The following is a 136,165-nucleotide window of genomic DNA, read 5'->3' on the forward strand; positions in this document are numbered from 1 at the left end:
AACATTTCACAATTCTTGTATCTTAGAACCAAATAATCAAATAGTGTTTTATTTATCCTAGTGTTTTAAAAACTCTATCAGAATATTTGGGTACAATTTCTTCTACATATATACTGTTTAATTGAATTTCGTTTATCTCTTTTAAATAAAGAACTGATTATAGTTTCTACTTCATCACCACTATCACTCGAACTTGAATGAAGATCTACAATCTATTGTCTAAAAAGTCATCGTCACAAAAAACACCTACGACGTCCATAATTAATGCTTAGTTAGGAAAAAAATACAGTTTTCAGATTTAGAATATATCCTAAACTTATATTATTGTACAGCTACACCATCTCACACTTCGTTATTCCTTTGATCCTAACAGAACTTTTGCACCACTCTGATCAGCTGGTTTTCAGTGTGGTGTAATTTACACTACACTGAATCACAAAGGAAAGAACTTATTGTGTATGGTTTATGGAACGCACCGTAAATGTGACACTGACAATCGTGACATTTAATAGTTTTTTTTTACTTTTACTAGTGAACTAAATTGTTGCCTAATAATACGGACATAATAATTTTGGAATTTTATTTGTGATTGAACTAGTTTCTTTTGAACAAATAAAAAAAAGATTGAAAAACTAACCGTTATGATATTTTTTTATTAAAACAGCAATATTATAAATATGTCAAATATTGAGATTAAACATCTGTTTAGAACAAATAGGTAAGTGCAATTCATTCTCTTAATACCTACATTTGATTATTAATTTTATTATTTTTAGGTTGCCAGATAATGATGTCAAATTACTGCTATTTATTTTGTTTCTACCTTTTGGGTTAGTGTTCTTTTTACTGAGGACTATACTTATTCTTAGTCTTTTCATATTGGGTTACGTTGTATCGGATACAGGGGCATCACAGAAAATTTTGAATAAAATAGCTACGTTGGCATTTGGGATATCTGTGTCAATAGAAAATCCCAAAAAGAAGGAAAATGTTGATATGTACGTTAGTAATAGTATGTCCATATTTGATCATCTAGCAGTGAATGTCGCTACTGGTGCAGTTGCAGTAAGTATTTTTTTATATTCATATACGTGCCATTCGTCCATAGTAAACAAACAAACAAACAAAACGAGAGAGACTGCTGTTGATATTGTCTTTTTTCTCTCAGTACATTAAAAAAAAATCTACTATCATGTTAAAAGTTATGGTTTTTTAAATAATTTTTAGTATCATAAAAGTTGTTATTGCACGTTTTTACTACACGTTTTATTGCACAATTTATTACACAGTTTGAATTAAAAGTTCAATCTGTAAGAACATAGTATTGTATTCATTATTAGTTTTAACTTCATCTCATTTTACATCTTGACCCCTTGCCCTCTGTCTCTACATCCATAGTATACTGTCAAATCGATGGTTTTAACAGTGTTAACTTCTACTTTGCAATTAATACAATTTTCAATAAGAATTAGATCTCTTCCGCTTTCTATTTGCTCATTCCATTTTCTTTTAACATGCCATCACTTTCTTTAGTCATTTACATAAAAACAAAATTTAAGAGATTAACATATAAAAATAGGAGATGTAAGACAATCACAAACAATCGATTAATAATTTTTAAAGCATTTTTTAACATTTCTAATCAGTATTCTAAGTTTAAGCACTATAAATGAATTTATGAGCATATGTAGTCGGAGAACTTTTTACTTTTTGACATGTTAAATAGAAATGTTTCTCTCAAGTTCATAATCAGTGTCTGAAATATTGAATTAACATCAATTAGTGAAAAATAAAAAAAAAATAGTGCTGTTAAATATGAACTAAAGGATAATCTAATTCAAACGGAACCATTTAAAATCACAAAATGTCGTTTTGCAATCTTGTCCAAGGCACAACAAAGGAAATATGGAAAATTCACAATGTTCTTCTCATAGCATAATGCTGTTTGGCTATATTGTCCTACATTCTAGTTTTAGCTGTTCTCTCTGTGTCATGTCTCCAAGTGCACCAAAGCCTAGCAATAATATTATAAATGTGTACTTTGTTTTAGCCTGGAACTAAGGTTTCCCTGGAAAAAATATTGGGGACGAGTACTTATTACTTTGGAAGTGTTGCTAACTTTGATGCATTTAAAAAAAATATTTGTCAATTTATATCTGAAAAGAAAATCCCTCTGTATTTTACGCCAGAAGGGAAATTGACGAATGGAAAAGCATTGATAAAATTTAAATCATATCCTTTTCAATTTGCCACAAAGATCCAGCCAATATGTATAACCGTAGAAAGACCTTTCCTAAATATTTCGGTAACTACGTTGGGATCCTCATATTTTAGTGATGTTTTTTTCTTTATGTTCTCTCCACTCACTAATTATAGATTACATTTTTTGACTCCTCTGGAAAAGGAAAATCATTCCGACAGCGAATTTGCAGAAGTTGTTCGCCAAAGTATCGCAACAGCATTAAAGGTATGTAACATTATCACAATCCGTTGTGAAAAGCTGGAAAGCTAGTGTAACTGTAATATGTGCATGTCATCTATGAGATAATGTTGAATTATGTTTATTTTCACTTTTATCACTTGTTTAAAAATATATCCTGCACACCACACACACTGCAAAGTATGTTGAAAAAAATTATGGGGTATTGAACAAGTTCTCATTGTTTTATCGTGAAAATTAATGCTTTATTTAAAAGAATATGTTGGAAAACAACGAGAACTTATTCAACATTCCTATAATAAACTTTTTATGATCATTAATAATGAAATAATTAATTTTCTTGCCAATTTAATATTTTCTTTTTTTCTAAAGCCTACAGTTCTCCCTAGAAAGGATGCAGTTTTCTTGTCAATTTAATTATAGTTTAATCTGATCAAAATAAAACACATAAAATAGCTCAAAAAATCAGTCACTATCAAAAAATTACTATTAAAATTGTGGTTGCAGGTTTTATAATGTAGTATACAATTTTTAGATTGAGACGGTAGATTATACTTCATCAGAATTAATCGAGTGGGAAAAAAGAAAAATAGCTGAAAATCAGCAAAGGCTGGAGATGCAAAATAGTTCTAGGTCTGTGTTAAATTCTGAATTGCAACGTATGAGTCTACAGGTCAGAGAAGTTTTACCACATGTGCCCTTTACTGCTGTGTACAATGATCTCTGTAAGTAAACATAAAAATTAGATTATAATAAAACCATAAAAAGGACGTCGCAAAATAAAAATCAACTCGTTTTCCAAATTTTAATTGTTTTTTGCATTAAGTCCAGGTTTTTAGTATAATTTAATAATAATAATTCAGTTATGTTTGTATTATTTTGAAACCACAAAAACATTTCTTAAGATTATGTATGGGTTTAGTCTAAGTTCAAATGTAAAAGAGTTTGTTTTTATTCCATTATTTTCCATTTTATCTATATACAGTGCGTCCCAGAAATAGATAATGCAAAACATTCATATTTTATTTTTTGTTGTGTTTTCACAAAAACGCTAAAACACGTCAATTAGTATATAGGAATTGTCGTTTTGTCAAGTTGCTTAAACCTTTTTTGCGCTATGTTTCATAAACCTATGACATTAGCCACATTTTTTTTCAAATAGCACTACCTAATTTTTTAAGCATTTTCCCTTTTGAAGGGAAATGAGTCGAGTACTAATCTTTTACTACATTGTCCAAGTAAGACATCACTGCATCTCTGGCATATGTGAAGTATAGTGTGAGAGTCGTGTTAGCTTGGGTATCGTGGATTGATACGCTCCTATGCTGAAGAAATATTGTCATATTTTCCATTTAAAAATTTGTTAAGCCTGTTGAGATAATTTGTTTTCAGATACTACTAGAAATGTGGACAATACGATTACAAATATTTTAGAAGGGCGTGTTCATTTTATACCTGAACAGAGTACAAAGCCGAGTACTTCAAGTCAGTCCACAAGTTCTACTTCAAGCTTCTCTGGATCCGCTATTCCAAGCAGTAGTTTCATGTTTAACACAGCAGCATCGACATTTGCAAAATCTGCTTCTGAAAGAAGTAAATCGTTTAAGGAAAGAAAGGAACAACTAATTGCAAATGCCAGAAAACGTTACATTGAGAAACACAACCTTAATATACCCATTTAATTTTTTTTTTTTTTTTAATTAGGTTTAGTGCCAAAATACTTTATTATTTCATAAAATATTGCCTTATCATGTTTACTGCACATTTTACAAATCATTTATTATTAGAAATTAAGTTTGTACATATCTGACTTGTTATTTATTTCATAATTATAATCAAATATTGAAGATTAAATTTATTATCTCTTTGAGTATTAATATATTGAATCTCCGATCATAAAGAAATCACAAATTATGTCAGTACTTTGCTGATGACATCAAACAAATCACAAATTATATGATGACTTTGCTGATGTTTGCAAAAAAGAACACGTCTGCCCTAGAATCCGGAAATGAATATTACGGAATTTTCCAAAATGTAGCATTTCATTACATTTTGTCTAAAATTAATGCAATTTTTTTTCTTTTTTTTGGATGGGGGGTAAAGGCGGGTAATTCTGTTACACTAATATCCAATTAGAGGTTGTTTTTAAAACTTATTTTTGTCAAATTTTAAATCTCCCATTGAGAAATAGATAAATGCATCCAAATAAAACTTAAAACTAACTATATTATACAGGGTGTTCTGAAAGTCAGCCACCATAGTTCAAAGGTACCTTCCTCGAATTAAACTGATTTAAATCGAGTTACCTTAGGACTAATTTATTTCCTTAAAAGTTACATGCCTTCAAATAATTTTTTTTAATCAGTTTTTACGATAACCCTTACTTTTCGAGATATTTTAATACTATTTAGCATGAGGTAGATTAATATGAATATAAAATTATTTAAAAGTATAAAGGCCACTAAGAACACCCTAAATAGTGTAGTGGAAATAGTATTCACTTTATATAAATTAGTATGAAGAAATTATGTAAATTTCAATTTAGAAAAAATTCATGTTCTCTCAACCAATATTGAATTGGAACGATATAAAGTCAAGGAAAATGAAAATCAAAAGTATATAGTGTTTCTGAAATAAGTGAGTTTCTTGAAAACGGTGATAAGAGGGCACGAAAATAAGCAAATTTTATTATTAAGCAACATTAAAAACATTATGTTTTAAATTAAACAAAATTTCACAAAGGTTTAAACAAATTTAAAGCTGTTCCTGTGTGGCTGGCTGCCACACCTTTCACATAGAAGCCGGCTAATACTTGCAACACACAACGCATGTGCACAAGATGCACAGGGTTAAAGTTCTTAATAAATTTTATCGAAGACAAGCATTTAGACCAGCGGTCAGCAACTGGGGGACCGCGGAAGGTAAAATACTGGATCACCAAAAATTTTTTTAAAGTATAAATTATTGAAATAGATTATTTAAAAAATATATTTTTACGTTTGAGTGCCACCCTTATCATTTTTTCTAGTACTTTACAATTGTGTGACTGATTTGAGTTCTTAATGGTTAGTAAGCAGATTAAATTTGAGTACAAATTAAAATAAAAAATTAGTAAGAAATATGAATTTTCTTCTGGACCTCATTAAAAATTTTCAAATGTCCGCATCCCACCTAAAATTACTTGCCGGCCCATCAGTTATTTAATAAAAGTTGTTCATTTTCATGCCCTCCGACTGTTTTCAGAGAATAACTTACTTATTTCAGAAACACCCTGTATATTGTTATAGATTATTTCTTTAATTCCGTTTATTTACAATTTTTGACCATAACTAGCTTAAAAAATGTAAACGGTAATTTAACTGAATTATTTTTTTAATTATTTGCTCGTCCAAATTGAACATGTTTTTACTTTTTTTTAATATGAACAATAATAAAAAATCAAATATTTAAAAAATATAAACTTAAGTGAGAGACAAAAAAGAACACAATATTAACTATTATTTATGATGTAGGTTAACTTGCCTCTTTTCTAATGTTTACTTTTTAATAAAATGTAAGTAGGTCTAATTAAGGTTTAATTATACCAGAATACTTTCAAATTTAAAAAGAAAATTTAAATCCATTTATTTGAGGAACTATCGATTCTAGTGACACACAAGTCACTATTTTACACTAAATAAAATGGTATTTTAATAACTATACTTTCAAAATCTCTCGCGACAAAAAAAAAATCGCAAGAAAATCAAGAAAATTTAAGGTGTTTTAAATAAAAAATGAGTTATACTCAGTGGGCGCTCTTGACCAGAGAAGGCAGAAATATTTAGATACAAGTATTGAAAAAAAAGATCAAATATAATTGGGTAGTTTTAATTTAAGTACTATTGAAATACACGGAAAATGTGCTCAACATTATTTTTTATAGTGAGTCTATTCTGCTTTTGTCTGAAATAAACTTTTCAATTACTTTTTCATTAAACTTTGGTATTTCTCGCACCATTGATTTTTCAAAAGATAACACTGCAAATGTTAGTCTTTACAATCTAATTTAAACGTTTACAATCTTTTAAAAAACACCAAGAAACAATACATCGGAGACAAAATTTTACATCACTGGTAAAAAAATTACGTTTAATAAGAAAAGTGATGAATAGGTATAATTTGGTTATGGGCTACTCCCAATCCATCTGTAACGGTAACCATAACCACATGTAAACATTTTGCAGATTTAGGGACCAGCAATAATAGGGAGCCCACATATTTAGTCTTTTTCAAAGCCCCCCACACCAGTCACCACTGGTTATATTCTAACCATGTACACAAAAAAACCCAAATATCTCGAAATATCCTCAGAAAGTAAGTTCCAAAAAAATGTAAGCCAATAACTTTTTTTAAGGAAGTAAAATTATATTAAAGTAATTTGATCTAATCGTTTATTTTCGCACAAGGAAGTTAATTCTTGACATACGTCGAAAGAGCTTCTACATTGTATACATTTATATTTCGAAAACTTTGGGGTCATAGCTCCTCATTTGAGAATTTGATCAAATCTACGTCACGGCTACAAACAAGGCGCAACAAAAGGGGTTTGTTATAATTTGCTTATTAATTTTTTTGCAATTTAAAATTATTTATTTTGTAATAGAACACAAAGTTTTTACTGAAAATATGATTATTGAAAACTTATTCTTTTCCACTCTTTCTCGTTTCTTTTTTGTTACAGAAAAATCTTACCACTTTTATTAGAATGCATATACTGTTAAAATATATCAAATTAAAAAGAGAATTTTCATACATAAATTTTATTGTATACATATTTACATAACATAAATTCAACAAAATATGTACAATAAGACCTTACATGCACAAGCGCAGGTTTTTCATCTTCGTACCAAAGTGGACTTTTACGCCATCAACACATTATTTTAAAGAGAAGTGCACACCGAAAGAACCTTTGTGCACTTGCATTTAAAAACAATTTTTCAACACAGATAGTAAAACTCCATTGCAGTACAACGACAAAAAGCATGCCCATGCATACGTGGCTTAAAAATAATAATTTAATAATAAATTTTGGTAGCAATAAAAAGAAATAACTTTTATTGAGAAATCTAGAAAGTAAAATAACTAACAGAAATAGCCTAAAATGGTACGTACAATTAAAATTTACAAAAATTATAAAACTAATATTTTGAGTATACAGGGTATTGCAATATTCCTGACAAAATCCTAATAAAAAAATGTCTGTTTCTAAATCATAAACTGTTTGAATTGATGGTGTCATGAAAAACATGAGTATCGATTGTTTTATGTGAAAATTTTTTGAATGTGGATATAACAATATTGTATAAAATGTCATGGTATGTCAATATAGAGTAAAAAAAAATGTGAATAAACCAAATGAAAAAATAGCTACTTGCCAAGAAAAAATAAATTCTCCAATTACAAAAAAAATAATAATTTAAAAGTACTTTGAAATTATGTAGTCTTCATAAATGGTTACAAGCCACGGGACCAATAATTTTGTTTGGAACAGTAAAAATATTGTCAGTATTTCAATATCAAAACATACATGTATTGTAAATCCAATTTATTTGAGACCTGATGGTAGGATGTGCAGTGGCAAAGTAGTGGAGTGGAGGACAATGGTTACCCACATTTCCATCACATTTCATCAAGTGGGCTTTTTTATTTATATATTCAGAGCTCAAGTGAAACGTGCCCAGTTCTACAAATATTCTACTACACAAAGTTCTGGTATATTTTTTAAAACTTTTTTCAATAGTCAAAATGTTGAAATTGAATACTCAAATTTTTTTTGACCAAATAAAATTATTTTACCCAATAATTATCTTTTACCACCTTGACTTTGTTATTTTTATACTTCTGAATTTCAAATAGGACCATGCTTCATGAAATCATCTGGTTATCTATTTTTTTATACGAGATATGCTAGCAATAGGTGTATTTTTACTGATACGTAATTATTTATTGTTTTTATTTTTAACTATATTATTTTTACATTGCCTGCATTCAATGTACTCAAAGATTTAAAGTCATGTCATCATTTCTATAATTTCATAATTCACTTAGAATTTGTATCACTATCTTCTTATAATTGCTTTTTCTTTGAATTTGACAAATAAATATACATCTTGCAATATCCTCTTCGATACTTCTAAAAACTGTAGAGTTCTTAAGAAAAAATAAATCTGAGAACAGTCATTTTAGCTTAGGATAATCATAAAAAGAAATATGGTACATAATAGTTTATATACATCAATATTTAAATTAATAGAATTGATAAAGTTACAAATGTTATAAACACTTTAATATTATGCATTTGCCGATTCATACAATTATTTACAAATAGTGGTTATAGGTCATCTGACGACAAAAATTCATATGATAAATGCCATCATTTTTATGTAAAGTTATCCGACACACAGATATAATTTTTTAAATAAACATGGTCGATTAACTATTTACAATTAGAGTTTTTTCTATACTGAAACATTTTGCCTGCAAGTTTCTGTTGCCTCGCTTATCCCTGATAAACTAGAATACGATTTGTGAACAGTTTTACAACAGCATAAATTTTTCATCAATCCACCCAGACTATCATTGGAACTGCTTCTAAATATACCACTTGATACTTCCTCAAAATTAGTGTCGCCTATAAAACATTCCAAACTACTTTTGGGAAAACCTTCCTTGTAATAAAGTTTTATGGTGTCGTACGCGTCCATTATTACAGAAATGAATAAGCTTAATATTATGTAGATGTACAAACTTATAAAGGAATACAAATACAATCTACTGAAATACCACAATAACGGGGACTTTGCAGACATGATAGAAAATGTTGCAAACATGTCGTCTCCGTTAATCAATGAAAACAGACATTCTGAAGTAGTCGACAAAGACCTAAATTTTAAATGATAGGGTCCAAATATTAACCAGCCACAAAATGTAAATCCTGCATAAATCAACAACGTACAGATTAGAAATCGCGCAACTTGTGGAGCGGCTTTTTGCAGTGTTAGTATAACAACATTATACGTTTTGAAAAAACCTAAGTAGCGTAAAACCCCAAACCAAACTAACATATTACCTACTCCTAAAAATAAACTACACACATTCCACTGATCACTAGTAAATTCTTTTCGTTCAATCTGTTCTTTGATTGAGGATCCAATAATTATTAAAATATCATTTATAATAATCATTATATACCACAAGTTAAGAAACTTCATTCTGTCATGATGACTTAGTGGCTGTTCAAAATGGGACTCAAAAAATTTGTTTGTTATAAATTTTAACTGCTGAGCCCTCCAAACAGCTCTACTACAAAGCATAAATGACGTTATACAAATAATTATTACCAAGTAATTAACTAAACTTCGAACAAATGTGTCAATTTCGTTGTCAGTAACATACTCTACATCACCTTTGCACATTAATCGATACGGTACGGCATCCAAAGATAGTAACATTTGCCCGTCATGATCTTCATTGTCAAATAATATAGTTATATCAAACCGATAACAGTTTGGAGCTGTAATTCTACCTGCTGCTTTTAAATTCACAGTTTTAAGAGAAAACATTAATTCTGCACTAACCAAAGCAGAAAAATTTATATCTATTTTGTTACCAGCCAGATATTGTTTAGAATCCAAAAGTCCTTCAATTGGCACAGATATATTTAAACATTGTTCAATAATCTCACTGTCAAACACATAGGATTCATTGAATCCAAAAATAATTCCCTTTTTGTATTGGTAGAGACATAGTAACATATTCGTCATAGTATTATCTTCGTTGGCATATGAATAGGATCCCACCGCATCCCCAACGTTGGCATAGCCTTTGTAAGCGTAGTTAATTGTTGAATAGAATTCATCTATCTTGTAAATAGCTAATGGACCAGACCCTGGTGGATATGCATTTATCTCTCGAGTAGAATCCCAACCTTTTAAGAACAAATGTGAAAATGTTATTCTGTTATCCCACGTATAATTAACATGATTGTAACTGCTATAGGCAAACAGACATAGCTGCATTGTTACCATAATTATTTTCGTAACTTGTACAATAAACTTATAAGGAACCCTTTTTTTTGCTTGCCACTTTTCTATAGGGTTCATGAAAAAAAATTGTAGTTTTCTTCTCATTTTCTCTTCTGTTAACAAAAGCAATGTTGAATTATGACAACAATTTTGGTGGGTAACACCACATTCTTCACCTTCACAGTTTTGTTCATTTTCACATTGTGAAAAAGTTTCTTCCATTTTTATAAATTCCGTGAAGTCAATTTTAACACCAAATTTATGATAATATAAAATAGTCACATGAAACTTATTTACCCTTTTAACGAACTATCACCACGTATTTTGTTTGTTAACTTTTTCCAACTACAAAACATAAGTAAAGAATAAAGATAAAGATAAATAACAAATAATAAATGGCTATGACAGTGACAGTAATCTTGTAACATGTGACACACAGAAGTCACAGAACAGATATAACATGGGATACCAATAAATTCTCTATATGCAGACCATAGATAAAGATATATCAGAGATATAGATAAACTGCACCTTGGGGATTCAAATCGTCGATACTAATTCCCTTTATCGGGGTCGATTTTTAAGTATACAGTTCTTAATATACATACATATTTAATATTTTGTACAAAAATAGTTTTTCAATTTATTATAACAAAAATATAATCAAATTCCTGTTTCAAAACCATGCGATAACATAATTGGCATCGGTGGGCGGAATCGGATTTATTTCGTATATCAGTTTTCCTTCCCCTCAAGTCATTCGTCAATCAACATCCGTGACGCAGTAGTCCTCGGAATCGTGAATCGTAAATCTAACACCGAACACCGCTCTGTCTAATAGTTTACTTAATTAAACCTGTAGTCAATGGCAACTAGGTAATAAGTTATTCTATGTACATATGGAAAGTTAAAAATGAAAATTCGAGGGCATACTGATGAGGCGGAAATTTTATGCATGGAAAATGATTTTCTTATTTTGAATGTGAAAAGTGAGTGGTTATATTAAATTCTATACCTTCAGGCAATGCCCTAACTGCATCCCTATAATTATATCCCTGCAGAAATATTTAATAAACAAATTTACTACAAAGAAAATGGCTACATTCAGACGACAGTAATCGAATCATCGCTAATTCACGGATCATGTGTCGGTGGCCAATTTCGATGAGTTTTTCTGAATGCATATTTTTTCTCACTTCTATTGGTTGTATTTATTATACAGATTTTTTTTATATTTAAACATGAATATTTTGCGCATGGAGTGTCTAGTCTTCCTCATTTTGCGATTCAAATTAGACTTCAGTGACTTGAATAAAACAGCTATATAGACGATGATACTGACTGATACATAAATTTTCCCATTGCGCCGCGTGCCATTATTCCATGGTTAGAAATTGGCCTCAATGATTTGGGATCGAGGGGGATTATCCCTCTTTATCCTGCCTCATCTCGTGTAGGCCTGGACAGCGTTCGTAGGTGGGCCCCATCCGTCGTCTACCCCGACCGCAAATGCGACCGGTGTAGGCGCTTTGTGGGACCTCCTTTTGTCCTGGCTGGGCCCCGCCGGCTAGGGCCCTTTCTTCTGGCGCTCTTCTTGCTTCGCCGGCTCGTCTGTAACTTTATGGTTCAATGTAAGTAATCAAGCAATCTCACTAACTCAATATAGATCATTCGATTACTTATTGTTATTTCCAGGCGTATTCAGCAAACGATTGCTCATCGAATCGTCATCGATGTGATTTTCTGAACACGGCCAACTTTAGATATCAGTATATTCAAATTAAATTAAAGTTGTCTTATCTGTTTAGATCATTAAGGGTTTTTTGGCGAGAAAACCGCTAACCCGGTTAACTATAGTTTTTTGAGGTTTGACGTTTTGGCGAGAAATGTAGTTAACCCGGTTTGGCAGAGTTTGCCTAACCATCAAACCGGACTTGTGGGTTGGTTTGGATAATAAGTTAATATTTCTATCTTTGTTTATTTATTTTCTGTTTCGTACCATCGTACACTACACATCGTACACTACTTCGTTTTTTTAGAGGTTTGGATAGGTATAAGTTGTAAATTTGATAATGGATTCACTTTGCAAAAAATACAAAGTAATATTTAAAATTGATAATAAAAAAATAGTAATCGAGGATCCAAATAACTTTAATCGTAGATATGCATTTTCTATATTGTACTGTATAGATCTTTATTAACTTCCTTTTAGACGATACATTTACGTGGGAATAGATATTTGTGAAAAGGTAAACCCATTTTGATTTAATAACCATCTATACATTAACGTTATTTCATGGATGTGCATTTCAGATTAGGAATAATTATAGTATATAAGAAATAATCAAACAACTTGAGCTACGAGCACTATCATAGATTATAGGTTACGATTTTATTATTGATTAGATATCCAAACCAAAAGAATTTTTGCGAGTTCTGTCAAATGTTAACTCAAACTCTTAACACAATCAAACTCGAGCTAACCGGGTTTGATGTGGTTTGGCTCGCCAAAAAACCCTTATTGTATCCTGTTAAAGTTCTGGTATTTATTTGATTAGATTAGATCTTATGAGGTACCCATGTACAGTAGGTTGCGTTTTGGAGTCATAAGTTAGCCAAAGTACTGGCTAACATAATCTCGCGTAACTTTTTTTATATCTTCAGTGTAATATTATAGTTTATATTTATTTGTGTAAAAGTTGTGGTTATCTGCATGCGAATTCTTATTTATAAAGAAAAATAGGTACTTATATTAAAACTCGTATGAAATGTTAAAATACATATATTTAGGTACAAGTGTGTGCGATTACACCATCGCGCATCGGTCTTATCTCTTCAGTCAAAAGAAAAACGGAAAAACCTACAAATGTTACAAGTTTGCTTTATTGGCGAAATTCACGTGGTTAGTTAAAAAATAGTATTGTCATGACACGAATTCGTATCTAATACCGAGCCTTCATATAGATTACAAGCCACGACCGCCTACCTTAGACAACCAACATTGCACGATTGGTATTGTCAATAAAAAATCCCTAAATCTTAGCGTCATTATAATGATTCGTTTACAATGAACAATGACAAACCGTTGCGTCTACCTCGAGATGATGCGATCGCTGATTGGCTGAATAGAATTTCGTGAAAAATTAAACCAATCACCAGTTGGTGAAACATAATATTGTATTTTAATGTAATATTGACCTTGTTTTAATAATTTTTAATTTTACGAAAATTTAATTGCCAACGTGATGGAAATAAAATTACTGATCACGTGACTTGTAAACATTTATAGAGGCTATGTATAACAGCTCGATAATGGTTCAAACAGTACAAAATCCAGTGTGCCTTATTTTTTTCTATAAAAAATTATAATTTATTACAATTGAGTGTATTTTACCTCTAAATTTTTCCTGAAAATCAAATTATCATAAACAGATTCCAAATATGTCATATCTAGTAAAAAAAAATATGTCGTTCCATGATAAGAAAAAAACAATTACCTGAAAAAATTGGTATTAAGCATTAGTTTGTAGTATTTTTAAATAATATCTCGTTTTTGAAAATCGGATAAAAAAATTGTCAAATTATAGCTTGCGGCTCTGTGTTAAAAACTTAAAAATCATTTAATTTATACTTTATTGAAACAACTAATATGATATTGAAAACTATTTCAAAAATATACTGCATGTTTTAAAAACATATGACCACAAATTATTAAGTACTTAAAATTAAATTTCAGTTTACTTTTCCAAGAAATTTTTTTACTAAATCTTTGTAATGCACAAAGATATCTTTATATGCCTATATATAAAATATACGATTTAAAGGAACTGTTCTTTCAAGACAAATCTTTTATAACATTTATCTAACATTTATTCACCCTTTGTTGGTAGGTACTATGAAAATAAGTGTATATATCTTTTTTACCTTTATGTAATAATACACTCAGCATATTTTTTCATTAATTTTCTAAGGCCGTTTGTATTTCAATATTGGTCTTCCCTTTGGTTTCAGGTAAAACAAAATAAATGAAAATAACACCTGCCAATGAGAGAAAGCTGAAAATATAAAAAGTACTGTCTTGGCCTATAACGTCTGCAATTGATAGGTAACTTTTCGTAAGGACGAATGCTAAAAACCAATTAAACGTCCCACCTATTGAACTAGTAATGCTTTGTATTTCAGTAGGAAACACTTCAACAGCGATAACCCATGGAATCGGCCCTAAGCCTAACGAATATGCGATAATAAAAATAGAAACAGATGTAACCGGTAAAAAGCTCCATTCTGCTAATATATTGCTATCAACATGTGCACGATATTTAACCGTAAAATATACAGCTAACAGTAACGTAGACACTGAAATTAGCAGAGCTGAAGTTAAGAGCAAAATCCTTCGTCCCAACTTATCGATTGTAAGGGAGGAAATGAATGTTGTAATAACTTGAAACACCCCTACCAATATAGCGGCGGTTTGAGGGTCTAACTTTGTACCAGATGCCTTAAAAATATCAGTGGTATAGAAAATAATAACGTTTACACCAGAAAACTGCTGGAAAAAATATAAAGCAAAAGTTATAATGAAAGCTTTTATAACCGTTTTCTTCCTTATAGTTTCTCGTAAAGATATAGTGCTTCTCGAACTCTCTTTTAAACAGGCTTCGGTTTCATTGAATTCGCTATCTACGTTATACAACTGTCCCCGTAATTTTACCAGGGACGATTTAGCCTCATCGTAAAAACCTTTTTTAATTAAGTACGTGGGTGATTCAGGTTGAATCATGAATAATATAACGAAACCGAAAGGTAAACATGCGCACCAAATCGTAAACTGTAAAGCGGTCAAATATTTCCCAATTAAATAAGCTAACAATATGCCTACTGTTACCATCAACTGAAAGTAACTAGCTAAGGTACCCCTTAAAGTTTTATGCGCAATTTCACTGGTATATAATGGAGCAGCAATGCAACATGCTCCTGCTGCCAATCCTGTTATTAACCGACCGAAATATAACATTAAAACATTTTTGGCCAATAAAATTAACAACCATCCAATTGTAAATGGAAAAATTAACAGAAGTAGAGTTTTCTTTCTACCAATAAGATCACACAAGAATCCCGCTGGTATACATATAGCCATTCCTCCTAAAGTGACAAAGGATCCAATCCATCCTATTTGATCATTTGTTAACGATATATTCCTGAAATGTCCTTGTTCCAGCTCTTCTAAAATTGGAGATGTCCAACCAAGTACTGTACCAGCAGCCAATGCAGATAAAGTAGCTGTGGAAAAAATTAATAGAAAGCCACCAATAATATACATATAGATACAAAAAAATTTTAGGCTGAGTAGCGCCTAAATAGATCTAATAAACATGTCTATATTGAATGCCTCCCTGAAAGAGGAAAATGGACTTTTGAGCTTTGCAACTGTTTTGTTTACAATATTTTAGGTATTTTGAAAAATAGTGGAAAAAAAGAATACAAATTTGTAATTGCCATGCACCAAAAACACATATTATAAAATCTTCCCTTGAGAGGAAAACTAATCTATGTAGAAAATTAAAAAATTTGCATTTTTGTTCTGCACTCAAAGGGCGATATATTTTATGTGGAAGGACTGAACGTTCATATGGTTTCATTACACACTATACTTCCATATGTTACATTTATATGAAAAAAATAGCCCTTACCTGCAAATGCTGCGAAGTATTGCGGAAACCTATTTGGTTTTGCTTCCTCGACAGATTCCACATTTTGTGTCGCCTAAATATTATAAACAAAAATCAATAGAATACAAAAAAAATTATATGTACTTACAACTGATTCATAACCAGATTCACAGACAGTGCCGGAGTTGGTATTATCTAACAAAGAATGTATATCTTGATTCATAACGAAATCCGATCTGAATAAGATTTTAAATTTAAAAAACTCGTTCAATGTTTACTACACTACTTGTTTATATTTAGGAGTGCTTTCTGCTGACAGCTCAGGTGAGATCAGCTGATTTCAAGCAAATCAAAAACTTGGATCAATATCACAAACAACAGAATCACAGATGTTCAAAGTCGAAGAAGACCCAATGAACTCATAATAAACTATGGACAAAAAAACGAAAAGCGTGGATATGTACACACATGATAAAATAACGGAAAAATTAAGATTACGTCAGCTGTATATAGCCAGCGGTCGCGAATTCTTGGAAAATCTAGCCTGGAGTTTTTATCATATATATAATGTTGGTTGCATAATGTCAGGATATGCCACAACTACAGAATATGTTTTATTGTAATTCATTTGCTATGTAGCTGTCTATACTAGACTAGAAACGGATAGCGAAAATTAAAGTGGTCATATTATGACCCTTATCATTTTTCAGGGAATGATTTCTAAGCCCATATACAGGGTGTCCCGAAATTCATGCAACAAAATTTGGTCATAGATTCTTAAGACAAATTTAGGGGACCCGTATTTTTTCTTTTTGCCAACTGGCCCCCTCTTTCGGAGTTACAGCCCCCTGAAATCTGCCCCTAAGAAGTCTTTTTTATATCTCAAAACCATGTTGTACGAGAACCACTAAATTTGGTACACCATCAGGGATTTTATGACATGTGGAATCTGACAGTGCTACGCTTTTCGTGCCCCCCCCTTGTCTTTGGAACCAGAAAAATTTGGTCGCAAATATGATTTTTTTTTTTTAATTATTAGCTAGAAAGCCATTGAATTTAGAAACTTTTTTGTCTCTTGATATTTGTTTCGTAAAACGCAATGTTTTTGAGGACTGGCGAATCACGATATGCATTCGATCACATTTTGACATTTTTCTCGAAAACATTGCGTTTTACGAAAAAAGTATAAAGAGACAAAAAGTTTCTAAAAATGGCTTTCTACTGGACTGATAATTTTTAAGAAATTTAATTATGCGATCAAATTTTTTTGGCTCCAAAGACAAGGGGGCCCACAAAATATTGTCTTAAAGAGGTTCCCCGCCAAAAAACATACCACCATCAGATTCCACATGTCAGAAAACCCCTTATACCAAATTTAGGGGCGGACTTCAGGGGGCTGCAACTCCGAAAGAGGTGGCCACTTGGCAAAAATAAAAAATACGGGTCCCCTAAATTTGTCTTAAGAATCTGTGACCAAATTTGGTTGCATGAATTTCGGGACACCCTGTAGAGAACCTGTTCTTCAAATTTCAGCTAAATTAAAACTAAAATAAAATTTGAGTAGTTTGAATGGTTTGCAAAAATAAATACTTCTACACTTATGTCCTAGTAAACATATAACTTAATAATGTGTAACGCAAAAGTTAAAAACCACAATACATACTTATTTCATTATTTAAATAAGCCTACACTTTTTTAGAACTCATATGTTGCTTACAAATTAGATTTGTACATAGTCAAACAGCACGACACATTAGAACTATTTGATATTAGTTAAGCCTACGTGCTCTTACATTTTTGTGGGGAAAGACCGTAAAGAATATAAATTATTCTCATGGTCAAACTATCAAACGTACAATTTTATATTTATTTTGTTATATGTAGGTAAATAGACAGGATATAGTCATGGAAGTTAGAATCAAAACAGATGTAGGCAATTTAAAAATGTACCTACTTTATTCGTCATATCAATTTCGATCGCGTTCAAGGTATGTCCCAATACACTTTACATCAAAATAAGGTAGGTATCTACCACTAAAATGGATCCCAACTTTGGTCTTAGTTCTCTCGTGAAGTTAAGTTTCATTAGTTATAACAAAGGGAGAAATTTTTCTCCAGTTTGAAAAACTATAAAATAGCTATTGTTTGCTGGAATCAAACTTTTCTGATCAATTTGTATTTTGATCAATCACGTTGTTGTCTTTTTCATTAATTAAAATACTAGGTTAAAGCACACGCGGTTTATTGTAAAAAATAACATAGGCACTAAAAAAGTGTTCTGTTCATGGATGTGACTTTGAATGGGGGTATATTTATACAAAGGCTACCTTTGACCTTTAGAAATAAGTTTGTTTTCTCAAATTATGTCGTGAAAACTATTTTTTTAACCCTACTTTAGTAATTCTCATACCATAATTTAAGAGAAAGGTTATTTCCGTTCGTCACGAGCCCTCTGCCTACATACCTAAATGAAAATTTAATACTTTTCAATAAGGCAAACTGTGAAACCCTAACAAGTAGGTAGTCTAACAGAGAACTTAAACAGTAATAAATAAATTATCATAAATGAAGCACACAAAAATAAGTAAAATTTCCCGTCCAATATTAGAGTATTGGTGTTCAAAGATATTGTTATCTCTTAAATGTTGAAAATATCAAACAAATATTTCGGTAGGGACGATCCATCTAATACCGTCTTCTTGCATCTATTACTGTAGATTCTCCTTCTTTACAGATGTTACTAATGACCTTATTATTTTAGCGTTCAATATTTTTATTGCTTCCGCCAATTCTGAGAAATGTCTTCACTTTCAATTTTTGTCCAGTCCATAAATCAACCTTTTCGTCAAATGGCACATTTCATTTCTTGTCTCTGGGAAAAGCGTGGCAACTATTTCTTCTTTCCTTTCTTTCGTCAAGCACACCTTTGGATTCTGCATCCTCATTTTCCTTCCCACATGATTCTTCACCGTTTTATCTAATAATCTTTTTCCGTCGTCTTATCAAATTTCCTAAATGATTTTTTGCCTACCGAATAAAACTTATAGACGTAGTGGTTGTTCACAAGAAAATATTGGAACTGTCAGTGATAGAACAGAACTGCAGAACCAAACGCAATAATTCGTCATCGTTCAGAGCAATTAAGCATTAAATAAAGCACTTTGTTCAATATTTTGCATAAGGATCTTTATTTAAAGGCTTCCAAATTCAGTGAACACAAGAATGCCAACTGATTATGGATTACGTTATACATTTGTTAATTGTATTGCAGTAAAAGAAGAAAATGCTGATTTTATTAACCAAATCATCTTTAGTGATGATGCTCATTTTGAAATTGGTGGATACGTAATCAAACAAAATTGTAATATCTGAGATGAAGAAAACCCACCAGTAATACTAGAACAACCAATGCATCCACAACTGTTTGGTGTGGTTCTTTGTCTGGTGGAGGGATTGGTCCATATTTTTTTTGGAAATAAACCTGGAAACGTCGCTACTGTGCAGAATATGTGGTTTCAACTGAACGGTGCAACATGTCATACATCAAGGGAAACAATTAATTTTTGTAAGGTACTAATTCAAATGGATCATAGGAAGTCTTTTGAAATAAAATCTACACTTTGTATTTCTGGCTTAAGTTAATTAATACAAAAATTGCACTTTAACATTTTCAATGTTCCCAGGTCATTTTGGGTAACTCAAACACTTAATCTATCCCGAGGATTGTGATTTTAGTCTAGTCAGAAGACAACAGTTTAAAGTGTTAAATTATGAAAATCTAATTACATATTTGCTATTTACTGAGTGAATAAACTTTTCAATAAATAATTGAAATGCTCATATATTTTTTACTACATAACACGTACATTGGCATAAAAAGTTTTTATTTTCATGGCGCATTATAGGAATAAGTGGAATTGTTAGAAGCGGCAATGAAATATTTCTGAAATTGTCGAAGTAGATAAGGCTCATCAAGCGGCGATATTATGTATTTCCAAATATTATTCATAAAATAAACACTCGAACATCGACAAAATGTAAATAAATGCATACTTTTTATATAACTTGAATGTCAGGAATAGTAAGGATTTTCGTAATTTCCAGTATATAAGCAGGAAAAATTATTTCAAACCACAGTCAAAATCGAAAATGAAGGCTCAAGTAACTTCGATTTTGCTGTGTGCACTGCTATGCAGCACTTTGGGTCATGGTAAGTAACCAGAATTTTTTATACGTTGTAGCTTTATTTTCAAAAACTCTCCTCAATGACCCATGATTTTAAAGCTCTGTTGTATTTAAACAATAACAATGTTTTTGTTACTGAAATAGAAGGAAAATGGATTTTTGAAAGAAACTACAAACGCTTGTAACAGAAAGTTGTTAGGAATGAATATAATTTTATTGTTGTAAATGTAAATGTCAGCGTACAATATATATTCTGTATCTAACCAGGCGTTGATCTTCAAAAACATAAATTAAACAAAATTTCATTGAGATACCATAAAATACAACAGCGTTATGAATAATTAAATAAAAAAAATCTTTGAAACTTTTCAAAGAAGCAAAATTATACTAAGATCTTGATCTAAATTGGTTTATTATGCCAGTCATAGTGAAATTACGTTTGAAAAACTTGAAGACCTCAAGACGTTCAAGTTAAAGTACAGAAGTTTATAATATCATAAATATTATCAGAAAAGTCTCTGGTTTCGTGTGAGATTTCAATAGAGTCAATTCAGTTAAGTAGTAGACACATGTTTTTTTTTTTAAATTAAACAGTTCAGAAGGTATGGAAAATGAAAAGTGGTGGACCATGTATATAAATTCTTAGTTGTGCTTTATTATTTAGGTTCATTACTCATTTTTTTAATCAAATGTTTAATTTTAATCATTGTTCCTAATATGTTTTTGGTGCGTTGTGATTGTAGCAATGTAAATATATCCTGCAATTTTATTTTCTTTGTTTAATGGACAACTTGTCCTGAAAAAAAAAAAACAGACAAATTTCAATTATAGGTAACGTTTTGAAAAATGGATCCTTTTTCGTTTTCAAAACAAATGACCTTTCTTTTTTAACTACAGTTTAGCAGTTTATATTTTGTTGCTTCTGTGTGCTTCCCTAGCTAGAAATATCATATAATGTTTATTATATTATTATTATTATTTACGTCTTTTAATATTTACAGCCAACAAGGATACAAATTCGTAGACTTTCTTTTAATTTTTTTTACTGTGTAATTTTGGCTGAACCATCTGAATTCCCAATCTTTTCCGTAAGTTTTTGATTTCTCAAATTCTAATCCTTCATGTAAGCTTTATGTAAGCTAAAGGATGAAGAAAACTACATTAACAATTAAAATAAGAATTTGGTGGAGATATATAGACGATATTTTTGCTATTTTGGCCTTTTACCGTTGAGGAACTAAACATTTTTCTAGATAATATTAGTAATAAAGGTCCAACAATTAAATTTACTTTAAAAATAGAAAATAATAATACATTACCTTTCCTAGATGTTAATTTAAAAAAAAATAAAAATTCTTTAGAAACAACTTATATCTAAATTTTAATTCTATAATATAAAGAAATATGTAAGTTAATGTTTATATGTATAACAGGGCCAAATTGATTTATTTAAAAGATAAAAAATCTGCCAATAAACAATCAAAACTCTCTAATAGAGATTTTAGAATAGTTTCTAAAAATATTAAAAATAAAACGAATTCTGTATAGCTGCAAATAAATATTACATACACAATCAAAATATATTCTTATATTATTAGCAACACTAAGGAGAATAGGTAACAAACTTATTAAAATAGTTTTCCGGTTTCTAAATATTTATTTGCAGTATTCACGTAGTTTATTTTTCAGGACATACTAATAGACTAGGCGGTATCTGTTTTGGTTTGGGTGAATCGTATATCCACGATCCACGGAGTTTTTTGGCTTTTTGGCTTTCAAATATCACTGAAAATGAAAATTTTTCTATGCGCTTAAAAAAAGGATGGGCTTACGTTTTGGCGGCACAATATGTTAAAAAAATTCGAAAAATGTCATATTTTTCTTCCTATTTAATTATGTATCTTTTCAAGAGTTGATTTTAGGCGAAATTCGACCAATGTTTAAACAAGCGCCAGAGCTCTCCTAATTGACGGATTCGAATTTTGACAAAAAGCGTTTGAAAGCTTGAGAGCCCTTCTATATGTGATTAAATTTTCAAGTATCTAACGGCCTTGGTTTTTGCTGTGCAAAATTTTGAAAATTTGTAATTTTTTTTTCAAAATCTGGATTGCAAAATTGTTATGCAAAATCCATCGAACCGATTCTGATGAAATTTGTTGTGATGATTCTACATAACATGAACTTTTCTTGAGCCAAGTTTGAAGGTCTATACCCAATTTAGAGATCCCAAAAAAAATTCAATAAAAAGTAGTTTTTTAACCTCATTTTTGGCGTTTTTTCGATTTTTACAATAATAATCATGATGCATTCGATTTATAACTAGTCATCTTTTGTAAAAAAATTTAATTACAAACATTTTTATCCTCTTCCATTTTCGCCTAAAATCAACTCTTGAAAAGATGCATAATTAAATACGAAGAAAAATATGACATTTTTCGAATTTTTTTAACATATTGTGCCGCGAAAAGTTAAGCTTTTTTTATGCGCTTAGAAAAAATTTCATTTCTAGTGATATTTGAAAGCCAAAAAGCCAAAAATCTCCGTGGATACACGATTCACCCAAATATGGACTTTTTGAAACAGATACCGCCTGGACTATTAAAGCACATTTTACTTATGGTAGTAGTTTACGAGATTACGTTTTGACAAACTCTGTCTCCGTTATCAAAACCTTCGTTCTTAAACTCACTGAAAAGTCAAATATGACAGCTTCTTTAATTTGTTTATCTGCCGTCTATAGAGAAGTAATAATATGGGCCAATCAATAGAGGTTTTGTTTGTGACAAAAACACTAGTAACAAACACTAGTAACTGTGCCATCATCTAAAAGACAGTCTGTAGATGTATGCTTATATGTTTCCTATTCTAGTTTACTATTAATTAATTTTTTATAAACATTTTTATGCAAAAAACGGATTTTTTAAATTTTTTTGCTTATAAAACTAACAAAGCAATATGAATGCTATGAAAAGACAATTTGGAGAGAATCGAAATACGAATAAAACGAGAGGTCAACCGATCTGATCGGATAATTAGAAACGAGGAAAGTCCGGAAAAATCGGAAAATTTAGCGTTTTGGCACAATTGCAATTTGAATTCTTTGGCGCACTATCTTGCAAAATTTCTGGATGCGTTGGAGGGTGGATTTTAATTTTTCAGCCGGATTTTAAAAGTAGAAGTATAACATTACAAAACGTATATTCTAATTTTCCGTTAAAATGATGCGAAATAGATGAAAAATTCGTCCAAACATGCTCAAAAACGGCCGAGCGCGCGTACGCGGTCGAGTAGTGGGAGAAGATCAAGATGAGGGGCAGAGTACAAATAGTGTACAATTTAGAATATTGTTTATTTATTTATTTAATTTAATTCATCCAACGGGATGAGAACCCTTTTCCAGGATGAATAGAAACAGAAAATATGTAACATAAAAGTAGCATAGTTACAATAAAACAGCAAAATTGTATAAAGAAAAACAATAAAAACGGAATAGAACATCAAAAATAGTTAAAAAAAAACAACGGCAAAACAATATAAGATAACTAACAATGATAATATAACATGATGAATAAAACACGGTCTTAAAATGTGTAAGCACGCTTTATATTCGCAACCGTACAGTTAAATATATCCAGCCGTTCTTCAATGTTACAATAATTTCTTAGCATCATATACAAAGGAGACCACTGCAAAATATTAGTACGGAAGTAGGGAACAACAAATAAATTATTAGATCTGACGTTGGCTCTAGGAACTCTGTAGCCAACAACAGAGGTAAGCATAATGCAATCCATACCATTGTTAACAAGCTTGTATAGGAAAATTATAGAAGTCATAATCCTCCTTCTAATTAAACTGCTCATCTCAAATTGTTTCAATAATAAGTCTTGTGAATACCCTCTGGTTGGATAAATCCCATCCAATATGAAACTTGCGGATTTAAAGAACCTTCGCTGTACTTTCTCTAATGCCGTTATATGACAATTATAACTTGGGGACCAAATTACAGAGCCGTACTCCAATTTAGGCCTGACAAAGCTATTAAATAATACTCGTAATGTAGATATGTTTTTAAAATCTCTACTGTTACGTAGTATGAACCCCAGATTCTTGAACGCTCCAGCTATGCATTCTTCCATATGTTTGTTGAATGTTAATTTGCCGTCAAAAATGATGCCGAGATCTTTAACAAATTCGAACCGATTAAGTATCTGATTGTTTAAAGTATCATTAAAACAAATTCTACTATTTTTACGAACAAATGACATAACATTACATTTGGAAGCATTCAAGGGCAGGTGATTACAATTACACCATACATTAAGCAGATTCAAGTCATGCTGTGATTGCAAACAATCGGATTCGGAGTTAATATCTACATAGAGCTTGAGGTCATCAGCGTACAACAAGAAGTGAACATTTAGATCTTGGGCGATATCATTAATATACAAGATAAAAAGCAAAGGTGCAAGTATGGAGCCTTGCGGCACACCAGATGTTTGATTAAAAAACACAGCTGTGACCACGGTACCGTATAAACTCAACACGGTGGGAAATATATGATTTTAGCAACTGGAGAAAGGATCTACTGACACCGCAAGCTTCGAGCTTACACAACAGTTTACCGTGATCAAGCCTGTCAAATGCCTTAGAGAAGTCAGTATAGATGACGTCCACCTGACCCCTCCTATCCAGCGTTTCGGCAATAAACTGGGTGCTACATACAAGGTTCGACACTGTGGACCTGCCCTTCATGAATCCATGCTGTTCGGAAATTATCAGGTGCCTTGTGAAAAAGGAAAGGTGTTCATGAATTAATATTTCAAGTATTTTAGAAAAGTTGCATAAAATGGCAATAGGTCGGTAATTCTCAACATCATTCTTATTGCCTTTCTTAAAAACAGGACATACTCGGGATTGCTTCCACAAGTCAGGAAAGGTATTGTGCTTAAGAATAAGGTTGATATTTTTTAAAAGTGGTTTACGAAAGATGGTAGCACAATCTCTTATAATAAACGCAAGCACATTATCCGGTCCGGTTGTCATATTTGCTTTAATCTTTCTTATCGATTTTCTAATACTGTCTTCACTAAAAGATGTAATGGCGGGTATAGCGTTATTATTAATGTGATGTATAATATCGGGTTCATAATTCGAGGATGTAATAAAAGAGTGACTAAAATAGTGGGCAAAAGCGTTCACAATGTCCTGGGGATTTTCAAGTTTGGAATTATCATAAAAGGATGATATACCTACAAGTAGAGTTTAGCTTTGAATTATTATAATATATAATATAATTATTATAAGCAATTTTTACAGAACATTTCAACTGTGTTTGAAGACTTTTAAAATGATCGTAATCAACCTGCAGTTTTGATTTTTTGTAAACTTTCCAAGCTCGGTTTTTGATTTTTAAGAGTTTATTTATTTCTGTGTTAAACCACGGCGAAAAACATTTACGTATTGTTAGTTATAGTACAGTTTAATATTACTGGAAATGGTGATGCATAATAAATAATACCAATTATCTCAATTTTAACGAATAGGATTTCTTTGTTCCAGAATACCTTTCGGCAAAACGACTAGCCCCCGAAGCAAAATCAGGATACCGGTCCGGCTTGGCTCATTTTCAGGATCGTGCGGCATCATCAGAGCAGTGCGAATGGATTTGCGAGGGAGGTGACGACGGCGGCAACAGTACTGGAGGGTTGAAAATTATAGTCAACGAAACAACTAGCTTGGTAGGAATCGTGAATATCACCGCGGAAGTAGCGCTTATAATCGACATAAATGCTAACCTCGTGGGGCTGTTCAATGGAACTTCCGGTGCTGTTGTAATAATAAATATCCAGACTGGTGTAGGGGTCTATATTGCAGCAGGTCAATGTTCCAAGCTTTGGATAAGTTCCAAGGAATCGTTCGAGGTCTTCTTCAGAAGCTTAACGTCACTCCAGGTATTCATCGATCAGAAAGTTGGTACGACGTTTAAGGTCTCTTCAGCTTCCTCTGTTATTGTAGAAGTTATTGCTCAACTTTTGATTAAATTGTCAAGCAGAATCGCAACAGAAATCCAAGGAAACGATAAAGTTTCGATAACCATTCTCGTGAAGATAACGACCTCTATTATCACTTCTTTACGTGGGTCTCTTAAGGGTATTCTAAAACTTTTCGGACACGGTTTAATTTCATTGCATGGTGACCTCATATGGCTGGCGAATGTTTTCGAGGGCTTAGCACTGTTCGTCTCAAAAATTACCGGCGGATTAACTGCTTTGATTAAAGCTGGGGTTCAACTGGACATCGCGCTTTTACTGAGAGCAACTAATGGACTGGAAATTCTTATTAATCTTCTCTTGGCGATTGTAGTTCGTGTTGATTTATCTATTGTCGCGGGTATTCTCAATTCAGTCGAGGTGCTAATACAAGTAATTGTAAAATTGGGAGGAGACGTATCAACAGGGGTGACTGGCGTATGGAAAATAATTTATCAAATCATTTCCCTGAGAAACAACAGCATAAAAATTGATGTTTTGATAGCAACCTTAATCGAATACGCCGTCGAGGAAAGATCTAGCGTGGACCTCTCAATTTATATAAAGGGTTTGCTAGAAGTAATCCGAATTCAAGAATCGCGTCACTCATCTACCAGCGTAAAAGCTTTCATTACATTCGTTCAAAATCTACAAAAAGGAAAGTTAGTCATTGGAGGAATTGATATATCGGGCATTATTACTATTCTCCTTAAAGGCGCTGTGGGTGGTGTACTTCTGTTAGTCATAACTATCTTATTACGTTTGACAGTGATAGTCAAAGCGGTGGAATCGATTCTCTCCATCCTCTTGTACTTACTACGTCTCCTCAATTCCCGAGCTGGACTACATATACTTCAACAAATCATTCCCGGACTATCGATCAAAGTGTCTGCAAGTGGAAACTTCAACATCTTCGTGGAAATATTCCGCAGTGTTAATGTTTTGACCATAACAAGATTGATCGCTTCCGGATTCGACTTGAACGTTGTACTAACCAGCGTGCCTGTATTAGGACAAATTTACAAAGCTGTCTCGAGTGCGGTCTCTTCGGCGAGCAACGGATCTCTGAGTCTGAAAGTAATTATAAAATCATCCGGATCAGCTTCGTTCGTGACCGAGATAAGATCCTGGTTCAAAGAAGCCTTTAGCAGTTCGCAACATGGAGGAGGAGTAATAAGAGTAACATCTAAACCCGTTACTAGCTATTACACACAACGATGGACTTGGCACTTTGGTATCGGAAAATGAGGTAATTTTTTTTTGTAGCGTTCGTTTAGAAATGAATAAATACAAAGCACATAAAAAATTCAAATTAAAAAACTGAATGCATGGTCAAGTTGCACTAAATGCAGTCAATTTTACGCCAAAAATATTCTCTTTCAGAATTCCTGAAACGTCATCAGCAACAGTTTTCCCATGAGCATCATCAAAACTTTAAACTCTTCTAGTTTCATTTGCGAATATATTTTTAATTTTTTGTGCCTTTCTGTGATAAGGCCGAGTTTACAACACTCAATTTATTATTGCTTATAAAACCAAGTTTATGACACTTTCTTAAAAAAATGTTTAATCTCAGAGGTGATTTGATTCTTTTACATTATTTAAAAATAGCTCTAACTTAATGAGTTTATAGATTGAGAAGGGATGGGGTAGTTTGTAGTAGTTTATATTCATAAGAACTTGTACATGAATAATACAAATTCAATATTAGTTACATCTGCGTAATAATAAAACTTGGCTGTTTGTAATTTTCACAAAAATCATTAGAATCGTAAACAGAATCAACTTTCCATACAAAATTCACTTTAACATAACTTTAATACTTCTAAGTTTAAGTTTTACAAATTCATCTAATTGGTTATTATAATATTAATAATAGTTTCTATTACTTGTAACTACGAAGATAAAAATTTCTTTTCTATATACAGGGTGTGCCATTTATTACTCCCGCTGCCAATATCTCCGAAATGAAGACATTTATTTTAGTTCTGGAAATTGGGGTTGTTAGTTCCCTCGAATAGCTTCAAATTGTAGTTAGAACTGTTAGTTCAAATCTTTCTGTATAGATGGCGTGGCAATACTAAAAAATTTTTTGATCCCTGGAACGTGGAAATGCATTTCATCTGAAAGATTGTTAAATTTTGAGTAAATTTTGTAATATAAAGTTTTTCCTTATATTTACTTGCTTTCTAAATATGTCGACATGAATATGCAATGTATGATATAACAGAAAAAACTATTATTTTATCTAAATCACACCAAGACAAAATATTCTTTTAAAATATTGTTATAATGACTATTCACACCACATACTAAGTAACAAACAATAAATTATAAAAAACAAATGATCAACTACAGAAAAGAAATTGTACAATGGTAAATCGTATAACTAGTACAGTTAAATTGAAAGACTTAAACTGATAAAACTGTAACGATTGGAAAACTAATATGTGTCATCTGTCATTGTTTTATTTTAAACAAATGACATGAGCCACCTATGACTGCATTTTTTAATAACATTTGATAAAATACGGTTCATCTCTGCACCTTATAAAATTTACCACTGTACAATTTTTTTTTCTGTAGGTGATCATTCGTTTTTTTTTAAGTTAATGTTTATTAGTTAGTATATAATGTGAATAAAGCTATTCCACGTTCCAGGAATCAAAAAATTTTTTAGGATCGCCACGCCATCTATACAGAAAGATTTGAACTAACAATTCTAACTACAATTTGAAGCTATTCGAGGGACCTAACAACCCCAATTTCCGGAACTAAAATAAATTTCTTCACTTCGGAGATATTGGCAGCGGATGTTTAACGCACACCCTGTATAATGTTTTTTTTGGGAAGAATATATTCCAATAACATATTGAGGCAAATAAGATTTTCGTATTTCAAACAGTTTAAGGAATAATTGTGACATTAATAAATAAAAAATCTGATGAAGAGTGGACTATAATACAAATTTTATGAACTTTAAAACAAAAAGACAACAAAAGATGTAATGAAGCCATTGAGCTTATGAATTGATGAAATTCGTTATATGATATTTTATTTAACGTACGTATTTCATTAATTTATATACAGATCTGTATTTATTTTATTATTTTTTTTTTCAGCTCATCAATACGAAGATAAGCAGCATGGTCTGCACCATTAAATATTAAATTAGTTATTGTATATATGTAAATTTTAAAATAAATGGTATGCATTTTGTTATAAGTAATTGTTTTAATGAACTATTTCCACAGCACTGTGAACTTCAGTGGCATCCTATTATCTAGAAACTTGAAAGCCATTTGAAAAATAAGCCTAAAAAAGCCCTAGTAGATTTTTTCTGTATTATTGGTGCTATACAGTGTGATTCACAATTGGTGACAAACCTCGTATTCTGTAGTGAATTTTAATGGGAGTCCTATAAAGTTTTTATTTAGGACGCTTCGTTAAAAAGATACAGGGTGTTAAACTTTAAAAAGTAATTTAAAATCTAAAAAGTGAAATAATTTGAAATTGGGCACAACATGTACTTTTTTGTATTCAGTACGAATTCGTATATGAAAATTACAAATAGGGTTATTCAATATTAGTTACATCTGCATGATAATAAATTTGACAGTTTATAGCATTCAAAAAAATATGCTATCAAAGATGTGAAGGATACAAACTCAAATCGTGAACAGAATTAACTTTCCATATAATGTATTTCATAACTTAGTTATCAGAAGATATAAAACATTTCCCTTATCCTATTTGTTTTTCTACGTCGCAAAATAATGGAGAAAATTCCATATGATACTTACGGCAAAAAAAATCCATTGAAATGCAAATTGAGTGTTTTATTTAATAAATTCATAAATTGGATGTTTTCACATTTATATTGGTTAATCCGTGAACAAATCCTTACATATAACGTAGATGATTAGAAGAGAACTTTTTTAGTTGCTACATATATGCCACAAAGATTGTCACACTAGAGGTGGACCATTTTCAGGCACTGAAACTACACTACATGGTCCTGGAGTCAAAAAACAACTCAAAGTTACAGTCCTATTTCGAGGGGTTGTTATTCCTACGCACCATTCATTTAGTATCTTCACACAAACATTTCCTACCTATAAAGTAATAGATATGTAGCTTGTGTATGTATTTTCGAATAGAAGGCACAAACATTTTATTTTTTTCAAAATTTTAGTTATCTCTAATTTTTATTAAATTACACTCAAAACATATTAGTTATGAAACAATTCCTGGAAATTTAAAATAAACATTTATGTGCGGTCTTTAATAATTTAGTCAGTTCTCAGTATTTACCTTCACTTCTGAACTAATTATTTCATTATCTTCATTATAAACTGGGCTGAAAACATCGAAACAACCAGCTTTTTCGGGTCTACTATATGGACACCCTAAAACGATGGTTTCTAAAGTGTCCAGAGTTATTCCACGACATCTGTTGTGACCATGCAAAATATGATTGTCGTAAACACTTATTTGACCATGGCAATCTAACATAAGTATATCTTGTTCTGGTGTGTAAGCACGTAGGTACTCCTCATCTTCTAAGGCGTAATTATTTTGAGTCAACATATATAGTGAATACTCAATATATTGGCGATAGCTTTTTCTGTCCTCATCAGAATATGTAGAAAGACCTGCTCCTCCTGTAAAATAACTGTAATTATTTATATTCTGTTTCACCAACATATTAAACAAGAATGACTTTTTTTCCTCTGAAAAGTGTTGCAATTAATTTTTTTGCGAAGTTATGTTAATGCTGTTTAATAAAAGACTTAATACGTCTCACGTTTGTATCCCGAAGATGGAGGGCAAACTTATTTATTTACAAATTTTATAATAATTGATAAAAGGGACGTTCACAAAAAAATAAATTTTGTTTAAGCGTCATAAAATGGTTGAACATAGCGTTATAACCGCATATGCAGTTTTACAAAAAATTTGTTATATGGAAAATACCCAAAAGAAGTGTCAATATTCGGTCTGAACGTGAAAAACTCTCTCTGACGTCATGATGCGGAATAGACTACCGCGGGAGAATTAGCGGTTAGATTTTCATGTAATAGTCTGGCACTTTCTGTATTCTATGGTCTGACAGGTTTGTATTTACCGACATTTATGTACAGTTGCGTTTTTCTTTTGTAGTTTATGTTATTTTAATTATGGTAAGGGAACATACTAAAACGTAAAAAGGTTTTTAAAAGGCTGACATCATAATCCGCCAATTGTGGACGTTACTATAGTATTTGAATTTTTGGCCATATGCCAAAGACTTAAATTAAGCTGAATCGAGTGGTGTAAAAGGAAAATTGTAGGAATTTTGTATATAAATCAGTGACTACATTTAGTAATTTATTATATAGGGCGTTGCAAATTAACAGTAATAGCTTTGCTACATCGGAAACAGGAACACGAAAAAGTTGTGTAATCGGCAGAAGATTTTTATAAACAGTAAGTAAAAGTAATTTTTTTAAATGATCTACTTTAATATAAACTAGGTCCATCACTACCAAATTTAAAATATATATATATATATATATATATATATAGAAGTAAACAAAAACAATAATACAATAATAATAACAAAAAAATGGATTTTTATTGAAATCTCTTGCAAATTAGATAGTGCACCTACAAAAACTTGTTGAGGACATAAAGTTGCACTGAAAAAAATCAACAAAACAATGCCATTTCTATCAATATACGTAATATCAAGCAGGATTTTAAAAGAGGGAATAACTCTAGGATACTTCTACAGGGTGATTCAAAAAACCGCTGACAGACTTCTAGGGTAAGTAATACCTGAAAAATTACGACGAAAAGTCTTAATAAACATAGGGTCGCAAATGCCTCCTTATCGAGAACAGGGCGTTAAAGTTTCTGTAAAATTAAAGCGTAAAAATGACAAAAAGAATTATAGTAATTTAAACAAAAAATCATAATAATAATTTTCCTTTCCTCTCTTTTCCATTTAAAGGATTAATTTTTATTTAATTTAATTTTTTATTATTTTTTTATTAAAATTAGATTAAATTTAAACAAAAATTTTTTTTTGTTTCAATTACTATGAAATTGACCAAAGTGGGATTAATTCAAGAGCGATTTTCTCAGAAACCGTTAAAGATAACGATTTGAAACAAGAGTACCCTTTTAACGTAAAACAGTTCGGAAAAACGGAATTTGCTGTCCAATATGTTAAAAAGTCAAAGATGAAAAAGTTACACACGCAAAGTACCAAGGGCCCCCCCGTACCCACCCCAATGGACCTTGTGGAAATAAATGGATTAGTCCATCAAATTGCTCATCAAAATTTAGCTGTGTATACCAAATTTCATTCATTTATCACAACGCGATTGAGAGATATTGCAAAAAAATGATTTCCATTCCTCCCTCTTCAATGGGTCCCTGTCCCCTTAGGAAGCATTTCCGGACCCATGTTCATATGAACTTTTTTACTTAGTTTTGATCGTAGAATCGGCCTGTTCAGGGTTGGCAGCTAATTATGAGACACCCTGTATAAAACTAAGAAAATGATATTTTTCACATTGTAAAATTAATACATAAAGGCATGTTCTGGCAAGTTTTTCCGTCTTCGGGACAGAATCGTGAGGCACACTGTATATATTTTTTATATACATGATGTAACTTTAATTTCGTTTTTGGATCCGTCCGCTGGCACAATAGGCACGTTCCAGAGAAATTCCTCAGGTGGCAAATGCTTTGTAACATTGTTGAATTTTAGTTGTCATAGAACGATTTACGTGGTCGTAAAGTGCTTTTTATAAAAACTATGGTTCTTATGTTGTTGTGCGTCGCCTGTACAGAAATCATTATAGCAAGAATGAGAATGCCCGTTTAGGCTGGCATATCAAACCAAAAAATCATTGGCCCCTATTTTTTTTAAGATAATCGCGGTCAAGCTCAAACAGTTACGTCTGAGCGCTAATGCCATATGACCAGGACGTTTTTAACAGTTACACTTTTTTCCAGTAAGACGGTGCCATTCTCATGTTAGGATTGAGTCGTTGGATGCTCTTCATCAGTTAACTGGCCAGCGAGAAGTCCCGATCTGACCCCTGCAGATTTTCTTTTAGGGCTACCTTAAAAGTAAAGTAGACATCCCAGTGTCGCAGGATTTGAGGGAATTGAAACAGAAAATTACAGAAGAAATCAACGCTATTCCTTGTACCATGCTTTGACCAGTTATTGCGAATTTTACTTCGCGATAAAATGAATATGAAAACGTAAACGGCGCTCACTTACCAAATAAAAATCTAATATTTAAACTTTTTTTGGTATTAAATGTGTTAAATTCTGAATATTTATTTATAAAGGATAAAATAAGAAAATATTTCTGAAACACCCTTTATTATAACTCTTTTTTAGACTATAATTAAATTCTTGTTTACGCCTGCACTAGGCAACCCCCGACCTGGTTGTTTGTGAATATTTATCAGTGTTGCCTTTTGTTGCATTTTTAAATTAACTGTATACGATAAAATTAACGACGCGGCAAAGCAGAAACTACAACAGAAAACGAATTTGCAACAACAGCCTTTGTATGAATTTGTGACAGGTTAGTTTAAAGTAGCCATATTATTTTGCTATGAACTTTTTGCGGATTTATCTTCCACGTAATAACAATTTTAAATACTCTTTTCCAAGTTACTTACTCAGTGCGTCCTAGGGTTTATATTTGCAAACAGTAAAAAACGATATAAATACCTTTAGTTGATATGCAAGTATGGCATTCCAGCAGTACGGTTAAATTACTAGGCGTAATTATTCCAATACATCGTTCCTCCACTTGCTTTTGACAGGAAATATGTATTCTGTTGTCGGGGGTGTATATTTTAAAACACCCTGTCTCATTCACGGCCTTGGTGCCATTCAAATGTTCCAAAATGATAGTTTCATTATTTTGTGTGGTTATTCCCATACTGCTTCTGTTTTCTAATAGATGGATGCAAGAGTCTTGTATCTCGTTGCTTGAACACGTATATGGACTGATATCTTGATCAGGGGTATACACTTTATAACAACTTCGAATACTAGGGTCAAAAACAAAGTCGTTAATAAATTCTTTGTATTCTTGGATATCTTGTGGAGTTTTAAAAGCACGACAAAAGTACGAATCATATAGTATAGAATAATTGCTGCGAGTCGTTAATCCTATGCTGAAGTTGTCAAATTTCCTCAAGCAAACTTCTTCTGTGTGGTTATTGTCTTTGTAAAGATTAAAACAGTTTTTGCGTGTAGAAAGTCTATCAGTAATAAAAGAATCTTCTTTATCGGAAGAATCCTCACAGACAAATTCAATTGTTTCATTGATGGGAGTTTTTAGGCCCAAGCATCGTCGTTCACCAGGTAGCCAGTGAACGCAGGAATAATATTTGGGATTTGCACTTTTCGTGCAGGTATAAGCGTCTATTTCTTGAGAGGGATAGATTTCATAACAGTCGCCCACTTTTAAACTTATAAAGTAATTACCCACATAACTTTTAATATAGGATTCTTTTACTATTTCTGGTGCATCTGAAACAATAGGTTATTTATCATAAGAAGATTAACTACAAAGTTTTAGAGCATAGTTTTACACGTAACAATAATAATACATTTATTTTAGCGAACTTAGTTAATTCTAGGTCCAAATTATCGAGAAAACAAGTCCTATAAACATGCTTGGAAATAAACCGAGATGAGAATAGTTGAAGTTAAAAAAATCATATTTTTATAATAAAAAATAATTTGAAACGATTTGATTTTCTGTAAAAGTACAATTTGGTAATTGTTGTGTGAAATTTTTGTGAAAAATGATTCAGCGACTGAGCCTAGGACCAGATCAGTGTATCCTATAGTATTTTGACCCGATGAGTCCGAATCTAAAGTCAGAATTCTCGGATGACCAAGACATTCCTTCACAAAGCAGTCTTCGAAATTTCAAAACGACTTGAGGAGTGAGTGAATGAAAAAATACTGGAATTTATGACCTCATTTCTCAGTCTCACAACCTGTAATTCCTTAACCAGATAACTCCGTAATATGTTATTTAAATTGGTTTGGTCGCAAAATCACCGATTGTATAGTCAAGTCAAGTTTTATAATTTCGGTGTAGATAAAAAGATAAAAAACCTCAAGTGACTTTGTAACACAATCCCTCACAATGGGTCTATAGATAATGGGTCTGCATGCCCATAGTAAAGGAACTACGAGGTTACAGCAGGGCTATAGATTGAACACCTCCGATATTCGTGGTTATACATCCCCGCACATCCAATGTCGTGAGGTTTCGAAGATATTGGATTTTGGCAGTCACAATAATATAGTTTCGGATTCCTAATGTACGAGATCCACATTCTCATATAGTGTATCCCAAAATGAAGGAAAATTCATATTTTTTTCCAGATGAAATAAAAAAAAAATTGCTGAAGTAAGTCAATTAGTAAATAGAAATTGTCGCTTTTCTGCAACATTTTCTATTTTTTTTTTTAGCCATGTTTGACAGCCCTATAACATTACCGACATGTTTTGAAGCCATTTTAAAGACGGGTTCAACGATATAACGTTATATTTACTTTTTTGTCATAGTTGTCAAAAAAAATAAAAAATGTAAAAAATTGTCTTTTATGTCGAACTGACGACTATTTCAAACAATCATAGTCTCTTTTGTTCATTAACAAATGTACCTACTCTTTTTTCTTCTCACTTTAAAGCCTTTTTTTGTCAAAAAAAACATCGATAAATACATATAATTCACCAGAGGACCTTAGGTATAACGTGAATCGTTTTAGTTCCAATTCATTGGTTGGCCATTTAAACGAAAAACAGAGAACTGATATTTTAATTATGATTGGAAGCGGAGATAAAATCCGTAGCCAACAGGAGCTATGTGACTTATTTCACCATAAGTATCCAGATCAGAGAATTAGTCGAGCTACAATAAGTAAATTATCCAAAAAGTTTGAAGAAACCGGAAGTATAAAAGATTTACCTGGATCAGGAAGGTGAAGAAAGGTAAGCGAAAATGATTGTCAAAATGTGATGCTCGCCGTTACTGAAAATCCTCACTCATCCATTAGATCTATCTCAGCCAACTTCAACTTATCGAAGTTCTCAGTTCACAGAACTCTGAAGTTTCAAATGTGGCATCCTTACAAAGATAACCTCTTATAAGAACTATAGGCAGACGATACAGACAGAAGATTATAGTTTTGCGAGGAAAATAGAAATTTATTTGAAAAACAACCCAACTTAAAAATTCACACAATTTTCACTGACGAAGCAACTTTTTGCTTAAACGGAATCGTGAACTAGGTTTTGGAGCCCAGAAAATCAGCATTGGATGCAAGAAAAAACATACACAACGGCTGATTCCAGCCCTGGAATTAATTTTCCCTAACCCTAATAAGCAGGATATGCCTGCTGGTGATGTTTGGCTCCAACAAGATACTTCCACTCCACATTTTCGCCTCGATGTAAGAAAATACCTTAATGAAGTTTTCCCAAATCGATGGACGGAAAAAGTATATGTGAATAGACTAGACACTATCGAAGGATTGAAAAATCGTATCAGAGAAAAAGTTCGAAACATAACACCAATTCAAAATGTAATTGATAACTTTGAACACAGAATTGGGTATTGTTCAATGATTAATGGAGGCCACTTTGAACATTTGCGGTAATAAAATAAAAAGTAGTACTAAATTATTGTTTTCATTTAATTCCTCCACTTTTTAAAGGCTATGACAAAAAAGGATGTATGACCTTATAAATTTTATCTCAACAGGATTTAGATGTTTAAAATTGACTCGTACTTACTTTTGTAATGTTCAGAGTAGCAAGCTAGTGCTATAGTCCAATTCATGTGAGAGGTAATTCCAACACAGGCGGCATTCAGAACCTTAGAGCAAACAATTTGTTCTTGTTCCACTTTTGGATTAATTACTGGAAAACATCCAGATTTCACATGTTTCAGTCTCTCCTTAGAAATGCATTCCAAAATAATAGTTTCATTACTATCTAACGTAATTCCATAACAATCGCTATTTGGTAACCAGTAACTATAAACCATAGGTATCTCTTTGGAGTATTCGATAAAATTTGCGTCACTTTTTTGAGATGCTTTAAATTTCAGTTTGCCTATGTAAGAATTTTTGCCCAAAGTCTCATTGGTAAGGTAAGATGTAACGAACTTCCAGTATCTTCGTCGCTGTTCCAGATCTTGAGGCATATACTGAATATCTAAAACACCAATAACACAGCGTTACAAAAAAAAAAATTACTAATGTTAGAATTCACGGATAGGTTCGTGTTTTGATCCTAACATCAAGACACTCCCCCAGAAAGCGGTTTTCGAGATTTCAAACTGACTTGAGTAGTTAGTGATTGGAAAAACATCGAATTGCAGAATCATGAAGCTCTATAGGAACATGGATCTTATACATCGAGGATAACCAACCCCATAACTCAACATGTGAAATATTTAATTTACTTATAATAATATAAAATCCACAAACCTGGCTTGATGCAGAAATAACAATCCAACAGTACCGTTAAGTTGCTTGGAGTTGTGATTCCAATGCAGCGTTCTTCCACTCGTTTCTGACATGCTATGTGAAGTTTGTTGTTTTCAGTATATATTTCGAAACAACTGCGATTTTGTACAGTTTCTCTGTCATCCCTACAATGTAGCACCACAGTTTCATTGTTCTGAGTGACTATTCCTTCACAATTTTTAACATGAGGAAGTTTATATACACAAGAACTATACACCTCCTCGCTTAAACACGTGAAAGGGCTTATGTTTTCATGTTCTTCATATATTTTGTAGCACGTTTTTGTTTCTGGATCAAATGAAAATGTATCTATGAAGTTACTGTATATTTCCCTGTCTATGTCAGTCATTGAAGTCGGACAAAAATATGAATCAAATAATATGGTGAAATTATCTGGTGTTGTTATACCTATACCATATTTATCAAATTTCTGTTGACATACTGTCTTGTAGCTTTTATCAGGCCGTGAAACATTAAAGCAAGTATTTAGTTTTTCGTAATTGAGATAAGAAGGAAATTCTTCCTCTGAATTTGCACATAGTAATTGAACTGTTTCATTTGTTGGCGTTTTTAACCCCAGACAATATGGTTCTTTTGTTATTACATCTATACAGGAATGTTTTTCAGGATTTGCAGGTCTCTGGCATATAAAAGGTGTCACATGGTCATGTTGGTCATATACTTCGTAACAGTTTCCTATTTCTGGGTACAATTTATAGATTTTGAAGTTTGTGCGCCAATCAACATCTAAAATTTATAAAATTATATTTGGACAGTGAACTTATTCAAGGATATTTGTATATAATAAAGCAACTAATATGTGATATAAAGAAATATCTATAAACAAATAAAATGACCCCTGTAGAAATGGAATATGAGACAAAAATAAAGATGTATTTCTTAAAAAAAATTGTTTGAAAATGTCTAGAATAAAAGTAACAAAAGCGTAAATGATAAATAATTAATTAATAAAAATAAAGAATTTTCATTAAGCAACCTCTAATGTAAAGTGTCATGTGTTTCAGAAAATTAATCAAGAATTTTTAAGCGAAACTTAAGCCGACCTTGCGTCGTTCATCTTAATCAACCGTTTACAATGCAGGAACTAGGTCCAGTTCAGCGTGGTTATTTGCACGGCGAAGCTACAGACTTCCTTTTCTTGCTGTCGTCGATTAATTTATGTTTTATTTAAAAGTGCCCTGTTTAATAGCGGATACGGTATTAATATACGGGTGGTCGAATATAATTTAATTATGACTTGTTTGTATGCACTTCATTACCCTCAGAGACTTCAACTAAATTCCAAAATAATGCAAAATGTTGTTCAAAGACAGAGGGACACCGGTAGAGAAAACCCAACGTATGAAAGTTCGTGAATAAGATCGCAACGTGTCCTAGATAGGGAGGAAGACATTCTGCGTCTTGTAGAGGAAAACCCGAACCCTAGTACTTGCGATATTTTACAGAAACCTTGTGTAGGCTTTGGCTGAAAATGATTTTCAGTCGCGTGTAAAATTTTGTCATTGGTTTCGGCAGCAAGCACCACAAGATCCAAATGATATAAACAAGATATTTTTCAAAGACGAATGCTGCTTTACAAGAGAAGAAATAATAAGTACTGAATTTTCGTAACACTCCCTACTAGAATAATGCTAATCCTCAGTACAGAATTCAAGTTCCCAGCAGCAATATTATGTGAATATATGGTGTGGAGTTATCGGTAATATAATTTATTCGAACCAACTGCGTTATATCGACTCCTAAAACATGCCGCACATTTGAAGTCTCTAACAAATATCCTTAATGTAATACACGTGGAAGAATTTTTCTTCGATATTTTTTATCTACTAGTTCAAACTCTAAAGTACTTACCCTCATTATCTTCAGAATAACAATCGAACACTACAGACCAGTTCATGGGAGTTGTGATTCCAACGCATACCTGATTGATAACTTTAATGCAAACAATTTGTTCTTGTTTTATTTTTAATTGCAAGTTAGTCACTTCAAAACAGCCATGTTTAACGTGACTGGGTTTGTCGCTCCGCATACACTCCAAAATAACAGTTTCGTTGCTGGGCAAGGTGACACCGTAACAAGTAGTATTTGGTAACCAATAACCGTAGACTGTAGGTTTTTGTAATAAGTATGATGGAATTTCCCAAGGAATATTTTCTTCAAATATCTTAAATTCGGTTTTATCTAAATAAGAATTTTTTCCTGAATATTCGTTAGATAAGTAGGTTGTAATAAACTGCACATATTTTGTTAAATCTTCCTCTTCAGCTTCACCTAACAACAAATAATTAAAATTGATTAAAAAGGATATGCATATGTATAAATAAAAAAATTAGTGAATAGTGAATCATTTCACACCAATTAAAACAATAATACAGGACAATATTTTTTCACATTATTTCGTTCTGTGGTAATATCTGAAAAGTTAGCAAATACCCCATTGAAATAAAGTTTCAGACTTAAAAGTATTTAATAAAACATGTTACATGAATATTTACAAACCTGGCCCACTACAGGAATAACAGTCCAGTAGCACTGTTAAATTACTTGGAGTTCTTATCCCAATGCATCGCTCTTCCACTCTTTCTAGACATGCTACGTGGAGATCATTGCCATCAGTATATATTTCAAAACAACTCCGATTTTGTAAAGTTTCCCTACTATCCATACAATCTAAGACGATTGTTTCATGATTCTGAGTGACGATCCCTTCACAATGTTTGCCATGAGAAAGGTCTTCCACACAAGAAATGAACACATCATCTCTTAAACATGTGTAAGGACTTAAGTTCTGATATTCGTTGTATATTTTATAACAGATTCTCGTTTCTGGGTCAAATGTATATGTGTTTACGAAATCATCATACATTTCTCTATCTTCTTTAGTTATTGAGGCCGAGCAAAATTCTGAATAAAATAATATTGTGAAATTATCTGGTGTTGTTATACCCACACTGTAGTCATCAAATTTTTGCTGACACACTTCCTTATAGCTGTCGGCAGAACGTGAAATATTAAAACAAGTATTTAAATCGGCAGACGAGTGTTGAGAAACAAGGTCTTCCGTCGAATTATCACAAAGTAATTGAATCGTTTCATTCGTTGGCGTTTTTAATCCTAAACAACGTTTTTCTCCTATTATTAAATCAATACAGGAATATCTGTCAGGATTTAAAGGCTTCTGACAAGTTAAAGATGCCACATTTTCATAATGGTCGTATATCTGGTAACAGTTTCCAATTTCTGGATTAAATGTGTAGTCTTCTAAGTTGTTAGGTAAATCACCATATTCTCCCATGCATTCAACTGTGTTTTATAAAATATATTATATAGTATAATAATAACAAAACAGATAGTGAGATAAATTTAAAGTAAATTAAATATTATTAGTAAAGTAAAGCATTGTTGCTTTTAGTGGATCTTAGTAAGGAAAACCTTACATCCACCGTATTAAAAATTTTATCAAAATTCAAAATAAAAGGTTCTAATTTTCGGCTATAAGCAAGTGCATCCATATTTTATATTATTGTCTATATTAATGAAAATAGTCTTCTACTTATGAGAATCAGTAAATCTATTTGAGAATTTACTTAGGTAGATAGATATTTTACTTTTTTAACGCCTACACTGAAAAAAAAGTATTTGTATCAAATGAATCAATTATTTGCCGTAACTAACTTCTAACAACATAATGGTGAGGACCATCAATAAGTCCCAAACCGACCTATGTCTGGTTGGTTAAACCATTGTATAAGTAAATATTTACTTATACAATGGTTAAACTTACGAATGATCCTAGCTGTTGTACTAGATGTTGTAAGTTTGAAACAAAATATTTTTTATTACTGAGAAATATTTATATCCAAATATATTCGTAAAATAAGTATATACAATCATTTGACCAAAACTATTCAATTTTGTATTAAACATTGATATACAATACAAAACATGTTTCTATAAAATCTATGTAGATCATAAAATTAAGAACAGAATTCGTTTAACCGTAAGTCTCAAATATTTATTTTAAATGCTGCCTATTTTTAAAGTAAGAAATTATATTTCTGGGTAGAAATTTAATGCATTTAAATAAATAAATAATTTTATTGAAAGGAGAAAATATTTTCTTGCTTATACAGGGTGTCCGGAAAGGTTATGTGAAAAATGAAGGGGAGGTGTACAGGGGAGCTCAAAATAGTTGTAGCATATCATAAAAAAATGTTTCCTATAGGGCTTCGTTGTGGAGTTATTCTCCTTCATCAAAGAAAGAAGTTTGAAAAACAAATTCAATTATAACTTATAAGATGTTACCATGACAACAATGAAATTTGGGCAATTAAAGTAACTCATGGTAATGCTCATTTCCAAGTTTAAACTGATACTCAATATGCTTGGATTATACAGGACGTACCATGCACAGTAGAATATTTTTATTTAATTTCAAAATTATTCACTTCTAAATTAAGTGCGAGTCCATTAATAAGCAGCTGTCAGAGTGAATTCTAGGAACAATACTCTATTTATGCTCCCCTTTGCCCGTACCAATTTATTATTAAAGTCGCCTTTATATCAAATGTTGAGTAATTATAACAATATGGAGGTTTTGATGTTACTTTTTGTAATGTAAGAGACATAAAGGCGTTTTAAATAAGTGTATTGTGTGTATTCTTATTTCTTTTAATTTTAATATATATTTCTTCATTGTTTGACTATTCTGTTGGTTATTATTATTGACTTTGACTTTTATTTTACATTATTTTTGTGTATTGAACTTTTTTATTCATTGTAATTTTATATTAATTTTAGGAGTAAAATAAAAATAAAAATAAACTAAAATAAATAAAATTAAGTCGTCTAATTTTGGCCCCAAAAATCTGCATTAGTTCTATCAATTACCTATATATTCAGATGAGTAATATTTATCTTATTATAATTATAAATTTGTTAAATGTATTAAATAGTTTCGACATTCTTATACAAAAAATAGATCTTACCATACGAACAGGTTAAAATCACTAACAAGCCAAAGGCAATAATTGCTGTAACTTTCATGTTAAATGTTAAAAATAAAATGAAATCACGATGGCTAAGCCTAAGGTGAAAACTTGAGATGTTCGCACATACATATATTATGGAAAACTAGTTTTTTAAACACGGAAAAAATTTATGCGCGTAAATATTCATTTAGGTATACTTAATACTGCTTAAAATTAAAAAATTACTTTTGAAACAGATGTGATAAAAATTCATGAATGATAAAAGACCTAATGTAGAAAATTAAATATACAGGATCAGAGGCAATTTAAGAAGCTACGAAAGATTTTTGCTGAAATAGAAAAAAATTCCTAAGAACATAAGATTTAACCAATATGCTTCATCAAGCTTTAGTGGCAGATTCTACGTCAAAAATTAAAAAGTTTGTTTTTATTTTTAAAAGATCAGCCAACGCTATTTCATTCAAATTTGATATGAAGCTTTTGTTTTCGGTTATTCTTTTTGATTGTTCACAAATGTATGTACATGACAAATTCTTTACATTCCGGGGTGCAGTCCTGGCGATGGACTTAGTAATTTTCCCTTCAGATTTTTTTCATGATGAGCTCTAACTGGATTGAATATAGAAAGAACACGACAATTGTATTTTGCTACTTTTCACCCCATAACTTTCGCTCTCGATTTCTTTCTCACTTTCTATCCCCACTCGCAGAACTAGAGACGCGCGCACCCGTACTGACGTCATCGGCAACGCAAGAGGAACCTTCCGCCGCGTGTTGATGTCGAAATCGCTCTCAGGCAAGCATTTGCACAGTTATCACTGAAGATGGCGGCAAGGACGAAACGTTTGGAACCATGCGGCCACTATGGAGTGTCTTAGGGGAGGATATCATTGCGCGAGGAAAGATTATACCTGTGACGGCTTTAAACCAACAAGGACATATCAAAGATTTCTAACTCAGACTAAGGAAAGGCATTGTCTATAAATGGCGGCGACCAGATACATCGGTCACATCATAACAAGTTGAAAATCGTATTTTAAATATCAGCACGAGCCATGAAAGCTTTAAAACCAGTATTATTAATTAGTAACCACCTGTTAGATATAATCCAACGCTAGTTGGGGCAGGTAGTTCATAGAGTAGTTGGTTGTTTCTTGCAATCTGCTTCTGATTCGAAGAGCAGTGTTTGACTTCATTTTTAATTTATTTTAATTAGTTTAATACGATTCTAATAAAGTAAAATAGGACAGTTAATAATAAGGTGTTAAATAAATTATTTTTGTTTAGACTGTTAAGAATTTAAAAGCCAGGAATTAGAAAAGATTCTAGTTTTGCCTGCTTATATGAAATAAATAATTCTCAAGGTACTCAAGGTACTTAATGGTTAAATATAAAAAATAAACACACAATGTATTATTATTTAAGGCAAAATTTCGCACGACATAAGCACATCATTATTCTCGAATATACTCGAATATACACAGATTAAGGAGTGTCTATGTAATTACAAACAATTTAGAGGTATGTATGACTTCATCTGTCATCACGATGCATAATTTATCAAACAATATCTTACAAAAACATGCTGTTTGTTCCTTAATTGAAAATAATTACTAACATCTTCAATCCTGTTCCACAAATGTATCCCTCACTATTAGAATTCATAGACTACACTTTCATATGTTGTAAACAGAGTATACACAGATTTAGCATGATGAACCTCTTGAGGCGGGTTTTTTAATACAAAAACTAACGAATTACTGTCTACATACACAATATTTCATCAAAATATGCAGTGTTTAAAAAATAAGTTCTTGGAACTAGATTTGTTTACAAGAAGTTTGGAAAATCAACCAGCCATCTTATGTATAACAGAGTATTGGTATACATCTGAAGAAATATTCTGCATGCACCTGGATGGTTATAATATAGCATCTGTATGGTCTAGAGAAAATGTAAAGAACGGTGGTTCCTGTATATTTGTAAGAAATGACATTGTATGAGGAGGTATACGATTTAAAACAAAAAAGTCTTGAATGTAATGTATAGTGTTCGTCTGTTGTTTGTCAGGAATTAAAATTGCTAATTTTGTGTATATATAGACCCCCTAAGGGTAATTTAGATATATTTTTTCAAACACTAGCGGAAATACTAAATCTAGCACATAATTCTTTTAGAACATATAAAGTTATCTTATTTGGAGATTTCAATATTGATCTACATATTAATGCTAACATAAATGCCCAAAATTTTAGGAATTTGTTACTTATGTACAATTTAAAGCAAACTATATTTGATCCTACTAGAATAACAAAAAATTCTCAGTCATTGATAGATAATATATTTATAAACTTTGATAATGCTCATATAGATAAAGTAATTACAACAGCTTTATCTGATCACGAGGGCCAGTTACTGGAACTTGAGGCACCTGAAACAAAAAAAAACTAAAATAAACAAAAAGAGAATTTTTTCAGAAACTAAAATGCAACAATTTAAACAAGAACTGCAAAAATATGATTGGGCTGATGTTTATTGCGCGGAAGACCCAAATTTAACAGATTTGTAAGTACATTTAAAAATATTATGAATATACTTTTTCCGGTAAAAACTTTGAGAGAAATGAAAAAATCAAAAAACTGGATCACCCAAGGCATAAAGATATTTTGCAGAAATAAAAGAAATATGTATGTACAAAAAAGGAATCGCGAAATATCTACTGAAATATATAAACAGTATTGCAGTATTCTCAAAAAAGTCATATACACGGCAAAAACATGGGCACATATGTCATATATTGAGTCAACAAAAAACAAAGGAAAAGCCATTTGGAATTTGGTGAAGACTTTTAGTGGAAAAAAAAACTAAAAACGACGATACGATATTAAAAAATATTGATATTGCTGAAAAAAATAAAATAAAAGTTTTGAACAATGTAAATAACTTCTTTGCAAATCAAGGCGATCAAGTCAAACACATTAATCATATTAATGTTGAAAAAGACAATCAATTTTCCGATAACACCATATTTTTACATCCGACCGACCCAAATGAGGTCTACAATGTAATTATGAGTTTAAAAAACACTAATTCTGTAGGGGAAGATGAAATACCAGTTAAATTACTTAAATTTACAGCGGCTGAAATATCAATTCCACTAACATACTTAATTAATTTAACATTAAAAACAGGAACTTTTCCTGAAAATCTTAAAATTGCCCATGTTAAGGCCGTGTATAAAAAAGGTGAAAAAAGTCTAAGGCAACTATAGGCCTATTGCATTACTGTCAAATATAAGCAAAGTTTTTGAAAAAATAATCTATAACAGAATATTACATTTTTTGGAATGTCATGATCTGCTTACAGATGCACAAAACGGGTTTAGGAAAAATAAAACAACAACTAGGGCTATATATCAGGCATTGTGTGAAATTACAAGATTATTAAATGAAAAAAACAGTACCATGGCTGTATGCTTGGATTTATCCAAAGCGTTTGATTCTGTGGATCATGACATTCTAAATAAAAAGATTCAAATGTATGGCATTCGAGGTGTTGCCTCAGAATTGATAAAATCTTACCTGCTGAATAGGAAGCAGTGTGTTGTAGAAACGGACGATACTGGCGCTCTCATAAAATCAAACGTAGTATTAATAGAAAGGGGTGTACCTCAGGGGTCGATATTGGGTCCTTTGTTGTATATTTTATACACAATTGACCTGCCCTCAACAGTTGATGTAAAAACTATTATGTATGGTGATGATACATCTATAATAATCGGTAATAAAAATAAGGAATACCTAAAACAAATGGTGACCGCCACATTGGATTCCCTGGGAGACTATTTCTATAAAAATAATTTAAAATTAAATAAAGAAAAAACACAAATAATCAACTTTACATACAAAAAGGAGGATAATGAGATTATACATACTACTGGCAATGACATCATAACATCTATGAATAGCACCTCCTTTTTGGGGGTAAAGATTGATTCACGTTTGAACTGGAAAACCCATGTAGACCATGTTGGTCAAAAGATCGCTAAATACTGTTATGCTCTAAAAGTAATAGCTCAAAATATTAATATTCCTACAGCATTTATAGCATACCATGCATATGTTCAATCTCAAATAAAATATGGAATTGTCCTCTGGGGAAACTCTAGTGATGCTATCGATTTATTTGTACTACAAAAGAGATGCATTAGAAATATTCTAAACATGAAACAGACAGATAGCTGTAAACAAATTTTTATTGAAAAAAGAATACTTACCTTAGTGAGCTTATACATATATGAAGTAATTATATTTGTTAAGCAAAATATAAACTTATTCGCAGATTTTAACTTATCTCATTTATATGAGACCAGAAACAAAAATACATTAGTGACTGAAAATATAGTAAAATATAGTTATATTCAAAGGAATGTCCCATATTCATTACTAAAAATTTATAATAAATTACCTCTAGATATAAGAAATTTATCGTGCAAAGATATTAGGGTAAAATTAAATAAAATTCTTTTAGACAAAGCATATTATACTTTAAAGGAATTCTTTGAAGATAATATATATTGATTTATTGTCATTATGTATGTATCAGTGCATAAATTGTGTTATTTTGTTCGTATTTACTTATCAGCAATGTTAGTATTGGTGTGCATCTTGTTTTATATTTAATATTACTTCTTATATTTAAATATTTAACTTTTTTACTATTTTTTACTACATATTGACGAGTTCTACACCCTAAGGGTATTTTGTAATTCTTATGCAAAGTGAACTAATAAAGATTTTACTTACTTACTTACTTACTTACTTACTTACTTACTTACTTACTTAGACAGAAAATTTAAACCATTAATCCCAAAACCTAGCCGTACGGCACGCCAATAAGTTTGGGAAAACTATTCGAATAAGGACAAAGTACATTAGGATCTTTTCATTACCGCTTCTGATGACTACAAGAATACCAGGGCCTTTAAACCTGAATACCTTGATTATAATAATCTAATACCTAGATAAATTGTGATAAAAATTTTGCTAATTCAAAGAATTTAAAATATTCTGAGCAGATCTACATCATTAAAGAACAAAAACTCCAAAAAATACAAACTTTTACAAACTCCGGACAAACTCCGGTACTCCAAAATCATTGAGATCCATTAAACTTAAGAACTCTCAACTTATTAACCTAAGATCTTGAATCCCAATACGTTGCTATCAAGGTTGAGAGTTTCATCTCTCCAAATGGCGAAGATTTTAAATCCGTAGTGTTCCTGAAGTCATCAAGAACTGTCACCAAGAGAGAGAACTTCTTCTGGTCCTTTTGTAGGCATAAAAGCTGTAATGAAAAATCTATAATATTTTGTGCTTCTTTTTACCGTTTTCCAAAATTTGACGCGTCAAAATTTGACGCGTCGTGCGTTCAATATTCCTCAATAATTCAGAAGATTTTTTGTAGTTCCATATAACACATACTCGATATTTTCAAAATCTTGCAGTTTAGATTCCAGGTTTTTGCGATCTAGGTATTAATTTATAGTTTCCAAATCATATGCATAAACATATTCTATAACACGATGTTTTTTTGCATAACTTCGTTATTAAAAGCTATAAAAAAATTTCCATATCGTACATTTTCTCCCTACGTCGAAAAATAGCATATGACACTTATGATGGACCGCATTATACATAAAAAAAATTAATTGAAATGCAAAATTAGTTAGCGTTTTAATTAATAAAATCATAAATTTACACATAATGATTAAAGGAATACTTTTTTAGTTACTATATTACATATATCCTTAATTTTCACAAACAGCTTCATACTGGAGGTGGACCATTATCAGGCACTGTAACTACACCACACACTCCTTCAGAAGGAGAAAAGCAACTTAGAGGTACAGTCCTATTTTGTGGGGTTATTATTCCTACGCACCATTCATTTAGTATCTTTACACACACATTTTCGACCTACAAAGTAATGAAAAAAATAATTAAATTATTGTAATAAAAAGATTACATTTCTATTTGTTAGATATTGCGTAGACACTGGAAAGAGCAAAACATATTTTTATCTGCTCTCACTATAGTAAATAGACTATTAATACATTGTTTTTAAGGAGGTACCTAAGTGGATTTTACCGTAGAAGTGGAAGTTGCTATGGACAATGGGAGGTAAATGAGGTAACTTACCTCCATAGGGAAAAAAACGATTTCGAGTTACCTATAAATGCATATTTTATGAACAAATAAATAGAAATATTCGATGAACGTTACATTTTATTAATTATTATAAATGATTATTTATAATATAAAATCTGAATAATTATTCCCCTCGCGTTTACTAATTGTCACATTTTTCTCAAAATGATTTGATCGCTCCGTTTCCGGAGGCTCAGTATTATCTGACTGATCCATTACAACAGCATGATGCGACGTACTACTAAAACCTGGAGTTGAAGTGTCATTGTAAAGAATCCTGTTGGCTATTTCATTTTTGTTACTTAAACTGTCAGCAACATAACTTTCTGCAATTGTGGCTAATTTCCACCCACCATGTCTCTTGATTGCTAATACATCAACTCCTGTATTAGCCAGTAATGTTGACGATGTTCTTTGGAATAAATAGCCTGTATATATTTCAGGCTGTTCTAGTTTCAAAAACTGTGCAATCTTATTAGGAATCATAGAAAGGTATCCTTGCCGACTGGTTGATTGGAACATCTAACTGCTTGATAGCACATAATAAAGCGTGAAATTTCAGTTTTATTTTCCAATCTAATCTTGATATATTTCTTGAGAATTTCTAGGTGAGAAACAGAGCCGAGACGAGAAGTAATTGTAAACGTACGTGACATACCATTTTTAGATTCTGGAATTGTAACTACAATAATGTCAACGAAATGTTTTAAATTGACGTAGTCCAAAGTAAGTTTGCATAATTCATCAAAACGGCATGCTCCTGCAATGCCTAAGACCGTCAATACATTCAGTGCAAATATGTGTTATCGGGTGCCTGAACGAGAAAATCATTGACTTGTTCTCTTGAAAAAACGTTTAACTTTTTAGGTGTATAGCCATCATTCTTACGTTTCAAAAATGCTCTCAGCTTGGTGTATTTTGATATATCCACGTTCTCCTCTATGAAAATAGTTGACTTAATCATTGAGTATTCACTCCACAAATTACGAGACTTACAATACACAAACGCTACACAGACAATAAAGACAAAACGCGGAGGAACGGTTTGACGTAGCCGCTAGACATGACAATCCCCTCCTCAGGCAAGCCGTTGACTACGTACCCGACGTAACCGACAAACACAAAAGACCTAGACACCAACTTTTTGACCCTGGGTGATCACCCCAACGACATCCCCCCCCCTGCCCGTTAACCTTTTCTGTTTCAGAGACCGCCAGGATCAAGAAACAAAGACAACGACACACACACACATACACACACCCCCATACCCTCCTTAACCTCCCTTCCCGCGCTAGCCTAAGGGCCACCTTAGCAAAGCGCATCCCAGGCTGCATAGTCGCACTACCGTATCCAACGTGACACCACCCCCGGGGTTTACACAGACGAGCCGGCGAAGCAAGAAGAGCGCCAGAAGAAAGGGCCCTAGCCGGCGGGACCCAGCCAGGACAAAAGGAAGTCCCACAAAGCGCCTATACCGGCCGAATTGCAGTCGGGATAGACGACGGATGGGGCCCACCTACGAAGGCTGTCCAGGCCTACACGAGATGAGGCAGGATAAAGAGGGATAATCCCCCTCGATCCCAAATCATTGAGGCCAATTTCTAGCCATGGAATAATGGCGCGCACTCCACAAACTCGCCGGTGACTTTAAAGTATTTCAGTTCTCCATGAAATATGCTAGCAGTGACATTTCAGTCATTTACGAGTATATGCTTGTCCGTAGCGTACTTTCGACTTCTCGGTCAATAAAAATTCGCAAGCAGCATTTGCTGCAGTTTCTATTTGAAAATCACTCATTTAGAAATAATAATTCAAAACTAGCAAAATTGCAATCCAAACAACTAAGGCGATTTTGCAAGATTTCGAATAATGTCTAAATGAATTGATTAAGAAATGTCAAAAAATAAAACCTAATCCTTACTTCATGAACCATAAAGAACTGTGGGAGCAGATAAAATGTTATACACCACCCAGTAGTTAAGCATAATTTACCAGTCTCGGACTCTATTGCCAGCCCTCGCTCCGCTCGGGCGCAAAATCTTTCTCGACTGGTAAATAGTACTTACCTCCTTTATGGTGTTAATAACTACTAGGTAAAATGTCATTTGGGACTATACAGGGTGTTACAAAATGTTGTTCAGAGAATTCTAGAGCAGATTCTACATCCAAAAATTCGAAAAAAATTCTTATAGACATAGGTCCGCAAATGCTTCGTTTCCGAAATAGGGTGTAAAAAAATATTTTTTTATTGATAATTTCTAAATTTTTCATTCATTTTCTTTAAGGTCTTATAGTCAACTGTTCTTAGTGCATACTATTTTCCCCAAAGTTCTGATCACCCCATCGGGCTGATTATGTGAGCAAATTGTCCCATTTGCAGTGTTCCTCATTGGAAATATACATCTATCTATTTTTTATTAATTTACACAAAGAAATATATTAATTACTAAACAATTTTTGGAAATTTAAAAAGCCAACATTTAGTTATAAAATTCTAAGTACCTTCATTTCAGAATTAATTATTTCATTATCTTCATTATAAACTGGGCTGAAAACATCAAAACAACCAGCTTTTTCGGGTCTGCCATACGGACATCCTATAACGATGGTTTCTAAATTATCCAGAGTTATTCCACGACATCTGTTGTGACCATGCAAAATATGAATGCGGTAATGACTTATTTCACCATAGCAATCAAACACCTTTATATCTTGTTCAGGTGTATAAGAACTTAGGTACTCCTCGTCTTCTAAGGCATAATTATTTTGAGTAAACTTATATAGAGAATACTCAACATATTGGCGATAGCTTTTTCTGTTCTTATCAGAATATGTAGGAAGACCTTCCCCGCCTGTAAAATAGCTATAATTATTTACCTACAATTTCATCAACATATTGAACAAAAAATACTCTTTTTCCTCCGCCAAGAAGGTTGCAATTAAATTTTCTTTGTGAAGTTATACATATTTATATATCAATAAAAAACTCAGTATGTCCCACGTTTGTATCTCGAATAGGGCAAATTTATTTAGTTGCAAATTTTCAGAAAACATCATTCTTTTTAAAAATCTCTAGAAAATGTAATTATTTTGTTGTTAAAATTTTGTTAGGAATTCCAAGTTCCTAAATAAGAAATTTCAATTCTTTTGCAATAATAGAAGGGATATCCAGAAAAAAAATTAAGTTTTGTTTAAAAGTCAAAAAAGGTCAAACATAGCCTTATAACCACATCTGCAAAGTTTCCATACATATCCATATTCGGGCAGAATCGCGGGACACACTGTATATCATATTCATATACAGGATGTAACTTTAAACGGGAATCAGCTAAGGGTAATAGTGCGTGTTAAAATTATTATTGTTTTCAAATCAAATAAATAATAATAATATCGTCTTGTTTACGCCGCACTATAATTCATTTGGACTTAGGTATGGACAAAATTAAGTAGCGCCTCGTAGAAAAAAGATACAGAAAATAGTGTTTTAAAGCTTAAGTGGAACAGATTAAGGAAAAAATAATCACATTTCACCAGCACCCCATTTACATCCTCAAAATTGAGCCCCAAAATTATAATTTTGGAAAAAAAATTACATTTTTTGCTCTCTTGTTTGAAAAAAGTGTTTTTTCAAATAATACAAAACATTATTTATAGTTTTTGAGATGAGGAATAAGAATCCATTGTTTAAATTGAGCTAAAAAAATTTAGAATCCTTAAACATTTCATTTTAGGATGTTTTTAGCTCAGATTTCCGCTCTTATGCATCGATTTGTTTGAAATTTGGATAGTAGGTGGGGAATAGCTCAAGAAACAAAATACACCCTATGCTGATATATATTTTTACCCTGGGGGTGGTTTCTACCCCTTTGAAGGGGAAGGAATAAATTTTGCCAAAATAATCCCGGGAATCGATAGAACAACTAATTTCAAGAAAAAAATGTTCCATATAATTTTTTTGATAAACTAATACTTTTTGAGTTATTTGCGATTGAAAACTCAATCTTTCAATTGTTAATTCATTTTTTCATAAAAAAAATTATTATAAACAGAACTAAATTATTATTAAATTAAAGTAAAATATCTTTAATTTTGTTCTTTACAGATATTTCTAGCTGCTATAGAACCGAAGTTATAACGACTTTCATTTAATTAATCGCGAATAACAGCTTTTTTTCAATATTTAGCTTGTTTATTGAATAATTATCGCTATGTAAGAAAACAAGGCCCACATTTTACGTTGGTTATGAAAGTACAAAAGGCCTACAACTTGGCTTCTTAAAAAAGCTTCCAGCTGCTGCAGAAATGAAGTTATAGCGATTATAAGTAAAATGTCACAACTTACCTACGAATTTATAACTTCGGTTCTATAGCAGCTAGAAATATCTTTAAACAACCAAATTAAAGGTATTTTATTCTACTTTAATAATATTTTATCGGATATGATCTCAGTTCTGTTTATAATAATTTTTTATGAAAAAATGAATTTGGAAAATTGAGTTTTCAATCGCAAATAACTCAAAAAGTATTGGTTTACCAAAACAATTGTATGGGACATTTTTTGCTTGAAATTAGTTACTCTATCGATTATTTTGACAAAATTTATTTTCAACCCCTTCAAAGGGGTTGAAACTACCCCCAGGGTAAAAATATATATCAGCATAGGGTGTATTTTGTTTCTTGAGCTATTCCCCACCTACTGTCCAAATTTCAAGCAAATCGGTGCATAAGAAGAGCGGAAATCTGCGCTAAAACGACATAAAATGAAATATTTGTAAATTTAAGGGTTCTAAATTTTTTTTAGCTCAATTTAAACAATGGATTCTTATTCCTCATCTCAAAAACTATAAAATAATGTTTTGTATCATTTGAAAAAACACTTTTTTCAAACGAGAGAGCAAAAAATGTATTTTTTTTCCAAAATTATAATTTTGGGGCTCAATTTTGAGGATGTAAATGGGGTGCTGGTGAAATATGATTATTTTTTTCTTAATCTGTTCCACTTAAGCTTTAAAAGTCTGTTTTATTAATTTTTTTAATGTTTTTTCTACGAGGCGCTACTTAATTTTGTCCATACCTAAGTCCAAATGAATTATAATGCGCCTTGGTTGTATGTGCTTGTTTATCAATGTTGGCTTTTGTTGCCATTTTAAATCAATTGTGTGAAAGCAACGGTGTGGCAGAGCAGAAACTACAATAGAAAACAATTTTGTTAAAACAGCTTTCGTGAGGAATTCTTGATAGGTTAATTTAAACTAGTAATATTTTTTCAATGTCAATGCGTCAATATTTTTGCTGTTTTATAAAATGTACATACGAGTAATAAAAAAAATACAAATAATTAAAAGATCTCCCATATTTAAAAAATATATGAAAACACCACGTTTAGTCCTTGAAATTCAATGTCAATAACTTAGTTGCGGATACAATATCAGGCGACACTTGTCATCACTCAAAATGTATTAGGCGAGCGGTTCACCCCTAAAAAAGGGCATGAACCGACTAAATTTTTAAAACAAAAACCTACAGCATGAAACTTTTTTATTTTATAGTGTATTTTTCTGATAATTTACATATTTTTTTATATTTTTCAGCGTGGTCAGTCAATTATAAACAAAAAAGTAGTAAAAAAAAATTTGTCGCCGAATGGCTTTGAAAACAGTTTTTTATTGTAATGTAATGGAGCAAAATAAACAATTTTTGTTCTTTGACAAAAGTTCGAAAAATGCTTCGTTTCCGAGATATTTACAATTTAATGTGAAAAAAGTAACGAAATCGACAAATTTTCGGAATTTTTTTTGTCAAAAACTACTGAACAGATTTTAATTCTAAAAAAAGCATAATAATAGGCAGATTTTCTGCTTTAAGATATATTTTTTGGTATGGGTCAATCATTTTATTGAAGGTCTAAAGCGAGTAAAAAAAGTCTTAAAGAAAATTATGATAACATTTCAAATTTAAATTTTCTTTTTACAATATCTTGGATTAGATTATATTTACAATAAACATTATTATGATTTTTTTTAATTGATATATGTTAACAGTACAAGTGTTCAAAAGATCATTTTGTTTGGTTTTGTAGCCGGAGTAAGGTTTTTGCAAGTAATTAGTAAAATTTAAATATTCGATTGGTGGTTTTATAAATGGCTAAAATTGACTTGAAAGTTATACCAAAACTAAACAAAATAAGCTTTTTAAATCGTAAAATTAACCTAATAATAATAATTGACCTAGCGGTCCCGAAAAATAAAAAAGTTATTGGATAATTTATTGTATAGGATAATTATTTTATTTTTATTTTACAAAAATATTAAGAGCAATAAAAGTATATTAATTTCTTTTTTATTTAATTTTTAAATAATAAGTTTTTCGTTATTTTCGACAAGTTCCTGAGTTGAAATAAGCGTTTCATCATCAATTTCCGATGGAACATTCTGACATTCATCTGAGCACGCACAGACTGCACAGCATTCCAGGTTCGATGACAAACAGTTACAGTTTTTTATAGAACATTTTCCACTACGTGAACAAAAATATTTTTGAAGCATATCTAACGCAGTTTCTCCTTAGCAGCATTTTTTTAAAGCAATTGTATGTCTTAATTTATTTATAGGTTTCGAGAATTCGATTCCATTTATTTTGAGAATCATAATTTTTTTATAAATATAACGTCAAAATTTCAAGCGCATCTTCTAAAATTAAACTTTTATTTTATATTTGACGAACAGGCTAGAGTTTAATTATTTTTTTTAGTATAATCAAATAGTATAATTGTTTAAAATTAATGTAGCATTAATAGTAATATAATTCTAATCATAAATAATAATTTTTGCATTAAAAAAAGCATGAAAATAATTGCAAAAATTATAATTATTATAAATGTAGGAAAAATTATGGTTATTTCCGCATTAAATGTTATTGTTATATATCGATTAAAAATATCCTAATAACATTATGTTTACTGTAAATATAATCTAGTCCAAAATATTGTAAAAAGAAAATTTGAATTTGAAGTGTTTCGCGCGCGAGTAACGCCACTGACACCGCCATTTTGATGCGCATGTTTATCATGATTTTATTTAAAATACTTTTTTTTACTCGCTTTAGACCTTCAATAAAATAATTGAAATATACCAAAAGAATATATCTTAAAGTATAAGATCTGCCGATTATTATTCTTTTTTTAGAATTAAACTCTGTTCAGTAGTTTTTGAGAAAAAAATTCGGAAAGTTTGTCACTTTTTTCACATTAAATTATAAATATCTCGGAAACGAAGCATTTTTCGAATTTTTGTCAGAGAACTAAAAGTGTTTATTTTCGTCCATTTTACAACAAAAATCTTTTCAAAGCCATTCGGCGACTAATTTTTTTACAACTTTTTTTTTACAAAAATATGTAAATTATCAGAAAAATACACTTTATAAATTAAAAAAAGTTTCATGCTGTAGGTTTTTGTTTTAAAAATTTAGTCGGTTACCTTCATTTAGAAGCATCCTTTTAGGGGTGAGCCGCTCGCCTATATGTGTATCTACGATCCTTATTCAAAGATACAGCCTGTATTTACCTATGAACTTTTGCTGTTTTATCCTCGGGATAACAGCCCAATCATTATAGACATGAAAGAGCCTGTTTCGGGAAAAAAATACTATTAGGAGTTTCTTTGCGTAATATTGTTCGGAAACCTGTTATAAATAAAATATCAAAAAATCAACTCGAGGCTAGTTGGGAAACTTTGTTTTAACAGTGGTCAAAGTTATGGAAAAGTGTTTTTTTGACTCACGTAAAAAAGCTATTATTCATAGCGAAAAAAGTTTATACAAAAAAGGTAGGTATTAAGTAAGCCTATAAAATGAAAAAAGTCCGATTAAATTCCGATAATTTGTTTATGCACAAGAGCTCAAAAATGGTCGAAAATTGCCGTTTTTTTTCAATTGCTAATAATTAATGCAATTTTCATCGCAGACACTTGTAATTCAGGATTTTTGAGGCTTTTTGCACCCTTAATAAGTGGTAAAAATTTCAGCTCGAAAGCTTCATTGGTTTGACGTTGGCGGAATTTGTTATCTAAGAAGATGCTATTTTCAATTCACTTTTCCCAAGCTCACAGGCGTTGTAGGGTTTTGATCATTAGTTGTTTTTGTACCTAAATAGTTGTATTGACATAGGCATTTACTGAGAATTTAGTTTTTCAAATTTAATTTGTTTAAAATTGACTGAAAAAATGTTTATTAAATTGTTAAGATAGGTAATTATTATAAAATAAAATAGTAACCTCTTTACTTCAGTTTTCTACGAATTTAAAAAAAAATCGTTGTTGTAAGTTGATTAGAAGCTGAGAATATTTATTTTATTTATTTAATCGCAGTGACCTTAATTATTAATATTAAGAGCCGAAATTTGGAGAGAGTATACATTAACATACTACTATACATACATACTATATTTTCATGTCCTACATTAACATTAAGGTGAATTCAACTATTTAATTTCGAAAAAGAAGATAGCGGCGATTACTTGGTCTAGCGAACGAGTGGGGAAGGCGAAGCTTAGCATGCGCGCTTAACGATGTAATAAATATTAACATTTTTTCAAAGTCATTTTTAAACAAATTAAATTTGAAAAATTAAATTATTAGTAAATGCATATGTCAATACAACTATTTAGCAAAATTGCATTATTATTAGCAATTGAAAAAAGCGGGCAATTTCGACCATTTTTGAGCTATTGCGCATAAACAAATTATCGGAATTTAATCGGACTTGTCTTATTTTACAGATTTATTTAATACCTACCTTTTTTGTATAAACCTTTTTTTCTCTATGAATAACAGTTTTTTTACGCCAGTCCAAAAACCACTTTTCCATAATTTTCCCAACTAGTTTCGAGTTGATTTTTTGATATTTTGTTTGTAACACGTTTCTGAACAATATTCCGCAGTGAAAAAAAGCTGTAATGATTGGCCTATAACTTTCGAATTCAGTTTTTCTTACTAGTTACTTAGGTACTTAATGCGTTCTAGGGTTTATAGTTGCAAGTTGCATATAGTAAAAAAACTATGTAAATACCTTTAGCTGACATGCAGGTATGGCATTCCAGTAGTACAGTTAAATTACTAGGTGTAATTATTCCGATACATCGTTCCTCCACTTGCTTTTGACAGGAAATATGTATTCTGTTATCGGGGGTGTATATTTTAAAGCACCCTGACTCACTCACGGCCTTCGTGCCATTCAAATGTTCCAAAATGATAGTTTCATTATTTTGTGTGGTTATTCCCATACTGCTTCTGTTTTCTATTAGATGGATGCAAGAGTCATGTATCTCGTTACTTAAACATGTATATGGACTGATATCTTGGTCGGGACTATAAACTTTATAACAACTTCGAATGCTAGGGTCAAAAACAAAGCCGTTAATAAATTCTTTGTATTCTTGAATATCTTTTGGAGTTTTAAAAGTACGACAAAAGAACGAATCGTATAGTATAGAATAATTGCTCCGAGTAGTCAAACCTATGCTGAAGTTGTCAAATTTCCGCAAGCAAACTTCTTCTGTGTGGTTATTGGGTTTGTAAAGATTAAAACAGTTTTTGCGTGTAGAAAGTCTATTGGCAACAAAAGAATTTTCGTTATCGGAAGAATCTTCACAGATAAGTTCAATTGTTTCATTGGCGGGAGTTTTTAGGCCCAAGCATCGTCGTTCACCAGGTAGCCAGTAAACACAGGAATAATATTTGGCATTCGCACTTTTCATGCAAGTATAAGCGTCTATTTCTTGAGAGGGATAGATTTCATAACAGTCGTTCACATATAAAGATATTAAGTAAGTACCCACAGTACTTTTAGAGTAGGATTCTTTAATTATATCTGGTGTATCTGAAACATAATAGGTTATTTATATATCACAAGAAGATTAACTACAAATTTTTAAAGTGTAATTTTACTACTACACATAATAATAATATGTTTATTTTAGCGAACATAGCGAATTCTACGTCCAAATTAATTAATACGAGATAAGAGCAGTTGAAGAAGTTTTAAAAAATCAATTCTCTAATATAAAAAAAAAAGATTTGAAACGATTTGATGTTCAGTAAACGTACGATTTGGTAATTGTTTAGAAAACGATTATGTGAATTTTCTGTAAAATGATAAACTGATGAACATCGTATCTGTGTTGGATATTCGTAGAAGTGGTCGTTCCTCGACATCCAGATCAGAGGAACATGCGCGAATGGTGGAGGATATATTTACCAGAAGCCCTCAGAAATCAACAAGAGAGACCGTTCGTGAAAGTGGTCTCTCCTGCCACACCATCAGAAATAAAAGAATTAAATTTCGTTCGTGGAAGTCACATTGCTGTCAACAGTTATCGTCGAAAGATTGTGACCATCGAATGGAATATGGTGAAAACATGCTAGGTTGGTATGAAGACTTGCCACAGGCAGCTATTCGAGAACATCATTTGGAGGGGAGGTTTAGCAAGCGGTATTTTAAAATTAAAAAGATTACCTTTTAGGGAAAAATATCGAGAATGCGCTCAATTTATTAGACTGTTCTTAGGTGACGTTTAAACCTCGGTTTATCATTTTTTTTTTTGGATTTTTTCGAATGCCACTGTTTTTCCTCATCTGACTATTAAAAAATACAATTTTTTTCAGAAAGTAGATTAAAAAATCTTCAATTTCCATTTTGGTAAAATTTATTTCTATCTTGAGTGATTGTCATTCGAAAAGTTCAGTGTTCATAAATTTAGTTTCTAACAGTGTTATATCAAATTAATTTGTCCGTTTTCATTCAAGTTCATTTAAAAAAGTATTTTTATTAAAGTATACATTAAATGTTGGATAATTTATTAAAGTTTTGGACTGAAATATACAAATGTTTGGTTTTTAAAGATTTTTTTGGACTTCACTTAATTTTTACTTAAAAGGTAAGTCTCAAAAAATCTAAATATTTCGTTATAGCAACGGATATTTATCCCGAGATTGAAGCATTAATAAATTTTTATGTAGGGGTAATAGTTTTAGAGAAAAGATAACCTGACCTTACCTCATAATCGAGTTAAAAATCTTTTTCTCTGAATTTGATTTAATGTATGATATAAATTATAAACTAGAGTTTTCTTTATACCGATTTGGATATAAGGATACTACATTTGGATTAAATCACTTTACAGATAAAATGGCTATATTGGGGAAAATGTATATTTCTGAGTATATCATTTTTTTTCTAATTTTGAGAATAGGTAGGATCATCCAATCTGCATGAATGCATTTTCTACTCGAAGTCATACTCGAGCTACAATTACCGTTCAATTGGAGACATCATATTAAAAAATGAAGTCTCGTATAATTTAGTTTATCACACAAACAAAAAAAAGTTCCATGGAAGTTTATAATTTATATCATACATTAAATCAGTTATTTCAGAGAAAAAGATTTTAAACTCGATTATGAGGTAAGATCAGGTTAACTTTTCTCTAAAATTATTACCCCTACATAAAAACATATTCATGCTTCAATCTCGGGATAAATATCCGTTGCTATAACGAAATATTTTAATAAATATCTTAAAAAATCTTTATAAACCAAACATTTGTGTATTTCAGTCTAAAACTTTAATAAATTATCCAACATTTAATGAATACTTTAATAAAAATATTTTTTTTTTAAATGAACTTGAATGAAAACTTACAAATTAATTTGATATGGTAACACTGTTAGAAATTAAATTTATGAACACTGAACTTTTCGAATGACAATCACTTAAGATATACAGGGTGTTCCTAAATAAGTGTCGCAACGGAAAACTGTTAATTCCTCTTGAAAAAAGAAACATTGTTTTCCTCTTCCATTTTTCTCTCCGGGCTTCGTTTTCGAGATACATGGTGTCAAAACTTAATTTTTTTTTTACTTTTTTGCCAATATTCTAGGAATCGTTTGAATTACAGGACCGAGCTTTTGTACATACATTTCCACTATTAATAACTACTTTTTCGCACCCTTCTTGAATTCATTGGACGTGCTAGTGGTGGATATTTTAAGGTATCGTAAGGGTGTTTCCCCCGAACTTGTACGCCACTGGAAAAGTTGACATTTGACAGCAAATTCTGAAGCGCCAATGAATTTTACACAAAAAGAGTTCTCTTGGTTCATTGCTTTAAAGTCAACCGTTTTCAATAAAAATGATTTTTTATGAGCAAAAACCAACATTTTGCTAACGTTTCAACACTCCTTTGTGATTCAAATAATAGATAGTAATAATTAACAATTTTAACGAAATTTAACAACAGATCAGATTTTTTTTTGTCTTAAAAAATAATTTTTTATCACTTTAGCGACTAAAATTTACAAAAACTGTTCAAAATTATGACCGTTGGTTTAAATGCACGCATTACATCGTCGGATCATGTTTCTATGAACGTTGTTCATAATTTGTTGGGTATTTCTAATTTGTTCCGCTGTGGCTTCAATCCTAGCGGTCAATTCTCGACCGTATTGACAGAGGTTTCATAGACAACGCTCTTGACAATAATCAAGTGGGGATAAAAAGTTTTGACACCGTGCATCTCGAAAACGAAAGCCCGGAGAGAAAAATGGAAGAGGAAAACAATGTTTCTTTTTTCAAAAGGAATATACAGTTTTCCGTTGCGACACTTATTTAGGAACACCCTGTATAATAGGTCAAATAAATTTCACCAAAATGGAAATTGAAGATTTTTTAATCTACTTTCTGAAAAAAAAAAGTATTTTTTAATAGTCAGATGAGGAAAAGTAGTGGCATTCGAAAAAATCGAAAAAAATTGGAAAATCCGAGGTTTAAACGTTCCCAATAAATTGAGCGCATTTTCGATATTTTTCCCTAAAAGGTAATCCCTTTACCTTTAAAATACCTCTTGCTAAACCTTTTTATCTTTTTTCTATCCAGAGTTCTATGATTTTGACACTAAATCGTTCATAGTGCGCCATAAGGTCACAGTTTGGTGCGGCATTACATCCAATCAAGTTGTAGGTACGTTGATTCTTCAAGAAATCATGAACGCAGAACGGTACCTATACTAGCCATATTGGAAAATGAAGTTTGACAATTTCTTTCCACATGCGATAATATTAATGACCTCATTTTGATGCAAGATCGAGCCCTGATCTCACTTCATGTGACTACTTTCTGTGGGGTTGCAAGAAGGAAGAGGTTTATCGCATCAAACTAATAACTTTAAATGAACTGGAAGTTCGTATTCGCCATGTACTCACTAATGTCCCAGAAGAATTCCTGCAAAAGCCTGTCGAAAATATCCCCAGTCGGTTACAAATACTGGTGCAAAATGCTGGTGCATATGTGGAGTTTTGAGTTAAACGATTTGATTTCTCCCATGTTAAACTTAACCGCAAAACCTGTTCCAGTCAAATAAACTAAATATTAGGAGATTTATTGCCATATAACAACAGGGAATTACTTTTACCCAACATTTATTTGCTCCTGATCATAGGTCTACAGAAGCTTGCATGCACCTCAGAGATTCATGGTCATGGGGTTTCGAGGTTATTGGATTATGGAAGCCTGTCAACTCACAATAATAGTTTCAAATGCCTGGTGTACAAGATCCACGTTCCCATATTCATATTATTTCTACACTTTCGGATATCCCGGATTATACAAGGTTTTGGGGTTGTGGTGCAATGAGATCATGAATTCGAATGTTTTTCCAATAAGTGACTACTAAAGTCAGTTTGAAATCGCGAAAGCTGCTGAGTGTCAAAATGCTACTCAAATTGACTAGCCAATGGTTGGTTGGAAAAACATTCAAATTGAGATATTAGAAGATATTTAAACCTGACTCGTACTTACTTTTGTAATATTCAGAGTAGCAAGCTAGTGCTACAGTCCAATTCATGGGAGAAGTAATTCCAACACAGGCTGCATCCAGAATCTTAGAGCAAACGATTTGCTCTTGTTCCACTTTTGGATTAATTACTGGGAAACATCCAGATTTCACGTATTTCAGTCTTTCCTTAGAAATGCATTCCAGAATAATTGTTTCGTTACTATCCAACGTAATTCCATAACAATCGCTATTTGGTAACCAGTAACTATAAACCATAGGTATCTTTTTGGAATATTCGACAAAATTTGCGTCAATCTTTTGAGATGCTTTAAAATTAAGTTTGCCTATGTATGAGTTTCTACCCAATGTCTCATTGGAAAGGTAGGATGTAACAAACTTCCAGGATCTTCGTCGCTGTTCCACATCTTCAGGTATATACCCAATACCTAGCAACCAATAATAACACAGCGATAATAAAAGGAGGTTGGACTGTGGACCAAATTATATTCAATAGTATTTTGACCAGTTGAATCCGATTCTAAAGTGAGAATACCCGGATCAGTTCGTGTTTTGACTCAAACATCAAGACACTCCCTATGGAAAGCGGTTTTCGAGATTTAAGACTGATTTGGAGTGACTGGAAAACATTCGATTTCATGATCTCATTGCACTATAACCCCATAACCCCGTAACATTGTAGTCTCACCCATGAAACTCTGTGGGAGCCCATAAGCCTGGGACATACAGATTTGTATTACAAAGTCACCTGGGTTTGTTTCCCTTTGTGTCTACACTGGAAAACATAATTCTTGACTGTATAGTGTTTGTAATAATAATGGTTCAAATAACAGATTTCGGGTTAGGAGATTATGGTGTAGAGATCATGAATTTCATTGTTTTTCCAGTCACTAATTACTCAAGTCGTTCTGAAACCTCGAAAACCTCTTTCTGGGTGATTTTCTTGATGTTAGGGTGCCTAATCCGAAAATTCTGACTTTAGATAAAATATTATCGGTCCAGCACACCTTTTTTTTTTGACGCCGTGTGATTCCAATTTAAAGGAATAAATTATAAAGACTCTATATTTTAAGTAACAATTAGATCATAGTTAATGGGTGGTTACTAAACATTTATAAATACTTACACGGTATTCAAATTATGGATCCTAAATCATGTACAATAAATGATATCAATTAAAAAAAAATAGTCTAGTTCGTTTATTTAATATTCTATGTTTTTATCAGTTTAATATATCATATTAGTATCGACTAGAAATATAATTAATGATATTGTGGGAAGCAACTACTCTGCAGACTAACATTGCATTACCCACAATATTATACTGGGTGTAACGTAAAGGTTGGGAATAAATTAAACAGTGGATTTTTTGGTTTAAGAAATACATTTTTCTCAAATGAAGTTATGCTCTACGGATTTTCTTTTCCAAGCTATAGGGCGTTAAAAAGTTCCAAAAAATTTAGTTTTTCTCCAATAACTTTCGAACATTATAAGACAATGGAATGAAATTTTAGACTTAGCTTAATTTGATAATCCCCTAGTAACAGAAAAAATATTGACTTTGTAAGTTACTCAGTGGCGTACGTACGGATTGTGCCGTAAGGTTTTTCAAAAAAAAATGTTGTACGCCACTGGTAAAAATATTTTTTCAATATTTTTTTATAATTCATTTTTTATTTTGAAGAAAATTACCGTATTGCGTTTTATTCCTAGCTCTTGTACTTTTTCCGTAAATAAAACATTTGTAAATACCCATTTTTTCCCACTGCTAACGTAGGAAAATAAAAATAACAAAAATATTATGAAGTATGCTTTGACTCAGGCACCGAACATGGTCAAATAGGCATTGCAAAAAGACTTTTGCATTGAAAATGATATTAAAAAACTAAATTTTTTGAAATTTTTTAACGCCCTGTAGCTTGGAAAAGAAAACCTGTACAGCATAACTTTATATGACAAATATTTATTTTTTAAAATAAAAAATCCACCGTTTAATTTATTCCCAACCTTTACGTTACACCCTGTATACAAGTATGTCTCAAACTCGATGCTTTAGGGCTGCTGTTGTGTAATAAAAAACGCGAGTAAAAATTTCGCTAGGGGGTTTTAAATAGTATCACTTAGGCTTGCCTTTGAGCAAAAAATATTATTTTTGAAACATTTGGAAATGCCCGTTTTGGAAATTACGTCATGAAATATACTTTTCCCAGAAACATACCTATTTCATTTCGTATTAGAAAAGACAAAGTATATCTGATAAACTTTCATTAATTTCGTTTAAAAGTTACAAGCAGACATCTGAAAACGCGTTCCATGGAAAACAACAGACAGTTTGACTGTTGAAGGCATATAAACTATTATATCTGCCATAGTATTATAGGTAATACAAATATAGAACCATAAAATAACAACAATAATTACTAGGAATTAATACAGTTACACAAATAAACTACAAACAGAAATATTTTTTAACATTTTAATTTTTTTTTCTCTTTGTGTAGCTTTTTAAAAATGTCTGGAGAAATGTCTTGACATGCAATTATAATTGTTTCTTTCAAATGGTAAATATTTTGCGAGGGAGTCTTATAAACACTGTTTTTGAGTCCCCATAAACAAAAATCTAAGAAGGTCAGGTCTGGATACTTCCCTGGCCATTTTATGGGAACATTACCCTATCCATCTATCGTGGTATATTTCTTCTAAATAATTACAGACAAAATGTGTTCTCGGAGGTGGAGCTCTGTCATGTTGAAATCGCATTGATCTTCTTACTTGCAGAGGTCCACTTTCAAGAAGAATTGGAAGTTCTTCTTGAAGAAAACTCAGATATCTTCTACCACCCAATATTCCTTCAGAAAAATATGATCCAATTAGATGGCGGCCAATGATACCATACCAGGCGATGACACCAAAATGATCTCGATTATTTATGGGGTTGACAAAATAAGGGTTTTCTTTTGATCAATAATGTTCGGTTCTTCTGTTTGGGCGACCAACGCAAAACGGTTCTATCTCCATGGAACGCGTTTTCACATTTCTGTTTGTACCTTTTAAACGAAAGGAGATATCAAAAAGGTCTTTTAATTAAAGTCTAATCAGAGCTACTCTGGCTTTTCCAATATGAAATGAAATAGGTATGTTTCTGGAAGGTATATTTCACGACGTCATAACAGGTGTCCAAAAAAATCCAAATATAATATTTTTGACTTAAAGGAAAGCCAAAGTGGTCCTATTTGAAACTCCCAAGCAAAATTTGTATCCACGCTTTTTTATAGCAAATTGCAACTTCTGTAGAGACAAGGAAAATTGTATGTGCTTGGGAATATATACGTCAATCTAATAATATTGATAAGAAAATATTCATTTATTTAAATGAATCAGTGAATTAGGCACAGAATTTGATTGTACTTAACAAGTAAAGAATCTTGAATAAATGTTTTATTTTCTCCAAACCAGTCATCTTGTAATATGCAAAGAAGGTATCGCAATTTATAGGCATCCAGGTCATTGACACAAATAAAAAACAAATGATTTATTCAAATATTTTTTAAATAAATATATAATTAACACCCAAGAAAAAATCGCAACAGCAATTTTAAGGAAGTTTAGTTTATTTAGGACGAATTTGACAAAAAATAATTGATTTTTTTTATTTATTATGTTGTACACCTATGAATCTGGACATCTTCGGTGCTGAAATCATGCAACTAACAGTTGCAAAAATAACTTTGGGGGAAAAATCTTGTTTTTAAGATTTTCCTCCATATTTTCCAACTACTTAACACTGGCTGTATAAACAGTTGAATATTTGATTTCGTTATAATAATACAAAGTTTACTAACCTGACTTGATGCAGAAATAACAATCAAGCAGTACAGTTAAGTTGCTCGGAGTGGTGATTCCAATGCATCGTTCTTCCACTCTTTTCTGACATGCTATGTGAAGTTTGTTGTTTTCAGTATATATTTCGAAACAACTGCGATTTTGTACAGTTTCTCTGTCATCCCTACAATGTAGCACCACAGTTTCATTGTTCTGAGTGACTATTCCTTCACAATTTTTAACATGAGGAAGTTTATGTACACAAGAACTATACACCTCCTCGCTTAAACACGTGAAAGGGCTTATGTTTTCATGTTCTTCATATATTTTGTAACACCTTTTTGTTTCTGGATCGAATGAAAATGTGTCTATGAAGTGACTATATCTTTCCCTTTCTATGTCAGACATTGAAGTCGGACAAAAATATGAATCAAATAATATGGTGAAATTATCTGGTGTCGTTATACCAATACTATAGTTATCAAATTTCTGTTGACACACTTCTTTGTAGCTCTTATCGGGTCGTGAAACATTAAAACAAGTATTTAGTTCATTATTATAGAGATAAAAAGGAAATTGTTCCTCTGAATTTGGGCAGAGTAATTGAACCGTTTCATTTGTTGGTGTTCTTAACACTAGACAATATTCTTCTTCTGTTGTTGCATCTATACACGAATGATTTGCAGGATTTGCAGGTCTTTGACAAATAAACGGTGTCACATGTTCATGTTGATCATATATTTCGTAACAGTTTCCAATTTTTGGGTAAAATTTATAGTTATTGAAGTTTTTGCGCCAATCATCATCATCTAAAATTTAGAAAATTATATTTGGACATTGAACCTATTCAGGAATATATACATGTAAGATAAAACAGTTAAATAATACGTACGTAATATTAAAAAATATTTATAAATAAAATAATCTTTGCAGAAATGGAATTTGAGAAAAAATAAAAATGTATTTCTTAATAAAAATTGTTTGAAAATGTCTAGAATAAAAGTAAAAAAAAGCGTAAGTGCGTTCATTCACAGGGGTAATAAAGGACGCGAAAATTAAACAATTATCATTAAACAACCTCTAATCTAAAGTGTCATGTGTTCCAGAAAATTAATCAAGAATTATTGCGCGAAACTTAGGCCGATCCTGTATCGTCCCACTTAATCAACTGTTTACAATCAGTAACTAGGTCAAGTTCAGTGTGGTTATTTGCACGGCGCGGACACGGACATGTCTTGTCGATTGTAGATAATAGATAAATTTACGTTTTATTTCAAAGTACCCTATTCAATAGCGGATATATTTTTTTGATTTTTGAGGCGGATATGATTTAAATACGACTTGTTTGTCTGCGATTCGTTACCTCCAGAGACTTCAACTAAATCAAGGAGTAATGTAAAACGTTGTTCAAAGACAACGGGACACCGGTAGAGAAAAAAACGGCGTGTCTTAAATAGGGGGGAAGACATTCTACATCCTGTCGGGAAAAACCGGAACCGCAGTACCCGCGATATTATACATGAAACCTTGTCTTGTACAAAGAGTGTAGGATTTAATTTCAACGGCGTGTAGAATTTTGTTATTCGTTTCAGGGGGCAACGGAACAACAACCAAACAATTATATTTTTCACAGGTGAACAGGCGAATGCTGCTATACAAGAGAAGAAATACTGAATTTCATCTAACTGAATTACATCTACGCTTAAAAGGTACCCTTATTAGATGGCGTTTCGTTACATAAAGCGTGGAAGAAAATTCTCTGCTCCTTTGATTTTTTTATTACTTTGAACCACATTTCCACCATATCCTGTATTAATTACCCCTTTGAAGAAACGCTTCCCCTTATTTCGGTGAAATGGCATACCGCCAATTTTTGTTTAAATATTGCATTCAGCAGAAACATTGCTTCCTTTCACGAACTCGAACTTACCGTCATTGTCTTCAGAATAACAATCGAACTCTACAGACCAGTTCATAGGAGTTGTAATCCCAACACATGCCTGGTCGATAACTTTAATGCAAACAATATGTTCCTCTTTTATTTTTAATTGCATGTTAGTCACTACAAAACAGCCATGGTTAAGGTGACTAGGTTTGTCGCTCGGCATACACTCCAAAATAACAGTTTCGTTACTCGGCAAGGTGACACCGTAACAAGTAGTGTTTGGTAACCAATAACCATATACTTTAGATCTTTGTAATAAGTATGGTGGAATTTCCCAAGGACTATTTTGTTTCAATATCTTAAATTCGAATTTGTTTAGATACGAATTTTTTCCTGAATATTCGTTAGATAAGTAGGATGTAATAAACTGTTCATATTCTATTACATCTTCCTCTTCCTCTTCATATTCATATGTCATACCTACCAACAAATAATTAAAATTGGTTAAAAATGATATGCATATGTAGAAATTAAAAATGAGTGAAGGTATATAAAAGAATGCTGAAATACAAGGAACATTATTTGAAGGAGATTTGAAATGGAGATCACTTAAACACATTAGAATTCATGATCTCATTGTACCACAACAGGTATTCGTGAATACTGTACAATCTGCCATAAAAAGAGCCTTTATAACATCTTGCCCCCTGGCGCAACCACGAGTTGGTGGAACCGGGAGCTGAGCGAACTGAAGAAGACAACCACGATATCGTTTGATAAGGCAAACATGACAAGACAAGACTCAGACTGGGAAATATACATAACCCACCTGAGACTTTTCAAAAAACTGGTCAGGAAAAGACAAAGGGATGCATGGAAAGTCTACTGCGAGGAGATTGAAAACTACTTGCAAAAGAGAAAGATCACCACGATCTATTAACCAGAGAGGATGGCGAGAGAACCACCAATCTAAATGAAAGTCTGGAACTGCTGATGCGGACCTATTTCCCGGGATTTACATTAGTGGAACGGGAAGATTGGTCAGACGAAAATCCACCTGCAGTTATGGATTGACAGATCGCCAACCAGAATGTAACCGAAAACAAAATAAAATGGACGATACAAACCTTCTCACCCTACAAATCACCAGGCGGTGTATATCCAGCCCTCTTACAATGGGGCATGGATGTTTTAATACCGCACCTGGAACGAAGGTTTAGGTTCTGCTTTGCACACCTTTACATTACAAAGGTCTGGAGGGGAGTAAGGGTTGTATTCATTCCCAAAACAGGTAGGCTGGGTTATACCTCCCCAAACGCGTATCCACCCATCAGCCTGACCTCGTTTCTGTTGAAAATGGAAAAGCTGTGAGCGATATATATATATAAGGGATACTGTGTTAATGGATAGACAGCCACACCCTACATGCATACACTAGGGCGATCTACCTACACTGCCCTCCATCAGGTGGTGGGCAGGATCGAGAAATCTTTGGACAACAAAGAGTCAACCCTGGGGGTATTCATTGATATAGAAGGGGCGTTTGATAAAACGACTTTCCCAAAAATCAGCCTTTATGAAGAAAGGAGTTTCTCCAACCATGTAGATGGATATCAAATATGCTCACTATACAAATCAGTGTGGGGGATGCCCCCACAAGAGGAACTGCTGCAAAGAGCTGTCAGGAGAGAGGTGTTTTATCACCACTGCTGTGGAACTTGGTTCTAGACCCTATGCCACCTCAACTCGGAAATCGGCATCTATACCATCGCCTATGCAGAGACCTCACCATGCTGATTAGCGAAAAATTCGAAGGGATTCTTTACCAAAGAATGCAAACAGCCCTAACAACTATTAAAAAGTGGTGTGAGGACTATGCTCTGTCAGTCAACCCCCGAAAAACGGAGATGGTTCTCTTCACGAAAAAGAGAAAATTGGGGCCAATAAAGGCACCAACTCTCCTAAACACTACGCTAAGCTTTGCATCTGACGTGAAATACCTAGGGGTTGACTTTGAAAGAAGATTTAAAAAGGCGTCCATATCCTATGCAGAACCGCCGCAGAACCGTTAGCAAAACCTGGGGAATGAAACCAAAAGTGGTTATGTGGATATACACTGCCATAGTGAAACAATGTTAGCCTACGGGGCTGTCGTCTGGTGGCCGAAATCCCAGCAGACGACAGCTAAACAAAAGCCAAGCCAAGTACAGGGTGATTCACTATATTTTGACCCCCACCCCCCGAGTTTTTATGAATTTTTCGAAAATGATAGTAGAAAAACAAATGAAGTCCAAACAAAATGTCCGCGGATGTTAACTTTGTTAAGTTAAATCGAACACCCTGTATATTTTTACATATTTGAATAGAACGTTCCCTGTCGAGCATAGTCATGTAGGGTTTGTTGGGTCCATAGCTAAAAATAAGCGAGATACTAAAATGAAAAGAAGGTTTTTTTATTAAGAAAATAAGACATCTTGTAATTGTTAAACCTTTTTCAGGCATTTCTGCCTTTTTCCAATTACTTAAGGATTTACAGATTTAGTTATAATATATTTTGACAGATCAGACATTGATATGGTCCAAAATGCGTGTAGGTATTTTAACTAAATCTCACGAATTAGGCCGTGCGATGCCTAATTACTCATGAACAATGTTATATGGTAGGCTGTGACAGTGACAGGTAATGTCATGACAACATTGTTATTGTTTGACAATTTATATTATTATTTAATTAAAATGGGTTACCCAGAAGTAGAAAATTGAAATATTATAGGAATTAAAATAGAGCAAAGTTCTTCTCCATACTCTATTTTAATTCTAAATAATTCTCTACTTCTGTGTAACTTATTTTAATTAAATAATAATACATACTATCAATCAATAACAATGTTGCCAAGACATTACTACCTGTCACTCTCACGATCTACCATATAATGTCCATGAATAATTAGACATCTCACGGCCTAATTAATGTGATTTCGTTACATTACCTATACTCAATTTGGAGCGCATCAATGTGCGATATATCAAAATATATTATTACTAAATCTGTAAATCCTTACGTAATTGTAAAAAAGGCAGAAATTTAACTTAACAAAGTTAACATCTGCGGCCATTTTGTTTGAACTTCATTTGTTTTTCTACTATCATTTTCGAAAAATTCATAAACAATAGTGCAACTTTTATATTTCACATTTTTTTATCTCTTAAAATAAAAAAGTTAAAGGGGGGGTCAAAATATAGTGAATCACCCTGTACAAAGGATTGCCTGTCTGAGCATAACTAGAGCTATGCGAACAACACCTACCATAGCAATGGAGGTAATGCTGTGTCTGCCACCTCTGGATATTTATCTAATAGAAGTGGCTTTGACAACTATGTTTCGCCTATGTTCCAAACCGGATATAGGATGCAGAGAAGTTAGGAGTCGCCTATGGAATGGGGTCGTCAGGACAAACCTTCTGCAGACAAACACTGAAACTCCCCGGTTTGTGTTCGACAAACATTACACCGTACTCATTAAGAGACAGGAGGAGACCGCTCGTGGAAATGCAATTAACTAAATGATGTGGGGTTTCCATAACCCCATAACCTAATAACCCTGTTTTTTTTTTCATTTTATCTACACTGGAAAAACACTGATTACACATTGATATAGTTCCAGAATTAGAAATATTTACTAATCATTTTTAACATGTTATACATATGAATATTTACAAACCTGGCTCACTACAGAAATAACAGTCCAGTAGCACCGTTAAATTACTTGGAGTTCTAATTCCAATACATCGTTCTTCCACTCTTTCTTGACATACTATTTGAAGATCATTGTCATCAGTATATATTTCAAAACAACTGCGATTTTGTAAAGTTTCTCTACTATCCGTACAATCTAAGACGATTGTTTCATTATTCTGGGTAATGATGCCTTCGCAATTTTCGACACGAGGAAGGTCTTCTATACAAGAAATGAACACATCCTCACTTAAGCATGTGTAAGGACTTATGTTCTGATGTCGGTTGTATATTTTGTAACAGATTATTGTTTCTGGGTCAAGTGTAAATGTGTTTACAAACTCATCATATAATTCTCTATCATCTTTGCTTATTGAAGCCGTGCAAAATTCTGAATAAAATAATATTGTGAAATTATCTGGTGTTGTTATACCTACACTGTAGTCATCAAATTTATGCTGACACACTTCTTTGTAGCTGTCATCAGGACGTGAAATATTGAAACAAGTATTTAATTCGTCGGATATGTGTTGAGAAGCAAGGTCTTCCACCAAATTATCGCAAAGTAATTGAATCGTTTCATTCGTTGGCGTTTTTAATCCCAAACAATATTTTTCTTCTATTATTATTAATTCAACACAGGAGTATCTTTCGGGATTTAAAGGTTCCTGACAAATTAAAGATGTCACATTTTCTGATTGGTCGTATATCTGGTAACAGTTTCCAATTTCTGGATTAAATGTGTAACCTTCTAAGTTGTTAGATAAATCGTCATATTCTCCCATACATTCATCTGCATTTTATAAAATTTTATATTATATAGGAAAGAAGTACATTAATCATTCAAAAATAAAGAATAACTAAACAAATACTGAATTACATTTAATGGAAATGAAATATTGGGTGGTATTAATAAAATGAAGGATTTTTGTTTTTATTGGACCTTATCAAGGAAAACCTTACATCCACAGTACCAAATAAAATATTGTTATATTATTATATATTATCTGTATTAATAAAAATACTAAAATACTAAACATTGGCCATACATTCAATTGTCAACAAATGGCTTAGCAGTGCAGTTTAAAGCAATACGGAATTTGGTGTGATTCAGATAATTTTAATTTATTATAGGCACCTTCTATTGATCATTCATATTACAATTGCGAAAGGGAGAAATAAGAGGGATATTTTGTTTACTAATATTATTACAACAGGGCATTTTGGAGACCTTTTGAAACGGAACTGAACGAAATTTACCATCAATATAATAAAATTGTTATTAGATTAAGGACATAAATAATTAAAATATGTTGTTGGTCAAATGAACACATAATAGAAATTTTCTACACAATATAATTTTTTACCTCTAGCAGGAAAGTTTTTTAGGGACGCCTATGAAACTCATTAGGCGCTTTTATACATGCTCAATTGACTTGGGAAAGACTATACCTACCATTTCTAGATATTTAAACTAAAAAATGGTAAATTTTTAAGAACAAGGGTTTATAGTAAACTAATTCAATGATATATAATTCTATTAAAAGAAATTAATCACAGAATTCATGTCAGTTCGTACATCTCAAACAAGAATAACCACAGAAATTAAATTTTGAGACATCTGAGACGAGTGCGATTAATTTATTTTTAATTTACAACAAATTTCACGGAAGAACGTTTGTTTTCAAGTTTCTGAACTTCACATACAATTATTTCGTTTGTATTTTATCTGTTTCATAATAAAAATGAAATATCGCTTTGTAAATTTCAGAATTTTATAATGGTACCTATTATTAAAGCTTCATAATATTAAAAATGCGTTGGTGATGATTAATACAATAATAAATTATGCGAAACCCATTAAAGAAAAAAACAACTACAAGGATGTAAAAGCTTCAAGCATAACCGCATGAAATAAGAATTAAATTTATATTTATATTCGGTTAGTTTACAAATAAAAGTTATTCGGAAATCACCAACATTTATTACCAACATTGGCGACTTCTAGGGCTGAATGAAGTAATTTTAAATATAGGTAATACGGTTTTATATAAATTGTCTATTTTTTATCACAAGAACTTATATTAGTTCTATCTACGCGAAATATCGAGACCTGTATTATTATTTTATTATTATCAAGTAATTCGTTAAGTAGTGATTGCCTTATTATAATACTAAGTTTATTAAATGTAGTAAATAGTCTTGATAATTTAAATACAAAAAAAATAGATCTTACCAGGGTTACAGGTTAAAATCACTAACAAACCAAAGACGACTGTAACTTTCATTTTTTACGTTAAGAATAAAATGAAATACGTTGAATAAGCCTAAGGTGAAAACTTGAGATGAACACACACACGTTTTAAATATGCAAAACTAGTTTTTTATACACGGGAAAAATTTGTACACATAATTAATCAATAAGGTATACTTAATGCTTAATTTAATTTAAAAAATTACTTTTGAAACTGATCTTCACAGGTGTAATAAAAATTCATGCATGATAAAAACCTAATTTGGATATTTAAATACACAGGATTATAAGTGCTGAAATAGAAAAAAAAAATTTTTTTTTAATGATATGTAATAAATATCATTTATTTTTGTCAAATCAGAACGATTTTTCACTGTGTTTTATGGAGTTAATTTTAATCTGAATAATTAATACGGGAACATAATAAAAATTTAGTTGCAGGGAATTAAGATACAGGGTGGCCAAATAAAAACGAAACAGCCATTTTCGGGAACGTCAAGATTGTAGAAAACGTTCGCGCACATTCAACGATTCTTTGACGCAAATCTTCCAGCGACGCTAGCTGTGTTTTATAGATTTTACTTTTTAGGTATCCCCACAAAAAGAAATCAAGGGGTGATAAATCCGGTGATCGTGAAGGCCACTCAATGCTGCCTGTTCTCCCAATCCAATTCAGTAGAAAACGCTGGTCCAAATACTGACGGACAATTAACGCATAATGCGGAGGAACACCGTCCTGTTGCAAAATCAAATGATCTTCATCATACTATGGAATATTTTCAATAATATCAGTCAAGACACGGTCAATAGCGTCTTCCAGTAATTGCAAATACATTTGGCCATTCAAATTACCAGGTAGAAAAAAAAGACCCACCAGCCGGTCACCGAAAATTCCAGCCCATACATTTAATTTTTCCGGTTGCTCTGTATGCACCTCGTGAAAAACTTTTGGGTTTGAATCGGACCAATAGCGGCAATTGTCCCGTTCAAGAAAAAACTGCATTCATCAGAAAAGAGATGTTAAAAAGGAACTGTGGATAGTTCCCTGCTCGCTCACTCATTATTTCGCAAAATTGCAAACGGCGGTCATAATCACCCTCATGAAGTTCCTGGACTAAATGTATGTAGTATGGATGAAATTGAATCTTCTTCAAAATGGTTTGTATACTAGTTCGATTGATCCCAGACACAGATGCCAGCTGCCTCGTACTTATTGTAGGATCAAGATGAACTTGTCCCAAAACTGCAACTTCACTAGCATAATTAACTATAGGTTTTTCAATTTCTCGTTTTTTATTGGCTACGTTCCCTGTCTCTTGAAATTTTTTTACTAACTCTAGAACATACTTCCTCCTGACATGTCGATCTTGATGTTATTCATTAAATAGCTGAGCTGTTCTATTCGCACATTATTGTTCATAAAGTAAATCGAAATGATTTCTACCCATTCCGCAATGGAATAAACCATAGTGTTTAATTATCAAATACAAAATTAAATAAACTACCAACCAACGCTTCCAAATAATACTAGAAAATAATTTGGAATCCACTAATTTCCGTTTTTTACAATTGTTGTTGTTTTTTTTTTTACGAAAGTGATAACAAATCGCCAAAAACCAATGTAACGCAAGAAATACTAAATTTATACCATTGGCGTCCTTAACTCGAATGAGTGACATTTTTACCATTACTAATTGTTTGTACATAAGTTCCAACTTTAAAATCAAAATTCTTAAAAAGTATTGGGCGGAATTATAAAATTTAAAGTCTGTTGTAAAGAGAAGTGTAAGAGCTTTCAAAAGAAATATTACTCAACCCCCAATGCCATTTAAATATTTTGAGATGATGCTTACCCTTGCTTGGGGGTGAAAGTGGCGGAGTCAAAAATACCAGCAAAGAATGTCCCCCTTTAATCTAAAATTGGCGGGTCTGAACGTTTTTCTACAATCTTGACGCAGTTCCTGAAAATGGCTCTGTTTCGTTTTCATTTGGCCACCCTGTATAATTTTTTTTCTAAATTGCGTCACGCACTTATGCTGGGGTCACACTAACGTCTAATGCCGTTGATTATCGCACTATCTTGCATTAAATGTAGGTGTAACCACGACTTTGCGCGCTTAGTTTTTTTTATTATTTGTTAAAATAATGAGACTAGAAACTCCTTACTGACGTCAAGTTTAATTCAGAGCATTTATTCGTCTTTTCCCCGACGAATTTAAAAACTTGCCCAATATATGCTGTACCCAAGCAAGCATTTTTTTCTAAATCCCCAATGTCATTAGTATAGTCTTTCCGAAGTCAGTTGAACAAGTATAAAAACGCCTAGCAATAAAATTTAATATCACACCAAATTCCGCATTGCTGCATTGCACTGCTAGGCAATTTGTCGACAACTGAAATTTATGGGCGGTCGCAGAGTGCGGCTGTCTTTGTGCGCCGTTTGCCTGCGCGCCTGCGCGCGCATTCTTCAACTGGGCGACCAGACCTGTATATGGGTATGGCTAAATAAATATGGGAACAAGTTTTTCAAATATTTCAATGCCAAGTTGTTGTGTAGTGACGGAATCTGGTACATACTTAGTAGCTGTTTGGTCTTCAATTGACATCGGAAAGACTATAACTATCGTATCTTGACACTGGCGTAATAACGCTTTCTGTTCATTTTTTCATCCACAAATAATAATGGCAAGAGCGCCGCCGGACGTACCAGCGTTCCAGGAAGAGTCTACGGCGGACTACTGGCGCCGGCGACCAGATGCTTACTCATATACGTACGACCGACTCCACGCACAGGGACTCTCCAACGAACACTCACCCCGTCAACACGTCTTTTTCTATACAGCGTAGTTTTCAATAAAATACTTTATTATTGCTGTTGAGAGAGCGTTTTATTTTTGCTGTACAGCGAAGCAACCCACACTGTAGAAAATACATATTTGTAAATAAAAAATGATAACTGTTAGATCAAAATAAAATAACTCGAGGAAATGTCTTTGCATATATGTATGTCTATATGTGGACTGATGATGACAAAACATGGGAAGGTATTCTATAACGAAGAGAAAGATACTGTAAATTTATAATTGACTCCATCGACTATATCGACTCAATGCAAAAGGATTGATGGATTTCTCAAATAACGCCTTTACGATATTATTGAAATATTACTGATTCTTTTGAATCTTTATATAAACAGCTGCTTCCATACTTCGTCCTGCTTGCTTTGGCAGGTACCCTTGACAGTGGGTGGGGACTTGTGGTTCTGGAAAAAATATTTACTATGGTAGACCTCTGCCCCTCACCAGATTTGATATCAATGGATTCTATTTTGTGGGGTGCAACGTCCAAACTTTAAAAGGCTTTAATTTAAATAGTAAGGAAATATGCACATATCAAAAGTACAGGTTGCCCAAGTATTCCAATATTTGTTACAATTAAACTAAGTAAATTTATCTAAACTTACCTCTAAGTTGCTTCATTCAACCGTATGAAAATTAACTTAGTTTTATAAAAAAATGTATTCCCTCTTGCAAAATTTTTATATTTGTATTAATTTTGGATCAATTATTTTTTTTCAGATATTTCTTTTCTATTTAACCCTGACACCTTGTCTTCAGTCCTGTTCTTCAGTTGTCCCTCACTGTCAATATTCGCATGATACATTTTCTGTTTTAAGTCTATAATTCTTCGAGTTTTTTCTACAAATTTCAAAACTGTTTCAGTTCTTCCCTAAATTTTTAATACCATAATGACTTTCAGTAATTTATCCAAATTTTCTGTTTCTTTTCAGTCTCACCAAAATATGGAAATAAATAAAAAGATCTTAACCGCTCTTGCGATACGTTTTTTATACTTTATAATTTTATTTTATTTTATTTTATCAAAATCGAATACAGTTTTATTCTAAATAAGGAATTGGAGATCACATTACAAAAAACTTTTCACAATATTTCAACATTCGGTGGACCATTGTGGGGTATGTGAAATATACCACATGGGATGTTCACATAAGTATAACAACTTAGAGGTATTGTCCAATTTTTTGGCGTTGTTATTCCCACACACCATTCATTTAATATTTTGACGCAAGCACTTTCAACCTACAAAAAAAAAATAGAAAAAATGTACAGAGTGAGTCAACACATTTAAAAAAAAATAAAATAATAATAATAATAATAATAATAAAAGTATTTATTGCCCAACAGAAAAGATTCCATTTACAGAGCAAAATAAGTAGATAATTATAATATAAGCATACTACTGTACAATAAATAAAGAAAACAGATAAATAAACAAAATAAAAAATAAATAAAGAGCAAAGAGGAAAAAAACAAACCTTTATCTAATATTGAAAGTTATTGAAATAATGGACGCAATTCTTAACAAATCATTAATATTACAATGAAATAAATCACACTGATCTATTTGGTTATAATTATTAGCCATTAAATAAACAGGAGATTTTACAAGCACATTTGTTCTAGCATTCCGACAGTAAAACAGTGAACCCTCACGAGAGCCTAGTCTCGGAACACGTAGGTATATTAAAACGATAGATTAAAACCTGAGAATCAACCATGCCATGAATCAATTTAAATAAAAAAGATAAACTTACAACCACCCTTCTAGTATAGAGCGACTGCATACTGAATCTTTGTAACAGTAATTGGTGGTTGTATCCTCTGTCAGGATAAAAATTGTCAAGGCGAAAAGACAGGAATTTGAGAAAACGCCGCTGTATTCTTTCCAAGTGGTTACTGTATATCTGATAACATGGGTGCCAAATAAGGCTACAATATTCGAGTTTCAAACGTATTAGTGAAGACTCTTCAATGCACCTATATCGGTAAATGATTTTGTACTTCTCATAACAAAGCCTAGCATACTATACGCGGACTTAATACTTGAACTAATATGGTCAGCAAAAGACAATCTGCTGTCAAACATTACATCAAGATCCTTAATGTTCTGAAAACGAGTTAAAGGTGACATACCTATATTATAATCAAATATGAGGGGCTGATTTTTAAGAGTGAAGGTACACACTTTAAATTTTTTTCTGTTAACAGGTAAATGATTATTATCAGTACATCATACATAAACATGATCCACAAGGTCTTGCAATAACAAACAATCAGCCGCAGATGATATATTCAAGGACAATTTCAAGTCGTCGGCAAATATAAAATGATTTAACTTTAATGTTAGAGATAAGTCATTTACAAATAATATAAAAAGGAGTGGCACCAAGTTAGAGCCTTGAGATACTCCTGATGCCGCATTAAAAGTATTCGACTTGAAACCATTCATCTTTCGATGATATAGGTAAGAATTGAAAAGGAGGAAAAAGCTATCACTGAAACCATACCGTTCCAACTTACGTAGCAATATACTATGATTAACCTTGTCATAGGCCTTTGAGAAGTCTGTGTAAATGACATCAATTTTTCCAAATGAAGTCAATATGGCAATAGGGCGATAATTTCTTACATCCGCAGGGTTACCGCTTTTTAAAATTGGACACACTCCTGTAAGTTTCCACATATCAGGAAATTCGCCAGTTGATAAAGCAATAATTTTTAATTTTCCGATATATTAATATTACAATATAAAAAATGACATTTTCGGCGTTACACTTGATCGTTGCTGATATACTCGTTTTTTGAGATACAATCTAAGTACACTCATATTGTACTAGGTTCACTGTAAATTCTGAAGTGGTCACTGTTTGTAAATGTCATACAAAGTGTTCACAAAATCGTACCGAATGTTATCATTTTCAAAGGCAAATATTTTTTTTTTTCAAATGGAACACCCTGTATTTTCTTCACCTTCTCAAAATCTACAACTTTCATAATAGTCGTTATATTTCAGTTCCTCATATTTTACGATTTGTGAAATAATTGAGATTTTTTCATTACAAAATAGAATATTTGTGTTTCAGAAAAATGACGTTAGCGCTTTTGTAATTTGACAAGTTGCGACACCTTTTGAAAGATTTTCCATATTTATCACTAGAAAATATATTCTAGAATTTAACAATCATGATACATTTCCAGCAAGTCTTAAATCACGATTTCATTATTTCAAATATTCGAGCATGCCTTCATTTTCCAGTTTTAATTTATCATATTCTAAAATGTATATTACCTTTACTTCGGGTCCGATTATTTTATTATCTTCGCTGAAAATTGGACTGAAAATGTCAAAGCAGCCAGCTTTTCCAGGTTTCTTATCCCGACATCCGAAAACTATGGTTTCTAAAGTCTTCAGTGTTATCCCTCGGCATTTGTCGTGACCATTCAGCTCGTGAATATCATAGTCACTTATTACACTAAAGCAATCTATTACTCGTATGTCTTGTTCTGGTGTATACACCTTTAAGGTGTCCGTATCATCTAAAGCGTAATTATTTTGAAAAAACGAGCGGAGGAAATATTCAATCGTTGGACGATAACCTTTCCTGTATTCGTCAAAATAGGTGCTAAGTGATGATCCACCTGTAACAGTAGGTTAATATCAAGGGACAAAAAAAATTCACTAATGACCAGCACTTCCCAAAATGTATTTGTTAATTAAACAAGATGTCACAGGACTTATAGTAAAAAAACTCGTAAGGTTAAAAAAATGTCAGCACTTATAAGCTTTGGACATTCGAGCCTTCGTTACTGAATTACGGGCCTCTAAAGTTAAAAATTTGTTTTTACTTGTAACTATTAAAAATAAGTTCCTAAATTGATTTACTAATGAAAGCGTACTCTTGTTTGAACCCGATAAAACTAGCGATTTAGGAGAAATTCGCCATTTTATATTGCCATGCAAATTACCGGCGCCTCCGCCATTTTCTGTATATTGGATTGTATTAATTACTGCTAAGTGTATTAAGATATGAAAAAGATACAAACTAAAATGTATTTATATATTTTAATATGTCAACAAAGTGGCAATAAAAATTAAAGATGATGATCAGAAAATACAGTTTCAGTGTTTCGCTGTTGTACGTACAAATTTATTTTGTATAAGAAGAAATATAATAATAAAATAAATAAATGAAATAAATAAAAAAATAATAAATAAATACATAAAAATAAAAATAATAATATAATATAATATAAGAAAAATAAAATAAACGTGGAAATTTTATTTCTTTTGGTTGTTATATTACAAAAAAATATTTTTTTTCTAACTGCAAAAAACTGTTAAATACTGTCCTGGAAGTTAGATATAATGACAGTATCCATATAATCGAAGCAATAGCTATTTGCTATTTTCAGTTATAGTTAAAATTGATTATAAGTAAACAAAAATGTGACAAAAATCTCAAACACATAACTTGCAATGCCCATTTGTCCACTTTTAAAATTCTAGTCGTAGTCAGTTTTAAAAAAATCGAGTACAGAGTAAATTTTTTTAATACTAAGTCTTCTAATTAAATTTTTTAAAACCAGTCCTGAAATTTTAGAATATTCGAGAATCTCAGTCAAATGCCAACCAATAGTTTCACAAAAAAATAGAGAATTTGCAAAAACCGTTCCACATAAGAGAGATTCTTCTGTAGCTCTGCAAATGTAAAATTTATAAAAAAATGGTTTTAATAAAAGTTGTCTGGAATCATGTAGGCCATTTAAAGACAAAAAATTTTAGTTTTACAGAGTGTTCCATTTCGCATGGGCGCTAAGTAACTTTGTTATTTTGAATGGAACACCCTGTATATTATTGCATATTTGAATTCCTACATTTAATAACCTTACGAGTAGAAAAACTTTTTTTTTGTCAGGTGGAATGACCCATATTAATTGTGCCCTTTCGACTGATATAAGGTTGTCCATATTTATCTCTAACAGTTTTCCAGAAAAATCAGGTTCTTTTCTAAAATCCTAAAAAGTAGTTTGGTAACAGCCTCAAGAAGGCCTTGCAAAACCACTTTTCCTGGGACTGCCAGTGTCAATATTTACTGGCATGTTTAAAAAATGGTTTGACAAACAAAAGTAGACCATTAACAACGACTAAAACAGAACGTAAAACGAATTTGACTGAAATTCGGAATATAACAAAGAGAAGAATACGTAGACCGCTGATTTACATCAATTGCTCGAAGTGTCCTCCATTTTGATTAATACACAAACGAATTCGGTTTTTAAAAGACTGTTCAACATTGGTCAGCATTTCTGGTGTAATTTCCTGAAATCCTACTGTAAAGCGCTGCCACATATATTTCGCAGTAGTTGGTGGTGTAACGTAAATTTTACTTTTATAAATCCCCATAAAAAGAAGTCGCAACTTGTCATATCTGTTCACCTTGAAGGCCAACTCACTGGTCCCCCGCGCCCAATCTATCTCTTGGGAAAAGTTTCGTGTAAAAACTGACGAACCGCAACGGTATTGTGAGGCGGAGCATCATCATGTTGCATCCACTTTCTTCGAAGTGTAGCTAAAGGAATGTCGCCTAACAAATCTTCTAGAGTATTTGTTAAAAAGTTTAAATAAACTGCTCCAGTTAGGTGCTAGTTAAAAAAGAATGGTCCAATGACATGGGTTCCCAAAATTGCTCCCCACATGTTCAAAGACCATCGTTGGCTATGAGTTGTCCGGAATTGGTGAGGATTTACTGTGTCATAATAATGGCAATTATAACTATTAAAGAAATCATTTTTATGAAAAGTAGCCCCATCGGAGAACATGACCCGTTTAAAAAAATCATCACCTTGATTTAACATCTCAAGTGCCCACTGACAAAACTCCAGTCTCCACTGAAAGTCTACTTTTAGTAACTCTTGGCGTAATTGGATGCGATAAGGATGTGCTGTGATGTGTTTTTGTAAAATCCTATGTATCGACGTTGTACTAATACAATTGCAAAGCCTTCTTGACGCTGTTACATAGCTACTTTTTCGGACTTTAGGAAGAACGGTATTCAATTTTGCATTCACCCATGTCAATTAATATGGGTCATTACATTTGAAAAAAAAAAGTTTTTCAACTCGTAAGATTATTAAATGTAGGTGTCAGTATTTCCGAGTCTGAATAACGTACACGTTTTGCCCACTGATTACAAGATAGAGTAAATTATGCCAAAACGAACTGTGAAAACTTCAGGTTTCTAACACGCTATCTAGCCTCATTTGAAGAGCTAAAATCGTGATTTTTTTTCAAAAACAACTGATTATCTCGAAAATGGTAAGTTTAAAACACTGGGTACATTTAATAAACTCTACCTAATATTAACCAAGGAATTCAAAAATGCAATAATATACAGGATGTTCCATTTAAAATAACAAAGTTATGTAAAGCCCACGTGAAATGGAACACCCTGTAAAGCTGAAAATATTTTCTTTACATGGCCCACATGATTCCAGGCAACTTTTATTAAAACCATTTTTCTATAAATTTTACAGTTACAGAGTTACAGAAGAATCCCTCTTAGGTGGAACATAAAAGAATTTTTGGTTTCAATAAAGAAGGGAAGCAGACACTTCTTAATTGTCATTTGAGAGTTTGAGACACCCTTAATGAATTGTGTCTAAGGTACAAGTTTGTAAAATTCCTCGTATGAGATGTCGACATTGTTTTAACCCTACCTAAACACGTCCGGTTTTATTACCACAAGACCTGGGGACACTCTGTATATGCTGGTTTGATATAAGGTCAGAAACATAAAATCTAAATACCACCTTACAATTAATCCCAAATTACCTTGACAGCCATAAGAACTGCTGTTATAAATTGTATAGAGTAATATTACATTAGTACAAATATTGTTATATTGGTAATAGACCTTTTTAGTAGTGACGTCACGTACGCCAAATAATAGGCAACCGCGTAGTACACATTGTCATGAAGAATTTCTCAATATTTATACTAGATCGATTTTCGACCTTACATATCGTGATATTCTGGCAATATTAGAAACATTTAAGAAGTTTCAAACCCCAAGTGATAAATTTAAAGCATTATAGGATTTATATGTATATTTAAAATTATAGAACAATAAATTAAACTTATATCAGTGTTACTGAGCATGCGCATTAAAGATAATTTCATGTAGCGAGGTAACCTCGCAACAGGGTATCATTCAAGAAAAGTTTGGTTATTGCTACCGCCTTACCGAGCACATCACGGCGGCCTTCAACAGGGGACAGTACACTGGTGCTGTCTTCCTGGACGTCGCAAAGGCCTTCGATACGGTTTGGCATGAAGGCCTACTGATGAAAATGCTCACCAACCAATATCCCATATCCTTTACCAAACTCATAAAATCCTACCTACACCACCGAAAATTCCGCATCCAAATCCAAGATTCCCTTTCCACCACCCGTCCCATGGAGGCCGGTGTCCCCCAGGGCACCGTCCTGTCCCCACACCTATACACCATTTACAACTCCGACATCCCACATCCCCCCAACACCAACATATACTTATACGCCGACGACCTGACAATCACATCCCAATCCGTAGATCCTAGATATTCCGTCTCCCTCCTCCAAAACTCCTTAGACCAACTTGAAACCTGGTGCAACAGGTGGAAAGTCAAAATTAATCCCAACAAAAGTTCGGCTATCCTTTTTACCAAACGAAAAATCCCACAAAACCTCGACAGACTGACACTATCCCAGGAACCTATCTCCTGGAATCGACAAACACGATACCTGGGCGTGACGATGGACCAGCGTCTCACGTGGAAACCGCACATCGTGGAGACGGTGGCGCGAGCGAAGACCACCAGGGCTAGGCTCTATCCCTTACTCAAAGGTGGAAACACCCTCAGTTTAAGGAATAAGCGAACGCTTATCAAGGTGGTACTTCAACCGCAGCTAACCTACGCCTCCACGGCGTGGGGTCACGCGGCAAAAAGCCACTTAAAGTCATTACAGGCTGTGGAAAACATAGCCCTCCGCACGGCCACCGACGCGCCCTGGTACGTAAGAAACACTGACATATTACGAGACTTACAATACACAAACGCTACACAGACAATAAGACAAAACGCGGAGAAACGATTTGACGTAGCCGCTAGACATGACAATCCCCTCCTCAGGCAAGCCGTTGACTACGTACCCGACGTGACCGACAAACACAAAAGACCTAGACACCAACTTTTTGACCCTGGGTGACCACCCCAATGACCCCCCCCCTGCCCGCTAACCTTTTCTGTTTCAGAGACAGCCAGGATCAAGAAACGAAGACAACGACACACACACACACACACACACACACCCCCCATACCCTCCTTAACCCTCCCCTCCCGCGCTAGCCTAAGGGCCACCTTAGCAAAGCGCATCCCAGGCTGCATAGCCGCACTACCCTACCCAACCATACCACACATAAACATGACACTACCCCCGGGGTTTACACAGACGAGCCGGCGAAGCAAGAAGAGCGCCAGAAGAAAGGGCCCTAGCCGGCGGGGCCCAGCCAGGACAAAAGGAGGTCCCACAAAGCGCCTACACCGGCCGCATTTGCGGTCGGGGTAGACGACGGATGGGGCCCACCTACGAAGGCTGTCCAGGCCTACACGAGATGAGGCAGGATAAAGAGGGATAATCCCCCTCGATCCCAAATCATTGAGGCCAATTTCTAGCCATGGAATAATGGCGCGGTTATTGCTACTTGTATGTTTCAGCAACAGCCAGGAAGTTTTCTAACAATTTTTGATATATTAATTATCATGCCTAAAAGACTAGATAGTATGAGTGCAATTTTTGTGTACTTTGAAGAAAAGAAGCTCATCGAAATGGAAGAAAATTCTGTTTCCCCTGGCTATGTACAAAAAATGCTTTATGATGATGACATATCAACAAGATCTCATCTGCGTATGAGGCTATTCTTTGCGAGTTCTTTTATATCGTTTTTTTGTAAATTTTAAGCACAGTATGTGTTGGTTGATCTTAAATACTTCTAAATCCTGGTAAAAATAAATTAATTTGAAGTTGTTCATTTCTACAGTATCTAGGTAAAGAGTACACAAGGTTCAGATTCGGGCTGTACAATTTCAACTATGACAATTGCTGCGGGTTGCCTAAATATGTGACGTCACACTAAACGAGTATTAAAATCGCTGAAGATAATAGGTTAGGCCAGTCTTTTTTGTGATATTGAGAGATTTTCCACAACAATTTCGATATAAAAAGGGGTGCTTTTATGAGTCTATGTCAGCATGTATCAATAATACAGGGTCATAGTAAAAATTTAAAAATCCATTAGGAATGGCGCCCATAAAAAAACATAATTATTGTTTTTTCTTCTTCTACGTAGACACCACGACACAGTAACGCATTTAAATTCTACATAAAAAGAAACCTAGCATTGTTTTTGTTTAAAATACGCATCTTTCGGTCTTCCACAAAATAAAAATAAACATTTTCATAAGTTTTAAGCAAAAAAGGTAAACAACTGACTTCAGCATATTCGTAGTTAAAGTAAGGAATTAGAGGTGGTTGGTATCTACATATTAAATCAAATTAGTGTATTTTAAAGACTAAGTGAAAATGTAATGAAGAGGAAATACCTTTAGTTGACATGCACATATGGCATTCCAGCAGCACTGTTAAATTACTGGGAGTAGTTATTCCTATACATTGTTCTTCTACTTGCCTTTGACAAGCAATATGTACTTTGTTGTCAGGGGTATATATTTTAAAGCATCCAGTTTCATTTACTGCTTTCGTGCCATTCAAATATTCCAAAACGATAGTTTCATTATTTTGTGTGGTTATTCCCATGCAGCTTGAATCTTCCAACAAATGAATGCAAGTCTCGAATATTTCCTTGCTCAAGCATGTATATGGACTGACGTCTTGATTGGGGGTATAAATTTTATAACAACTTCGAATACGGGAGTCGAAAGTAAAGTTATCTATAAATTCTTTGTATTTCTTGATCAAAGCTGAACTCTTAGACGCACGACAAAAGTGGGAGTTGAATAAAATGGAATAATTACTGGAAGTAGTTACGCCCACGCTGAAGTTTCCAAATTTCCGCAGGCAAACTCTTGTCTGATTAGTGGAATTGTAAAGATGAAAACAGTTTTTCGTTGAAGAATAAGTTTTTCCGAAAAAATATGTCTTTTCGTCGGTATCCTCACAAGTAAGTTCTATTGTTTCGTTGATGGGAGTTTTTAGTCCTAGACAACGTCGCTCTCCAGGCAGCCAATGAACGCAAGCATAATTTTTGGGGTTCGCCCTTTTTCTACAACTGTAGGCGTCTATTTCTTGGGAATAATAAATTTCATAACAGTCGTCCAGTATAAAATTTACGGTAAATTCATCAGCGGGCCTATTTTCATATGATATTTCCAACGCCTCCTCGAAATCTGAAATAGTAATGCTAGTAAATAATATCCAAGAATGGAATCCTCCGAAATTAAGGAACATCTACATAAATGTCTATAAAAACAACTAGTAGCAAGAGCCGAGCTTACAGAGCTCGACAATACCACTAAATTTTGCCCCGTAGTGGCTTGTGCTGGATTTATTTCTGTTTCGGATGAATTGTTAAGAAATTTCAAATTTTATATTAGAGCTTTGAAGGGTTACCCTACCTATAGAGGACGTGGCGTGTATAATCTATAAAAATTAAACTACAGCTTCCTGATGATATTTGTAACAGAAAACTCGTATACGAAAAAGTTCTATATTCGCGTTTTTTTTGTAAATTAATGTTTATTTATTCAACGAAAATGAAGGCCGATCCTGTGTTATTTATTAAAAACGTTGGGAATGTTTCTATGCGGCCCAAAATGCAACCTTATAATTTAAGTTGGTATAATCTAATACTAGCAATACTAAAAGAAGGTTAGGTTACATCGTCAAAAAAATTGTGCGGTTAACTGATTTTCTATTTGTATTGAATTCATTATTCACTTAATTATTAAATATTAAGCATCGTCCATTGACCCATCAGTGTTAAAAAGTGAAAGATTCCAGACAAAAGTTTATATTTTGTAATTCCGCAATAGTGACTGTAATTTTTATAAAGAAGTAAAAAATAAGAATAGCGTGCCGATTACATTAAAAACGAGATTCTTATTTCTTTGCTTAATTTTCTAGTTTGTGCACAAACTAGTTTTGCAATGAACCAAGAAAACAATGCATTTACTGTTTCCGAACGTGTCGATATGGTGTTAGTGCATGGTGCAGCCGAAGAAAATGCGCTCGCGGCGACTAGGTTGTACCGGGAACGATGGCCACAACGTCACGCCCCATGTGTAAATACAATCCTACAGTGCATTCAGCGGCTGCGAGATACGGGAAGTGTTATTCCTCGAGGAGGACGTGGTCAGCAAATGAACCTTAACATTGAAAATGCAGTGTTGGAAAATCGAAGACCCCATAATTAATACTCGACGACTCGCACAGCAAGTAGGAACCTCATATTGTATCGTACATCGCATCTTAAGGCGCCAGCTGTTGCACCCCAATTATCTGCAACCAGTTCAACAGATTTAACCCCCGGATTGTGATCAACGAATGCGTTTTTGCAGATGGTTTTTACGGCAATGTGCCAATCAAGTCCTGCTTATGTTTGTGTATTAGATGAGGCGACATTTACCCGTGATGAAGTAAATTTCCATAATATGCACATATAGACTGATGAAAATCCTCACGCGATTAGGGAAACTCATTTTCAACATCGGTTGTCGGTAAATGTTTGGGCTGGCATAATAGGCGATGTACTTGTGGGTCCCTATTTCTTTGAAAGAGGACTAAATGGACCAACAAATGCCGACTTCTTGGAGAACCGGGTGCCTGAATCATTGGACGATGTGACATTACTAGTTCGGGCACGTATGTTTTATATTCAAGATGGGGCTCCTCCACACAGTACTCGAGAAGTAACGACACTTTTGAATGAAATGTTTCCTCAGCAATGGATTGGACGCTTTGGTCCTGTGCCATGGTCATCTCGGTCACCCGATTTAACCCCAATGGACTTTTATCTTTGGAGTCACTTGAAGTCATTGGTTTACAATACTCCAATTGCTACGGTGGAAGAATTGCGAAACCGTATACTTGAAGCTGCTGACACAATTAGGGGAATACCTGCAATTTGGGAAAATATTCCCCAAAATTGGGTGCGTCGATCTGAGCTAATGGGGATCAATTTCAACATTTTCTCTAGAACTGGTAAGTTTTATTTCATTTTGTTCTATATTTTAATGGAGTTTGGTTAGTGCACGCAGTTGAAAAATTCCCCAAAAATTGAGAAGTATCTTTCTATCTTTCAACGGCGATTTGTTTACACGGTTGGTCTAGGTTGGACAGGACCGTTCCAGAGAAAATATTTTGATCCATATTTAATTTACGAACAAAAAACGCAAAAATAGAACTTTTTCGTATAAGACATTTCTATTACAAATATCCTGTATAAGAATCTGCATACCAAAATAAAGTTCAATTTTTATCAGAAATGTTTCCGATTCAGGTACATTAAATAGTACAAATATGGAAAGCCGGATTCATTGCGCATAACTTTTGTTATTGACATTTTGTTCCATTTCTCGACAGAAAGGGTGGGGGAAGCGCCTAATGTCTGATCAGAAAAATGCATTTTTTTTTTAAGGATTGGCTCAAAGCCTGTAGTGTTATACCTCGTTGGAAAGGTCTTTCCATGCTTTATCTCGTGCATGCGTATTATGAGCAAGGTTTTTAATCTGTTTCCCAATAACATATATTAGAAGGTAAAAAGAGATATCCCAATTATGTGACAATAACCGCCATAATCTCTCTTTTCTCTTTTTAAATCACACAGCCAATAGATGCTTGCTTCACTTAACCTACCTGATGAGATATGATTCATTTTATACAAAGATGGGTCTTCTGTTCAAAACAAATAAATATAATCGAAGATATTCTGTAAAACACATCTAATACTTTAGCATAATTGACACTAAAGTGGTTCAAGCCTTAACGAATCACTATGTGCACCAGAAAGAGAAGAAACAACTCAGATTTAGGCTATCCCAAAATGCTCGGATTACATTTCTGGATTTAGTTCTTCAATCCCATAACACTCAAACTTAAATTTGTTAAAATATACTTACGTCTGTATTCATATTCGGAATAGCAAGCTAGCGCTACAGTCCAGTTCAGAGGAGATGTAATTCCAATACATTCTGCATCCAGAATCTTAGAGCAAACAACTTGCTCTTGTTCCACTTTCGGATTAATTACCGGGAAGCATCCGGATCTTACATGACTGATTCTATCCTTGGAGGTACATCCCAGAATAACTGTTTCATTACTGTCTAATGTGACACCATAACAGTTGCTGTTTGGTAACCAGAAACCATAAACTTTTGTATAATTCGGGAAAATATTTTCATTGCTCTCTTGAAATGCTTTGAAGTGAAGTTTGCCCAAGTAAGAGTTTCTACCCAAAAGTTCGTTGGAGAAGTACTTTGTAATAAATTCCCAGGACCTTCGTAGGTATGTCACACTATGATGCAGGGCACCTGGCAGGAAATAGCTCGTTACAATTTATTTGCGTAAATTTTTATATACAGGGTGGCCAAATGCAAACGAAACAGAGCCATTTTCAGGAACTGCGTCAAGATTGTAGAAAAACGCTCAGACCCGTCGATTTTAGATTAAAGGGGGACATTCTTTGGTGGTATTTTTTGACCCCGTCACTTTCACCCCCCAAGAAAGGGGAAGTATCGCACCAAAATATTTAAATGGCATTGGGGGTTGAGTAATATCTCTCTTGAAAGCTCTTACAATTGTCTTTATAACAGACTTTAAATTTCATAATTCCGCCTAATACTTATTAAGGATTTTGATTTTAAAGTTGAAACTTATGTACAAATAATAATTAGTAACGGTAAAAATGTCAGTCATTCGAGTTAAGTACGCCAATGATATAAATTTAGTATTTCTTGCGTTGCATTGGTTTTTGTCGATTCGTAAAAAAAGTGAATGCTATACACACACAATGAACGTAAAATTAGTGGATTCCAAATTATTTTCTAGTATTATTTGGGAGCGTTAGTTGGTAGTTTATTTAATTGTGTTTTTGAAAATTAAACACTATGGTTTATTCCATTGCGGAAAAGGTAGATATCATTTCGCTTTACTTTATGAACAATAAATGTGGGAATAGAACAGCTCAGCTATTTAATGAACCACATCAAGATCGACATATCAGGAGGAAGTATGTTTTATAGTTATTAAAAAAATTTCAAGAGACAGGGAACGTAGCCAATAAAAAACGAGAAATTGAAAAAAGTTAATGAAGCTAGTGAAGTTGCAGTTTTGGGACAAGTTCATCTTGATCCTACATTAAGTACAAGGCAGCTGGCATCTGTGTCTGGGATCAATCGAACTAGCATACAAACCATTTTGAAGAAGAATAAATTCCATCCATACAAAATACATTTAGTCCAGGAACTTCATGAGGATGATTATGACCGCCGCTTGCAATTTTGTGAAATAATGAGTGAGCGAGCAGAGAACGATCCATAGTTCCTTTTTAACATCTGTTTTTCTGATGAATGCAGTTTTTCCTTGAACGGGACGGTAAATCGCCAAAAATGCCGCTGTTGGTCCGATTCAAACCCAAGAGTTTTTCACGAGGTGCATACACAGTAACCGGAAAAATTAAATGTATGGACTGGAATTTTCGGTGACCGGCTGGTGGGTCCTTTTTTTCTACCTGGTAATTTGACTGGCCAAATGTATTTGCAATTACTGGAAGACGCTATTGACCCTGCCTTGACTGATATTATTGAAAATGTTCTAGGGTATGATGAAGATCATTTGATTTTTCAACAGGACGGTGCTCCTTCGTATTATGCGTTAATTGTCCGTCAGTATTTGGACCAACGTTTTCTACGGAATTAGATTGGGAGAAGAGGCAGCATTGAGTGGCCTCTACGACCACCGGATTTATCGCCCCTTGATTTCTTTTTGTGGGGATACCTAAAAAGTAAAATCTATAAAACACAGCCAGCGTCGCTGGAAGATTTGCGTCAAAAAATCGTCGACGAATGCCGTCGAATCACTCCGGAAATGCTTCGGAATGTGCGCGAACGATCCGAACAAAATCTTTATTCTTATATAGAAGCTGGCGGTCATCAGTTTGAACATTTAATCAACTAAGTAATAAGTAAGCAACTAAACATAATTTAAATTTTAAAATGTAATTTTTTTTCAAAGTATTGAGCGTAATTATAAAATTTAAAGTCTGTTGTAAAGAGAATCGTAAGAGCTTTCAAAATAAATATTACTCAACCCCCAATGCCATTTAAATATTTTGGGGTGATGCTTACCCTTGCCTGGGGGTGAAAGTGGCGGAGTCAAAAATACCAGCAAAGAAAGTCCCCCTTTAATCTAAGAGCGTTTTTCTACAATCTTGACGCAGTTCCTGAAAATAGCTCTGTTTCGTTTTCACTTGGCCACCCTGTATAAACAATATGAACTACAACAGGCTGGAATAATAAAAAGGAGTAAGAAGAAAATGTTTTCCTTCATGAGTGTAATGTTCCTTTACACTGTAAAGGAAGAAATATCTACAGTCTACAATGATAGTAGGGGGAAACCTTATTCATTAATGTTTACAAACCTGGCTTATTGCAGAAATAACAATCTAGTAGCACCGTCAAGTTACTGGGAGTTGTGATTCCAACGCATCGTTCTTCTACTCGTTTTAGACAAGCGACATGTAAACTGTTATTGGCAGTATATATTTTAAAGCAACTGTTATTTTGTAGTGAAGTTTCTCTCTCATCAACGCAATGTAGGAGTACGGTTTCATTGTTCTGAGTGATTATTCCTTCACAGTTTTTAGCATAAGGAAGTTTCCCTACACAGGAATTAAATACGTCCTCATTTAAACAAGTGTAAGGACTTATTTTCTGATGCTGGTTAAATACCTTATAACACTTCTTTATTTCTGGATCAAATCTAAACGAGTGTGTAAAGGTCTTATATTTCTCCCTTTCTTCATTGGTCATGAAGGTTGAACAGAAATGTGAATCGAATAATACGGTGAAATTATCTGGTGTTGTTATGCCTATACTGTAGTTATCAAACTTCTGTAGACATACTTCTTTGTAGCTTTCATCGGGACGCAAGATATTCAAGCAAATATTTGGGTCGAACGAGATGCGATAAAATGAAAATGCTGTGCTTGAATTTTTACAAAGTAAAATAGTTTCATTCGTAGGTGTCTTTAATCCACAAGAGTTTTTTTCTGCTATTGAATGTAGACAGGAATGTTTTTCAAGGCTTGCGGGTCTTTGACAAATAAAAGGTGTTATCTTTTCATGTTGGTCATATATCGCGTAGCAATTTCCCATTTCTGGCTTAACTTGTTCGAAATCATAGGCTGCGGCTGTTTAAAAAAAATAATATATGGTAATGAAGGTGGGGGTTATTGAAAATAGAAATGCTTTTAAGAATGTAAATGGTTGTAAGTATTTAAATACATTTTTTTAATTAATAGATTATATCTAGGGCTGTTAAAACTGAGCCGCAGGACATAGGCGTACGCATTATTTATTAAAAAGCAACAAATTAAATTGTCTACAGTACACCACCATAAACATCAACGATACTAACGATTTCTTTTACGATTTTATTTTTCTTTTGATGAATAATCGTGTGTAATTATGTCGAGCGTAGTTAATGCTAAAAAACAGCAAACAATTCATACTATACTGACTAAAAAAAGAAACAAAACAAAACCGGTAAGTAGCAATAAAATTATTAACGTCTAAAAACTATTCAAGTGGAAAACAAAGCAGATATATGTTTTTTGGAATAGAAAAGAATTTTATTAAAGTAAAGGAAAGTAATGAGTTCCAAAAATTCCTATTTAACCCTACGTTTAAATGTTTGATTTTTTATTTTTATTATAAAATTAATAAAAACAAAAAGGCGTAATAAATTATGTCTGACTGGCTGACTCAGATCAGCATCACAAATTTATCAGACGTAAATTCGTCCAACAAAGCGGCACTCAACACGTATTATTTCAAGTGTACGTGGTCATAGGGAAAGTTAAATAACGAACAATACTTTCTTTTACTAAAAAATATAAACAATAATGTAATTCAGTGCCCTTCAAGAATTAACAAAGTCTTCCCTAATAGTACCTAACAACTAATCTAACACAGCAACAGTAATAAATAAATAATTTTACCTATATTTACGGCATATGATATACTTGAAATTTTGTGGCTAATATTCAAGTACTGGATCTTCTTCCACGGCGTTAAAAATTTCTGGAACTAAATTTCACTCTCTGAGTTTATTCAAGTCCAACATTAGCATATTGTCGTTCAAGCTTATGTAACCTCTTAAATTAATATATCTTGATTCGTATACATGCTTTTTCATAATATTATTATCATATACAAATTTGAAAATAAAAAAAAAAAATGCAATGTACTGTCATTAGTAAGTCTCTTTTTTTGGCTAGCTTTTCAGCGGGGTGTGGGTTTTTACAACAAAAAGCAAAATACCAAAACACAAGAAAATTAAACAGATTTTTAGTAGCCAAAAAAAAGTATTTATTTAAAGAACTAACGAGCGTTCAAATAAAAACCTGGTCAAGTTGGTTCTGAAAATTTGGACGTAGGGCGTAGCGTATAGCAAATGAAGTTAAACGTCATCTGTCAAAGCGCTATATCGCAGCTATCAATTTGAATATTTTCGTTTTAAATAGCGTTTAAAATGGTGTTTTCTCAAGAATAAAAAGTGTTTATCATAGAGTCCTACTTTAGAAATGGACGCAAGATTGGTGGAATATGGAAGTATTCTATTGAGGAATGTTTCATAGAATTTCAAAATCAATTTCCCGGCGTTGTTGAATACACAATTTTTCAAAGTGCAGTTCAGCGTTGTGTTAATGTTTTTCGTGAAACGGGCAGTGTAACAAGAAAAGAAGGAAGCGGCCGACCTAAAAATCGGACTGAAGAATTAAAAGAAAATGTCCAACAAATAATGGAAAATGCGCCAAGAACTTCTGTACGTGTTTTATCACAAATGGTGGGAGTATCAGTCGGTACCTGCCACACAGTGTTAAAAAAAGATTTGCGTTTGTTCTCCTATCGTTTAACTTGTCAGCAAGAACTTCATGAAGTTGATTTTCCGCGACGGGCTGTATTTTGTGAATGGTTTTTAAACAACTACGGTGAACTTCATAATATCACCTTTTTTTCTGATGAAGCCTGGTTTCATTTAAGTGGTTACGTAAACTCACAGAATATGAGAATGTGGTCTTCTGAAAAACCAGATAACTTTTTTGTCGAGGGCCCTCTACACGCTCAAAAAATTGGAGTTTGGTGTGCTCTCAATCGAAGGAGGATTTATGGACCTATTTTTTTTAATGGTACTCTTACTGCGCAAAGGTATAGAGAAGAAATTATCGCTCCTTTTGTTAACCAGCTGGAAGAAAACGAAATTACAAACTTTTACTTTCAACAAGATGGCGCAAGGGCACATACGGCAGGCGAGACGATGAATATGTTGAGGGAAGTTTTCCAAAATCGACTAATAAGTCTCAATGCTGAACATGAATTTCCACCGAGGTCATGTGATATTACGCCGTGTGATTTCTTTTTGTGGCCTTACCTTAAAAACACTATTTTTGAACTGCCTATTCCTGATTTAAACCATCTGCAGGCTCGACTTATAGACAAGATTCGTGAAATTAACAATACCCCGAGCATCTTAGAAAATGTCTTTAATTCTTTGAGGAACAGGTGTGAAAAGTGCTTGGAACAAGGAGGGGGACACTTTCAGCAGCTGCTTTAATTTATTGTTATAACAAGGAGGGGGACACTTTCCGCAGCTCCTTTAATTGTTTGTTATTGTTATCAACGAGTATTCTTTAAAATAAAGTTATATAGTCATTAACGTTATTGAAACTGACAGCTGCTATACAGCTCGTTGAGAAATGAGGTTAAGTTGGTCGCTATAAGCTACTCCCTACGTCAATGTGTCAGAGCCAACTTCGACCACGTTTTTATTTGAACGCTCGTTATAATGAGGAACATTCAATATAGCTTTATTATAGTATTCTTTGAACATTTATACAGGGTAATTAGAAAATTTAAATGTCTATGGACATTGGTAGACAAATACACATTTAAATATGCCAAATGAGCCTTATTACCCTTGCAAAATTGTAACCGATAACTGTTAAGTATGGTCGGATAAAGGAAATTCTTATACTAAGTAATCTTAATCTACCTTTATTTGGGGTCCCAACACTTACGGCTAATATTGATCTGTCGAATCGGTGGAAAAAGAAAACGGTTGAATCTTCGAAATTATTAAGTGCTTGGTACTTATCTGCGATGCCTTAAAGTGTAACAGGACACGTGATGAGATGGAACCTTTTCCACAGGACGAGGGATGGTCGCAGGCCGAGTGGATTGTATTTAAATCTATCACTGCAGCGGTTTTTTTCCGACCGATGACGAAAATCTGGCTTACAAAACTCGTTGGAGGAGAACTTCAAAAAAAATCAGCGTAGAACAAAAAAAACTACTACTTCCCAGGTAAAACGTCTAAAAGTGTTGATAAAAATAAATAAGTAACGTCGTTAGGATTTGAATTATATTTTTACTGAAATTTTATGCACGCTTACCTCCAATGCCGAATCTCCTAACAATGGAGACGTAACAGAAAAATATGGCCCAATTCAATAGAAATTCTAGCACGCTATAATTATATCATCTAAGTACACGAACATTGAAGGCTCTAAGTCTGCCCCGAGAACATTGTCTGCGAAACGTTGCCAAGTGGCTGCCGCATTATGCAACCCGAAGAGCATACGCTTAAACTCGCATAACCCCCGACCTAGAACTGTAAATGCCGTTTTTTGTTTGCTGTCCTCGTCAAGCGCAATTTGCCAATAAGCACTTTTAATATCGATGGGCGATAAAAAATTTGCGTCTCGTAAGCGATCATAGCATTTACCTAAGGTAAAGGATACTAGTCGCTCTCTGTTACAGAATTGATTTTTCTTTGAATCCACACAAAACCTGTACTCTCGAGATGACTTTTCAATCATTGCTACGGGACTCGACCATGTCGAATTAGATGGTTCGATTACACCCAATTTTAACACGTTATCGATTTCATCATTTATTATTTTTCTAATGTACGGCGAAACGTTGTAATATCTGTTTGATTAGCGCAGCATCACCGGTGTTAATAATACACCCATCTTGTCGAAAACAGAAGAAACTAATTTGTTTAAATATTGAATTTTGGTATCACCAGCCGTCTGCATAGATAAATTATTTAATGCTTTAACTTCCTCCTTAAACTTCCAGGAATTGTCTGAAAAATCTGAGGTAATATCCAAATGATTTTTCTCTCGGCTTACTACATCCCGTAAATTTATGACCTAAGTCGCCACAATTCCAACACGAAATACTATTCACACTAAAATTTGGTCTACGATTTCCCGAGGTAGAGGGTTGAGATGTCGGCGTACTTGTCGACTTACCCTCGTATGCCAAATCCAAAAAGCTGGCACCATTTCTGTTTTTGTTTTCTCGCCGGGATGCAGAACGTTTAGCTATCAAGTTTTTAATTGTTTCTAAATTTTGACAAATCTCTTGTAATTCATCCAGAGTATTTAAATTTTTAATGTGTAGCCCCAGTCGTTCAATATAGAAAGGGTCTAAGTTATTATAAATAATTTCAAATTTCTCTTGCTCGGTTAACTGTTTTCCTACACGAGCGAAATAGTTTATCATACAAGAAAAAAATTCGCTAACGGTTTCATCAACCCCTTGTTCGCGTCCCCTAACCTCTCTCAACAACTCATTGTGAAAATTAAATGGCAAATAATTTTCCCGAAGTTTATCAACGAACTCTGACCAGCTATGGATTTTTAAACGAACGGATCTATACCAACTCAAGGCTTTTCCCGTTAACAAGTCAGTAATCGAAGTGAATAACTCAGATTCAGATACCCCGCGTGATACCCTATACTCTTCTACTCTTTCAATGAAAGCGTTTACTCTTAAACCTTCTTTGCCTCCCGAAAAACGAACATCCCATTTATAAACAGGTACTGAAGGTGCACGATAAGCGTCAGAAACTTTGGCTACTGGAGGTAATGTATTGCGTGGTTCATCGTCACTATCAAATCCGTTTAATTTTTTATCTAAATTTTCTTCCATTTCATACAACCGTTCATTTAAATTAGAGATACCATTTTTCAACGCATCATTAAGTGGTGTTAGTCTTTTCAATCTGGTAATTAAATGTCGGAGTTTTGCATCCACGTAACGCGACTCGTTACTATTAGCAACCATATCGTGTTCTACTAAATATGTTTCTAAGTCCGTTATCTTCCGATTACACATATCGACTTCCTCTACTACTTCGGGTTGAAATGTATCTGATAGAACTAATTCTCCGAACGGTTCATCACGTATCAATTCTTTCAATTTTTTACGCATTGACAAATTTGTTTCAGCAGTAGTTGAAAGACCACGTACATTTAACTCGTATTTCAACTCGTCCCTAGATAATAGGCACAAATCCATATTTTACAGTTAAATAAAAAAATAAGTAAATAAAAAAGGAATGTCTAGAGCTTGTCAACGACACTAAATTGTTGATTCCAACTAAATAAATCGGCTATGCAAAAAAATTCTCTTTCGTTTATATCCTTTCTTTTTTTATGTTTAAATGAATAATATTAAAATTTTTTATCTACCAATTAAATTATTCGGTATCTAGATTAATAAACGTAAAATAATAACCATCAACCTGATATAAAAATAAATCGTTAAATAACTCGATTCATTGATCAATATTAACCCTAATTTTCAAAATATTTTATGGTTCAGTTTGACTATACACTATACTACATAAATACTACAAAACTATTATAGACATCTATAAAATAGTAGGCACATAAATTATTCCTCCACAGAAAATACAATAAAAAAAATCGGGCCTCCTAAGTTGGGCGCCAATAATTTAGAATTAATCCACTTCTTTTTTGGCTAGTTAGCTTTTCAGTGTGGGTTTTTACAACAAAAAGCAAAATAACAGAACACAAGAAAATTAAACAGAGTTTAGGACTCCAAGTGATTTCTTTAATTTATAAGTACCCTCAGCCAAAAAAAAAGTATTTACTTAGAGAACTATACTGAGGAAACCACTAAACATTCAATACAGCCGTATTATAGTATCCTTTGATTATTTATACAGGGTTCTCCGAAAATTTAAATGTCTATGGACATTGGTAGACAAGACATACATAAATACACATCTAAATATGCCAAATGAGCCTTATTTCCCTTGCAAAATTGTAACCGACAACTGTTTTAAGTATGGTCGGATAAAGGAAATTCTTATACTAAGTAATCTTAATCTAATTTTGTTTACAAAGGTCCTAACACTTATGGCTGATATTGATCTGTCGAATCGATGGAAAAAGAAAAAGGTTGGATCTTCGAAATGGATCACTGCAGCGTCTTATTTCCGACCGATGACGAAACTCTTAGAAAACTCGTTGGGGGAGTTCTTCAAAAAAAAATAGCGTAGGACAAAAAACTACTACCTCCCAGGTAAATCGTCTAAAAGTGTAGATAAAAATAAATAAATAATGTCGTTCTGTAATGAGTTAGAACTTGAATTATATTTTTACTGAAATTTTGTGCACGCTTACCTCCAATGCCGAATCTCCTAACAATGGAGACGTAACAGAAAAATATGGCCCAATTCAATAGAAATTCTAGCACATTCTTCAACTAAAACTTATATACTCAACAGCGAATCGTGGTTTTAATCCGTGCAAATCAAGTGTAATAATTAACAACAGTAATCATTTTTCCGACACCCACGACGACTGGCCATTTTACTCTACGCGAGGCGACGTTTTTCGACAACCGATAGTGTTATCTTCCTCTTTTTTAAAAAAATTAAATACAAAGACGTTTAACCACTCTCCCATAGATGTCCCTTAGTGTCCGAAAATATTATTTATATATTTAAAATGTTTATTACTATCAATAGATATATACCGAATAAAATCTTAACAACTGTTTGCTTTGTTATCGTGCGGATGTTCCGTAATTAATTCCTATCCGTTGGTGTTTATGGTTCTGTATTGTAGACATGTAACTTAATTTGTTGTTTTTTCATAAATAATACGTTCGCCTATGTCCCGCGGCTTGGTTCTGATAGCCCGGTCAATAAACTAAAATAGAAATGTAACAAAATGAAAAGATGATGACGTAATTGGTCATTCCCGTTTCGCCGAATTAACGTAAAAGTTTATTTTTTACCCATTTACCATCTCGTCGTATATCAAATGTGAAGACAACTGACAGTACTTGGAGGTACAATGGAGGCTAGCCTCCGTTGAACTTTGTAAGCGTTCGAAACAGGATTGGATTCTGCTTAAATTTAAACAGTTCGCGATTTAATTTTGTTGCTGTTTTGTTTACTTTCAATTAATTTAATATGTTGGTTGACTGATTGGCTGAATAAGGAAAAGGGTAGAAACATACCGTTTGTTTACAATTTTATAACTTTTTAATATCATCTGTTTTAACTTTCCTAAATGCGTCCCCATGTACTTTATGTAGCGGCAGGCTAAACACATTCAACTAAACTATGAAATGATTTAAATAACGTATTTAATATCAATCGGATTAGTATCTTTGTTTACTTGTTTAAGTGCGTTTTTTTAAACGACAAAAATAATTATTATTTACTTAAGAAAAGACCTCCACTTTAATTTACGCCCTATAAGTGAAAGCTTTTACTTAATATTACAAAATAGTTTAATAAGGTTAAAAAAATAAAATTTCAATATCAGTTATAGTCTGTTTAGAAATGAAAGAGAGTAATAAAAGCTTATTATGTATGCAAATCGTAAATAAATGTAGTACTGGTGCTTATATTCAATATTTTTTATATTATGTATTATCGGTATAGATCAGGTGTACTTTTAAAAAAAACTTTGTGTGACCGGGTTGTACTAAATTGTAGCAGTTAGCTAAAATTTAATCCCGACAATCCGTCTTTGTCTATGCCTCTTCAATTTCTCGGTCCATTTCTCTTATAAGTAAACAATATAAAATCAGCATTTCAAAACATGAGGCTACTTTAAGCATCATAACCGGGTTAAGAGGGTTTTTAGTAATTCAAATAAAATTATTCAATATTATTATCAAAATATTTATTTAAATTTAATGAATAGACTTTTATTCCACACAAAAATATATGTATTTTGAAAATTCAAATTATGGTGAGTAAATGTAGTGTTGTATAAATGTACAATAAAGAAAATAAAAAAGTAGGTATATTAAAATTCATCCTCTGAATATTCTGATGAATTATCTTCGTCTCCTAGATTGATAACGATAGGTTCCACAGTAACGTCAATTAAATTATCGAGTTCCCACATTTTCTCCTCTTCTTTTTGTACATGATGTATACATCTTTGCCAGTTATCTGCAGTTACTCGTTCCAAGGAATTTTTTAACAAAATTTTCACGTCACTTAATTTAAACGTCGTATTATTTCGCGCTACATCTCCTTTTACCTGCGCCCAGACTAATTCGATTGGGTTAAGTTCACAGTGATAAGGTGGTAACCGTAGTACCGTTATTTGGCGATTTGTTGCCATTTCATCGATAACATATTTTTTCTGATCTTTATTAAGATTGACAAGTGTCAAAAGTTCCTTTTTCACCATATTTGTTTCAAAAGAAATGTTTTTTCCGGATAACCATTGAATTATATCGGCTTTCCTCCAAGCAGTCGTAGGCGTCCGCTCGGTCTGCCGTGAATGGTAACTGGCATTATCCATGACAATTACAGACCCCGGAGGAATAAGATCCAACATCTGTGTAAAATACTCTTCGAAAACATCTGCGTTCATGTCTTCGTGATAGTCACCTGTATTTTTAGATTCAAATAAAAGTAAACCGCCATCTACAAAACCACTGGCACTACCTATATGTGTCACTATTAATCTTCGCCCTTTACCTGAAGGTGCCTTGAACCCTGTTGAAAGTCCATCCAAAAATGCTTGTCGAAAACTTTTTACATTTTTATCTTGCCATACTTTTGTTACAGTATATCCCTCGTTGACCCAAGTTTCGTCTAGATAATAAATATTCCTCCCTTCGTCACGGAATTTTCTAATTGATCTTAAGTAGGATCTTCGCCAACAAATAATTTCATCTTTATCGATAAGAACTGACTTCCTGTTCTGCTTTTCCCAGCAAAAATTCAACTCTCGTAAGACGGCCCATAATTTGCTTCTACTGATTTTTGGCAAATCGTTGTCCTCTGAAAGTTCACTTAAAATTTTGTTTAGCGTTGGTATTTCTTTTTTAAAATAAAATGAGTGTACTTTTCTGCGAATGACATTTTTGAAGAAATCATCTATAACGACTTTTGACCTCCCTGTAGATGATTTTGGGGGATTTACAGTATCTTGTTCATTTTTTGTTTCCTTTAAAAGTCTGTAGATAGTCGATTTTCCAATCCCTGTCATTTTGGAACACTTTTCCACGATGTCGTCAACACTGTTGGTAGGATTTTGGTGTTTCAATGCATTAAATACATTTAATATAATAATCTTCTCATTCTGAGACAGCGCACATCTTTTCACGCGTTTAGCAGGTACGTAATCTGATAAGCTCGACATTTTACCCAAACAATATTATATCCACTGGCACAATAGTCACTAAACACAAGTCGAATTTTACTCTACTGCACTAGCACGTCTTCGTATATTCAGCTCTAAGACTGGATTGATCTGTCACAATACACTGGCTCCTGCCCTATGATGTATCCAGTAAAATATACTAATGTACACCCATTACCTGTTAGCATTAGTGTTACCCGATAATTACCTGAAACGAAATATTACCACGCCCATGGCCGGTTCTTATTACTCTCTTATATTTCCAAAAACAGACTACACAAGATCAACTTATCAAATAAACCTAAGGTTATATCCTCTCAAGATCTTATTTACATTGACATAAATAATGTTGTCTAGAGTTATACTTACTTTTGTGAGTATCGTAATTTTTAGAGTAGCAAGAAAATTCTACAAACCAGTTCAAGGGAGTTACGATCCCTGCGCACGATTTTCGCCAAAATTCCATACAAACAATTCGCTCTTGGTTCGAGTCCATTTGCGGATTATTCACTACAAAACAGCCGTGTTGAAGATGCATTGGTCTGTCGTTTGTGCACTCTAAAACGACTGTTTCGTTACTGGGTAACGTAACACCGTAACAAGTAGTATTTGGTAACCAGTAGCCATACACAGTGTGGACTTTTCGAAAACGTTCCAAGATTTCCGGTGGAACACTGAGGTTGCGTGTTCTAAATTCGGGTTTATCTGTGTAAGAATTTTTCCCTTCATGCTCATTAGCGAGGTATGTTTCAAAAAATGTTTCTCGTTCTTTTAGTTCGGCCGTATCGAATTCTTGCCATTCGGTACCTAAAAATAATAATAAATTCATAAATTATAAAGTAGAATATTCATTTTCATACAAGTATGGATACACCTAAATTAAACAAGTAATTATTACTCGAAAAGGTGGGTTTTCTCGGAAAATTTCGAGAGGTAAAAAGTCGTAGAATACGACAAAGGATAAATTGGATTTTCCCAGGATTTTTGGGCCATTTTTTAAATTTTCGACTTAATTTTCTCTTAGCGTTGCCCTACTCGGCAACGTCTATCTCATTGGCATTGCTTCTACAGAAAAATAGTCATTCTATACAGGGTGTCCCGGGACTTGATACAAAAAAGTCGAGTACAAATAGTTGAGGTCAAAATAATATCAGTTCTGTTATACACAGAATGAAGTTTCACTTACAACATCAAAAATAAGCTGAATTTATGTATTATCGATCACCAAACTTGCATCATGCTGAAGTTAATAGTTTAGAGACCGTAAACCAAAATAACTTTTGAATTTTCACCTTTTACGGTCCGTAACTTGTTAACAGAAAAAAAAAAATTAAAAAAATTTATATGAAGAACTGATACTATTTTGACCTCATCTATTTGTACTCGGCTTTTTTGTATCAAATACCGAGACACCTTGTACATCCAACGAATAGAACTTGCAGAACGTATAGATCTTTTGTTTCCAAGTATTAGCCTGGAGAATTTTAGCTGATTCGTCCTGTATATTACCAAAAGGTGACGATTTTATATTTAAAAAAGCTATTTATGATGTCGGTTTAGATGAAACTTCATGGTAAATTTCAACAATTAATTTAAAATCACAAAAGGACGACTACAAGTCTTAAATGTCAATTCTATTTCATTAGAATTCCAGGTTAGTGCGAAATATTTTGTTACTATTGATGAAAATAATATTACCTACCTTCTTAGTTTACCTTAGAAAGGCTGTAGGTAATTTATTTAAGAGACATTTTAAGATATTTTTTTTCTTATTTCGTCTGTTTCTAGTTCCACAGTTTATTATTACATTAGGTATATTATTTTATTGTTAGAGAAACAATTATGTTAGTATTATCAAATAGGTACGCATAGAAAGAATTTACTTATGTATGTACTTGTTATTAAATAATGTAAAACTGTCTACAGATAAATAAATGGTTAATTAATTTGGAAAACTTTACTTACCGTAACCAAATTTTAATACAAAACAAAATCCAATAATAACTACAAATTTCATTTTATGTACTTATATTAACGCGAGGATAAGATAGCGTTAACTGGCCTTCAGCTGATGTTTATGTACCAAATATATATATTCCCTGCTAAACTAGTTTTTAATAAACAGTAAGGTTGTTGTAGCAGGATACAAGACCTTCCAGGAAAAAATATCCATATAAACATCGAGAAACAAGACTTTTATATTACTTTTTTCTATTACGACACTCTCAGACTATATAGTGAACCAAGTAAATACTAAAAACAAGCATAATTCTAAGGAAAAAATCATAGGGCGCCATTAGTACTAAATCCAAGAGTTTTTTGTTTCATTTTTCCTTCTTTATCTGCCTACTTCTATTCCTTTCATTCTCGCACATTCAGTAAGTTAGATCTGACGATTTGAGGTATTACTAACATCGGTTTGGAGATATTTTGAAAAAAACCCACTGGACATGGTTATGTTATACCTTTTCGCTCAAAATGAAGAATATTAACATACTTATCATTCCTTCTAAATTAATATTAGATGCAGGTATTCAACGTGCAGCAGCTTCTCCTTATTTAAAAAACTTAAATTCAGCCTCAAAATATACTAATATTCCTTGTTTCTCAATTTTAGTCATTTGTCTATTTTTACTCAAATGACTCAATTTTTTAAATATTTATAACGCATTTCTTTGCCTGGTAAATACCAATTTCCATGGTATTTTTCCGAGTAACAAGTTTCCGCCATAATTTTCAAATTTTAAATGGTTTTCCAATTTTTTCGTCCGCCATCTTTTATTCGGGAATTTTCGGATTCCGACATCAGATTTCAATATATCGAATTTTAATAAAAATTTACATTTAGTTGTTTAATAAACTTATAACTTTTTATGTATTGACCACAAATGCAATTTTAATCACTTGTGGTGATTACAACCAATTTTGTTGTATTATTTCTGCACAGAACGAGTTAAAAGTTATGTGGCAGTTCTTTATTTATTTATAATTTACATGATCGTACACAACTAATTATTAATTCAACAAACATATTCTTTGATGACTGCTACTGGGTGTTACTGCTTAAAGGACACATCAGATCTGGTACTTCGAGGCAACTTAAAGGTATAGTCCAATTTTTAGGAGTTGTTAGTCCCACACACCATTCATTTAAAATTCTTACGCAAACATTACCCACCTATAAAAGAAACGGCTATTAATATTTAAGATGACTTTCGATGCAATTATCTGTGAAACAAATGGAAATTTATATATCAAGTACTTTTTTTTACATGATATCAAATGTGACCATCATCAAAAAACATATGGCGAGCAGCTTATAACCACACGTAAGCAGCTCGCGAACGCTTCACAAATCGGTCTCGAGTGGCCGCTTCAAGATTAGAGGATAGACAAATTTTCTTCGCACTGCCAAAACCGATTATGCGGGCCTAGGGATTCTGATAGAGGGTCCACCCCCACACAGCCTAGCCCGAGAGATACTAATTGTTCCTAGCTAAAGCTAAGGAAGTGCAATTTACGTTTATAAGTAGCGGCGACTAGCTAAGTGGTAATTACTCGAAAAACCATGACACGTTAAACGTATTGCACTGTTTGGGTAAACTTAGTATGTTACATGCAATAGTAAAAAATGTATCTTTATATGCCTAGTTAACAATACTGAATAAATCATGAACATTACCTTGCGATCGGGTCCAATTATTTTATTATCTTCGCTGAAAACCGGACTGAAGACATCATAACATCCCACTCTTTCAGGCACCTTATTGGAACAATCCAGAACTACAGTTTCGAAACTTTCCATCGTAATTCCTCGACAGTTTTCATGTCCATGTAGTATATGAATCTCATAATTCTTTATTTCATTATAGCAATCTGTGAATTTTATGTCCTGCTCTGGTGTATAGACACTAAGAGTTGTCTTGTTTACTAGAGCGTCATTATTTTGTGTAATGGTATAGAGTGAGAATTCTATAAAAGAACGAAAAACTTTTCTATATCCGTCAGTGTAAACGGGCAAGTCTGATCCGCCTGAAAATATTTGAGAAGGTGTTAGTTATTTGCGTCAAATAAGGGGACTAAGTATAATATTAAATATTCGTAAAAATATAGATACAAACAAATTGACCTTTCAATAATAATATATTGACTTGAAGATTATAACTGTGCATGTTTGCAACGAATTATATAAAAATGTTGAATAAAAAGAATGACATATCGTATAAGAAGACAAAACTTGGAGATATGACAGATACACAAACAATATAAGAATGTACTTAAAAAGAAACATTGAATAGTGACATGGTCGTACAACAAAGATGAAGCAATAAACATAACAATTTTCTTAATAAATGGTTACATTAGTACCACACATTCATTCATTCATACAGGTGCTAAATTGTTCAAGGTCATTGAGGTATTTCAGGATAATAATTAGCTAAGGCCTACCCTTAACTCCATACGGATTTTTTACTCTTTGTCCAGTTTGAAAACCTATGCCCTCATATTATACAGAATTTGTTTTTACAACTTTTCTTTCTCTTACTAAACTTTGACAAAGCTTGTTGTTTTCAAGAAAAACAGAACTATTCAAAGTAAGCTATTCTAAGCACTGTGAATTACACCAAAAGGTCAAAGCTATGAATTGGACACTCATATTTGATAAGCATTCAGTACATTATTATGTTTCAATAATAAAATGATTTTCTTGTTTCAAAAATGGCTGGAAAGTTTTCATTTATTCAACAAATTGATATGTGCGGAAGAACATTGGAGCAAATTTCCTAACCGTATCGTTCCACATTTTGCAATGTTGAAACAAGGCCTCGAGAAACAGGAATGTTTCTTAGTACAAGTCGACATCGCTAGTAGTAAAGAATACAAGATGAAGAAGAGGTTATAATAGCAGTCAACTGAACCTGAAACGTAAATTATCAGAAGAAATGTATCCTGTTTTTCTTGAAAACGGCTAGGTTTATCAAAGCTTTGCAAGAGCAAGAAAAGTTATAGAATCGAATTCTGTATAATAGGAGCGCGCGCAGACGTTTTTGAAATTGACCAAAGGCCAAAAAATCAGTGTCGAAATTTTAAGCCTCACTTTGAAGACCTATATCTCCGTCTGGTTGCAGGTAAGTTTGATATACTAGTTCAAGGTCATTGTGGTGTCGCAAAATGATAATTAAAGGAGATCCAACCAATTTGAAAACGTATGCCTTCCTGTTGCATAAACTTGATTCTAAAACTTTCCTTGCTCTTGCTAAATTTTGTCGTTTTCAAATAAAAACCAGGAATGTTGGAAGTAAGGTATTTTAGTTTGTTTGTAATTTGACATCCACTAATTACACTATACAGGGTGTTAATGAACTTATGTCAAAAATTTAAAGGGGTGAAAAGGGAGCAAAAACTGAATTGACTGATATCACAAACTTGTATCAGAAGTTTAAGATCATAGAGAAAAAAAGCTAATTAAAAATGTGTTTAAAACCGTTTTGGAACTGCTGAAATGCATGTATTTTATCGCGGCGAGTACTAGTTTGTAGGTTTCCTATGAAGCCAGACTGTATTCAAAAGTCAGTTTGTAATACATTGTTGTAGTGATTGCTGTGCTGTTTTTCGAGAGCACATTTAATAGCCGTATTTCCAAGTTTTCTTTTGAAAATGGCGCATTTATTTAGCAATCGCGAATTTTATGATATGCTCATAATTTATGGCGAATCAAACGAAAATGCCCACAGAGCTTGTCTAGTGTACCGTGCAAGATATCCTGAATGACGTGCTCCTGTATGTATATCAATAACAAAATGTTTCAGAAATGGTTGGAAAGATTTAATTTAGTGAACAGGTTGATGTGTTCTTAGTGCTGAGCTTCTGTGAAGAAAACTGCCGAAGAAATGTGGAAGTGCCCCAATCTATCCATTCCACATAGAGAGAGAAGTATTAAATATTCTCTATTAAGAGGAAGAAAAATTTTATTTGATTCAACCAAGCGCCACAGATTATATCGTAATAGGCAGAAGCTTTCGAAAATTGCAATTAGAAATATTGTTAAGAATTTCATTCGAAGAAGAATGCAGATTTCTGGATAAAGTAAAATTCGAAATTTGGGAAAGATAAATTCGTAGCAAAAATAGTTATGGGCTTAATTATATTCCAGAGGAAATTTCCCAAAATTCTTTGTCAATGAGATGTCAAGAAATTTTAAAGTGGCACCAAGGAAGACACTCCTGTATATTGATGAAATAATAAAAAGTACGCCTTTTTAAATAAAGAAATTGTTCTATATTATGGCCACCAATCAGTATTCCCACTGGAATCTAGCAGAGGATTGATACGAAACAGGATACACCATACAATATAAATACCGACCAGAGGAATTAATCTACAATTTCAGTGTTTCTTCTTAAGAAGACAGCGATATATTTCTCTCAGAAGATCAATGGAAATTGATTTTTGGTTAACCAGTCGAAAATTTTAATTTTTTCTTACATACGTTTGACACATCATCAATATGTTAGAATGACTGTAGAAATCAATAAAACTGATTCTGACAAAATTATAATTACCTTTAGTTGAAACACAGGTGTGACATTCAAAAAGTACAGTCAAGTTACTTGGCGTAACTAATCCTACACATCGCTCTTCTACCTGCTTCTGACAGACAATGTGTATTTTGTTATCAGGTGTATATATTTTGAAGCAACTTGTCTTGTTCACTACCTTTGCATCATTCGAACATTCCAAAACGATAGTTTCATTATTCTGTGTTGTTATTCCCATACAGTTACTGTTTTCCAGCAGATGGATACAAGCGTTGTATACCTTGTCACTCAAACATGTATACGGACTAATGTCTTGATCTGGTTCATAAACCTTGTAACAGCTTCGAATACTAGGGTCAAAAGTGAAGTTGCCGATAAATTCCTTGTACTCCTGGAGCTGCTCAGAGGTTTTATATGCAGGGCAAAAGAAGGAATCGAATAATATGGAGTAATTACTAGGAGTTGTTACGCCTATGCCATAATTTCCAAATTTCTGTTGGCAGACTTTTCCCAGTTGCTTATTGGGGCTGTAAATACTGAAACAGTTTTTAATTGTAGAAAAAGTTTTGTAGGAAAGGACATCTTCTCGAGAGTCACCGCATACTAATTCGACTGTTTCGTTGTTTGGAGTGTTTAAACCCAAGCAATGTTTTTCTCCTGGTAGCCAATAAATGCAGGAATAATTATTAGGATTTGCACTTTTTCTGCAGCTGTAGGAGTTTACTTCGTGTGAACGATAAACCTCGTAACAGTTATTCAAGCCTGGATATAGTCTGAATTCTTCAACGGAATCTGCATATTTCCTTTTTTGTATTTCGTTTTGACCTAAAATATCAGATTATATGATTAAGTGGAAAAATTGATGCATATTGTCTGCTACACTATGTATGACAACAAGAATATCTCAATTATTGGGATATAATTCAGGATTTTTAAACATACGTAGGACTACAATTTAACATACAGAACATAAGAAATGCTCATGCGGGAAGCCTCGAAGCAAAGTGAATTCGGTTTTCTCTAGACTCTTTCTACTTAAGTGCAACCAACTTATCGATTTTCAATCGCACTGAATGACGTCACGAATTAGCGCGGCAGAAAACACCCGTTTAATTTTTTTTGCGCGGCACACTAAAATTTAATTATTACTTAACAACTTATAAAAGATTTCTAATATTTTCACTGCATCATTATATAAGATTATAGATTATATCTATACCTTTAAAAATATATATGTAAGTTTGCCAGTACCCACAATTTGTAATTGTAAGCAAATATCTTGTAACTTGTAAAGTTGTTACAATATACTGGTTGTGCTGTAGACTCTCGGTGGAAGCAGCTCATACTTAAAATTGGAAGTACTTACTTGTGGTATTTTCATAGTAGGAATAGCAAGCCAACGCAACAGACCAGTTTAGTGGAGTAGTGATCCCCACACAAGTTTCATTTATAATTTTAACGCAGATATTTTGTTCTTGTTTTATTTTTGGATTAATGACTGGGAAGCATCCAAATTTTCCTTGTTTAGATTTGTCCTTAGAAATACATTCTAGAATGACCGTTTCGTTACTGTCTAATGTGAGACCAAAACAATCGCTGTTTGGTAACCAATAGCCATAAACTGTAAACCTTCTCCCAAAATATCCAGGTGCATCTAAATAATCAGTTTTTTTGAATGATTCGAATTCAAATCTTCCCAGATAAGAATTCTTTCCCGTGTATTCATTGGAAAGATATGATTTAATAAATCTCCGATATTCTCTTTGTTGTTCCACATTGTAAGACATGTATTTAATACCTAAAACCAAATAATTTGAGTTACTTAAGTGTCCTAAGTTTTGCAGCATACAATGCCAATGTTATGTTATGAATATGCTCTAAGAACATATACAGGGTGTCCTACATAAGAACCGACACAGGGCAGGTTCATGTGGGGGTGTACAAAATATTATAATTTAACCAAACTTACCTATATACAAAGTTGCACCGCTGAGGAGTTATTAGCCCCCAAAGTAGGGAACTAAATTTCGAAAGAAATTAATATCTTCCAGCAGAGGAATCAAATTTGCTACATGATTTAGGTTTATCACTGGTCTTCTTTGACTATGATTTAAAGTTAATTGAAGCACTACAAGGTGTTCATTGGGGATGACTCACTCCTAAAATTTTACCGAACTTTTTTCGTTGACCGAATTGAAATATAATATTAATTCACAGTAGAATTTAATTTAATTTTTTTTTACTCTTGTCAAATTTTAAAAAACTATGGTTTTCAAAAAAAACCGTATTATCTGACACAAGATTTTAACAGTGTTTATTAGAAAATAATCGAAAAGTAGGCTTTATCTTTCAAATTTGATAATTGCCCAAATAAATTTTACCTCACTTCGTAGTTTTTAAGTAAGCGAATATTGTATTAAGTAAAAACCAGAAATAAAGAATAAAAATAATAATTGAAAGCATCAGAATAGACACAATTATTTTAAAGAATGTTAAGTACAGTACAATGCAGTTTGAAAATATACATATGTAGTAATAATTAAAACTAAAGGAATGGTTCAAAATGGGCACCATTTTCCCTGATACATAAATTTATTCTTCGCCGAAAATTCAAGTTTACTCTGTTTAACAAATGATGATCGTTTCTCCTAAGGTTACATATATTTGTTATACGATTCCATAAATTTTCTCGGGATTCAACTGGCGAAGAATAAACAAAATCCTTCAATGTTCCCCAAAGAAAATAATCACATTTGTTGAGGTCTAGTGATTATGGTGGCCAATTTTGAGGGCAATTATTTCCTCGTTCTATCCATTTATTTGGAAACTTAAGGTTCAAAAAATCTCTGACAGTAGCACTAAAATGAGGGAGGGTATTTTGTAGAAGTTCCAAATAACTTTCGCTATTTAGTCGATTTGGCAAAATAGCTGATCCAATCAAATAACGATCAATAATATTGGCCCAAATTTTTATCTTAATTCCTCGGCGAGTAAAATAAGCCTCACCAGTAAGAAGAATTTTCTTGTGAAAATTAATATCCTGATGAACAAACTCACAAAACGTCACTCGTCGATCCAAATCTTAAGGCAATAACTCTTGCAGTTTTTGGACACGATATGGATGCAGTAGATTACGTTAAAGAATTTGGTTTACAGAAGTTCTTGATAACCCAGTGTAGCGAAATAAACGTCTAGTACTTACTTGCGGTTCATCTTCAATTGTTTGCAAAATAATTTCTTCATCTTGTACCCCTATTACATTAGGACGTTCTCGGATGTTGCTGAAAAACTTTCCTGCCTCTCGAGCTCATCTTTCAACATTAGAAAATGTTTCTCTATGAGGAACCACACGAAAATCTCCTACGATATTCTTTCACACTTCTTATACAGTTTCTTTCGCGGAAACCATCAACTTCTTCGCTAAATGTAAATTTTCCAGCCATTTTCAACAACAATCAGATAGAATTATTGAAATAAAATAATTTTATTACTAACTAACAAGTTTGAAAGATTTTCTAATGAACACTGTTAAAGTCTCGTGTCAGTTAAAACGGTTTTTCTTGAAAACCATACAGTTTTTTAAAACAAGAGTAAAAAAAAATAAATTAAATTCAGCTGTGAATTAAGATTACTATTTTTCAATTCGGTCAATGAAAAAAAAGTTCGGTACAATTTTAGGGGTGAGTTATCCCCAATGAACACCTTGTAGTGCTTCAATTAACTTTAACTCATAGTCAAAGAAGACCAATAATAAACCTAAATCATGTACCAAATTTGATTCTTCTGCGGTAGTGTTGCGAATATTTCGAAATTTAGGGCCCTACTTTGGGGGCTAATAACTCCTCAGCGGTGCAACTTTGTATATAGGTAAGTTTGGTTAAATTACAGTATTTTGTACACCCCTACTTACACCTGCCCTATGTTGGTTCTTATGCGGGACACCCTGTACTTAATATTTTTATATAAAATACAGAACATACCTGGCTTACTGCAGAAATAACATTCAACCAAAACGGTCAAGTTACTTGGAGTGGTAAATCCAATGCATCGCTCTTCTATTCGTCTCAGGCAAGATATATGTAAACTGTTATTTGCCGTATATATTTTGAAGCAGTTACCAGCTTGTATAATTACGTTGTCATTAGTACACTGTAATACTATAGTTTCGTTGTTCTGAGTGACTATCCCTTCACAATTTTTGACATAAGGGAGTTCTTCCACACAGGAACTGAACACATCGTCATTGAAGCACGTGTATGGACTTATCATCTGATGTTTGTCATATATTTTGTAACAACTTTTTGTTTCTGGATTAAAAGAAAACGAAGTCATAAATTGGCTATATGTTTCTCGTTCTTCACTTTTCGTTGAGGTTTCACAAAAGTATGAATCAAACAATACAGTGAAATTATCTGGCGTTGTTATGCCTATGCTGTAATTGCCAAACTTTTGCTGGCACACCTCTTTGTAGCTTTTGTCCGGTCGTGAAATATTGAAACAATTGTTTAATTCATCGTCCAAATGGTAAGAAAGGAGTTTTTCCTTTGAATTTTCACAGAGTAATTGAACAGTTTCATTTGTTGGCGTTTTTAATCCCAAACAGTATTTTTCTTCTTGTATTAAATGTATGCAGGAATGTTTTTCTGGATTTAAGGGTCTCTGGCAAATCAAAGGTGTCACCTTTTCGTTATATATCTCATAACAGCGTCCGATTCTTGGGTAAAATTTATAATATTCTAAGCTTGGATACCAATCAACGAATTGGCTCAGGTTTTCATCTGAAACTTATAAAAGGTACATTGTTTAAAGATTAAGATATTTTAGATTTACGATCAAAGTCATTTAAAAGAGTTGCGAATTGTTGAGAGAGTTTTTGTTTTCGTTTCAATAACCAGCAGAGACATAACAAGTAATTTCCAGAAATTAACAGTTATTTAATTTACTAAATCATTTGTAATTAAAAAACATAGTACTATGTGTCTCAAACTCGATAGTATATGTAGATAATACTTGTCATTACTCAATACGAACGTCAAACGTATAACTGTTGTGCTTACAAAATGTTTTCTCATTCAGAAAAAGTTGGCATGTTACTAATTTACGGCGAGTCACAAAAAAATTCAAGAAGAGCTGCAGAGTTATATCAAGAAAGGTATCCAAAGCGCCTCATTCCTGATCATAGAACCTTTACAAGATTGGACGCGATCTTGCAACGAAATGAAGATGCATTTTATGTTCGGAAAAATCAAATAATTGACTGAAGGGTAAGAAACAATGTTAATACAGCTAGACTGTTACGGTATTTCGAACAAAATCCACGAAATTCTATACGGCAGGCTAGCCGGGAATTGAATTTGGATAAATCAGCAGTTCAACGAATTTTATAAGCCAATGTGTATCATGACTACAAAATTCACAATTTGGAGTATTTGCCTGAGCGTCACATTGAAAATAGACTTAATTTTATAGTTCAAATTGTAGTAAATGTAGAAACTGTTGATCAGAACCTTTTTCGGCAATTTCTTTGGACGGACGAAAGTCGGTTTGTCAGTAATGGTTTACCAAACAGGCGCAATGAACACTACTGATCCACTGAAAATTCCCACATTGTAAATACAGTCCAAAACCAAGGCCATTTTGGAGTAAATATATGATCCGCCATCATCGAATATACATTGAACAGCGTGAGTTACCTAAATTTCTTACAAGAAGAACTTCCTGCAATTCTGGAGAATGCGCCTTTGCAGCTAAGGAGAAACCTATGGAATTTCCAATTTCCTTCTTTTATCCAGTTATGGAGTCAGGTCCATAGAGAATAGAGATAAGAATAACAGCAATAATATTTAAGATATATGCGTTATATCTGCACGACCACAGTGATACGACGATATATGGAAATATTATGTAGCTCAATATGAAGCCTCGTATCTCCATTATAGGCATACCCCAAATCGTGTGATATTGGGAATCAAATTGTATTGATGAACAAATCTCTAGGTTGGAGCTCAAGGTTTTAGTCAGCAGATTGGGGTATATTTCATCCAAACTCACGCTCTTACTTACAATTAGTTCATAGACATTGTTAAAGCATATCCTACTCCCTAGAGGATGAAAATTCAACGTGATATCACTTGCCCTTATCTAAATAAGAGAAACCATATGCTGTACCCCAAACAAATTTCTGAGATTTTAGTTGTTATTGCTGAACAAAGTGAAGATGTTGAAAACAAAGATGCAAAAATGCTTAGAATTTTAAACACTGGTTACAAAATATATCTACTGCAGAAATTCCTGTACAGTTTGCGTCAAACTGTAAGGAGCTGGTATGTATAATTAAATGAGATATTTAAAGAATTTGGAGCTAAGTCGAGTAATTCTAAACCTATGAATACCACATGAGTCAAATTAAACAGATAACTTTAATAGCCATCGATAATATAATCACAGTTTTAAAAAATGACACATCTATTTTAGAGTTGAAAAGAAAAGGAAGTTTAAAATTAAAGGTCTCGAAGATATAGGTTATTTTTTGGAATGGAGTTTTCACGAAATACAGACAATGCAGACTTACATCAGGCAGGTTATGTTATGGATTTATAAGTCGTTGTTTTGATGTAAGTCTCTAGAATGTACAACAATTGACGAGGACGATTTTTTTTACAGAAAGCCGATTACATTGGACTACAGCAAAATGTGTTTTACGTTACCTAAAAGGTATATCCAATTTGGGACTGACTTAAAGAGTTTGAAACAAGAAGTTCTTGAAGAATAACTGAGGTAACTGTTCAGGTTAAAGGCATATATACAGCGTATTCGTTTATACTGTCTAGAAGCATAATATCTTAGGAATCGAAAAAAAAACAACGTACTGTTGCACTATCTACCACCGAAGCTGAATATGTGGATACAGTCGCTGAGAAAACTATTTACTTTCATAATTTTCTGTTGGAAGTTGTTTCTGGCGAGTTGTTCGAAGAACTGAGCTTTATATTTACCAAATAGAATCAAAAAACTTTATGAGTTATGAGAAAATGAGTTATTTTAAATCTCCATCATTGGACTAAAGTACATAATTTATCACAAATGCAGATTATGAATTATTATGCCTGGTATAAATAATATAATAAGTTTTAAGTTTTCACAAAAAAGCATTTTTGGAAAAAAATTAAAAAAAAATCATTAGCGTAGAAATTTTATATCTGTTAGAATCTATACCTACATTATATCATTAGAACTGTTGACGTTTAAAGTATTGTTGTAGTTTAAATTATAAAAAAATCTGCTGCGAGCAGCAAGTGTAAAGAGAAGGAAACACCCTTGTGAAAGAGTATTTATTATTTAATTTTTTCTTTTAAAATGGAGTCTAACAAGGTCTACTAAATCACATACATTTGAATTTATTTCTAAAATGTGACTACACCACTGGATTCTGTATCCCCTCAGCGTAATTTGTACCAAATTTCCAGAAACATTTTTTTAACACTCATGCGAAAATTAATTATCAAGGTTTTGTCATTTTCCTTCCTCTTGGTGTAGATTAATTAGATTTTACATAGAAAAATTACTATTAATTTTTGTCAAATTTGACACCGAAAAAATATAAAAAATATAAAAAGTACGCTTTGATAACTGAATATAAATTCATATGTTAAAAGATAAATGGAACTTTTTAAACTTTGTCTTTCAAAAAGAACACGAATTAAATCGGGTTTAACAAAGGCGTTTCCATTCCAGCAGGGTCACACTGTATAAACAATTTTTATTACTTAAGTATGTGGCAATACAACCTTAAATCTACCTCAAAATTGTTATTTCCAAACATAATGTAAATAAGTTTGTCAATAAGATGCTAAGACACGCGTCGAATCGATTAATCGTTTTTATGCGATTTTATGAGCAGGTGTGCGATACCTTTATGTTTGTATTTCAAAATAGACATAATCTATTCCATACACACGTCGATTATTTACAGATATGTGGACAAAACCTTATAGCTACTTTTTCCTTTTGAGGTCACCACAATTGACCAACTAACACAATAAAAAAGTGAAAAGATTACACGTTTCAGTTGGAGAATTTTTTCATTTATGTGGTCCTTTTTAATTAAACAAGGACTTTGTGAAATCCGGAAAGTGTATACCATGATTTATGTGTCAAATCTACATTATGACATTTAATTTTACAAAATTTTTAATACAATTAGTATGCTTTTTTAAACAAATTAAATTACCCAGTTTATTTAAAAAAAGTACTTATAATGTAATTTAATTGTGGTAATATTATTTTAGAGCTTATTAGTAAAATTTATTTTACGCCTATTCAAGATTTTAATTTTATTTGTTAAAGAATAAGATTGACATTTCATTACATTGGTTTGAAATTTTAGGAATTTTGATAAAATTCAGGAGCATTTTAAAATTACTATTTTTTTTGTATTATGATTATTGTTTCTAGGGGAATAAATACAAAATAATAAATCTTTTGATATACAGGTCAGGTTATAAAACCAATGTAATATGATAATGGTCCCATGGGCCTGTAAATGTGGCATTTTGTAGACCATTTTTAGTTGCCAAAACATTATCCTGTACAAAAAAAATTAAAAATAAACAAATAAAATATTAATTAGATTAAAACATATCAAAGTATAGATAATAATAGTAATATTTACAGATATTAAACTTCTGTAGGTGGTTCTTTTTTATTATAGTATGTGATTAATTTTGATGGAAAATTAAAGAACCATGCTATGAACATTTCCTTCAATTATTTTCTAACAAATAAAATAATAAATTTAAATAAAATACTGTTACAGTTTTTTATATACATATATTAGTCTTATGTCAATATTTTTAATGCAAAATCTTACCACAGAGAGATTGTAATATGAATGTAAATCCAAGAACAATGATTGTCACTTTAAACTTCATGTTGAGAAGATGAATGCACGTTGACTGAGGCTATTTCTCTTTTAGGAAACATATATTCAAAACTAGTTTGTACGATATTGTAATATGTCGAAGAATTATAATTGTTTATATTAATTCACAAAATGATTTCTGTGTAAATTTGAGTTTCACAATATTTAATGAATAACCAAAATATCAAGGGAACCAGCAGTCTTGTTTCTAAAGAAAATCGTAAAATACTGGATGTAATTTAAAATTATTTTTATAAAATCCTTCGCATCAAAACACAAGTACGAATAATGAAGACAATTGACATGCAGATAGTGTTTTGAATCTGATATAAAATAACACACAAGGTGAATTTTGTAATAAACCTAAGTATTTCCAGAATGAATCAATGTTTATTGAAAAAGGTTGCAGGAAGAAAAATGCCAATGTATATAATCCTTTAAACTAAAATATCGCTGTCAAATTTGACACAGATGACTCATAGTTTATTCACAAAATAACCACTTACCTAAAGCCCACTTCTTCCTGGTTTTTGAGCAAAGGGTTGCGATGTTCATTTTCAGATATAAATATCCTTTAACACTTTAGATCAATGGTATTCAACCAAGAGGCACACGAAGGGATTTCTTAGAATAGATAGGTACAAAGAGATGAAAAAAATTGTTAATTAATAATTCCAATAGTTTTCAGTATTCCACAATATTATACAAATTTCAACTAATACACCTTTCTTTTGTATTACCCTTTGGAGTTTGCAAAGCCCATATGATATTTAAAAAAATTAACTTTTAACATATTTTTCATTCAATTATGTTCCTCAAACTGCCGGTATTTCCCCCCACTGTTACAGGGAACAAAATGGTTTATATGTTTATCTGCTCCCACGATAGTAAATAAACTATTAATACATTGTTTTAAGGAGGTAAGTGAATTTTACCGTAGAAGTGGAAGTTGCTATAGACAACGGGAGGTAAGTGAGGTAACTTACCTATCTAGGGAAAAAAGCGATTTCGAGATATAAATGCATATTTTTATGAACAAATAAATAGAAACATTTGATGAACATTGCATTTTATTAATTACTATGAATTAATATTTATAGTAATTCTACAGTATAATTCCCCGTTGCCGATGTCCTTCGGAATGAATGGCCTGTATATGTTTCAGGATGCTCTAGTTTTCAAAAACTGTGCAATCTTAGCGCATAGAAAATCGTAAAATTTCAGTTTTAATTTCCAATCTAATCTTGATATATTTCTTAAGAATTTCTAGGTGTGAAACAGAACCCAGACGAGAAGTAGGTAATTGTAAACGTACGTTTTAGAATCTGGAATTGTAACTACAATAATGTCATCGGAATTTTTGAAATTGACGTTGTCCAAAGTAAGTTTGCATAACTCATCAGAACGGCATGCTCCTGCAATGCCCAAGACCGTCACTACCTTCATTAGCAAATATGTGTTATCGGGTGCCTGAGAAAATCGTAGACTTGTTCTCTTGTAAAAACGTTTGACTTTTTAGGTTTCAAAAATGCTCTCAGCTTGTGGTATTTTGATATATCCACGTTCTTCTCTATGAAAATAGTTGACTTAATCATTGATTATTTACTCCACAAACTCGCCGGTGACTTTAAAATTCTTGACTTCTCCATGAAATATGCTAGTAGTGATGTTTCAAAAACACCAGTATTTTTGTTCTGGCACCATTCTTTGAAATTTCTATATGCTCGTCCGTAGCGTACTTTCGACTTTTCGGGCAATAAAAATTCGCAAGTAGCATTTGCTACACTTTCTATTTGAAAATCACTCATTTAGAAATAATAATTCAAAACCAGCAAAATTGCAACTTTTATGTAGAAAAATCCAAACAACCAAGGCGCCTTTGCAAGGTTTCGAATAATGTCAAAATGAATTGATTAAGAAATGTCAAAAAATAAAACCTAATCTTTATTTCATGAACCATAAACAACTCTGGCAGCAGATAAAATGTTATACACCACGCAGCAGTTAAGTATAATTTACCAGTCTCGGACTCTATTGCCAGTTCTCGCTCCGCTCGGGCGCAAAATCGTCTTACTTACCTCCTTTATGGTGTAGATAACTATTTTTGTTTTTTTTTTCTTGAGACAATTGATATTTATGCGTGTGCAAATTTTGACATTTTTATCTTTAGCTGACTTAAAGATAATTAAATCAATCATTTATTGGTGTCGATACGTTAAAATGTTTACACAAGTCAGTGAAACAGAAACACCAAAGATACAATATATAAGTGATACTACATTAAAGCTAAAAAACGCATTCAGATAACGTAAACAACATAAAAAAGTAAATATTACAAAGATTCATTATATAGGTATCCAAAAACTGGTCACCAAAGAACTCATCAAAATTGTAAAACGCTTTTCTCTTAAGATATTTTCAAATTCTGGAATTAAAGCAGTCTGAATTTAGTGATTGAATCTCAGATAAAAGTCTATTAAAGAATTTAAGATTTCAAAATCACACTTGTCAATGCGGTTCGTTTTGTATTTGCCCACAATTTATTAAATTGCAGCTATTTTAAATAATGCACAACAGAAAAGCGGCAAATTGAAATCCATATTTTTGATATGGGGATAAAATGAGAAAGCAGTACGACATTTGCGATATGTCTAACAATATTTATCCCCATCTACGAATTACACAATTAATTGTAATTAAAATTTTCCACAACTTTCCTAACTGGTCTCTGTAAAAATCCAAAGATCAGTTCGACTCGAAAAATTAAATGATCATGTAAAATTTCAAATAGTTGTATTGTATTCTATGAGAAAATTAGCTCAACAATAGAACATTTCGAAATCTACAATTCATCGTTTTGTAACGAAAGAAAAATGGTCCCCATTTAAAGTTCATGAATTGCAGAAGCTTCTACCGATTGATTGATAGAAGACTGGAATTTTGCAACACAGTGATGAACCTAATAAATAATAACCTAAACTTTTTACGTACTTTAATTTTCTCGGACGAAGTTACTTCTTACCTAGATAGGCCTATGGATAAACAAACCACAAGGCACTGGAATTACATAAATCCTCATTTAACACAAGAACACATCTGACAGAATTTTGGGATTCTACTTCTTCGAGGGAAATGTGAATGAGGAAATGTATTTTTTTGTATGGTGTAGTTAATTCTATATTTAAAACAGTTTTGAACAAGTGCTTCAAAATACTTAAAATACAAGCATTACGAGTAGAAAGCTTTGGAGGCCAATTTCTCAAAAAGTATTTGAGATGTCAAAGAACTTCTAGATAAATTTAGTGTAGGTATTAGTCTTTTTGCTGTACAATAAATAAGGAATTGACAACTACAAATATCTTTATTTATTAAGTGAAACACTGGCAGTATTTTGGAAAATTATGCATTTGGGAAAGAAAGGAAGGATAGGACAGATTGTCGCTATAAAGATAGCAAAGCAATTACAATTTTATTTTGTTACGAATAAACTTTCATGATACCGCAACCTGCAATACACCGTGTTTGCCTCTCATATTTCTGAATAAGTGTACCGAAAGGACCGAATGGAATTTCTTATTCTCATTAATTTTTTTTTTAATTTATCCAGTTGCTGCATTATTTAATTTATTACACAAATTTGTAACATTTTCTGATCTTGGGAAGAAAATTGGAATTATTTAGGAAGTAACGGCAAGAGCAGGTTAAATTGTTGGAAATAATTATGCATGAAATCGTATTTAGAGACGCTTACATGCTTGACTGATGAAGGTAAATAAAAAGTGTGCAGTACATATTTCTTTCGCAATCATCAAGTAAGTTGTTTATATAAAAAAAGTGAAATGAGAAAAAGTAAACATAGATTTATTGTTTTATATTTTTGCCTGCTATCTCAATTATGCAGGTGCGACTTGCAGAGCATACTGACTCATTTGAATAATGTACATGAATGGTATGTTATGGTGATCCAAAACAAAAAAGATTAGCTAAATAAATTAAAATTTCTTAGATATATGCTTTTTTTGCCCCATAATAATGCTTGTCTGGAAGTGACGTATATTTTTTTATGAAAGAGATTCATTGTGAATAGTTATGAAGTAAATAGTATTTTACATTTCCAATAACATTAAAGACCACAAAGCTACTCAAATCTGAAGTTTTCACGTGATGACAACTGTGATGACAAAACCTTTTTGTAGTAAAATCAGATTTTTTTCTGTTTATTGCTGTACCCGAATAGTCAATTGTATATATTTGTGATCAACACACCAACGTGGTGTGCGGGAGCACCTGAATAACGTCTATCCAAACCGTTGGATAGGTAGAGGAGGACTTTTTGCCTGGCCTACTCGATCTCAAACAATTGGTATATTCCACTCCGGTCGACACTAGGGAGGAACTTCTACAGAGAATCACGTTTTATTGTGATGTGATAAGGAACAATGCTGGGTTATTGCGGCGGGTACCTACAGCAGTCCTGAATTCGTCGTGCTCGCATGTGTATCAGACTTCACGGAGTCCATGTTGAACCCTCTTATTCAAGAATTTCGTTAAGGTGCCATCTGGGACAGCACTGTGTTTTTTTAATGTTGCGTTTCTTCGGATAAAACATCTTAAAATGAAACTTTCCTCTTGTTTGAATGACGTTCGTATCGCACTTTGTTGTCGAGAAAAAAAAATAGAAATTATGGCCCTTTTCATTAAAACTAAAACGTGAATTCGTTTATTACTCTTTTTCTCGTAAACGGTTCATTTTATCGACAATAAACAAGAGTACCTTTTTTAGTCTAAGGTTGAAGCTACCCAGATTTATTATTTTAAAGTCTCTATCATAAAAGGTGTTAAAAATTTAGGCATTAAGTTGTAAAGCTTAGCCCGCCACTGGTATATTAAAAAAGCTAAATATGTTTCAATGACACTATTTTAAGAGGTCCTTACTAGTGTCCATCACATAAAATTTTTATCAAATTATATTAAGTACTTTAAAAGTTATTTAAGGAAAACCAATTTCCAGTGGCGTCCTTCAGGGACACATAACTCCCTAGGGAGGGCCTGTACGAAAAAATTTTTTAGGAACTTGTCCACTTATTTTTTCATGTTCTATCTGCACCCGATAGATTTCCTACATTTTCCCGGACACCCTGTATATAAGCTAATAATGTGCATAGAGTATTTTATACTCAGTTTCAATTCATACATTAATTACAAATTCAATTTTTTAATATGTGGTTCTATTTACCTATTAAAATCATTAAGTAAAAGTAAAACAAAAAAATTTATAGACGAAACATTTTTTTCTATCCAGACTTCCTGTAATTGTAATATTTAATATTCATTATAAATTCGGATATAATTTGCCCATAAACCATAAAAATATTACAAATGTTCGTAGTGTTTAATTAATATAAAAAAAAATTATGGAAAATTAATAAAATATATTAAATATTGAATAAAAATAATCTACATGTACTAACATTTATTATCATTACTTAAAATATAAATATGTACAAAAATAAATCTAGAACAAGTCGTTATAAAGATATAAATATAATAAATATCGTATAGCCTAACTTGGGGAAGTTGTTGAAACAATGGCTTCACCCTAATTAACACTTAAAAGTATAAAATTTCTATATGGCACTATAATATGTATATTCTTTTTAGTAGGTTTATTCAGAATAAATTAGGAACAGAAGAACTGAATTTTTCCTAAGCTTCCAATGTAGTTGTCATAATACAGGGTGTTTCAGGATTAAGTCGACAAACATTTAGGAGATATTTCTCATAAAAAAATAAGAAAAAATCAAGTATACATTTTTTTCCAGAGACGCTTCAATTTCGAAATATAAGGCATTAAAGATTTTTTAAAAAATTCGAATTTTTTACGTAACTTCTAAAAGAAGAAGGCTATTTAAGCCAAATTTGGCATGACACATCCTTCTTATAAGATACCATTTTTCCATAGAAGTCCCGCAAGCAACCAGTGGCGGAGTTGTAGGGACTCAGACTCATTAAATTATAAAAAAAAATTAATACGGCCCTACGGAAAATAAAAAATGATGCTGTTTTGAGATAGAACAGTTTGTTATTGACAAAAATTGTACATTCACTTTTTTTCCTAACTTATAGTTTCATGGCAAAATTGATTTTTCGGAAGAGTGCTTCTGGATTCTGTCAATAAACTTTAGGAAGACGTTCCTCATAAAACCTAAAAAAATATATTACCTATTAAAATTGGTCTACTTCTATGAAAAAATGGTATGTTATAAGATGTGTCATGCCAAATTTGGCTTAAATAGCCTTCTCCATTTAGAAGTTATTTAAAAAATTCGATTTTTTTTTAAATCTTTAACGCCCTATATTTCGAAAATGAAACGTCTCTGGAAAAAATTTATACTTGATTTTTTTCTTATTTTTTTATGAGGAATATCTCCTTAAAGTTTGTCGACTTAATCCTGAAACACCCTGTATAATATTTCATTGTATGAATTTTTCGGCACTGTTAGAATTTAATCGTATATACTTTATACATTCCTGCTGATATAACAATTTATTCATAAATCACAGTTAAACTTGTTACCTAACTTACTATTTTTACTAGAGTATTTATATTTACTTCCAAATAAACACTTACAAGCTTAAGAATAAATAATATCTAGAAGCTATCCCAATTAAAAAAAATACACAAATTTACTCAGGTATGCCATAGTACAGTTTCAGTTTCTCTAAAAGTAATCGCAATACAACTAAAACATATTCCGTAAAATATTTTCTTTTCTAATTATTCGCGAAACCTGGATTATCGATGCCATCCTTATTATCCTTATTTGTGGGTTCTGTGATACTACCACCGCCAAGTAAAGCTTGAACTTCCGCATATGACTTTCCTTTCGTTTCTGGGACAACAAAGAACACGAACAGGGTACCCAGCAACGAAAGACCGGCGAATATATAAAAAGTAGAATCCCCACCAATAGCATCACTAAGGTTTCCATAAAATCTGGTAACGATAAAAGCAAGCAACCAGTTAAACGTAGCAGCTGCCGAGCAAGCTGTTGACTTAATCTCTTGAGGCATCAGTTCGGCGGAGATGAGCCATGGTATCGGTCCAAAACCCAGGGAAAACGCACAAATGAAAATTATAAGACACAATATTGGCAAGAATGATATTTTATCTACTCCATCTGCATCTAGCACATTTCTGTCTTTAAGAGAAAAGAACACCCCCAAAATAAGTCCAGAGAGCATCATAAATAGTACAGAACCCAGCAATAGGATCTTTCTACCAAATCTGTCTACAGATACTGAAGAAATAAACGTAGCTATTACTTGCATCACTCCCACGATAATTGTTGCCGTTGAAGCGGGCAAGGTGGACCCAGATGATTCAAAGATATCTTTGGTGTAGAAAATGACTGCGTTCACACCGCTCATTTGTTGAAAGAACATAAGGCCGAAACATATGAGGAGAGCCTTCTTACTAGCCGTTGTGCGCATTGCCTCGAAGAACGATACCTTAATGCTCGCGTCTTGATCCAAAGTATCTTTAATCTCTTTGATCTCATCGTCGCAATTGTACGTTGGCCCCCTCAATCTCTGCAGTGAGTCCAGGGCAGCTGCGGGTTTCTGATTTTTCAGGAAATACACTGGCGTTTCCGGTTGGAAAAAGAAAACCACCGCGAAAACAATGGGGATTACCGCGCACAGTATCGACAGATTCCTGGGGGACATATACGCTCCAGCCACGTAACTCAACAAGATACCACAAGTCAAGAGAAGTTGGAAAAAGCTACCCAACGTTCCTCTTATCTCTTTCTGGGCTATCTCGCTGGTGTAAATTGGTGCGGCGACGCAAAACGCTCCTCCGGCCAAACCAGTCAAAAACCTCCCGGCGTAAATCATTCCGGTGTTGGCCGCAAAAATAATAAGTAGCCATCCTACGGTGAATGGGACTACAGTCGTTATGCACCCCCATTTTCTACCAATTAAATCGCATATGTATCCTATGGGGAAACACATTAGCATCCCTCCTATTGTGGCAAAGGAACCTATCCATCCCACGGCGTCCAAGTCGATGAAGATGTCGTTTAGTTCAGAATTTCTGAGCTTGTCTGATATGTTGCTGGTCCAGCCCAGGACCGTTCCCGCAGCCACAGATCCAAGGCACACTGAAAAAGTAAATGTAAATCAGTATCAATTTTTCGTACTTTAAGGATATAAGGGATGTGTCACCTCAAGATTTTTAATAGATCCTAACAGATTTTTTTATATTAAAAAAATATACAAAGGTGCATTTATTATAATAGTGACACACCATGTTACTAATATGGTCACAATCAAATACATACAAAGCCAATTAGAAATAAATCACATGTAAAAACATTATGAAAATTTTAATGACTTGGGACCAACTTTCTTATTTTAAATGCAACACCCTGTATATTATTCAGTTTTTTGGATTCTTCAGAAAATGTTAGACGTATTTCATGTACAATCTCCTATACATATTTTCAACTGTTTCGGGAATATTAAGTGTTTTCAGATTTATTGCAAAAATTAACATTAAAAAAAGAAAATTATTTGATTACAGAAATACACACACTCAAAAACTAATAAGTAATAGTGTTTATTTATTAATAATGTAAAAAAGCAAAAAAAAAACATTAATGTCAATGCAAGAGATGTTCAAAATGCTCGCCGCGAACGTCCTGGCAACATCCTAATCTTAAGTAGAAACTTGATTACTCAACATCTCAGGTGTGACCAATCCAATCGCAAGCGTTATTCGTGCTCTTAAGTCAGCGAAGTCGAGGGGTTTAGTTTTGTGTGCAATACTTTTAACATATCCCCATAAGAAGAAGTCTAGTGGTGTCAGATCAGGAGATCGTGCTGGCCATTCCATCGATCCTCGCCTCCCTATCCACCGATTTGGAAATATCCGATTAAGATACTACCGGACATTGATTTAGTAATGGGGCGGTGAAAACGTATCATATTCGCTGGAACTTGTGGGTTTGCTGGATCAGGATATAAGTTTGTCAAAGTTGGCATGACATTATTTTGGAGCAGTGCTAAATAATTATCGCCATTCAAATTGCCATCAATGAAAAAGGGACATATGATATGATCTCCAACAATTCCTGCCCAAACATTAACCTTTTCAGGGTGTTGCGTATGTTCTTCTGGTAATCCAGTGAGGATTTTCATTAGACCAATAGCCGTAATTTTGACGATTTGACGAAGTGTAAAGGTGCACTCATCAGAAAACAAAACATGTTCTAATGGGATCACATTGTTATCTATTGTTCACAAAAATAAGTTCTCTTATCAGAATCGTCTTCCATGAGCTCCTGAGTTGGTTTCATTTTATAGGGATGCATTTTATTTTATTTTAATATTCGAATAATCGATGAATGGCTAACATCGAGCATTGGGGCTGCTTTTCGACTTGAAGTATGTGGGTATTCCTCAAACTTAAGCATAATATCCAATTTGGTATCATCACTTATTGCATTGACAATTGCTTTTATCTGCCTTACATGTCCAAGCTCACGAAACTGCTTTTCTTTTTACTAATCGTCTCTGGGGATATATGGGGCAAATTTGGAAATCTTTCATAAAATAAGCGAGCAACTTCCATTTGTATCCGTGTGTTATCTCCATAACCAATCTTCTGTAGAATTGTTACTTTGTGCATTTCTGTTAAATGAACCATTTTTCTGATATGCAGAACGAAATTCAAACGATTATAACACTGATAATTACTGTCATGCAGGCAGACAACACGTTGCTGAGGCCAGGCGTTTTTAACAAAAGTAAACAAAACTATTTATAGTTTTTTTTTTATTTCATATCAGTAACAAGGAACGCTGAAATGGTTTTCCTTATTTCCTCATTATCAAGAGCTAAATGGGAAATAAGTATTGTGTGTGTTGTAGCGATTTCTGTAATCAAATAATTTTCTTTTTTAATGTTAATTTTTGCAATAAATCTGAAAATACTTAATATTTCCAAAACAGTTGAACACAATAGGACATTGCACATGAAAAAGTTCTTGTTGAAAAAAAATGTTTTTTCGAACACGCCCTCTTGTATTTATTATTGAGTTTATTCCATTTAGCTGATACACACTGTATATAAAGACATAAGTAGTATAAAGCATGTCGATGTTTGGAAAATGTAACTTGTAATATAGCATCTGCCCTATTCAGTTACTGCACGAGTCTGGTATTGTAATTTCCCATTTTGGTGATCAGAATTGGCCGCCCAGATCAAGCGATTTAAAGCCTTTGGGTTTTTTGAAGTCTTAGGTTTATCCCAACAAGCCCATGACCATCCACGAATTGAAGAAGGAAATTGGAAAATTTCGACAAATGAATGCGTCTGTGTCAGCAAAGCCATGGAGGCCATTTACCCGATATGCTATTCTATACATAATCCTATACTGTATACTTTATGAATCAATAAAAAAATTACAATTTTTAATTAAAAACCTGTGTTTTCTATCAAAATTACTTCTTACGTGAGCTTTGAGACACCATTTACTATTATTTTTATGAAAAGAATCACCCACAACAATTTTTGCAAGATCCCGTACAGAAAGTGCCCAAATTTGGATTAACCTGGTTTTGTTTTAATTCCTTAAACTATTGCAATAAAAATTATGATTTATTAACAGACAATGCTATGTTTTTGAGCTTCAGCCATAAAAGTACCTGACATGTTTTATTTATAACAGACTTTCCCTTAATCTTAATCAATCAAGTTACTTTTTTAGGATAAAAAACAAAAGATGATTTACTACCGGTATTATTTTTAATTGAATCTCATTTGTAACACTTTTCTTAGTAACTCTAGTACCTACTATATACTGCATCAATAAGTAATTAGTGCTTCTCAAGTAGATAAGAGTTACATGTTGCAGTTGTTTTTTTTTTTCAAATATTCGCAATTCTTTTATTTCTTTTATTATGTAGTTTGATAACTGTTGGCGTCTTAATAAAATATATTATTCGGGTACTATTGCATACTCAAGTCCAGGGTGATCGACTTATATTAGGAAATATATATGTTATACATATATGTTATATTTTCAATTATCCTCATCATTTGTAAATTGTAAAATACATTGTAGTTATATATCCACATCGTCCAGAAACGCTCTGGCATTTTTTCTCGAAAAAGAAATTTTAAATGTAAGATTTCTTTTTATTTAGCATTTTTTCGTTTGAATGTTTTCAAAACATTTGCAATTGAAAATAATTTTCTTGAAATTCTCGCCTTGATTGCATAACGCTTGTATGTATGTATGTATGTCGGAAGGTGGTGGAATTATTTTTCCACCGCGGCACTTATGCCTTAGGCCCCTTGTACACCCTCCCTCATTACTCGTGTACTTTTCTTCAAACCATCCTACTTACTACACGGGAGCTTGGTGGCAAAGTCTCGTACAGTTTGTGTATGATAGCATGATCTTGAGTTACAGAGATTTTCTGTGCTCTGTTCTCATTACCATTTATCGGGGACCACTCGCATGCGGAAAATCTTGAGCGACCCAGGTCTCTGGTAGGCTGCCACAGCCGCGTCTCTGAGCCTGCCTTAGGTCACCCATCCAAATTCTAGCTTGCGTCTGTGATGCTTACCTCTGCAGATCGAAATCCACCGGCCAAGACACCCGGCTAGGCAGTCCCCTTGCATAACGCTTATTCGAACTTTTTCTTCGATATTCACGTATATACAATTATTTTCCATTTTTTAAAGAGCCTCGTTTGGATCGACATGTTTACTGGATATTACAATGTCAAATAGAAACGGAGCATTTTTTTAAATTAGTTCTTTGTATCTTAAAAGAGAAATTTTAAAGCAATTCTTACCTTTTTTTATCAGATTGAGACAGTTTTTTTTTAATTTTATTTTAATAAGAACAATTAAAATTTGTGTTATCAGTTAATCCGGATTTAATTATAAAGTCGCCATAAGGCGTGATTAAAATTTCCATTTTCTAGGAATTTCGACAAATAAAATTGACTATAGACTCACCAGACAATGCAGCTATGTACTGTGGAAGCTTCTTTCCCTGGGAATCTCCCATTTTATTCTGAAAAAAATATATTCAATATTACTAGAAGATATAACGATGTTTAATTGTACAGTTGATTGTTTTAAGTTTTATATAAATTACACAAGAATTTGATTGGAACTTGCACGTTTCTTGATTTATATCATTTTACTTGTTAATTCTATTTTATCAATTATTCATTCATGTATTGATTTGTATCTGATTTGATAAAAATGAGTATTAGAAAATATATATTTATAGACTGTTATTTCCAGTGACGAAATAACTGATTTCGGATCTTGGCAAAAAATATTTCAATGAATCATGCCCATTATTTCTGATAATATACAATAAATTATAAAAATTTACAAGTTACCCGAACAATTTTAATTCGCTCATTAAAATTTTATTTTGATATATAGAAGTTTGTGCTAAATAGGATTGAATAAGCGATTTATATGAAAATTTAGAACTTTCTTTTAGAGCTCCATAAATTTGTGGTCTGTAACCGATAACAAATTTATTTATTTTTAAACTACAAATTAATTAGTTGTAAGTAGATGTTTAAAAATATGTTGAAATATAAATTTTGTCACGAGGCCATGTTCCTGTCCTCCATCTTCTCGATTATCGATAGCACTAAATGACGTCACGAATTATTAAGGCCCAAACACCCGTTTAAAACATTTATTTTGAGCGCCAAACTTGAATAATTAATTATTAATTAGCAACCTCTAAGAGATTTCTAATGATTACAGATTATTTCTAAATATTTAAAAAATATATGCAGATAGATGAAACAGAACATACAGTTATCATTAAGAGGGAAGGAAATAGTAAATATTGCAAAGATAGTACAACAGTTTTGTGACATGGAAATTCATATTACAATTGTGAATTTAAAGAAGTTGAAAAGGACAAATTTTCCTATATTTTAAACATATTGTTTTACTAGTTTTTGTACTTTATGTTAATTTAAATACACACTATATAACGGCGTAGTTCCTGTAGTAACTATGCAGAAACATATACAATTCATTGTATGGTTCCATGATACAAATCCGTTTATTGTTTGTTTCCTATCTAATTAACGAAAATGTTTAATTTTATGTTTATTCATACAGTAACGTCAACGCTACTTCAGTTTAATATTTAAGAAACTCAAACGAAGTATGACAAATGAAAAAGTAAGTACGCAATTTACTGACTTTTCTTTTTTATAAGTATAGGTACTTTATATTAAGATAACAATGGAAAGAAAGAGACTTTTTAGGAAATAGTGAATGTATTAGTGTGCAGATTTATCATCATTCTACTCATGATATCAACCATTCAAAAAAAAAAACAAATATCCCGAAAATAAATTAATTTACATGCAGAGAAAGTAAATGAAAGTTCACGTTACATAACTAGTAGAACCTAAATATATAACAATAAAAAATAATGATTACATTTAGTAGTAAAAAGTAAAGAAGTATTTAATAATTTCTGGTTTAACCTGAAATTCAGAGAAACATTTTCAGTACATGGGGTCGACTGTAAAAAAGAATAATAAATAAAACATCCTGTGCCATTAATAAACATATGACATACAAGGTAATCCTAAATAATCCTTTTAAAAATAATTAGAGATTAGAGTCTATCCGCACGCCCCTGGTAAGGTGATTAAATTGACAATACTAAAATATGAAGTATTTCGTAAAATTAAATTTATGGCTGTTTTTTTTTAGAGAACGTTCTTAAACATTTTTTTTTGTCATTGCATTTGCAGTAGCTCTCAACGCTCACGCTCTCAAACTGTATACATAAAATTCTTAATGTCAACAAGGCTATTAATTGCCATAATGAGAAACAGTTGATTACTTTGTTGTATGAGACCCCGTACATACAGGAATTTTTCAATACAGAAGGTAAACTAATTTTGAGGCATTTATTGAAAAATTATTGAAAATCAATACAAATTCCTGATTAGGATAGTTACACTTATAATAAAGTTAGAAAAAATAATAATCTAGAAAAGCTTCAAGGAATTGTTTTTTGTCTTTCTTTGTTTGGGAATAGCTACAATACTTCTTTCATTTTATTATTGCAGAGAGAGGCTAGTATCCCTAGTTTACCATTGTTTATGACAATTATTCATGAGCCTTTTTTACTTACTTATATAAATGTGAATACTAACGAATAATAAAAGTATTTCCAATGTTAATAGAAAACGACATTAACTTAAACTTAGCAAACGTAAATTGCAAATAAATCTCGTTTGATGGTCTATCTAATCTTCCCTCGATAAAGTTCATAAAAAACACAAAGACCATGTTTGATTTTCTTCCCTGCACGTTTCTGTTAGATCCTATCATAAATACCTGTAGCATTAGGAAACGATAAACAATAACATTAAATATTTATACATTTTATCGAACCCGTATTTTTCTTGTTTGATACACTTGATGGATTACATTTATTAACTAAAATCAGGTCGTATAATGCTCAGGTACAGTATATTGGTACAGATAAAGTTATTTTGCAATATACTGTAATTTGCTACGTTCGAGCCATAATCAATAACGAAATATAATACCCGCTGATAAAAAACGCCTCATTATTTTTCCAGTGGACGTGTTGCTCTAATATAACAATCATCTCTATTATTAGGGTGTTTAATAAACTCTTTTGGAAAATAATCCGACATCGAGTGGAATAGCTAGATTGCCCGATAAGATTAGTGTACATCCATTTAAAATTTCATTTTTTTATTTGTTAGAAGATCAACTTCAAATCTAAACTGATAAAACATACGAAATGAGCATGACATATTTTCTAAAAATGTCACGAGAAATTTTACTTACACTTTAATTTTTTTAAATTAAAAAATTAAAAATGTGTGCATATCTAAATATTGGTTTTGGGGAATAAGTATTGTCCGTGTCGGTTTTTTCCGGATATCTCCGGAAATACCCGGAATTTTAAAACTTTCTAAACGGCGTATTGTTTGGTATAAAAAAACACAACTTTTTTCTAATTTGAGCCACTCCGTATCTCTTACCGTTTCCTAGATCCTAATGCTATGCCATCCTTATTTTATACACACTGTATATCTAAGAACTCATCAAAATTTAAAAAAAAATAAGTACACTAATCGATCCTACGGAAAAACAATTATTATTTATTTTATTTATTCTTTATTCGACTTAGATGTTTATAGCAATACTGTACAAAAATAAAGTTTTGGGTCAAACAATGAGACACAGTTTTTTGTATTTTTTTTCTGTACAATTGAATGGTATAATCAGATTTTGAATTTTTTTTTAATTTAAACAAATGTATCAACAATTACTGAAAAATTCATTGCTGCAAGTAATTTTTTATTATTTTGCATTTTTAAGCATGTTTTTGAAATGTGATTACAAATTTTTTCATTTTTTCATCAAAAAGTATATGCCAAAACGAAAAAAATGATCACCGGCAGAACTCTGTACGATGAATTTAATAAGTAGAATATTTCTTTGAAAAATAGTGTTTCAGACCGGAAAGAATGAGTATCTCGGAAACTTCTTGATTTTTTTATCTAAAAAATTTGTGGTTATTTAAGACACAGAAAGATATACTTTCACCAAGTTTCATCAAAATTAAATTATTTTTGCGGAAATGAGAAATAAAAAAACGAAAAATAAGAAAATAAACCGTTTTTCGCATTGTTCTTAGAAATTTTAAGGTTGCCATAAAAAGTGACCTCCAAAAAAGTTGAAGATTTTTTCATGATCTACAACTTTTGTATTAGGTACTTTTTTGTTTGACGTCAACTTTCGCCAGAATTTTTTTTTCTTTTCATTTATTATAAGCCCCTTTTCCATTTCCACTCATAAAAGTCCAGGTAACAATTTTCAATTTTCTTTTTTTTTTACCCTCTAAGTGAGTTATTTCAATCTGTCTAGTATCCCAATGTGTTTTTTGAATGATTGTATTTATGTTTGAGAGAATTTTTCTCTTATTTCAGACAATTTATAGTGTTATACGTTATTATCATTATAAAATAATGAACTAAATACATTAAAAAAAATATAGATTAATCAATATCGTTTGAAAGATAACAACGCTATCAAAATTGTGTAATCTGTGATTTCACTGTTAATATACAGTTGGATTAAAGTAGTGTAACAATACGTCAATTTGCGATTTTGTTTTACGGAACATAATGAACATTATTGAAGTAATTTACAATATATTTTTGATATACAACACAATATTTATAAAAGCAGTGGTGGCTCGTATTTCTATAAACAGAGATTGATTTTAAACAGTTAAAACCGCTCAAATGATTTAAGTACATAACAAATCGATCCTTTTGAAATGTATGTCTACTATTTTTCTAAATTTGGTACAGCTAAAGCTCTTAACCTTTATTGTCTCATTGTATGAAATATTTCTTGAACTAAAAAAGCGCCAACGGAAATAATTAAATCACTAAGAACGAATGATATAAAGAGATCCTTTAGATCCGAAACCTTGCTGACCTTCAAATACATAGAAATCAAATATTTCTGAAACTAGAAGTGCCCAAACAATAACAATTAAGGCTCTAAGAAGCATTAACCAATAACATCAAATTTATTTAGATTCGAAACGTTTTGGGGGCTGAATTTAAATAGAAAATCTGGATTTAGTCGAAATAAATCACTCGAAAGCTAAGCAAGTATAAACGAAAAAACATTGAGGTACTAAAGAAACACTACCAAGGCACTAAAGACACCAAATTTTTATTGAAAATTCGATATTTCTAGAGCTAAGTTCACCGACTATATATATGACCCTATGACTATAATGATTGATGACTCTATACACGGTGTTAAAAAAAGAGTGTAAAATATTTCAGGAGGTAATAGTATGAACCAAAATAAGCAGAAAAGTCTTAATAAACATGGGTCCGCAAAGTAACGGTTGCGGAGATATGGACCACTATTCGTTTTTCAAACATTTTATTTTATTAGGAATAAACCGACAAAGGAAGCTTTTAACAAACAAAAAACAAAGTTACAGAAGATGTTCAAAGTGCCCTCCGTCCATTTCCAAGCAGGCACGACATCTTCGTCTCAACGATATTCGAACTCTTTCGAAAACACCCTCCTTGGTTTGGATTTCTTGACACTTTTGATTAATCCGTAGCTGCAGCTCTTCCAGGCTATTTACAGGAGTACCATACACTAATGTCTTCAAATATCCCCAAACAAAGAAATCTAGAGGGTTCAGATCAGGCGATCTTGGAGGCCATAAAACAGGTCCGGCCC

At 32.6% G+C, this 136,165-nt stretch overlaps 9 protein-coding genes across 13 annotated transcripts in view; 2 read left to right on the forward strand and 7 right to left on the reverse strand.

Annotated features, from left to right (window-relative positions):
* The first annotated feature begins 484 nt into the window (after window positions 1-484).
* On the forward strand, window positions 485-4,274 carry LOC108912971 (ancient ubiquitous protein 1). Its single transcript, XM_018718407.1, has 5 exons — window positions 485-718; window positions 777-1,065; window positions 2,051-2,467; window positions 2,976-3,165; window positions 3,833-4,274. The coding sequence occupies exons 1-5, from the start codon at window positions 678-680 to the stop codon at window positions 4,120-4,122; spliced, it is 1,227 nt and encodes a 408-aa protein (XP_018573923.1). The 5' UTR covers window positions 485-677; the 3' UTR covers window positions 4,123-4,274.
* A 2,952-nt stretch (window positions 4,275-7,226) lies between these two features.
* On the reverse strand, window positions 7,227-10,940 carry LOC108912993 (mucolipin-3-like). Its single transcript, XM_018718438.1, has 2 exons — window positions 10,686-10,940; window positions 7,227-10,622 (listed from the first exon to the last, which is right to left on the reverse strand). Exons 1-2 carry the CDS (start codon window positions 10,729-10,731, stop codon window positions 8,944-8,946), a joined length of 1,725 nt encoding a protein of 574 aa, XP_018573954.1. The 5' UTR covers window positions 10,732-10,940; the 3' UTR covers window positions 7,227-8,943.
* Window positions 10,941-13,773: 2,833 nt separating this feature from the next.
* On the reverse strand, window positions 13,774-16,665 carry LOC108912995 (facilitated trehalose transporter Tret1-like). The gene is made up of 3 exons (XM_018718441.2): window positions 16,327-16,665; window positions 16,200-16,272; window positions 13,774-15,789 (listed from the first exon to the last, which is right to left on the reverse strand). Exons 1-3 carry the CDS (start codon window positions 16,399-16,401, stop codon window positions 14,468-14,470), a joined length of 1,470 nt encoding a protein of 489 aa, XP_018573957.1. The 5' UTR covers window positions 16,402-16,665; the 3' UTR covers window positions 13,774-14,467.
* Window positions 16,666-20,279: 3,614 nt separating this feature from the next.
* LOC108912997 lies at window positions 20,280-29,620 on the forward strand. The gene is made up of 3 exons (XM_018718444.1): window positions 20,280-20,388; window positions 25,926-27,644; window positions 29,518-29,620. Exons 1-2 carry the CDS (start codon window positions 20,328-20,330, stop codon window positions 27,641-27,643), a joined length of 1,779 nt encoding a protein of 592 aa, XP_018573960.1. The 5' UTR covers window positions 20,280-20,327; the 3' UTR covers window position 27,644; window positions 29,518-29,620.
* A 595-nt stretch (window positions 29,621-30,215) lies between these two features.
* Window positions 30,216-43,084, reverse strand: LOC108912999. Of its 2 annotated transcripts, none has more exons than XM_018718446.1 (8): window positions 42,978-43,084; window positions 40,489-41,292; window positions 39,841-40,260; window positions 37,930-38,715; window positions 37,232-37,654; window positions 34,139-34,948; window positions 30,710-31,059; window positions 30,216-30,510 (listed from the first exon to the last, which is right to left on the reverse strand). In XM_018718446.1, exons 1-8 carry the CDS (start codon window positions 43,033-43,035, stop codon window positions 30,364-30,366), a joined length of 3,798 nt encoding a protein of 1,265 aa, XP_018573962.1. In that variant the 5' UTR covers window positions 43,036-43,084; the 3' UTR covers window positions 30,216-30,363. The 2 variants fall into 2 exon arrangements, with proteins under 2 accessions (XP_018573962.1, XP_018573963.1); XM_018718447.1 differs by having other exon boundaries at window positions 40,489-40,893; window positions 42,978-43,083.
* A 5,634-nt stretch (window positions 43,085-48,718) lies between these two features.
* Window positions 48,719-74,791, reverse strand: LOC108912975. Its single transcript, XM_018718411.1, has 8 exons — window positions 74,711-74,791; window positions 72,461-73,267; window positions 68,785-69,219; window positions 66,875-67,663; window positions 63,038-63,460; window positions 58,253-59,062; window positions 51,692-52,041; window positions 48,719-48,958 (listed from the first exon to the last, which is right to left on the reverse strand). The coding sequence occupies exons 1-8, from the start codon at window positions 74,760-74,762 to the stop codon at window positions 48,809-48,811; spliced, it is 3,816 nt and encodes a 1,271-aa protein (XP_018573927.1). The 5' UTR covers window positions 74,763-74,791; the 3' UTR covers window positions 48,719-48,808.
* Window positions 74,792-78,648: 3,857 nt separating this feature from the next.
* On the reverse strand, window positions 78,649-105,416 carry LOC108912978. Its single transcript, XM_018718415.1, has 7 exons — window positions 105,335-105,416; window positions 103,739-104,176; window positions 93,287-94,057; window positions 90,768-91,178; window positions 87,234-88,037; window positions 80,879-81,228; window positions 78,649-78,828 (listed from the first exon to the last, which is right to left on the reverse strand). The coding sequence occupies exons 1-7, from the start codon at window positions 105,384-105,386 to the stop codon at window positions 78,670-78,672; spliced, it is 2,985 nt and encodes a 994-aa protein (XP_018573931.1). The 5' UTR covers window positions 105,387-105,416; the 3' UTR covers window positions 78,649-78,669.
* Window positions 105,417-106,356: 940 nt separating this feature from the next.
* LOC108912981 lies at window positions 106,357-111,325 on the reverse strand. Its single transcript, XM_018718418.1, has 4 exons — window positions 111,275-111,325; window positions 109,933-110,733; window positions 107,052-107,401; window positions 106,357-106,547 (listed from the first exon to the last, which is right to left on the reverse strand). The coding sequence occupies exons 2-4, from the start codon at window positions 110,144-110,146 to the stop codon at window positions 106,416-106,418; spliced, it is 696 nt and encodes a 231-aa protein (XP_018573934.1). The 5' UTR covers window positions 110,147-110,733; window positions 111,275-111,325; the 3' UTR covers window positions 106,357-106,415.
* A 13,899-nt stretch (window positions 111,326-125,224) lies between these two features.
* LOC108912991 (facilitated trehalose transporter Tret1) overlaps window positions 125,225-136,165 on the reverse strand; it is a 52,915-nt gene continuing 41,974 nt past the window's right edge. For all 4 annotated transcript variants that reach the window (XM_018718434.1, XM_018718437.2, XM_018718436.2 and 1 more), the window contains exons 2-3: window positions 130,865-130,922; window positions 125,225-126,993 (exon numbers count right to left, since the gene is read on the reverse strand). In XM_018718434.1, the coding sequence (XP_018573950.1) occupies window positions 125,603-126,993; window positions 130,865-130,922 (1,449 nt within the window). In that variant the 3' untranslated portion in view covers window positions 125,225-125,602. The remainder of the gene's footprint in view (window positions 126,994-130,864; window positions 130,923-136,165) is intronic.

The sequence above is a fragment of the Anoplophora glabripennis genome, unplaced genomic scaffold (assembly GCF_000390285.2).
Source record: "Anoplophora glabripennis isolate ALB-LARVAE unplaced genomic scaffold, Agla_2.0 scaffold253, whole genome shotgun sequence".
Classification (NCBI taxonomy): domain Eukaryota; kingdom Metazoa; phylum Arthropoda; class Insecta; order Coleoptera; family Cerambycidae; genus Anoplophora; species Anoplophora glabripennis.

What these genes read in the sequence shown, in the direction of transcription:
- LOC108912971 (XM_018718407.1), top strand. Translation starts at nt 678, where the DNA reads ATGTCAAATATTGAGATTAAACATCTGTTTAGAACAAATAG. An exon ending in GTATCGCAACAGCATTAAAG is followed by an intron (nt 2,468 to 2,975) that starts GTATGTAACATT and finishes TACAATTTTTAG; the next exon opens with ATTGAGACGGTAGATTATAC. An exon ending in TGCTGTGTACAATGATCTCT is followed by an intron (nt 3,166 to 3,832) that starts GTAAGTAAACAT and finishes ATTTGTTTTCAG; the next exon opens with ATACTACTAGAAATGTGGAC.
- LOC108912993 (XM_018718438.1), bottom strand. Translation starts at nt 10,731, where the DNA reads ATGGAAGAAACTTTTTCACAATGTGAAAATGAACAAAACTGTGAAG. An exon ending in AAATGAACAAAACTGTGAAG is followed by an intron (nt 10,623 to 10,685) that starts GTGAAGAATGTG and finishes TTTTGTTAACAG; the next exon opens with AAGAGAAAATGAGAAGAAAA.
- LOC108912995 (XM_018718441.2), bottom strand. Translation starts at nt 16,401, where the DNA reads ATGAATCAAGATATACATTCTTTGTTAGATAATACCAACTCCGGCACT. An exon ending in AATCTGGTTATGAATCAGTT is followed by an intron (nt 16,273 to 16,326) that starts GTAAGTACATAT and finishes TATAATATTTAG; the next exon opens with GCGACACAAAATGTGGAATC. An exon ending in ATACTTCGCAGCATTTGCAG is followed by an intron (nt 15,790 to 16,199) that starts GTAAGGGCTATT and finishes TTTTTTCCACAG; the next exon opens with CTACTTTATCTGCATTGGCT.
- LOC108912997 (XM_018718444.1), top strand. Translation starts at nt 20,328, where the DNA reads ATGAAGGCTCAAGTAACTTCGATTTTGCTGTGTGCACTGCTATGCAGC. An exon ending in ATGCAGCACTTTGGGTCATG is followed by an intron (nt 20,389 to 25,925) that starts GTAAGTAACCAG and finishes TCTTTGTTCCAG; the next exon opens with AATACCTTTCGGCAAAACGA.
- LOC108912999 (XM_018718446.1), bottom strand. Translation starts at nt 43,035, where the DNA reads ATGAAAGTTACAGCAATTATTGCCTTTGGCTTGTTAGTGATTTTAACC. An exon ending in TTATTCCTGTAGTGGGCCAG is followed by an intron (nt 40,261 to 40,488) that starts GTTTGTAAATAT and finishes ATTTGTTGTTAG; the next exon opens with GTGAAGCTGAAGAGGAAGAT. An exon ending in TACTTGCATATCAACTAAAG is followed by an intron (nt 31,060 to 34,138) that starts GTATTTATATCG and finishes GTTATTTTACAG; the next exon opens with GAGGAGCAGGTCTTTCTACA.
- LOC108912975 (XM_018718411.1), bottom strand. Translation starts at nt 74,762, where the DNA reads ATGAAAGTTACAGTCGTCTTTGGTTTGTTAGTGATTTTAACCTGTAAC. An exon ending in TTATTCTGAAGACAATGACG is followed by an intron (nt 67,664 to 68,784) that starts GTAAGTTCGAGT and finishes TCTAAATTTTAG; the next exon opens with ATGATGATGATTGGCGCAAA. An exon ending in CTACTCTGAATATTACAAAA is followed by an intron (nt 59,063 to 63,037) that starts GTAAGTACGAGT and finishes ATTATGTTTCAG; the next exon opens with ATACACCAGATATAATTAAA.
- LOC108912978 (XM_018718415.1), bottom strand. Translation starts at nt 105,386, where the DNA reads ATGAAATTTGTAGTTATTATTGGATTTTGTTTTGTATTAAAATTTGGT. An exon ending in TTATTTCTGCAATAAGCCAG is followed by an intron (nt 91,179 to 93,286) that starts GTTTGTAAACAT and finishes ATTTCCTGCCAG; the next exon opens with GTGCCCTGCATCATAGTGTG. An exon ending in TATGTGCATGTCAACTAAAG is followed by an intron (nt 81,229 to 87,233) that starts GTATTTCCTCTT and finishes CTACTGTTACAG; the next exon opens with GTGGATCATCACTTAGCACC.
- LOC108912981 (XM_018718418.1), bottom strand. Translation starts at nt 110,146, where the DNA reads ATGGGAATAACAACACAGAATAATGAAACTATCGTTTTGGAATGTTCG. An exon ending in CACCTGTGTTTCAACTAAAG is followed by an intron (nt 107,402 to 109,932) that starts GTAATTATAATT and finishes AAATATTTTCAG; the next exon opens with GCGGATCAGACTTGCCCGTT. An exon ending in TAATTGGACCCGATCGCAAG is followed by an intron (nt 106,548 to 107,051) that starts GTAATGTTCATG and finishes TTTCTTTTATAG; the next exon opens with GTGGGTAATGTTTGCGTAAG.